This window comes from Somniosus microcephalus, chromosome 1 (genome assembly GCF_052327205.1).
Source record: "Somniosus microcephalus isolate GS21.2 chromosome 1, FLI_Smic_1.0, whole genome shotgun sequence".
Classification (NCBI taxonomy): domain Eukaryota; kingdom Metazoa; phylum Chordata; class Chondrichthyes; order Squaliformes; family Somniosidae; genus Somniosus; species Somniosus microcephalus.
In genome coordinates this window covers 430,111,122-430,255,300 of record NC_140987.1, presented here as the reverse complement: position 1 = coordinate 430,255,300, position 144,179 = coordinate 430,111,122, and the positions used below count along the sequence as shown (strand labels likewise).

The 144,179-nt window shown below is 46.8% G+C and overlaps 1 protein-coding gene across 1 annotated transcript; it reads left to right on the top strand.

The window, feature by feature from the left end:
* The first annotated feature begins 69,630 nt into the window (after positions 1-69,630).
* Positions 69,631-136,319, top strand: LOC147125281 (sestrin-3-like). The gene is made up of 10 exons (XM_086000536.1): positions 69,631-69,903; positions 113,964-114,029; positions 115,176-115,376; positions 121,041-121,223; positions 124,423-124,662; positions 125,913-126,063; positions 126,774-126,892; positions 127,815-128,005; positions 128,787-128,931; positions 134,277-136,319. The coding sequence occupies exons 1-10, from the start codon at positions 69,811-69,813 to the stop codon at positions 134,364-134,366; spliced, it is 1,479 nt and encodes a 492-aa protein (XP_085856662.1). The 5' UTR covers positions 69,631-69,810; the 3' UTR covers positions 134,367-136,319.
* The last annotated feature ends 7,860 nt before the right edge of the window (positions 136,320-144,179 follow it).

Here is a 144,179-nt window from a genome sequence, read left to right as displayed (position 1 = left end):
CTCACCGTGGCGCCAAACATGGCCAGCACTCTTCGAGGGTCTGGGCTGCCTGACTGCCTTCACCCACCAGCCCATGGTTGACTCCACCGTTACCCCTGTCATTCAGCCACTGCGCCGCATCCCGCTTGCTCTCCGTGACGGGGTCACAGCTGAACTAAAGCAGCTACTGGAAGCCGGCATCATCGAACCAGTTGATGCCTCCCCATGGGTCTCCAACCTGGTGGTCGCAACGAAAAAGTCAGGTGGTCTACGCGTCTGTGTCGATCTTCGAGCAGTGAATAAGGCCGTAATCCCTGACAAGTATCCACTGCCTACGTCAGAGGAACTCACAGCGCAGTTCTATGGTTCCATCCTGTTCTTGAAACTGGACCTTCGACAGGGCTATCTACAGGTTCCCCTCCACCCCAGCAGCAGGTACCTCACTGCTTTTGTGACACATGCTGGCGTCTTTCGGTACACCAGGATGCCATTTGGACTTAGCTCTGCACCCAGCTGCTTCCAAAAGGTGATGGCCTCTGTGCTCGCGGGCATTCCTGGGGTGGCCATCTACCTGGATGACATCGTCGTGCATGGGCCCTCGACCTCCACTCACGACGAACGCCTTCACAGAGTTTTCACAGCTCTAGCAAAACACAAGCTCACACTGAATGGCGAAAAGTGTGTCTTTGCTGTTTCAGAGATCGAATTTGTGGGGTATCGGTTGTCGGCTGACGGTATATCCCCACTCCAGTCAAACGTGGATGCCATTCACAGCATCCCAGAACCCAGCCCTGCAGCACAGGTTGCCTCCTTCCTTGGCATGACTGGGTACTACCTGAAGTTTTTGCCCCAGTACTCAGCCACCACAGCCCCACTGCGCCAGCTCCTGCGAAAGGATGAGCCCTGGGTGTGGTCACAAGCCTGTACGGAAGCTGTTCGCCTCCTCAAATCGCAGCTCATGTCGCCTCCAGTGTTGGCTCACTTTGACGTCGCCAGCCCCACCCTCGTCACCTGCGACACGTCCGCTGCAGCTGTGGGGGCAGTGTTATCGCAGATGCAGAATGGAGTGGAGAAACCAATCGCCTTTGCCTCCCGAGCCCTTAGCCCCACCGAACAGAAGTACTCAGTAGGCGAGCGTGAGGCGCTGGCGTGCATCTGGGCATGTGAGCGGTGGCACCTGTACACGTATGGCCGTGCCTTCACCCTGCGAACCGATCACCAGGCTCTCACTGCCCTGCTGTCGACATCCGGCACGGGCCACAGACCACTGCGTCTACACCGCTGGTCTGACCGCCTCCGCCAATACAATTTCAGTCTCCAGTTCACACCAGGACGTGACAATGTTGTTGCAGATCTGCTCTCCCGCACTGTCTCTGCCCCAGCCCCACTCGTCGGGTCTGAACAAGTGGAACAGGATATCGTCCAGATGCTGCACACGCCTCTCCAAACCACAGTCTCTCTCCAGGAGCTCAAAGAGGCCTCTGAACAGGATCCGGCCCTCTCCCAGCTGTGCACCTTCATCAGAGATGGCTGGCCTCGCAAGGTGCCTGAGGGACTGTCTGCCTACTCCAGAGTTAAAGAGGAGCTCTCCTGCTGGAATGACTCCTGTGTTGCACGTGGGCTCTGCACTGTGGTCCCAAGTGCCCTTCATGCGCGTGTTTTATCCATGGCGCATGAGGGCCACTTGGGCATAGTGAAGCTCAAACAACGATGCCGAGACCTAGTGTGGTGGCCGGGTATCGACAGGGAAATCGAGGCCTTGGTCAAGGACTGTGCAGCCTGCCTTGTAAGTGGCAAGACTGGCCACCAAGCTCCCCCACCCCTGCAAACCCTTGCCTGGCCCTCTCAGCCCTGGGAGCACCTGCAGCTGGACGTCTGCGGGGAGATCCATGGTGTCCCCCACCATCAACGGTTCCTAGTGGTGACCTATAACCTGCACTCAAAATGGCCAGAGATCACTGCCATGGGCTCCGTCACCTCTCGGGTCATCATTGATATCCTTGAGTCCCTCTTCTCCCGCTGGGGGCATCCAAAGGCCATCACCACAGACAATGGCCCCCAAATGGTCTCTTCGGAACTCTCCTCTTACCTTGAGAGCAAGGGCATCCGTCACATTCGCACAGCGTACTATCACCCCGAGTCAAATGGGGGGGGTGGAGCGTTTTAACCAGACTCTGAAAAATGGCCTCAGAGCACACCTATCCGAGGGGTGTGCGTTTGACAAGGCCCTCCTCCACACACTGCTGCACTACAGAGCCTCCCAGCATTCCACTACAGGGGTCTCACCCGCATCCCTCATGCTAGGCCGTGAGCTCATGCTGCCCCTTGGCAGGCTCCGCCCCTCGCTAGCTCAGAGCCCTGCTCCACCAGCTCAAGCCACAGTCGCTAGACAGCAGGAGAAGATGAAACTCCGCTTCGACCAGTCGAAGAGGGCCAAGGCACCCAACATCTCAGTCTCCGATTGGGTCAGAGTCCGCAGGCCTCACCGCAATAATAAGATGGCGTCATTCTGGTCCTCCCCTCTCCAAATCAGCCGCCAACTTGGACCAGCCACTTTCTGCCTCACTGACGGCTCTCGGTGGCATGCCAGCCACCTTCGGAAGGTGCCAGCACCCCCTGATGCGGGATTATACGGACCTAACCCCCAAGCCTTACCCCCAGAGTGGCGGGATGTACATGTGGCTCAGCCAGCCAACCCTCAAGCAGATGTTGTGCCTCAGCCTGCCCCTCACCAGTCCGCACCTCGGCCTGTTCATACACGTTCTCGCCCTGGCCACCTACAGGACTTTGTCACTACATTTCATGTTTGAAATTCTGTGAGGGGGGAGGAAATGTTATGTCTGACATTTGGTGATAGGTATTCGATTGCCTTGGCCTGAGCACATGGAGTTTGATAGTGCTGTGATCATTGTATTGTGTATAGGTATTCGATTGCTTGTGCCTGGAAGTGTGTGTGTGTGGCAGCCATATTAAAAGCAGCATGAACTGAACTCACTGATGGTCTCTGGATTATCTTTGCAAATGCAACAGTGACCTCCTGTGCAATGTGCAACCAGGCTGTGTTGGTCTCCTGGGGCGGTCTCTTCCGCCCATGGGAAGAGAAGAGGACCTCCCTGCATGCTGTGACTCCCTCCATAGGCATATGGAGGGAGTCATGGGAGAGCCTTGGTGCAGCCCTCTGCCTTCGTACAGTTATTGTCAGTGTTTGCAACACCTCAATGCTGTAAAACACTGACAGCACAAATATCAAAATAAAGTTGGCCATAGTCCCTTTAAGGGAACCGGCTGATGACACGTCATCAAATGACGCACCAGACCCACTTCCTCTAATTGGCTGGGAAATGCACTGGGTGGGCTTAACAAGTCCAATCAGGGGAGATTCATTTCAGAGGCTGGGATGGAGAGGGCAGTGGGGTCGGGACTCGCCACCGATGTCACCCACCGTGGACCCGCCAAGGTTCGTAAAATCGCAGCCATTGGTTCCGGCTCTGTTGAGGTGCAACCCGTCCAGCTTGTACGGGTCCCACCTCCCCCAGAACCGGTCCCAATGTCCCAGGAATCTGATGCCCTCCCTCCAGATCTCTCCAGCACCATCTCTCCAGCCATGCATTCATCTGCTCTATCCTCTGTTGTTAATGGCATTAGTATAATTTGGAGAGGAGCGTAGAACTTTTCATGCAGGGCCACAAGAGCAGTTTTTAAGTGAAAGTCCTGCTAATCGATCCAATCTTTCTAGCTGCTTATCAGCCTGACCCATTTTACTGTACCTTCTATCTTATGCACCTCCTCCTCAGCTCCAGATTTTCTGGTCTTCTGGCTGAAGGGTTTCTTCACTTAATGCATCACTTTGACTAAATGTTTGACTAATGCTTCAAATATCACCAGTGGTGACCTGAGAAGATTTAGGTGCATAAAAACTTATAATGCTATATTTATACAATACAATGGTGGCTTTCGCAGCTACTGGCAGGGCTATCTCAATGCTAGATCTTGTCTGCAGTTTGGGCTCCAGTAGATAACATAACTTGCTAATAACGTCACTCAGGAAGCAGCGACAGTGAAGTTCTCCTCAGACAAGCACAAGAAGCCGTGCCTGGGGCTGAAAATGTATTTCTTGGAATGATGCCGAATGGATGCCAGATGCCTGAGGTGCAAGCCTAACCTATTTTTCCTTTTGCCTGAACTCCTCTCCCTCCTCCAAATCCATGACAACTATTGGTAGACCCGGTGGAATGCCCATGCTGAGCTCAGGTTGTCAACACAGCTACAGATCTGGGCAACAGGAGTCTGGTGTTGCAAAATTTCCAGCGGCAAAGAGCAAAAGAATTGCACAAGCAATAATGCGGAACCGGCAGTGTGACAGGGCAGCAAAATGCAACTCGCACAAAAACACTCATAGTCTCAGTTTTAAGAGTCGAAGTTCAGTAGTGAGCAGCATGGAAACCACAAAGCGTCTGTTTTCTACAGGGAATCGACAAACAAAGAGTGAAGAGGCCAGAAAACACAAAGAATCCTTTGTGGGGCCAATTTGACTCAATTTCTAAGAGATTTGGATGAGGCCCGTGCATGCTCTCATGCCTTGAAAAAGCTTAAAAATGTCATGATTATCGAATCTGGAGCACAGCAATGATGGCATTTGAGCCCACCTACCCGATTCTGCGATGCACCTTCAAAATGTGTGAGTGTGCACATGGGGAGATTGCCCTCACATGTAAACTGTCAGAACTTCTCGATTAGATTCCAGCCTGTAACTCACTCCTGGATGCACATTATTCCATGTATAAGCCATCAGAATGCTTCAATTCTGTTCTTGCCTGGGACAGGCAGCTGTTCAAGAAGGCGGCTCACCACCACCTTCTCAAGGGCAATTGGGGATGGGCAATAAATGCTGGCCTTGCCAGTGACACCCAGATCCCAGGAATGAATAATAAAAAAGAACACCTGTTTTCTTCCTGACCATCATTTTCATATGTATGTATTTACTCCTGAATTTCCATTATTCTACAAATGTATCCTCCGACCCCCTCAATTAGGTTCCAGCCTGTAGTTCACTCCCACATATCCATTATTCTGTAGGATACATATTGTGAGGCAAGACTCCAAGCACAGAAACTAACCGGATCTGAGTGGGGGTTGGAAATAGGACTCTAACACGCGTGGGCCGGCTCTGCAGTCTACACTCCCGTTTAGTGAGCTTTCGCACCAGGAGAGCATCTTTACAAAATTTACCCTATGTGGAAACTGTCGGAACTCCTCGATGAGAATCCAGCCTGTGACTTGCTGCTAGGTATCCATTATTCCATATATAATGCTTTTATATTTGGATTTTCAAAGGGTTAAGTTAATTCTTAAAAACCCAGGAACCTTTAACGGCCGCAGATACCGTGCATAGGTAATGAATGAACGCGTTTGCTTTGTGCATTTTGATCTGGAATTTCCTTGGGGGGGGCACAACCCGGAGGTTGCACCCGAAATTCCTGCCCATTCCTGTACCCATTAGTCATAGAGCCATAGGCCTAGAAATTCAGTATCGCCACGTTTGGGGCGCTACAGCCGGGCGTTCGCTAAATTTAGCGACCGGCGCAACTTAGCGCCACCTTCACCGAAATTGAGTTGCATCGCCCCAAGAGGTTGCTGGTGCGCTAAAGCAGGTGATGCACGACTATCATAAGGTGCTAAGCCGGCGAGCCGGGGCGCTACCACCGACGGCGGGCGCAGCGCAGGTGCGGCGAGTTACTGCTTGAAGGCAGACACGCTGGCGCCGGTCAGCTCTTAAAGGGTGAGGCTCGATTTGTTTTGCTGCCACGCCCTGCACACTGCAGCCCTGAATCAAGGCCTGAACATAGCTGCTTCAACACTTCAACGCCTAGGACTATGGAGAAGGCTAGGGAGTGAGCGCAGCGCTTCAGCGAGGGTGCCCTGAAGCTACTGGTTAGCGCAGTGGAGCGCAGGCGACCTGTCCTCTTCCCTGATAGTGGCAGGAGGCCGCTGCCCAGCGAGTATCGAAAAGCCTGGAGGGAGGTGGCAAACAGGGTGACCTCCAACAGCATGGTTGCCAGGACTGCAGTGCAATGCAGAAAAAAGTTCAACGACCTCACTCGGGTTGTCAGGGTGAGTACCCTTTCCAGTATCCTCTTCATCCCTGCATGTGCACCTCACTTTATGGCCAAAGGGACCTGAAATCCCCAATGCCCAGCCCTCATTCAACAGCTATGGGACTCTCATGAAAATCACTTGCACATTCAGCACTTTACACACTGTCGGGGCTATTCCACCATGGGAGGCAGTGCAGGCAAAATCAGCACTTTACATACTGTCAGGGCTATTCCACCATGGGAGGCAGTGCAGGCAAGATCAGGGCTTGACACTGTCAGGGCTATTCCACCATGGGAGGCAGTGCAGGCAAGATCAGGGCTTGACACTGTCAGGGCTATTCCACCATGGGAGGCTGTGCAGGCAAGATCAGGGCTTGACACTGTCAGGGCTATTCCACCATGGGAGGCAGTGCAGGCAAGATCAGGGCTTGACACTGTCAGGGCTATTCCACCATGGGAGGCAGTGCAGGCAAGATCAGGGCTTGACAGTGTACTTAGAGGCCGTCCTTTCTCTTGCAGTGCAAGCTGGCCCACAATCGCAGGCAGCAGCGACGGACCGGGGAAGGCCGTCCTGACCTGAAAGAGCTCACCAACCTGGAGCAGCGAGTGGAGCAGATTATGGGAGGCCAGCTGATTGGCCCCGTCGCCAGTGGAGATACCGACCATGTTCTGGACAGCAATGGTAAGGCCATCACCTTTTTGACCTCTCTCTTTCCACTTGTGCCTCACACCAGCATCCTTTGCCACTCTCGAACCAATGCAGTGCAAAGCAGCACTCATGCCTCCCTCGCTGCCGCCCTGTCCTCACTCTAAAGCAACTCTTGTGCCTCCCTGCTTTCAGATGCTGATTCGCCAGGTGAGGAGGCGGGCCCTCAAGCTGGCACTGTGTCTGATTCAGATTTCGAGGAGGAGGAAGAGGAAGCCGGCCCATCAGTGTCACCCTCAGCCGAGGCAGCCCATGGCCATGATGGGGACACGTCTTCCCTGGAGGGGAGCAGGGGGGAAGGGTCTGATGAGGGTGAAGCTCCGGGGCCCAGCGGGCTGCAGCAATGCGGCAGGGGTGGGGAAGCTCGGCGGCCTTCTCCCCGGAGGGTGAGTGCGGCCTCCAGTCCTGCTACGGTGAGCGCAGAGGAGGTGCGGCTCCTTGGTGAAATGGGCGCCCAGGCTGAGCGCAGGCACACTGAGCTCATGGCTGCAGTGGCAAGGATGCTGGACTCCATAGAGTCACTGGCAAGGAGCGTTCAGGAATTCGGGGCAGCACAGGCCAGGAGTCTGCAGGACTTTGCGGCATCACAGGCGGCTTTCAGCCAAGTGCTCAGTCGTGCCGTGCATTCACTGGCTGGTCTGATGCAGACACGGATCAGGGCCACATGGGCACTAACTGCTGCCACCCTCGCTGGATCGGCATGACTGAGCACTTGGCTGGAAGCCGCCTGTGATGCCGCGAAGTCCTGCAGACTCCTGGCCTGTGCAGCACCGAATTCCTGAACACTCCTTGCCAGTGACTCTATGGAGTCCGGCATCCTTGCCACTGCAGCCATGAGCTCAGTGTGCCTGCGCTCAGCCTGGGCGTCCATTTCACCAAGGAGCCGCACCTCCTCTGCGCAGCAGCCCAGCAGTCTGTGCTTCAGCCGATTGCTGCGCATGCTTCAGTGCTGGCCCATGCGAGTGCCAGTGTATCAGCCGACCAGGGAGTGCCTGTGCTCTGTCAGGTTGGCAGCATTCCTGCAGCCAACACTGTCACTCCTCCGCTGCAGCTGCTACCACCCGTAGGACAGACTGCTGCTGCCCAAGCAGAGTTGGAGCAGTCAGCAGCCGGGCCCTCCAGGCCCAGAGCTGGTCCAGGCTGTCCCCCAAGGGCATCTGCCGTCTCACCATCTGACCCTCAGCAGCCCTCCCCCAGCCTTGCTGCAGCCACTGGGGTCCCATTGAGGAGGAGCTGCAGGGCGGGAAGGGGCCACTCGCGGAAGCGAGGCGGATCACCCTCGCAGGCGAAAAAGTAGAAGGTGTGGCAAAATGTTTTTTTTATATATGAAGGCCGAGAATGTTGTGTTTGTTTTTTATATGAAGGACGAGAATGTTGTGTTGGTTTTTTATATGAAGGCCGACAATGTTGTGTTTGTTTTTTATATGGGGGCCGACAATGTTGTGTTTGTTTTTTATATGAGGGCCGACAATGTTGTGTTTGTTTTTAAAATGAAGGCCGAGGATCATGGTCATTTTTGTTTAACTGTTTTTTTCATTTTCTCAGGGTTGTGAGAGCCACTTATGTGTCTGACTGTTTTTTGGGGGGTTTCTCAGAATTTGTTTGTCATGCGGGAAGGGCACAGAGTTTGTAAAATAAAAAATGTTCTTTATTCAGATTGTCCATGTTTGCACTTTGAACTATTTGTTGCCTTGACCAGCCGAGGGTTTGCGAAGCGGCTCCATTCATGTTCTTTCATTGGCACAAGCCATTCCCTGAGAGGGGGCCTAGAACCGAGTTGCAATAATCTGCCGACGGACGGTCCTTGCACATTGTGCCTCCCTCCCGTCTTGGTGCTCCTCCTCCTCTTCCTCCTCCTCCTCCTCTGGTGGTCCTCCAATGTCTGCTGGCAGTGGCTGAGTCCTGAGGATAGCCAGGTTGTGCAGCATGCAGCACACTACAACGAAATGGGAGACTTGCTCAGGCGAGTACTGTAGGGCTCCTCCGGAATGGTCCAGACAGCGGAACCGTTGCTTGAGCACGCCGATTGTGTGCTCAATGATGTTCCTGGTAGCTTGATGGCTGTCATTGTATCGTTCTTCAGCAGGGGTGCTGGGCGCACAGAGCGGGGTCATCAGCCAGGTGCACAAAGGATAGCCCTTGTCCCCGAGAAGCCAGCCTCCTGGGTGAGCCGGGGCTTCGAAAATGTCTGCCACAGAAGTCTGGCGCAGGATGAAGGCATCGTGGCTGCTGCCTGGAAAACAGGCATTGACAGCTAGTATGAGCTGCCTGTGGTCACACACCAACTGGACGTTGAGCGAATGGTAGCCCTTCCGGTTGCGGTAATCCTCAGCATTCTGTAGAGGTGCCCGCAAAGCCACATGCGTGCTGTCATAAATCGCAACGCCTACAAGAAGTAACTCAGGAAGTACTACTGAGCGGCCAGCTGAGGGCGCCGCCCGAGGAGTATAAATACTCCGGCGAGGGCCCACCTTGGCCAGAGACATTCTGGAAACAGGAAGCTAGTGACTACTAACTAGACCTCCATGTTTTGTTACAAGTCGATTAAAGCCTTGCTTTATGTACAACCAAGTGTGTAGTGAGTCTTTATTACATCACGTGCAGTCAATGGCGCCCTGGACCATGGGGAAGCCCGCTATTCTTGCAAATCCCATTGCACGCTCTTGCTGCTTGTCCAGGGTCATGGGGAAGGAGATGTACTGACGTCTCCTTCTGAAGAGGGCATTCGTCACCTGATGGATGCAGCAATGTACTGCGAACTGGGAGATGTTGCCAGTAGCAGATTGGAAGGAGCCGGTGGCATAGAAGTTGAGAGCCACCGTCACCTTCACTGCCACCGACAGAGATGTCCTGCTCCTCAGCTGTGGCTGCAGATCTCTGAGAAGCAGGTGGCAGATCTCAGTGGCCACCTCCCTTCTGAATCGCAGCCTCCGAACACACTGCTCCTCAGCCATGTTGAGATATGAGAACTGCTGGCGGTATACCCTGGGTGGGTAAGGCCTCCTGTGCCGACGCCTGTTGGCCCTTCTCTGTCTGGCCATGACTGGCACTCTCTCTCGGTGTCTCTGAGCCCTTTGAATGCAATGCAGAAAGCCAATGTTTCCACCCATTGCAGCCCCCATTATATGTGGCGAATCAAGGCTATGGTACTGAAAGTTAAATCCAACTGCAAAGCTCTGGCCTGAAGCCAGAAGTACCTGTGTGAGCGCTGAGTCAAAGCAGAAAGGTCTCTCCCTTTGGCTCTCTCCAAATATCTCTCTCTCACACAGAAGGAGTGGAACAAAATGGCTGCCACAAATAATGCAGGAAGAGTCCCCTTTAAATAGCGCCCCCCGCGCCCCGCAGCGACTGGGAACCGTTCCCCTCAACCAGTCACTGGTGGCGCCAGGCGCACAGAAGGGGGGCGCTATTGAAGTTCCGGTTCGGGGCGCACCAACAGCATTGCACCATGAAATGACGTCAGGATCTGCGTGCGCAGCTGAGCAGGCACTGCAGTTTTGCGCCGCCGCTAAATCTTGACTGAAGTTCGCGAGAGGCGCAGATCGCGCCGTTCCCGGGCGCAAGCCGCTTTGCGCCCCACTTCTCCTCCTCCTAAGGTGCTAGCGGCTGGCGCTAACAACTGAATTTCTAGGGCATATAGTTATAAAGCACAGAAAGAGGCCCTTCGGCCCATTGTGTCCACGCCGGCCATCAACCCCTGTCTATTCTAATCCCATTTTCCAGCACTTGGTCCGTAGCCTTGTATGCTATGGCGTTTCAAGTGCTCATCTAAATGCTTCTTGAATGTTGTGAGGGTTCCTGCCTCTACCAAGCAGTGAGTTCCAGATTCCAACCACCCTCTGGGTGAAAAAGTTTTTCCTCAAATCCCCTCTAAACCTCCTGCCCCTTACCTTGAAACTATGCCCCCTGGTTATTGACCCCTCTACTAAGGAGAAAAGTTCCTTTCTATCTACCCTATCCACGCCCCTCATAATTTTGTACACCTCAATCAGGTCCCCCCTCAGCCTTCTCTGCTCTAAGGAAAACAACCCCAACCTGTTCAGTCTCTCTTCATAGCTGAAGTGCCCCAGCCCAGGTAACATCCTGGTGAATCTCCTCTGCACCCTCTCCAATGCAATCACATCCCTCCTATAGTGTGGCAACCAGAACTGCACACAGTATTCCAGCTGTGGCATAACTAGCGTTTTGTACAGCTCCACCATAACCTCCCTGCACTTATATTCTATGCCTCTGCTGATGTCAATTTATGCTCAAATTTCCTGCCAATCTCAGTAGCATACGCCTGAACATAAAATGGGCATAAATCAGTGTAAATAGCCAGCGTAGCTTGAACATAATTGGAATATAACCAAGTTTACGTTCGTTTAACTCAGATTTCCAACGGTTCCTAATGTTCAGTAAAGGTTCATTCTTGTAAATAGTTGTTAACATTTCTATAAAGAGAGTTTAACATTGCCATAAAACACCATTTATAATTAAAATATGTTTCTCAGGCTCTAGTTAAGTTCTTTTGTGTAATGATATCAGCAAATAGAGATGGTATTTGCCTGTTCGATTATGATGCCTTAATAGCATGTTTGCATGTATTGATTGCTTGTGCCTGACCAGCAGAGGGCATGTGACCGAGAGAAGCAAGGCAGTTTGTGTTAGTTTCAGTTTCGTTCTAGATGCATCACAAGCATCGTGTCTCCTGTAAAAGCTGTATAAAAGAGTTGAACAAGCTTTAGATTAAAAGTCATTCTCTTTCATAAATGTCTCATCATTGAACCCACAAAGAAATCAATACATTTTGGAGTTCCTGTAACAATAAATGCGAGGTTATCCATAAATGCGAGGTTATCCACTTTGGTGGCAAAAACAGGAAGGCAGATTATTTTCTGAATGGCAATAGATTGGGAAAAGGGGAAGTGCAACGAGACCTGGGTGTCCTTGTGCAGCAGTCGCTGAAGGTAAGCATGCAGGTGCAGCAGGCGGTTAAGAAGGCAAATGGTATGCTGGCCTGCATAGCGAGAGGATTCGAGTACAGGAGCAAGGATGTCTTGCTGCAGTTGTACAGGGCCTTGGTGAGACCACACCTTGAGTATTGTGTGCAGTTTTGGTCGCCTTATCTGAGGAAGGATGTTCTTGCCATGGAGGGAGTGCAGCAAAGATTCACCAGACTGATCCCTGGGATGGCGGGAATGGCGTATGAAGAGAGATTGGGTCAATTAGGCTTATGTTCGCTAGAGTTTAGAAGAAAGAGAGGGGATCTCATTGAAACTTATAAAATTCTAACAGGACTAGACAGACTAGATGCAGGAAGGCTGTTCCAGATGGCGGGGGAGTCCAGAACCAGGGGTCACAGTCTAAGGATAAGGAGTAAGCCATTTAGGACTGAGATGAGGAGGAATTTCTTCACCCAAGGAGTGGTGAACCTGTGGAATTCTCTACCACATAAGGCCATAGAGGCCAATTCATTAAATATATTCAAGAAGGAGTTAGATATATTTCTTAAGGCTAAGGGGATCGAGGGATATGGGGAGAAAGCAGGGACAGGGTACTGAATTTGGATGATCAGCCATGATCGCATTGAATGGCGGAGCAGGCTCGAGGGGCTGAATGGCCTACTCCTGCTCCTATCTTCTATGTTTCTAATCTGTTGGAATATCTAAGTATAGTGTAACTTTTTCAGGCAACGTGTATAACAATTTGCACTTAAACGTTACTAATCATATGAAACATATTTTGTAATAAAGCAGTCTTTGAAGTTAATGAGGCCTGTGTCTGACTCTTCTTCATGCTGTGACCCCTGCGGGGCCGCTCATTGGGTAAAAGACGGCGTCACAAGTTGCGCTCTGACCGCCTGCCCTCTCGAAGCAATGCCTCCCGCGGAAGAGTCACCTCCCTTGGCTCTGGCTCCCGCACTCCAGGATCTTTTTACAAGGATGATACCACAACTGATTCCATCAATCGCACTCAACACTCTGGGGAAGCCAGCAATCCTGTAGAAACATAATGCCCCTGTGCCTTTGATCCTCGACGGACAATCTAAATCTGATAAACTCCCCAGCCCTACAGAACCAGGGTGTCAGTCAGCTGCTGAATGCAGGCCCTCACTGCCTCCTTGACTAGTCCTTCACATCACCCGTAGATGCCAGGAAGGATCCAGACCTGTAAAAGTGGAGGGCGCGGGCACCTTCATTTCTACAGTTAAGACCCCGCTACATGGGGACCGAGGCTTTAAGTCATCATGGAGCAAGTCGCAGGGTCGGACGATGGCCTCCTTGTAAAGCACAGTAGTCACACAGTCAGCTCCTCAGACATCTCCTGGAATGTTAGTCGAGGCCTATAGGGGGAAAAATTCAGTTGTTTGCGCCTCCTGTTAGCGCCTTAAGAGGGCGCGAATGGGACGCAAAGCAATTAGCGCCCGGGCGCAGCGATGTTTGCGCCGATCGCGAAATTGACCAGACATTTTGCGGCGGCGCTAAACACTATTGCCACGATCTTCTGCGCCGGCAGATCGTGACGTCAGTCGAGTGCGAAACGCCCCGGACCAGATATTGAGTGGCGCCCCCTGCCTTACCGCCGGCCGCTAGCAACGACAGGTTGAGGGGAGCATTTTGCAGTCAGAAAGGGACTTGGGGAGAGCTATTTAAAGGCGACCGCTTCCTGCCTTTTTTGTCGGTGACATTTTTGCAGCATGCATTCTGAGAGAGAGAGAGAGACTTCTGGAGAGATTCAACACTGTGTGAAGGAGTTTTGGGTACTGAGCAGCACTTTGCAGGTTCATTTTGATTTGCCCTTCCTTGCTTGGCCAGCACTCTGAGGTAGCGCCTCGTTCCTCGGCTTTTGCGCCTTAAGACAGATGTGAAGCGCCTGGTTTAGCGCTCCAATCACCTCCAGGGGCGATAAAAGCCAAGTTTGCCGTCGGAGGCGATAATTAGCGCCAGGCGCTAAACTTTGCACACGGCTGATAATGGCGCCCCAACCGGGGCGATACTGAATTTTTCCCCCATACACTCTCTGGGCCAAGTGCTTGCCTGTGGGGTGCTGTCTCTGCTGGTGGTGCTTCACGCTCCGGGTCTCCTGTCTCTGGTTCTCTTCCTCCTGTTCCTCCTCCTCCTCCATTATAATTAGAATATAAAGCAGCTAAAGAGCCATTTTTATTTCTAAACTCAACTATAACACGGCTGTCTGCAGTAACAGAATGAGAATGGGGCAGCAGTTACGTTCCTGCTTCAGGCGACTAAGGGTGCCTGTGCATCTGAAAATCCGGTCGCAATTTGAAGAGAGGCTCTGAACAAGGACAGCTGCAGGAAACTCACATCTGTAACTTGGGGACAGGGCCAGTATTATAGTCGGAGATGTGTTCAGATGCAGGGATCAATAGACAACAACAATAAGAACTTGTATTTATATAGCGCCTTTAATGTAGTAAAACATCCCTAGGCACTTCACAGGAGCGTTAGCAAGCAAAACTTGACAACATTTGACACCAAGCCACATAAGGAGATATTGCTCAGGCCAACATCCCCAGCATCGAAGCTCTGACCACACTCGATCAGCTTCGATGGACGGGCCACATCGTCCGCATGCCCGATATGAGACTTTCAAAACAAGCACTCTACTCGGAGCTCCAACCCGGCAAGAGAGCCCCAGGTGGGCAGAGGAAATGCTTCAAGGACACCCTCAAAGCCTCCTTGAAAAAGTGCAACACCCCCACCGACACCTGGGAATCCCTGGCCCAAGACCGCACAAAGTGGAGGAGAAGCATCCGGGAAGGCGCTGAACACCTCGAGTCTCTTCGCCGGGAGCAAGCGGAAGCCAAGCGCAGGCAGCGCAAGGAGCGCACGTCAACCCAAGCACCCCACCCACCCGCCCCTTCAACCACCGTCTGCCCCACCTGTGACAGAGTCTGTAGGTCCCGCATTGGACTCATCAGTCACCTGAGAACTCATTTCTAGTGTGGAAGCAAGTCATCCTCGGTTCCGAGGGACTGTCTAAGAAGGAAATATTGGTGCAGAAAAGAGGAGGTTTTAAGGAGCGTCTTAGAGGAGGAAAGAGAGGTAGAGGCGGAGAGGTTTAGTGAGGGAATTCCAGAGCTTAAGGCCTCGGCCGCTGAAGGCACAGCCGCCACTGATGGAGCGATTAAAATCGGAGATGCTCAAAAGGCCAGAACCGGAAGAGTGCAGATATCTCAGAGGGTTGCTGGGCTTAGGAGTTTTCAGAGATAGGGAGGGACAAGGCCATGGGTGGATTTGAAAACAAGGATGAGAATTTTAAAATCGAGGTCTTGCTTAACTGAGAGCCAATGTAGGTCAGCGAGCACAGGTGTGATGGGTGAGCGGGACTTGACGCTTGTAAAAGACCCAGTTCTTCCTCACCACCACCTCTCTGGACCCTTCCACTGTCTCTGATTTGTCATATTGCTTGTCTGTCATCCAGTTCTGGATGGGCAGAAATTTCCTCCAACTAAATAATGGGAAGACCAAAGCCATTGTCTTCGGTCCCCGCCACAAACTCCGTTCCCTAGCCATTGATTCCATCCCTCTCCCTGGCAACTGTCTGAGGCTGAACCAGTCCGATCGTAACCTTGGTGTCATATTTGACCTTGAGATGAGCTTCCGACCATCACCAAGACCGCCTACTTCCACCTCCGTAACATCGGCAACTCTGCCTCTGTCTCAGCTCCTCTGCTGCTGAAACCCTCATCCCTGCCTTTGTTACCTCGAGACTTGACTATTCCAATGCTCTCCTGTCCGACCTCCCAATCTTCCACCCTATATAAACTTGAGCTGGTCCAAAACTCCGCTGCCCGTATACTAACTCGCACCAAGTCCCGTTCACCCATCACCCCTGTGCTCACTGACCTACATTGGCTCCCGGTCCGGCAACGCCTCGATTAAAAAATTCTCATCCTAGTTTTAAATCCCTCCACGGTCTCGCCCCTCCCTATCTCTATAATCTCCTCCAGCCTTACAACCCTACAAGATCTCTGCACTCCTTCAATTCTGGCCTCTTGCACATCCACGATTTTAAGTGTTCCACTATTGGTGGCCGTGCCTACAGTTGCCTAGGCCCTAGGTCCGAAATTCCCTCCCTAAAACCTCTCCGCCTCTCTACCTGTTTGTCCAAACTTTTGGTCATCTGTCCTGATATCTCATTATGTGGCTCAGTGTCAAACTTTGTTTGATAACGCTCCTGTGAAGCGCCTTGGGACGTTTTAAAGGCGCTATATAAATGCAAGTTGTCGTTGACATTTGGGCATATTGCACTAACGTGCATGACTCATTTACACCCAGAATTCTGCGATCTTTTAAGCTGCATATTTGCTTTGCGCCCCGATTGCATGTGTCTCTGGGCACAAATACGTAGGAAATTCCAGGCCTTTATTCTTTTTTTTGCATGTGTGAGAATTCATATTATATAACAATAGATCCATATCCTGTTACTGGCTGTCCTCTTCATACGGGGCAGGTTATATTTTATATAGATATTTGTATATTATTTTGCAAAAGCTATCAAGCAACAGAACTTCAAATATAAGTTCAACTTTGTCAACTTGTGCACAGCCAGCTTGAGGCGATTGTGCTCTGCCCCCTATTTGCGTATGAATGCACAACCTCTGGCTCCTGGCTGCTAGCTCTCCGATTGCACAGACACTCACATCACACCACCTTGTTGCTGGGCAGAAAAGAAAGCAACAACACATAGCAAAAAAACTGAAGAAGAAACGTTTATTTTTTTTAAAAAAGAAAGCATTTCCATGAAGACTAGGTACATATGTGCCATGTCACCGACTCCAGTGACAGTTGTTTCTTCATTTAGTCTTTTGATCTTTTAATCAGTCTACGTTCGGCAGCAGTAATTAGATCAGATATGAACTGGCTGCACCTCAAAAGCCCACCTCCGCAGTGCTCTGATTGGTGCTGCAGCATCTTTGTGTTTCTGCCTCTACCCTTTCAGATCTGCTTACTGTCTGTATACAGAGACACACACACACACACACACACACAAATAATGAACAGATTCACAATGAATAACCTTATGCTTTACTTGGGGAGGGACGCAAAAAGCAAGAGGGAGAAAAACGTAATTTCAGAAGAAGTGAGAGATGAACTGAAAGCAGTTTATGATGTCAGCCTGCCAAGGCACAAAACATACCAATTTAGCATTGGAACTTCCTGCAGCCAATCTGCGCAAGGGTCGGTCCGACCGCTAAATTTGTGAGGGCCGCTTTTTTTAGGCGGCCCGGGTGGACCCCTAAAACAGGTGATATGCTCCTTACATATGTAAATTAGACACCTAAGGCCTGCTTAAGGACCCCTTTATGAAATTTGTTGGCAATGAGCAGGGCCTGTCCCGCTCAGGATTGTCCAGCATCCCACGTTGCCACCATTGACAGGTAGGTGGAAACATTTTTTTTTACAAGTATTCCTGTGAAGCAAGAGTGCTGCCCCCCAACTCCACAGGGGTCATGATCACGCCCGTGCCCATCTCCCGTAGCTCACTCTACCCCGCCCCCACCCCCCCCCCCCCACTCCCCCCCAGCCCCTCTGGGACTGCTGCCAGCAGGACAGATGGTGAGCTGCCTGTGGAGGCACAACCAGCGTAGGCAGCTCTCGCCGAGTACGCTGATGAGGCCCGAAGAACAATTTCCATCGATCCTCAAGCCTCTCGGTTCTGGCGCGTGCTAGTTGTGCAAAATCAGGCCTGACCAAAATCTACCCCCCCCCCTCCACCCCGTGTGTTATTTTATATTTTATTCATTTTTCATTATTGGGTACCATTATACAAAGAAAATTGAAATAGAATCATCGCGGTGGTAATGATGCTAAGAGACAAACACTATTCTTGTAGGATGTGTTAGCACATTGATCTGTATTGTATTTACATTGTTTTCTGTGCTGTGCTGTGTCTATAAGTGCCCCATGGACTGGATCCCATTGTAATCAAACTTTCAAGCTTGGCAGGGACATCCTGTGTAAATAGGTTATTCATAATGGGAAACTATGGGACACCGAGTATGTCTCATGACTCAGGCAGGTCTTATACCTCACTTTTGAAGTTAACTTCTCCCCATTCCTCAGTTGGGTCCCCATGTAGCAAGTACTATCCAAGGCCAACAAGTGACAGCTTGGCACCAAGGATGCTGTGAAATCTAAGAGATTGCAAGAGCTGCCCAGAGGTTATTCTCTCTATAATTTTCTCTCCCTTCCTCTTGGGAACCACCTATTCTATGCTCTAAACCTCCCCACAGTGAACTGGCTGCCAACTCAATGATGGCATTAAGTAATCAATAACTGCCAAACGGACCACATGTAGTGATCAGGAGTTAGTTGGTAAGATTACTGACAAATCGCTTAATCCATTTTATTTATTAAATGGCCAACTAATAGTTGGAAAATGTTTGAGCTGTTCAAAGTGATGAATGTCAGTGCTGGAAAATAGAAGGCTTTCAATTCTGGCCAACCAGTGACAGCATCAAATGGTCCCAGTTGGGTATTGGTGGGATGAAGAGTAAATGCCCAACAAGAGGTTTGAGCTCAACCTCTGTAAGGTGCCCCCTACTCCACGAGTGAGGGGCTATTTCCCACACCAGCCCTCCTTAAAGGGTCACAGAGTGAGATTGCCGATTTAATGCTGATTAGTTCCAGACTATGAACATTTTACAGTGTGAACACATCCCAATTGGGAACTATCTTCGGAATGTCCAAATTCAGTTCATTTAGGACTCTTACAACTGGTAGAGAGGAGACTGTCACCCCAATCAGTGTAGGATGTAGCTGAATGCAAGTCTCAGAAAGACAGACTGTTCTAACTGCCTTTGCCTCCTACTCCTTCAATCTGGGTTAACCTTAGCTCTTATCTCAGTGTGGGCATAATCAAACAACATTCAGCGGATGAAAAATCCCCTAACAAACTTTGCAATCGCCATCACAATCTGGTCTACCACACTTCCCTGATGACCTGGGACCAAAACTCCTTGGCAGTTCTGTTAATCTCCCATCATAACTGCAGCTGTGGCCCCGTTGTTTCCTGGAGTCTGTTATTTGCTTTGTAAGGGACAAAACCTTCCCCTGCCCTACACCAGGAGTTCCCGTTCCATTGGCTCAGTCAGGACTCAGTGGGGGAGAAATTCGGTTGGTTGCACCACCCATTAGCGCCTAAAGAGGCCGAGAAGTGGGGCGGTAACCAAATAGCGCCCGGGCACAGCGAGCCCTGTGCCTCTTCCCATATTAAGTGGACATTTTGCACCGGTGCTAAACCTTAGCGCCCGCTCACAGGCGCAGGCAGATCATGACATCATTTCAGTGTGCAACGCCTTTTGGGCGCCCCAGACCGGAAATTCAGTGGTGCGCCCCTTCGTTCCGCCTGGCGCTAATAAGGACAGCTTACCTGGAACGTTCCCCAGTCGCTCTCGGACTGGGGGGGCGTTCTTTAAAGGGGACTGCTGTTGTATAAAAGCGGCAGCCATTTTTGGAGCACAACTTCTTCGAGAGTTAGAGAAAGTTGCTGAGCTGCACACTGAGAGCCATTTCACCACTGAGCCAGCGCTAGACGAAGAACTTCAGCCTTCTGACCATCACCTTGCTGTTGGTGAGCATTCCAAACGAGGAGACTGTCGGTGCGCACTTATTATGGGGGCTGCATTGGAGGGGAACGTCCTGCTGCGAAATCATCTGGAAAGGGCACAGAGACGCAGGGAGAGAGGGGCAGGCATGGCCAGACGGAGGAAGGCCAACAGACGTCGCCACACCAGACCTTACGCTGCTAGGGTTTTCCGACAGCAGTTTTCCTACATGAACATGTTGGAGGAGCAGTGTATCAGAAGGTTGCGCTTTAGAAAGGAGGTGGTGACTGAGCTGTGCCACCTGCTTCAGCCAGATCTGCAGGCTCAGTTAAGGTGCAGGACATCTCTTTCGGTGGCTGTGAAGATGACTGTTGTCCTGAACTTCTATGCAAGCGGCTCCTTTCAGGCCGCAACTGGGGACATAGCCAACATCTCGCAGTTTGCGGTGCATTGCTGCATCCATCAAGTGACTGATGCCCTGTTTAAAAGGAGGCGGCAGTACATCTCCTTCCCAATGGCCCCGGACAAGCAGCGGGAGCGTGCAGAGGGCTTCGCAGCAATAGCGGACTTCCCCATGGTGCAGGGTGCCATTGACTGCACGCACGTGGCTTTGCGAGTGCCTGTATTGAATCCGGAGGAGTTCCACAACCGCAAGGGGTTCCATTTCTTGAATGTCCAGCTGGTCTGTGACCACCGACAGCTGATCCTCGCAGTGAATGCGCAGTTCCCAGGCAGCAGCCACGATGCCTTCATCCTGCGCCAGACTTCTGTTGCCGACCTTTTCGAGGCCCCGGCTCACCCAGGAGGCTGGCTTCTCGGGGACAAGGGCTATCCTCTGTGCCCGTGGCTGATGACCCCGTTCCGTTCGCCCAGCACCCCTGCTGAAGAACGCTACAATGCGAGCCATCAGGCGACAAGGATCATTGTGGAGCGCACAATTGGCGTCCTGAAGCAGTGGTTCCGCTGTCTGGACCATTCCGGAGGAGCCCTGCAGTGCTCGCATGAGCGAGTCTCCCACTTCGTCGTTGTATGTTGCATGCTCCATAACCTCGCTATCCAACGTGCCCAGCCAATGCCACCAGACGTTGAAGCACCAGCAGAGGAGGAGGAGGTGGAGGAGGAGGAGGAGGAGGAGGAGGAGCATGACCATGATGGGAGGGAGGCACAAAGGCCGTCCGTCAGAGGCTGATCAGAAGTCGCTTCTAGGCCCCTCTCACGGAATGCATGCTGACATTCCAAGTGCAGGAATGGAACCGTTCTGATACCCCAAAGCCTGTGAAGGGCAAAATGCATGTAAATAGCAGACATGACCATTGTAAATAAAGAAAGTTTTTTATTGTACAAAATGTGCTTCATTCCAACAAGACAAAGCAACGGCAACAGAAAGCAAAACTAACACACTGCCACATAAGTGTATCGCACACCCGGGAGACTGTCCAAAACATCACTAACATTCAGACCAGCATCCTCGGCCTTGATTTCTACAAATAAGACATTTCAGCAGCACCTTCTACTCTTATCCCCTTGATGGTGATCTGCTTCTCTTGCGAGATTGGCCTCTTCCTTCCCTGCAGCTCCTCCGTAATGGGATCCCAGTGGCTGCAGCAAGGCTGGGGGAGGCCTGCTGACTGTCCGAAAGCACAGATGCCCCTGGGGACGGCCTGGACGACCTCTGGCCCTGGAGGGCCCGGCTGCTGACTGCTCCGTCTGTGCATGGGTGGAAGCAGTCTGTCCTGCAGGTGGTGGCAGCTGCAGTGGAGACGTGCCAGCGGTGGCATCAGGAATGCTGTCATCCTGAGAGCGGACAGCAGCTCCCTGGTTGGCCGACACAATGGCACTCTGACGGGGCAGCACCGCAGCATGCGCAGCAATCGGATGGTCCACAGATTGCTGACCTGCTGTGGTGCTGCAAGGGCCCCGGGGAATCCTGCCTGATCCAGCGAAGGTGGCAGCAGTCAGTGGTTGCGTGGCCTCAATCTGCATCTGCATGAGAGCAGCGAGTGACTGCGTGGCAGCACTCAGCACTTGCGTGGCAGGTGCCAGTGCTTCGGCAAAGCCCTGGACAGTCCTTTCCAGTGCTGTCCCGAAGTCCTGCGCACTCCTTGCCTGTGCTGCACCGAAGTCTTGGAGACTCCTTGCCTGTGCTGCGCCGAAGTCTTGGACACTCCTTGCCAGTGTCTCGATGGATTCAGGCATCCTTGCCACTGCAGCCATGAGCTCAGTGTGCCTCAGCCCAGCCTGGGCGCTCATTTCAGAGCGGACACGCACCTCCTCTGCGCTCTGTGCAGCAGCACTCGCGGCCTGACTCGCCCTCCGGGGAGACGGCCCCCCGAGCTTCCCTACCCCCCTTGCATTGCTGCAGCCCGCTGGTTCCTGGAACTGGTTCCTTCTCAGAGCATTCCCCCCCGCTCCCCTCCAGGGAAGTAGTCTCCCCAGTCTGCAGAGGGGCTGGCTCGCCTGAGGGTGGTAGGGATGGTCCGGCTTCCTCCTGCTCGTCGCCTCCGGAGTCAGTGGCAGTGGCAGCTTGAGGGCCCGGCTCCCGAGCTGGTGATGCAGCATCTGAAAGCAGGGAGGTTGAAGAGTGGCTTTAGCGAAAGGACAGGGTGGCAGCAAGGGATGCATGAGTGCTGCAATGCACTGACTTGGGTCCAAAGTGAAAAGCATGCTGGTGGGGGGAACAAGTGGAAGGAGGGAGCTCAAAAAGGTGATGACCTTACCATCGCTGTGCACAATGGGGTCGGCAGCTCCAGAGGTGACAGGACCACTCATCCGGCTTCCAACAATCTGGTGGACTCGCTCCTCGAAGTCTGTGAGGGTCTGCAGGTGAGGCCGGCCTCCACCGGTACGAAGCTGCTCCCTACGGTTCCTGGCCAGCTTGGCCTGCAGGAGAAAGGACGGGAAGTGATGAGACATGCTGCCCTGAGCTGACATTACATGCCCCCCATGGTCGAATAGCCCTTACATTATGCACTGAGCTGAATGTGCGTGTGTGTTTCCAGAAAGGGCCATGGGTGCTGGCTGGCAGATGGCCATTGGGACTTCGCGCACCCTCTGGCCATAAAGTCAGGTGCAGATGGAGGGATGAAGATGAATGTGAAAAAGGCACTCACCCTAATGACCCGAGTGAGGTCGTTGAACTTCTTCCTGCATTGCACAGGAGTCCTGGGCACCACGCTGCTGGAGGTGACTCTTTGGGCAACATCCCTCCAAGCTCTGCGGTATTCGCTCTGATGAGGCCTCCTGCCATTCTCGAGGTACAGCACAGCTCGCCAGCGCTCCACTGCGCCAACCAGATCATCCAATGCCCCATCGCTAAAGCGCTCCGCTCTCTGCCTGACCCTCTCCATGTCTTGGAAGTTTTGAACGCCACAGGTAGGTCACCGCCAATTTTGAGGCCTACAAGTCGTAGAGTGTGGCTGCTGATGTTAATTGACCCGCCCCTTTAAGAGCCGGCCGGCGCCAGCGTGTCTCGGGGAAATCGATTATTGACAGTACCTGCGCTGCGCCCGGCCGCCGAGAAATTGAGTAGCGCCGCCGGGTTAGCACCTTAAGAGTTCCGTGCAGCGCCTGATTTAGCGCCGCAATCACCCTCAGGGGCTCTGCAACCCAATATCGCTCGAGGTGGCGATAAGTTGCGCCTGGCGCTAAACTTTGCGTACCGCCAAAACTAGCGCCCCAAGTGGGGCTATACCGAATTTATCCCCCAGTGTGTCTGTGGAGGCCAATACGCCAAGTGAGTTGATGTGTACTGGCCTCCAGATGGGCAGATCAGCCTCATACAGGGGGCCAAGGAGGACACAGTCAGAGTTGGTGGAGCATGGGCAGCCCATTCCCTAATTGTGGGCAGGCGCCGGGGTGCATGGGGCAAGCAGGTATCGGAAATGTGCCCTTAGTGGTGCTTGTGCCCACCTGCTCTGTGCAAATTAGGTGCTCATCCACTCACCCTGAAAACTCGAGCAGGGTCAACATTGGAGTACAACGGCGGGTGTCATCCCAGTGTAACCCTCGGGGTTATGTCTCAAGAAATCTCAGCTCCCCTATAACTGTGGTCATGATTTAGGCTAAACTAAGCATGTAAACCTGCTGGATACTAAATGTTAATCTTCCACTTGGAATCAGAAGCAAAATAAATTAACCAAACCAGTCTTTCACTTCTTCTGGCAGTAAGACCGGGCAACTGACCTGTTTCTAGGCCTCCGCTCTGGGCTGAACAATATGCACGGGAGAGAAGCCCAGAGATGACTTTTCTTCCAAATGTTTTCTCTTAACACAGCAGCACAACCAAGATCAGGAACTCATCAACAGAAGCATTTGAACTGACATCCCTTACTCCTGTACCTCATCTATGCACTTTCAAAGATCAGTCAAACAAATGTGTCGGAGGATGATGTCTGACTGAGAATGGTGCTGAAATTTAATCTGGCTCTCGAATTCCTCAACCAGATGAATGAATGTATAATAAAACAACAGAAAATGCTGGAAAAACTCAGCAGGCCAGGCAATATCCGTGGAGAGAAAATAGAGTCAACGTTTCGGGTCAAACCCTTTGTTGCCTGGCCTGTTGAGTTTTTCCAGCATTTTCTGTTGTTATTTCGGATTTCCAACATCTGCGGTATTTTGCTATCGTACGAATGTATAATAAAACCTGACTGTTCATGAAGTTGTTAATTTAATAAATTAATCCAGTGTTTATATACTTTTCTATTACTGACAAGAGCTGACGTATCAGTTTGATTGAATAAAAGGAACTGTCCTGCAGATTTTATCAAAAATTCTCCACAGAATGTTTGAAAATTTTCAGCAGATTTGCTCTCACTCTTTTTCTCTCTTGCTCTCCCTCAAAGAACTTAACATAAATTCGACAAATTATTTAGAGACAGAGATGCCTCTACACCTGGTCTCAGACTCGATGATGTTTCTTGGTATAAGAGTGATTTGCTTGCATTTAAAGGAACAGAAACACCCAACAGAAATAGCACAGAGTGAAGCAGGGCTATTTTCATTTTTCTTTTTTGTAACTTTCAATTTTAGCAGCACAGCCACATCTGAGGGGAAAGGGCAAAGAAATTAACATCTGAGCAAATTCTATTTCACTGAGTGAGTCGCCCACTTCACAGCCTACACTTTCACAAACAAAATGAAAATAAATAGCTAATAGGTGGCTAAATCTCATTGGTGTTAGTTGCTTCCTCACTAAGATAATCCTCTTTTAATCAGGGAAAGCACCTGGTGGTAATACAGGATCTACAGTCTAAACACTATGGGGGAGAAATTCATCACAGCCCCGTTTGGGGCACTAAAACTTCGACAGCTGAAAACTTAGCGCCAGGCGCTAATGACAATAGGCTCCCACGAAATTCAGTTGTAGCGCTCCAAGAGGGAAGTGGAGCGCTAAATCTAGCGCTAACCACTCCTCTTAGGGCGGGGCGGTACCGGCAGAGCGCGAGACAATTTGCAGCGCATTCCAGGCAGCACTCTTCAATCACAGAGGCTGCTTCCCTCGCTTAAAGGGAAGGGACAATACTGCAGCAGAAGCTAGTTGTCAGCTCTGCAGTCTTGCAAGGCGACTGTCAATACAGCCCCAAGCACTGTCACCAAGTGGAGGGCTTGGACATCCTGCAACAATGAAAGAGTGACAACTTTACGCAGGCACCAGACTGGTGCAAATAATAACGGTTCAGCGATCTGAAAAGCATTCCCTTTAATTACCGCTCCCGAAGCGGCCATCCGACTTCAGGACGCCTCCTCTTGCTGGCGCTGTCAGCGCGAGGCGATAATGCGGGGGCGAAATTCAATTTCGCATCTGGGGCGCTAACGGGGCGGTGCACACTTGGTGACGTCACGATCTACGAAACGCTACAGGTCCAGGCGGTAAGAGTTCGCGCTAGCGCTAAACCGGCACTGAAGTTCGCGGGCGTCGCTGCATTCGCCGCGCCCGGCTGCTAACCCCTTATCACCTCATTAGCACCCCCACCAGGCGCTAACAGGAGGCGCAGACAATCCGAATTTTGCAGCCATTTCTTTTTTCTTTTAAGGTGCTGACTGCCCCACTGTGTATTTCCAGTATTTCTGTTTCTATTTCAGATTTCCAATCAGTTCAGTTTTTTTCTTATCTCACAAGAGAACATCTCTTATTCTTCAAACTTACTGACACCCCCCTAACAAAATTGCAGTCTCAAGAATCTCACATTTCAAAGCCATGCATTCTCGCCATTTCATTCATGGGCCATTAATTATGGAGACATTTTCTTACAATTTTTGTTAAAAGAATAATTCTGTCTGATTCTGGGCTCCACTTGACAACAAAACATCTCCAGTTTTCTTCCCGTTATCGCTCTGCCTTTCCAGAAGGCATTGATTTACATTGGCTCCGTAGCTACTGATAGCCCCTTGGTATCTCATTCTACAGGCCACTCTTATTGTGTGAGCATAGACCAGGAGTATTGACAGCTTATACGTCTGTGAAGGACCCTATCTTGTCCTCACCCAATGTCCACACATGTTGACCTAGAAATTGGATCGTGCAGCGTGAAAACGGTGGTGAAGTGTCCAGTATGGCATGTGACGCGTGCTCACTCATTCCTTGCGGGGACAGGAGCGCATGCCAAATTAGCCATTGTCTTCGGTCCCTGCCACAAACTCCATTCCCTAGCCACCAACTCCATCCCTCTCCCAGGCAATTGTCGGAGGCTGAACCAGACAGTTTGCAACCTTGGTGTCATATTTGACCCCGAGATGAGCTTCCAACCACATATCCGCGCCATAACTAAGACCGCCTATTTCCACCTCCGTAATATCGCCCAACTCCGCCTCGGTCTCAACTCATCTCCTGCTGAATCTCTCATCCATGCCTTTGTTACCTCTAGACTTGACTATCCAGCACACTCATGGGCGGCCTCCCATGTTCCACCCTTCTTAAACTTAAGGTCATCCAAAACTCTGATGCCCATGTCCTAACTCGCACCAAGTTCTGTTCACCCATCACCCCTTTGCTCGCTGACCTACAATGGCTCCTGGTTAAGCAACACCTCAATTTTAAAATTCTCAACCTTGTTTTCAAATCCCTCCATGGCCTCACCCCTCCATACCTCTGTCTTCTCCTCTAGCCCTGCAACCCTCCGAGATCTCTGTGCTCCTCCAATTCTGGCCTCTTGAGCATCCCGATTTTAATCGCTCCACCATTGACGGCCGTGCCTTCAACTGCCTAGGGCCTAAGCTCTGGAATTCCCTCCCTAAACCTCTCCGCCTCTCTACCTCCCTTACCTCCTTTAAGATGCTCCTTAAAACCTTGCTCTTTGACCAAAATTGGAGGAGCGCAGATACCGCAACAACTTGAATGTTTATCAGAGATAACAGTTGGCGACGGTAAAGGACAACCTGTTGTTACAAAGGTGGAATATTGGTCATCTTTGTTTCTTAGGTTGTGGTCAACTTTGTCACTGCATTTTTTTTATCTTGTCGACAAAGGTTCAAAAAAATCGAAGAGTACGGGGTCTAGTTGGAGTGACTATGTAGAAAGACTTAATTTTGTGGCAAATAAACTTACAACGGATGCAAAAATGAGAGCAGAATTGCTTACTATTTGTGGACCTGGAGCACATACTTGATTAAAAATCTGATCGCACCGGCCCAGCCTAAAGGCAGAACATATGAGGAGTTAGTCCAAGTGGTGAAAGGATATCTGAGCCCAAAGCCATGCTTGACTGCGTAACAGTTCAGGTTTAACCACAGGAGGCAACGGGATGATGAAAATGTTTCTCAGTTTATGGCAGAACCGAGGAAAGTGTCCGCAATACCTGACTTTGGTGGGTTTCTGGACGATGTATGTGGTTTGAAGGAAATTATGATACAGAGGAAACTGTTGGTAGAAGACAAACTCACATCGGCCAGAGCTCTCGAAATAGCACTTGGGATGGAGATTGCTGCCAGGCTCGCTAGCGAGTTACAAGCCACAGGGTCCAACAGCTCCAGAGTGAACAGAGTCACTCAACCATGTCGGAGATGTGGTAAAAATAATCATCATCCAGACCCATTTTTTTCTAAGAAGTTCAAATGCCGCAACTACACGGAATCTAGGCATTTAGCTGGAAGCCAGTCAGTGCTGTTAGACTGAAGGCAGGGAGAAGGAATATTGTAGTGCAGTGAGGAATCAACAGAAGAAAAGACAAAAGTATAGCGTCCATTACATCGATTCCGATGAGGAACCTGAGGTGGAAACTGTTGTGTCCGAGAGTAATAAGACACAAGACTGCAGGGGGAATGGTACAACAGGTGTTTACTCAACGTGGCTCACTCTGGAACTGAACTGTACAGATTACTACTCAGTGCTATATACAGGTGTGGTCACTGCCAGTACTACAGTATACATGAGCTGTAAAAAGTAGTTCCCCCCTTAAAGGTATATACATTACAGAAACTGCACCAGAAGGTGATACAGATGGAGAGGAGATGCATTTTCCTATCTATTTCCATAACAGCAAAGGGGCAACATAAAATTGTGGTCCCTGTCTGGCTACAAGCTGTAAGGTGTAAATTTGAATTGGGGCTGCGGTAACTATTATGTCATCAAAAGTACATGATGAAAAGTTTTGGAAAATTGCCCCACAAAAAATGAACATTTTGCTGAAAAGTTATTCTGGTCACACAGTCCATGGGAAAGTAGATGTCCAAGTAAAATACAAAAATAAGACAAAACAATTGTCTCTATATGTGGTTATGGGCAAAGGTTCGTTATAATAAAATCTCACTCCTTGATTAGTGCTGTTTGAGTGTCAGTGTCACTTGATGAATCCAACCTCCATCTTTCTCCGACCTCATAATACCACTGTGTTTATATTAGGAATGGCTTCAAGAGTTAGCAAGAACAAACAAAATGAACATAAGTATTTATTAGAGCTTCTCTAAAATCTGTCTATTCATAATCTCGATGGAGGATACCACCTTTGAACCAGTTCACACTCTCAGTCAATACTTTGATGAACAATACTTTGTGTTCTGATGAAAGGTCATCAATCTGAAACGTTAACTCTGTTTCTCTCTCCACAGATGCTGCCTGACCTGCTGAATATTTCCAGCATTTTCTGTTTTTATTTCAGGTTTCCAGCATCCGCAGTATTTTGCTTTTGTCTTTGATGAAGGCTTGGGCCAAGTAGAATATCCTTTTTTTTCCACCAATCTCATGGCTTCAAGTGATCCAGGCTAAGTTCCACAGAAGTGTATCCCACATAGGAATTTCCTCTTGCTACGTTATGTCTCCGAATTATCAACTCCCTCACCTGTCATATTCTCTCTCTCTCTCTCTCTCTCTCTCTCTTACATACACATGTTAACCATTATTGCAAGGAGGTTGGGGTATAAGAGTAAGGAAGTCTTGCTGCAATTATATAGGGCTTTGGTGAGACCACACCTGGAGTACTGTGTACAGTTTTGGTCACCTTGCCTAACAAAGGTTATATTTGCCTTAGAGGGGGCACAACAAAGGTTCACTAGATTGATTCCTGGGATGAGAGGGCTGTCCTATGAGGAGAGATTGAGTTGAATGGGCCTATATTTTCTGGAGTTTAGAAGAATGAGAGGTGATCTCATTGAAACGTATAAAATTCTTACAGGGCTTGAGAGAGTAGATGCTGGGAGGCTGTTTTCCCTGGCTGGAGAGTCTAGATCTAGGAGTCATAATCTCAGGATAAGGGGTCGGCCATTTAGGACTGAGATGAGGAGAAATTTCTTCATTCAGAGGGTTGTGAATCTTTGGAATTCTCTACCCCAGAGGGCTGTGGAGGCTCAGTCGTTGAGTATATTCAAGACAGAGATCAATAGATCTTTCGGCAATAAGGGGATCAAGGGATATGAGAATAGGGCGGGAAAGTACAGTTGACGTAAAAGTTCAGCTATGATCTTATTGAATCCTCAAGGGGCCATACAGCCTGCTCCTGCTCCTATTTCTTATGTTCTTATGTAGCAATCAAGGATTAATTGGCAGACTGGAGTATCATGTGATTTTTGAGGAAAAGGAGGAACTTTCCTGAACCCTTACCCAGGAGTTATATGAGTTGGGTACATTCCATTGATTGAATGAATTGTAGATCATCGATCTAAGAGATGGATTTGATGGGTCAAATTCTCTTTTCTTCAAGCTACACATTAAGGGGGGAAAATTCAGTATCGCCCCGTTTGGGGCACGATTATCGGCCGTGTGCAAAGTTTATCGCCTGGCGCTAATTATCGCCTCCAATTGCAAACTTGGCTTTTATCGCCCCTGGAGTTGATTGGAGCGCTAAGTCAGGCGCTACACATCTCTCTTAAGGCGCAAAGGCCGAGGAGTGAGGCACTACCTCAGAGTGCTGGTGAAGCTCATGAGATATCAGTCAGCAGTGGAACACAGACACAATGGCGCCGGCCAGTTCTTAAAGGGGAGGATTGATCTTGCTCTCCGTCCACATCCTGCTCATTGCAGCCTTGAATCTCGGCCTGGAGAGACCTGTACATCAAATCTGCTGGAAAGAACAATGGAGAGGCCCAGGGAAAGAGCTCAGAGTGCAGCCCCCACAGTCTCTTCCAGATCAATACAAGGAAGGGCAAATCAAAATGAACCTGCAAAGTGCTGCTCAGTATGCAAAACTCCTTCACACAGTGTTGAATCTCTCCAGAAGTCTCTCTCTCTCTCTCTCTCTCTCTCTCAGAATGCGTGGTGCAAAAATGTCACCAACAAAAAAAGGCAGGAAGCAGTCACCTTTAAATAGCACTCCCCCAGTCCCTTCCTGACTGCAAAACGCTCCCCTCAACCCATTGTTGCTAGCGGCAGGCAGTAAGGCAGGGGGCGCCACTTAATATCCGGTCCGGGGTGCTACTGGGGCATTGCACACGCGACTGACGTCACGATCTGCCGGCGCAGGAGATCGTGGCGGTAGTGTTTAACGCCGCCGCAAAATGTCTAGATAATTTCGTGAGCGGCGCAAACATCGCCACACATGGGCGCTAGTTGCTTTGCTCCCCATTAGCGCCCTCTTAAGGCGCTAACGGGAGGCGCAAACCAACTGAATTTTTCCCCCTAAGTTCCTATATTATCATCAACAACAGCTTGCATTTCTATAGCACCTTTAACATAGAAAAATATCCCAAGGTGCTTCACAGAAGCGTAATCAGACAGAAATCGACACCAAAACAAAGAAGGAAATATTAGGAGGGGGGACTAAAAGCTTGGTCAAAGATGTGGGTTTTAAGCATTCATGATACTTGTCTATTTTTGCCACTACCCAAAGAGCAGCTGAAGAAATAGATAGCATATTTTGTTTTTTAATTGGAATAAAATATTGAGGCTATGGTAGCCCACGTACCTGCTTTGTAAAAGCTAGTTCTTTCTTCCTTCAATCAACATAACAAAAACAGATAATCTGGTCATTATCACATTGCTGTTTGAGGGAGCTTGCTGTGCGCAAATTGGCTGCCGCGTTTCCCACATTACAACACTGACTACACTTCAAAAAAGTACTTGATTGGCTGTAAAGCGCTTTGGAAAGTCCGGTGGTCGTGAAAGGCACTATATAAATGCAAGCCTTTCTTTTTTTCTTTCTTTCCAGCAGCTTGCCAAAGACCAAAGAAGTAATTGGCAGAGGTTCGCAGGCAGGCTGCCCATGTCAGCAATACAGGTCGGAACCCACAAAGATTAAAGAGTAATGGAGGTAAGAAGGTTCAATTACTTTGTATGTGAGCACAGAACAAGAAGATATGGTTTTAAAATTAGAAGCCCTAATTGAGATTAAACATCAGAAGAAAGTTTCTTTTCCCCTACGGAGTAATAGGTGTATAGAACAAACAGCCAGCAAAAGCTGTTGCTGTTCTATGGAGTAACTCTTTCAAACATGAAGTAGCTAGGAAGATGACTGAAAATTATTGGGGTATAGGTGCAGAGTGAGATTTTCAAATACTCCATGTGCTGGTTTCTGTGTTGCTAGGACTAAGAGGAAGGAAATGTTGCGATTGGAGGGTAGCAGGCCTCCAATCACAACATTATAATAGTGGAAAAGTGAAGAAAAATGAATATTGTGGAGTTTTATTCGATAATCTTTGGGAATCTGAGAATGTTTACTGCAGGTGGTCAAATGGGTAGGGCAAAGAGCATAATAGGGTAGATTGACACGCTCTAAAGATAATTCAGATTCAATGAGCTGAATGGCATTTTTTCATTCTACGTTTTCTTATGTTTTTAACTTGGGTGGGAAAAGCCCAGTTTTTTTGTATGTGCGTGTGGCACATTAGTGCAGCATTTATGTGTCACAGGATGGAAGGATGTGATTATCATTTCCTCGCACTGTGAATTTGTGGCCTTCACTGTACTATTATGGGGGAAGCAGTAATAGGAGGCTAAGTAATTCTTAAATGAAAGTGAGGGGGAGAAAATAATCAACTTGACCACTGTTGCGCACCATCTGGCGATTGGTACGAAAGCAAACTGTGAGCAGCCCACACTCTCAATTGTAGAATAGGGCCACAGAGTTCTAAAATGAAAGGAAGAAAATATTGAAATGGAGCAACCTTCAAATGGTCAAACCTTATGAGACCCTTCTTGATTTCATCAGATTAGCACAGTCACAATTTCCCCAGATGATGAATAAGGAGTGTGGGGCTAACTATTAAGTGCTTAACAGGCTTGTGGTCTATGTGCATCTCATCCAGCAATGCTGTGCATAGGTATCCTGATGGCAGCTATGAAGAAATCCACGTTGAGACTACCCTGCCCTCCAGCTGAAGGAGAACAAGTAGGAACAAGTTATCTTTATAAGTGGTTGACAAACATTGAGTGAATTGTTGAATTAAAGAATAATATTGACATGTCAATTTAACTAAATCTGTTGGTAAAGTTTGATGGCTTGATCCAGTTTTAATTGACATAAACTTGCCATATATGTGACTGATAGACTGGGCTTTCTGCCTTGAGAGCAGGTTGCAAAGTAACGGCAGAACGCCTTCACTAACCAAGGTGTGCGGCCTGTTGTTATACAAGCTGAATTTGATTGTATTAAATTTGTTTTTCTGTACCAAACACAGAAATGTTAAATTTATGGGGTTTTAAATCCATGTACCCGTATTTATCTTCAATTTGAATAATAACTAAAATATTGTTCAACGTACCCAAATAACTATAATGCCAGAAGCATTTTTTTTTCTTTACAATCCTTGCCAATTAACTCTTAACTATCAACTCCTTCTCACATCATATTCTTTTTCTCAATGGGTACCTCCTTCAGCCAAGATCTTCTACAGGCTAAAGCTAACAGACTGCTGTCCTGAGCCCCATTACTAGGCAACTAACTACCCTTTTTGAGCCATTTTTAGCAAATATAAACCTAATTGACCCAATCTCTCTTCATACGTCATTCCTGCCATCCCAGGTATCAGTCTGGTGAATCTGCGCTGCACTCCCTCCATGGCAAGAATATCCTTCCTCAGATAAGGCGACCAAAACTGCACACAATACTCAAGATGTGGTCTCACCAAGGCCCTGTACAACTGCAGCAAGACATCCTTGCTCCTGTACTCGAATCCTCTCGCTATGAAGGCCAACATACCATTTGCCTTCTTAACTGCCTGCTGCACCTGCATGCTTACCTTCAACGACTGGTGCACAAGGACACCCAGGTCTTGTTGCACTTCCCCTTTTCCCAATCTATTGCTGTTCAGATAATAATCTGCCTTCCTGTTTTTGCCACCAAAGTGGATAACCTCGCATTTACCCACATTATACTGCATCTGCCATGCATCTGCCCAATCGCCCAACCTGTCCAAATCGTACTGGTGTTTCTCTGCATCCTCCTCATAGCACACAGGCCCACCCAGCTTTGTGTCGTCTGCAAACTTGGAGATATTACATCTAGTTCCCTCGTCGAGATCATTAATATATATTGTGAATAACTGGGGTCCTAGCACCAATCCCTGCGGTACCCAACTAGTCACTGTCTTCCACTCGGAAAAAGACCCGTTTATTCCAACTCTTTGCTTCCTGTCTGCCAACCAGTTTTCTATCCAAGTCAGACAGTTTTAATTGACATAAACTTGCCATATATGTGACTGATAGACTGGGCTTTCTGCCTTGAGAGCAGGTTGCAAAGTAACAGCAGAACGCCTTCACTAGCCAAGGTGTGGCGGCCTGTTGTTATATAAGATGAATTTGATTGCTATTATAAATGGCTCAAAAAGGCTAGTTAGTTGCCTAGTAATGGGGCTCAGGACAGCAGTCTGTTAGTTTTAGCCTGTAGAAGATCTTGGCTGAAGGAGGTACCCATTGAGAAAAAGAATATGATGTGAGAAGTTAAGAGTTAATTGGCAAGGATTGTAAAGAAAAAAAAATGCTTCTGGCATTATAGTTATTTGGGTACGTTGAACAATATTTTAGTTATTATTCAAATTGAAGATAAATACAGGTACATGGATTTAAAACCCCATAAATTTAACATTTCTGTGTTTGGTACAGAAAAACAAATTTAATACAATCAAATTCAGCTTGTATAACAACAGGCCGCACACCTTGGTTAGTGAAGGCGTTCTGCTGTTACTTTGCAACCTGCTCTCAAGGCAGAAAGCCCAGTCTATCAGTCACATATATGGCAAGTTTATGTCAATTAAAACTGGATCAAGCCATCAAACTTTACCAACAGATTTAGTTAAATTGACATGTCAATATTATTCTTTAATTCAACAATTCACTCAATGTTTGTCAACCACTTATAAAGATAACTTGTTCCTACTTGTTCTCCTTCAGCTGGAGGGCAGGGTAGTCTCAACGTGGATTTCTTCATAGCTGCCATCAGGATACCTATGCACAGCATTGCTGGATGAGATGCACATAGACCACAAGCCTGTTAAGCACTTAATAGTTAGCCCCACACTCCTTATTCATCATCTGGGGAAATTGTGACTATGCTAATCTGATGAAATCAAGAAGGGTCTCATAAGGTTTGACCATTTGAAAGCTGCTCCATTTCAATATTTTCTTCCTTTCATTTTAGGACTCTGTGGCCCTATTCTACAATTGAGAGTGTGGGCCGCTCACAGTTTGCTTTCGTACCAATCGCCAGATGGTGCGCAACAGTGGTCAAGTTGATTATTTTCTCCCCCTCACTTTCATTTAAGAATTACTTAGGCCTAGAAATTCAGTATCGCCACGTTTGGGGCGCTACAGCCGGGCGTTCGCTAAAATTAGCGACCGGTGCAACTTAGTGCCACCTTCGCCGAAATTGAGTTGCATCGCCCCAAGAGGTTGCTGCTGCGCTAAAGCAGGCGATGCATGACGATCATAAGGCGCTAAGCCGGTGAGCCGAGGCGCTAACACTGAGGGCGGGCGCAGCGCAGGTGCGGCGAGTTGCTGATTGAAGGCAGACATGCTGGCGTCAGTCAGCTCTTAAAGGGGGAGGGTCGATTTGTTTGGCTGCCATGCCCTGCACACTGCAGCCCTGAAGCAAGGCCTGACCATTGCTGGTTCAACAGTTCAACGCCCAGGACAATGGAGAAGGCTAGGGAGCGAGCGGAGCGCTTCAGCGAGGGTGCCCTGAGGCTACTGGTTGGCGCAGTGGAGCGCAGGCGACCTGTCCTCTTCCCTGACAGTGGGAGGAGGCCGCTTCCCAGCGAGTATCGAAAAGCCTGGAGGCAGGTGGCAAACAGGGTGACCACCAACAGCATGGTTGCCAGGACTCCAGTTCAATGCAGAAAAAAGTTCAACGACTTCACTCGGGCTGTCAGGGTGAGTACCCTTTCCACTATCCTCTTCATCCCTGCATGTGCACCTAAGTTTCTGGCCAAACGGACCTGAAAGCCCCAATGCCCAGCCCTCATCTAAGAGCAATGGGACTCTCATGAAAACCACTTGCACATTCAGCACTTTACACACTGTCAGGGCTATTCCACCATGGGAGGCTGTGCAGGCAAGATGAGGACTTGACACTGTCAGGACTATTCCACCATGGGAGGCAGTGCAGGCAAGATGAGGGCTTGACACGGTCAGGGCTATTCCACCATGGGAGGCAGTGCAGGCAAGATCAGGGCTTGACACTGTCAGGGCTATTCCACCATGGGAGGCTGTGCAGGCAAGATCAGGGCTTGACACTGTCAGGGCTATTCCACCATGGGAGGCAGTGCAAGCAAGATCAGGGCTTGACACTGTCAGGGCTATTCCACCATGGGAGGCAGTGCAGGCAAGATCAGGGCTTGACACTGTACTTAGAGGCCGTCCTTTCTCTTGCAGGGCAAGCTGGCCCACAATCGCAAGCAGCAGCTACGGACCGGGGGAGGTCGTCCTGACCTGAAAGAGCTCAGCGACCTGGAGCAGCATGTGGAGCGCATTATGGCAGGCCGGCTGATTAGCCCTGTCGCCAGTGGAGATGCCGACCCTGTTCTGGACAGCAATGGTAAGGTCATCACCTTTTTGACCTCTCTCTTTCCACTTGTGCCTCACACCAGCATCCTTTGCCACTATCGAACCAATGCAGTGCATAGCAGCACTCATGCCTCCCTCGCTGCCGCACTGTCCTCACTCTAAAGCAACTCTTGTGCCTCCCTGCTTTCAGATGCTGATTCGCCAGGTGAGGAGGCGGCCCCTCAAGCTGCCACTGTCAGCAATTCTGATTTCGAGGAGGAGGAAGGGGAAGCCAGCCCATCAATGCCACCCTCAGCCGAGGCAGCCCATGGCCATGATGGGGACACGTCTTCACTGGAGGGGAGCAGGGGGGAAGGGTCTGAGGAGAGTGAAGCTCCGGGGCCCAGCGGGCTGCAGCAACGCGGGAGGGGTGGGGAAGCTCGGCGGCCTTCTCCCCGGAGAGTACGGCCTCCAGTCCTGCTACGGTGAGCGCATAGGAGGTGCGGCCCCTTGGTGAAATGGGTGCCCAGGCTGAGCGCAGGCACACTGAGCTCATGGCTGCAGTGGCAAGGATGCCTGACTCCATAGAGTCACTGGCAAGGAGTGTTCAGGAATTCGGGGCAGCACAGGCCAGGAGTCTGCAGGAATTCAGGGCAGCACAGGCCAGGAGTCTGCAGGAATTCAGTGCAGCACAGGCAAGGAGTCCGCAGGACTTCGCGGCAGCACAGGCTAGGAGCCAGCAGGACTTCGCTGCATCACAGGCGGCTTCCAGCAAGTGCTCAGTCGTGCCATGCATTCACTGGCTGGTCTGATGCAGACACAGATCAGGGCCACACGGGCACTAACTGCTGCCACCCTCGCTGGATCGGCCAGGCATCGCCGGGGCCCTCGCCGCGCCGCAGCAGCCCAGCAGTCTGTGCTTCAGCAGATTGCTGCACATGCTGCAGTGCTGGCCCGTGCGAGTGCCAGTGTATCAGCCAACCAGGGAGTGCCTGTGATCTGTCAGGTTGGCAGCATTCCTGCTGCCAACACTGTCACTCTTCCACTGCAGCTGCCACTACCCGCAGGACAGACTGCTGCCGCTCAAGCAGAGTTGGAGCAGTCAGCAGCCGGGCCCTCCAGGCCCAGAGCTGGTCCAGGCCGTCCCCCAAGGGCATCTGCCGTCTCACCATCTGACCCTCAGCAGCCTTCCCCCAGCCTTGCTGCAGCCACTGGGGTCCCATTGAGGAGGAGCTGCAGGGTGGGAAGGGGCCACTCGTGGAAGCGAGGCAGATCACCCTCGCAGGGGAAAAAGTAGAAGGTGTGGCCAAATGTTGTGTTTATATATGAAGGCCGAGAATGTTTTTTTTATATATGAAGGTCGAGGCTGTTGTGATTGTTTTTTATATGAAGGCCGAGATTGTTGTGTTTGTTTTTTATATGAGGGCCGGGAATGTTGTGTTTGTTTTTTATATGAGGGCCGGGAATGTTGTGTTTGTTTTTTATATGAAGGCCGAGGATCATGGTCATTTTTGTTTAACTGTTTTTTTCATTTTCTGAAGGTTGTGAGAGCCAGTTATGTTTCTGACTGTTTGTTGGGGGGTTTCTCAGAATTTGTTTGTCATGTGGGAAGGGCACAGAGTTTGCACAATAAAAAAATTTCTTTATTCACATTGTCCATGTTTGCACTTTGAACTATTTGTTGCCTTGACCGGCTGAGGGTTTGCGGAGCGGCTCCATTCATGTTCTTTCATTGGCACAAGCCATTCCCTGAGAGGGGGCCTAGAACCGAGTTGCAATAAGCCGCCGACGGACGGCCCTTGCACTTTGTGCCTCCCTTCTGTCTTGGTGCTCCTCCTCCTCCTCTTCCTCCTCCTCCTCTGGTGGTCCTCCAATGTCTGCTGGCAGTGGCTGAGTCCTGAGGATAGCCAGGTTGTGCAGCATGCAGCACACTACAATGGAATGGGAGACTCGCTCAGGCGAGTACTGTAGGGCTCCTCTGGAACGGTCCAGACAGCGGAACCGTTGCTTGAGCACGCCGATTGTGTGCTCAATGATGTTCCTGGTAGCTTGATGGCTGTCATTGTATCGCTCTTCAGCAGGGGTGCTGGGCGCACGGAGTGGGGTCATCAGCCAGGTGCACAAAGGATAGCCCTTGTCCCCGAGAAGCCATCCTCGTGGGTGAGCCTGGGCTTCGAAAATGTCTGCCACAGAAGTCTGGCGCAGGATGAAGGCATCGTGGCTGCTGCCTGGAAAGCGGGCATTGACAGCTAGTATGAGCTGCCTGTGGTCACACACCAACTGGACGTTGAGCGAATGGTAGCCCTTCCGGTTGCGGTAATCCTCGGCATTCTGTAGAGGTGCACGCAAAGCCACATGCGTGCAGTCAATGGCGCCCTGGACCATGGGGAAGCCCGCTATTCTTCCAAATCCCATTGCACGCTCTTGCTGCTTGTCCAGGGTCATGGGGAAGGAGATGTACTGACGTCTCCTTCTGAAAAGGGCATTGGTCACCTGGCAGATGCAGCAATGTACCGCGAACTGGGAGATGTTGGCAATGTCCCCAGTAGCGGATTGGAAGGAGCCGGTGGCATAGAAGTTGAGAGCCACCGTCACCTTCACTGCCACCGACAGAGACGTCCTGCTCCTCAGCTGTGGCTGCAGATCTCTGCGAAGCAGGTGGCAGATCTCAGAGACCACCTCCCTTCTGAATCGCAGCCTCCGAACACACTGCTCCTCAGACATGTTCAGATATGAGAACTGCTGGCGGTATACCCTGGATGGGTAAGGCCTCCTGTGCCGACGCCTGTTGGCCCTTCTCCGTCTGGCCATGATTGGCACTCTCTCACGGCGTCTCTGAGCCCTTTGAATGCAATGCAGAAAGCCAATGTTTCCACCCATTGCAGCCCCCATTATATGTGGCGACTCAAGGCTATGGCACTGAAAGTTAAATCCAAGTGCAAAGCCCTGGCCTGAAGCCAGAAGTACCTGTGCGAGCGCTGAGTCAAAGCAGAAAGCTCTCTCCCTTTGTCTCTCTCCAAATATCTCTCTCTCACACAGAAGGATTGACACAAAATGGCTGCCACTTATAATGCAGGAGGAGTCCCCTTTAAATAGCGCCCCCCGCGCCCCGCAGCGACTGGGAACCGTTCCCCTCTACCAGTCACTGGGGCCCCCAGGTGCACAGAAGGGGGGCGCCACTGAAGTTCCGGATCGGGGCGCACCAAGAGCGTTGCACCATGAAATGACGTCAGGATCTGCACGCGCATCTGAGCGGGTGCTGCAGCTTTGCGCCGCCGCTAAATCTTGACTGAAGTTCGCGAGAGGTGCAGATCACGCCGCGCCCGAGCACTAGCCGCTTAGCGCCCCACTTCTCCTCCTCCTAAGGCGCTAGCGGCTGGCGCTAACAACTGAATTTCTAGGCCTTAGTCTCCTATTACTGCTTCCCCCATAATAGTACAGTGAAAGCCAGTAATTCACAGTGCGAGGAAATGATAATCGCATCCTTCCATTCTGTGACACATAAATGCTGCACTAATGTGTCACACACATATACAAAAAAACTGGGCTTTTCCCACCCAAGGAAAGGAGGCTTGTGGGGAGCATAAACACCAGCTTAGACCAGCTGGACTGAATGGCCTGTTTCTGTGCTACACTTTTATGTTTTTTTGAACTGTGGATTTGCAGGGAGGAATCAAAGCTACTTTTGAACAAACACAGACGGTGTGATTTGTTCTGATAAATGTATGAGAGCGAATTATTATTGAATCTGAGGGTCAGTTATAAAAATCCACACGAGCCATAGCAACTGGTGACAGGGTATATAAATGGCTGGGTCTGCGTATTAAGCTGATTTGGAAGAAGGCAGCGAAATCAACAGAAATCTTCACAGGAAAGGGTAAGGTAAACTAGCTGGTTCCTGCAATCAGAAAAGATTACAAGAAAGAAAAAAACTATGTACATAAACGTTATCTATAAAACAGCTCAGCATTAAAAAAAATTGTGCACTCAAGGAGTTAGATAATCAACTTTCTACTGTAAATATCTAATTGTATTATATCAATGTTAGATTGCTCGCTTGTTTATACTTTGTTGAATACAGTTGTTTAGTATTTTTAACTTAAAACAAGGTGTGATGTGAAGCTCTACTGTTGTCAGAGGCTGGAGAGAGAACCTATGGAGGCAAATGATAAATTCCAATAGCTTGAAAATACTTAGTCAACAAGGTTTGCTGTTCGTTATGTCATTACTGAAAGCTTACCTCAATTTCAAGGCCAGGATAAACATGAGCATTTGGGATTCATTCAGGAGAGTGATCTAAGATATGAGCTGAAATAATCTAGAGTATCAAGGGTAGAAAAGACCCAGAAATGCAATACCTGCAAACAGGAAATGAATGAATGATCATATAATCTGACTGAGGTGGTGTTGGTTGAGGGATGAATGTGGGCAGGACACCAGGAGAACTCCCTGCTCTTCTTCAAATAGTGAGGTCTTTTACAACCACTCGTGGAGGCAGCTTAATGCCTCATCTGAACAATGAGACCCATGAGTTTGGCAACACTTCCTCAGTACTGCCCTGAAGTGTCAGCCTACATTTTGTGCTCAAGTTCTGTAGTGGGGCTACCTACAAACTTTTGCCTTGGAGGTGAGGGTGTTACCTACTGAACCAAGTTGATACTTAAGGAGATACAAGTTACCATCCAGGTAACAGGTCCATGTCTGTTCCCCCCTCACCCCACCTGCTCCCTTCAAGATGACACACTTCCCCCCCCACCCCCCGCTCCCCCTCCCCACCCCACCCCCCCTTGGCATAGTGGTCGGACACTCAGTCACACTGCTTTGTTTTTTATGCCTCAATTATATAATGGAAGTGGTTTCACGCTGTGTTGGGTCTGATGATGCTCTAATTCCACTGTTGGCTGCACTTAAACAATTGCACGCATGTAGCTGTTCAAAAGTCTCAAAACACAACTTTAACTTTCTGGCCATGGACCTTTCCCGATATCAGAGGATAGCCCACACAGACCCCCAATGTGGAAAATACAGACGATCTGAAAACACAGCCCGCCTGTGGCCAGGGCAATTTGGAGCCAGGTGGCATTAAAGGGTGAGCTAATGTTGCTTTTCCTCCTTGGTGTTCCAGGCTCGTGCGGAGCATAAACATCAGCATAGACCTGTTGGGCCGAATAGCCTATTTCTGTGCTGTAAATTCTATGTAATAACCCAGCTTATGAGGTGGGTATCGGTACCAGAGCAACTTGTTTTTATTACAGTGCTCCCTTCAGAATCAGAATTATAACATAAATGCAGCATTCATTCACGTTCTTTCAGCTTGGGAACCTTTTTGTTCCTTCTGTGTTAGAGCTAAGGCAGTCAAGTCAAAAGGATTTGAGATAGCAACTGAAAACTTCTAAATATTATATACAAAAAATGGACACACTCATAAAGTAACTGCAGTAATGAATGAGAAAAGTGTTTATCTGGGTTCTGGCACAGCGGGCTCCCTTTTTAGTTCCAACCATCATCTTATCCCAAAACAACCCCCGCTGTGCTAAAAGCTTTCTCTTTCATTATTAAAAAAAAGAAAGACTTGTATTTATATAGCGCCTTTCATGATCACCGGGACGTCTCAAAGCACTTTACAGCCAATTAAGTACTTTTGGAGTGTAGTCACTGTTGTAATGTGGGAAATGCAGCAGCCAATTTGCGCACAGCAAGCTCCCACAAACAGCAATGTGACAATGACCAGATAATCTGTTTCTGTTATGTTGATTTGAGGGATAAATATTGGCCAGGACACCAGGGATAACTCCCCTGCTCTTCTTTGAAATAGTGCCGTGGGATCTTTTACGTCCGCTGTTTAACATCTCAGCCGAAAGATGGCAACTCCGACAGTGCAGCGCTCCCTCAGCACTGCACTGGAGTGTCAGCCTAGATTTTATCTGCTCAAGTCCAATGGAGTGGGACTTGAACCCACAACCTTCTGACATCAGAGGCAAGTGTGCTACCCACTGAGTCATAGCTTTACTAACCAATGCTGTGTAATAAAAAGTTTCTGGCCCCGATTTTCCCGCAGGTGCGGGGAATTGTCGGGTTCCCCGAATGTCGGGTTCCGACCTGAATCTAAATGGGTCAGCCAGCTGCACGCAATTTTCCCTCAATTGGCCAATTTATTTCCAGCGTGTGGGCACCCTTGCTAATTGTCCATTTCCAGTCAGAAAGCCCCACAGTATGATGTCATCATTTGTGGTGCTTTTAAAGTGTCCAGCAAGCTTTTCAACCTCTGCAGGCTTCCCAACCAGTCTTGCAGAATGGCACAGGAGCCTGCACCAGCTGTTGCCAGCGGCAGAGCCCGAGCTGCCGCCAAATTTGATGAGACGTCACTGCAGACATTGGTGGATGGGGTTAGCGCCCACAGGGAGGTCCTCTTCCCTAGCTCAGGGAGGAAGAGGCCTCCCCAAGAGATCAGGGCTGCCTGGATGGAGGTGGCTGCAGAGGTCAACTCTCAGGGAGTCACCCGCCGGACCTGGATGCAGTGCAGGAAGCGCTTCCATGACCTTCACTGTACAGGAAAAGTAAGTGTGAAGTTTCCATCACCCTCAACCTGATCCCCATTGCCTTTCCCCAACAGCACTCAGCTTCAGCAATCTCTTCCTCCACATCCCACTTCACAGTCACATCCATGCACCCTTACCCATTCCCTCTCGCTCTATGCTCACATTCACATAACTATTCCACCATGCAGCCCTCACACTGCCTCTCACTCTGATGCTTGGAACACAACTGACAACACACAGGGAGGGCCCTTGGTCTTGCAGCCTCACACCATCTTTGTCTCCTTCTAAGTATCTATGCTATGCAATCTCTAAACTCACTCCTGCACTCTTACTCAAACTCCACTTGTCTCCCTCATTGCAGGAAAAGAGAGCTCACAACAGGAGAGAGCGAGCCAGGACTGGCGGAGGGCCACCCTCAATCGCGCGCCTGACCCACTGGGAGGAAGCAGTGATGGAGATTGCTGGGGCTGACATTGCTCCGGAAGGAGAGACAGGAGCAAGCCCGCAAGCTGGTGACAGAATAGTTTTCCATCTCTCTCATTGACATAGCATGAGTCGCTGTAACGAATCTGAAGCTACATCATTTGGCCTTATGAGCATCTGCAAAATCCAATGTGCATGTAATCTTGGCATCACATCTCTAACTCTTTCCTTCACTCCCCCACAGGACCATCCAAAGCCCCCGTCCCCACTACGGAGGAGGAAGAGGCTGAGCAGCCAGACGCCTCGGAGGAAGCTCCAACCTCTGAGGGCACAGCGTCAGCAGAATTCAGCGCACCCAGCACCAGCGCAGACACTCACACCTCGGTGGGGCCTTCGCGAGACAGAGTATTGTTGTCACCTGGTGTATCACAGCTCACAAGTGAGCATCAGCAGATTATGGAGACAGGGACAGCAGTGGAGAGTCCTCGTCAGAGGGCACAGGCCTCTGCCAGCTCAGCTAAGCTGCATGTCAACCCTATGCCTCTGGGTCCATCCGCAAGAGAGGAGGTGATGGATCTCCATGCACAGATGCAGGAGTCTCTGGCAGGTTTTGTCTCCAGGGTTGCTGCGAGTGTGGAGCGAATGGAGGAGTCCATGGCGAGCATGAGCAGAGCCTTATTGGAGTCATTGGCGCATGAAAGCATCACCATGGAAAGGATGGCTACCTCCGTGGTAAGGCTGGCTGCAGCCGAGGAGAGGAGGACTGCAGCCGAGGAGAGGACGGCTGCGGCCGAGGAGAGGAGGTCTGCGGCCGAGGAGAGGAGGGCTGCAGCCGAGGAGAGGAGGGCTGCGGCCGAGGAGAGGAGGTCTGCGGCCGAGGAGAGGAGGGCTGCAGCCATGGAGGAGCTTAGTCGCCAGGGTATCGAAAACATGGTGAGTGCTCAGAATAGAATGACATCTCTTGAGGAGCGATGGGCATCTATTGAGCACCGAAACCAGACCTTCATGGAAGTCCCTCTGAGCAGGACTCCCAGTGCAGATACAGGTCCCCATGGCCCCCCTAATGTGCAGCAAGGTGCTCTCCAGCCACTTGCAGGCACTGAGGGGGAGCTGACCCATGAGAGGGAGGTTGTTGGCACACCTCAAGGAAGTGGGGACTCCTCTCCACGCGCTCACACTTCCATGCCACTTCAGAGCCCTCGGTCAGAGCCCCGCCGGAGCCCACACCCAAGTGAGATAGGAGTCTCAACCCCTGCACAGCCGCAGGAGCAGCAGAGTGCTGGCGAGCCCTCACAGGCTCGTCACCCCAGAGGACGCCCGCCAAAGGTATCGAGACAGGAGCAGCAGGAAAGTGAGCAAGGGGCCTCCACATCTGCTGAAGCCACAGGGGTACCACTACGTAGGAGCACGCATAAGAGAAAAATAAAGCACCACTAATCAAAAGGGTAGTTACTTGGGTGAAAAGTCTTATATATAGTTTTAATGCCATCAGTTTGTTGTACATAAAAAATCTGGTGGCAACTGCTGCAGTTGTGGCGTCTGTCATTTGGCAAATGGGGATTTCACATTGAGGCCTTAGGATTACTTGCAGATGTCAGCAAGCTGGTCCAATAGGTAGAAATGCGCAGGGATGGGCCACTGTCCATGGTCAGTTAAGAAACAGTGAGGCTACAGTGTTTGAGGTACCAGGCTACGCAAATCTGGCCAGGATGAGTGCGTTCCTTGCATTCCGGCGAGCAATGTTCTCGCGCACTGGTGCTGCTGGTTGATGGGCCTCTGCAGGATGCTTGTTTCCGTCCTCCTCCTCCTCCTCAGCATCATCCTCATCCGAGGTGGCTCTGTGAGGAGCCTCTTGGTCCTGCGGAATCGGCACGCCACGATGCTGTGCCATGTTGTGAAGCACACAGCATACCACAACGATTTTGGAGACCCTGGCTGATGAGTACTGTAGGGCTCCACCTGATCTGTCAAGGCATCTGAAGCGCATCTTTAGCAATCCGATGGCTTGCTCGATAATGCATCTGGTGGAAATGTGGCTGGAGTTGTAGCGCTCCTCAGCTTCGTTGGCTGGTCTCCTCACTGTCGTCATTAGCCAAGTCCGCAGGGGATATCCCTTGTCTCCAAGTAGCCATCCCTGAAGTTCGTTTGGCAGACTGAATAGCGGAGGCACAGTAGACTGACGCAGTATGAGGGAGTCATGGCAGCTGCCAGGGTACTTGGCACAAACATGCAAAATCTCCTTCTTGTGGTCACACACCAGCTGAACGTTAAGGGAGTGGAAGCCCTTGCGGTTGACAAAAACTCCTGGATTGCGATGGGGTGCCCTAAGGGCCACATGTGTGCAGTCAATGACGCCCTGCACCCTTGGAAAGTCTGCCAGCTGAGCTAATCCATGCACTCAAATTCAAATTCAAATTCAAATCGCTTTATTGGCATGATAAGGTACATCTTATGTTGCCAAAGCATCATAATACATTTATGGTTGAACACATAAACGCAGTTCTATTCATACAGTGTATAAACAGGTATACGCCCTCACACTTGCGTGATCCCGGGTGAAATGGATGTGATTGTGTGCGAGGGCAAAGAGGCCATCGGTGACCTGTTTAATGCAAGTGTGTGCGGCTGCCTGGGAGATGCCTCTGATGTCTGCTGCTGATCCCTGGAAGGAGCCTGAGGCATAAAAGTTGAGTGCGGTGGTGACTTTGATGGCCACTGGTAAGGAGTGTCGACCTGGTGCTCTGGGCTCCAGGTCTTGCTGTAGCATTGCGCAGATGTCAGTCACTACCTCTCGCAAAAGTCGGAGCCGCCTTTGGCACTGCTGCTTAGTCATGTTGAGGTAGCTCACCCTGTGTCTGTAGACCCTGTTTGGGGGGTATCTCCTGCGCCGACGGCCTTCCATGCGCTGGCCCCTTCTGGCCTGTGCTGCCTCAGGTGGCTGAGCTGCAGCCTGTCGCTCCTGCTACTGCTGCTGTTGCTGGTGCTGCTGTTCCTGGTGCTGCTGTTGTTGCTGGATCTGCTGCAACCTCCTCTGCTGTTGGAGATCCTCTAATGCCAAGAAGGGAAGGAACAAAAGGCCTCCCATGCTTCTGGCAGATGCCTCCGCTGAGGAAGCGCTGAGTTAGAGTGCTGAGAGGGACTTCCCAGGAGCTCACACTGGACAAGTGTGTGAGGCTCCAACCTTCCACAGCTGTGCCTAAGCCTTCAACAAGTTCCCCCAAGCCTTGAGCAACAAGGTCCTGCAGCCTACAAATGCTGTCTGATTAAATCTCTTCATTCCTGATTGACCTGCAGCTGAAAGCAAGCAAGCCGACATTGTTCACGCCAGGTTTCATCAGCGGTGTTCCCACCAGGCGTGGTTTACGTGGGGAAAGGCTGAAAATTCCAAGGGCCCCTGAAAATAGGATTAAACATGCCAATTATTAGTCATTAGGCTCCCGCCGACCAGTCCCGCCTGCTGCGGGCGGGACTGATTCGGGTCGCGCTGAAACACCGGGGCGAAAGTCGGGCGGGGCGGGGAATCGGGTGGGGGGGGTCGCGACCCCCTATTTCTGCGATTTTTAGCCCCCGCCCGCCTGAAACCCCGCCCGACGGCTCCAGGAAAATCGGGGCCTCTGTCTTGCAAGGGTAATATTCCTGCTTACAACAGACTATTCTCAATTGTTGCCATGGATACTCATCTTCTCATCCTACCCAGTGGGATGGTATTGCCCTATTGCAGCATCATACAACTTCACCTTTTAACTGTATCAATGCGACTTCACAAATATTTTAAAGGGAAGATAGAAAAATGCAATTCAAACAATACTTGATAGTAGAAGAACATTATCCCCACAGAACTGAATACTGTATGTGGAATAGACTCCCAAATAAAGCAGTTAATGCTTTATTGGGTAATGCATTGTTACAATTCAGGCTAATTCCTAATGCTCTGCTGAAAAGTCAACTTCTTTAGGCAAACCTGCACTTCCTATGAACCAAGATTTGGACTGACTGACTAAAAGCCTAGGACAGCAGACCCCAACTCTCACTGTTGGGGTATGCAATGGATAAAGTATGCAATGGCAGATGACCACATCAGACCTGCAGAAGATTGTTATGCTGTCATCCAGCTCAGCTCAGATATCCTAAATTGTGTTTATTAAGAAGTAAAAATTACAGAAGCAATATTAGATCAGCTGATTAGATAGAATGTTTTACTTAACTTTACACCATCTGTTGCAAAATTATAATAGTTACAAAGTCTTAGCTGTTCCTTGAAGTAACTTTTGATCGTGTATCTATAACAAAAAAGCTTTCACTGAGAAATGAACCTCGTTAAGTCCCTCATTGGGCCCTGAATCCACAACAGCACAGTAAAATGAGAAACCAAAGAACATGGTACATCATCCTGTCTGCAAGTTTCTCTTTCCTTTTCATATCCAAGCAGGTACAAAGAAAGATAAAACTAAAAGTTATGGCCATATTTTCCTCTTTTTGATTAAAGAAGGGAAATAAAGACTTACATTTATATAGCGCCTTTCACAATCACCGGACGTCCCAAAGCGGTTTACAGCCAATGAAGTACTTTTTTGAAGTGTAGTCACTGTGGTAATGTAAGAAACGCTTGTAGGAAAGGGTTAAATTCCTTGCATAGATTTTAAGAAAGTCAAATCGAAATGTCAGTGCAAATGTTTTTGCTGTGGATGATGCACATGCAACATGAATTTGCTAACAGGAATGAAAGAAACCTGCCCAATCATGATATATCTGTAACAATTTTCCTTTGGCTTTTCAAGCCGGTCGGGCTGCTATAGATGATGAAAATTTGGGGCATCCAATGGCATAGTGCACAAAATTTGTAGCAAAGTGGACCAAGAAATTGGCTGGGAAGCCTGTTTCACTGCCCAGGACCTGTAAGTCCCACTAGACAGAATCTTTGAAAGAATATGATGTTTCAGCCAGGTGGGGGCAGCCCATAACCTTGGACTGGACAGTAAAGGGGTAAATTTTCATCTTCGCCTGGGCAGTAATCTTGGAGAGCGGATTGCCCGCCTGGTGTAGGGCCTTGGTGAGGCCACATCTTGAGCATTGTGTGCAGTTTTGGTCGCCTTATCTGAGGAAGGATGTTCTTGCCATGGAGGGAGTGCAGCGAAGATTCACCAGGCTGATACCTGGGATGGCAGGAATGACATATGAGGAGAGATTGGGTCGATTGGGCTTATACTCGCTGGAGTTTAGAAGAATGAGAGGGGATCTCATTGAAACTTATAAAATTCTAACAGGACTAGACAGACTAGATGCAGGAAGGATGTTCCCGATGGCCGGGGAGTCCAAAACCAGGGGTCGCAGTCTAAGGTTAAGGGGTAAGCCATTTAGGACAGAGATGAGGAGGAATTTCTTCACCCAGAGAGTGGTGAACCTGTGGAATTCTCTACCACATAAGGCCATAGAGGTCAATTCATTAAATATATTCAAGAAGGAGTTAGATATATTTCTTAAGGCTAAAGGGATCAAGGAATATGGGGAGAAGGCAGGGACAGGGTACTGAATTTGGATGATCAGCCATGATCTCATTAAATGGCGGAGCAGGCTCAAGGGGCCGAATGGCCTACTCCTGCTCCTATCTTCTATGTTTCTATGTCCGACTTTCATTCCATTGAAATCATTGGGATAAAAATCAGGCATGTTCTATAACGGGCAGGCGATCTGCCCAGGCATGATTACCACCTGGGCAGTGAAGATGGAAGTTCATCCCAAAGAATGTGGCAAAAAGTCACCTACTGGAGTAGCTCAGGGTCAACCACTGTGAGGGCTTGGGTAAGGGTCCAGAAGAAGTATTAACACTTGAAAAAGATCATCAAGATATGGCAAAAATGTCACCTGGTCTTTATATGCAGCGAACAATATGTATGGGTGATGCATTTAAGTCTGAGTTGTTAAAGATGTCCGTGAAAATTTATAGTAACTGTACAAAGAATGTTATGAATTTCCAACTGCATAACTGTCTTAATATGGAAATAAAGGCATACATGTATAAAAGTTGAAAGTGGGATTTGTTTTTCATAAGAGCAAGACGCATTTTCCTTACAGAGAGAAATATTAAGGAAGATAATATAATTTTAAATAATAGGTCAGTGCAAATCACATTATATATGTCTGGGTAAGAAAATGGATTGCAGGAAGGAATTTAAATCATCCAATTTAATTTAAACAGCTCTTATGTTTAAAGGCCAACCTTGGACAGAACAGGAGAGCAAGGCGTTTAACAGGTAGTGCATCCTCATAGGAGAAGCTTTTAACTGCACAAAATCTGTGAATAGTGGAGGGAACCTCTGGAAGCGATTGGTCTTCTGGAGCTTGAAAGAATGCATGGACCACCTGATATATGTCACAGTAATCATATATTTTACATTTTTATCATTAACATGTCCCTACATGTCAACAACCTGGGGATCACCATTGACCAGAAACTTAACTGGACCAGCCACATAAATACTGTGGCAACAAGAGCAGGTCAGAGGCTGGGTATTCTGCAGCGAGTGTCTCATCTCCTGACTCTCCAAAGCCTTTCCACCATCTACAAGGCACAAGTCAGGAGTGTGATGGAATACTCTCCACTTGCCTGGATGAATGCAGCGCCAACAACACTCAAGAAGCTCAACACCATCCAGGATAAAGCAGCCCACTTGATTGGCAACCCACCCACCACCTTAAACATTCACTCCCTCCACCACCGGCATACCGTGGCTGCAGTGTGTACCATCTGCAAGATGCACTGCAGCAACTCGCCAAGGCTTCTTCGACAGCACCTCCCAAATCCGCGACCTCTACCACCTAGAAGGACAAGGGCAGCAGGCGTATGGGAACACCATCACCTCCAAGTTCCCCTCCAAGTCACACACCATCCTGACTTGGAAGTATATCACCGTTCCTTCATCATCGCTGGGTCAAAATCCTGGAACTCCCTCCCTAACAACACTGTGGGAGTACCTTCACCACAAGCACTGCAGCGGTTCAAGAGGGCGGCTCACCACCACCTTCTCAAGGGCAATTAGGGATGGCCAATAAATGCTGGCCTTGCCAGCGACGCCCCCATCCCATGAACAAATAAAAAAAATTACATGCTGTTTGTACACAAATGGTTCATAGTTTATGTAATGAAAGCACAATTACATCGAATTACATAGAGTTTGCAGTACAGAAACAGGCCATTCGGCCCAACTAGTCTATGCTGGTGTTTATGTTCCTCCTCCCACCCTACTTCATCTCTCCCTATCAACATATCCTTCTACTCCTTTCTCCCTCACATACTTATCTAGCTTCCCTTTAAATGCATCTATGCTATTCACCTCCATCCACTGCATGTGGTAGCAAGTTTCACATTCTAACCACTCTCTGGTTAATAACCAATAACCAAATAAAAAAACACATTTTACATTGATTCTGCTCAAGTGCTTCATAGTTGATGTAATTAAAACACAATACGCAAGGAGTGTTTTGGTACTAATAATGTCCATCTATTCTCTTCACGGACAATGGCGAGTCTAGTGGTCTTAGGAGTGCAGCCACAGAAGAATAGACAGCAGAACACCAAGCACAACTACAAACACACACATCAAGCAACAACTCAGCTACGGACACTTTTTTGTGACTATTATTTAACGATATGGATGAGGCAACAAAGGGTAAAACATAATGGTGCTAAAGGGTTAGCAATGGTGGGCTTTTTCGAGGGCCAGCAGGAGCAATCCAGAGGCCTAGCCTGCTGACTGCCCATTCTTGAATTGTCTAGGATACAGATCTCAGTGGGCATGCTTTCCAATGGAGGATGTCACAACTTACGGTGTTCAGCAGGCACTTGGCCCCACACCCACGATAGTACAACAAATGGATGACGAGTTATCTGCATTGCAGTCTATCATTGAGCATGAAGCAATGCCAGTGGTCACTATAGTGCTGAGCACAGTAATGCAGGACATAGTCACAGCACATAAATGTTCCACTGCTGCTTTGGAGGATTTGGAGGTCCAAAATCAAAAAAAATATATCAAGCCTAGCTTTGACTCATTTGGAGAATACTTTCAGAAAACCACCAGGGAGGAACTTATTAACCTCAAACAGGCTTCTACACTCAGGTAAATTAGCGGGTATTTTGAGGAGCTGTTCTCCAGCAGTGGAAGGCATGAAAAAGCACAGAAAGAGTTGAGTGACAGTGATTTTAGAGGCAGTCCTAGGGCACCAGCTAGTCCTGCAGGCACTACCTCGGAAAGCAAAGATTGCACAGTGACTCAGAAAAAGTGCATTCATAATGGAGATGAATTAGAATTAGGTGGAGGTGCAGGTAGTGTGCTGTCTGAATCACAGGCAGCTTGCTGGTTGGATCGGCAGTCATCCGCTACTACTATTGCTTGAGCTAGATTGCACTTAGGAGCAAGGCCCACACACAAGCGATTCCCATAGAAGTGCATGATTCACAAGGGGTAAACACAAAAAAAAACACATTGAAGATGTACACGCATTTACCATATACAGTAAAATGATTTTACTTTTAATTTATCTTGTATTCTTCCATTGTGTAGAAAAATAAGCTTTTTTTTAAAAAGGTAAACCAAACTGAACACATACAAGCTGTAGAAAAAGCAAAACAGTTAAAGGAACTAGCAGTTCCCTGACTGTAAATATGTCCAAGAGAAAGCTATAATGACAATTGCAGCAATAAGTGTGTGCAGGTGGGTGCATAATGAAATAGGGCTTCAGTTATCTCCTTAATGGAGCCATGAGCAGCATACTGACTGACTCCTGTAATGTCCCCACGTAAGGGTCCAGCGGCTTAAAACCTGAGGGCAGTTGTGCCCTTTATTGCCACAGGTTGTGCAGTGCAGATGACTAACTGTCCTTGTAGGTCATCATCGACCAAGTGGCCCACTCAGCCGCAGCCTTCCTGCTGAGCCTGAGCACCATGCACTGCAGCCCTGTGATGTCGACGTGGCTGCAACCGTCACAGTAGTTCTGTTTCCTGTGGTAATTTGCTCTGCAAATGTGTGCCTCCTTAGCCCTCTCTACTCCCAGATCATCCTCAATGTTCCTACTCTGGGATATTTGGCAAATGGCTGCTGCACCTCTGTGTTGAAGATGAAAACTCCACAGTTCTATTCCGCTCTGTCGGTCTTTCAAACTTAAAAAGTCTTTCCTTCCCTTAATATATGTAACTCACAGATCTGAATGTGAGCTCAGCGCTTAAGTTTTGTTTTACTCACCACCCTCCCCCGCACAATTCTCTTGGGTGGAAGAGAATAGAATATAAAGTTAAATTAGTCAAAAGTGAATTTAAAACAGATGTCTCTACTGAAAGAGTGATAAACGTTTGGAATAACCTATCAGGTAAGTTAGTGGAGTCAAAGACACTAGGAGAGTTCAAAGTGCAGTTTGATGCTAGGCTGAGTGAAATACTAGAGGGACAAGCTTGATGGTCTAAATGGCCTTCTCTTGCCCTTGGCTTGTTTTTTGTATTCTTCAAGCCTTAACAGGCCTGAACAAGCACATTTGTCTGCTAATTTTCATCAACCCTTTTTAAAAAGTGGAAGCAAGATTCGAAGTAATAATAAACACTAAAGAAACGGTTGTTACTATTTTCTACAAGTCTACTCTACCACTAAACCTAACACCCAGATTAAAATATGGTCCTTAATGAGTAACCCTGTTCGTGCCGGTCTCTGGTAAGACCAGTTTCTCCCCTGGTGCTAATGTAGGAAACCGCACACTATTTTGTAAATCTTAAGAAAAGAATTTGCTTCTTCCCCCACCTTCCGTCTGCTTCCACACTGGTGTAAGTCGACCTCTAGGAAGCACGCAAGAGTGGGCGACTGAGGTTTTCTTTTTCCTCCCACACCAACAGGAGCTGAGGGCAGGAAGTCAGTCGAGTTGGAGATCAAACCTGTGTCCCTCCACCGCACTACCCCACTGCTTTGAGCCTTCATTTCTGTGTAGAAAGTAGCCTGCCTGCTATCAGTTAATCTGATACGTGATCCGGCATAATTTGAAAGAAATGAAATTATATTGATGTTGTTAGATCAAGTGAAAATTGCAACAAAGTGTTTTTCTGACACCACATCTGTTCCTTCAAGTAATTAAAATGTTTCAGGAATTGCATCTCAGTGATGGTTGGAAAAGTTCTTTATTTGCGTGCATCATGGCAGATTCATATTAAGAAAAAGTTATATGAGACAGTGGGAGGCATTAATCCTACAGATGCTTGCAATCTGACTCAACAAATGCTAACAGTGAACATAAAGGTAGGGCATTAGTCTGGTTTAATAAATAGTCTTAAAGCTGTATTGAGTGTTATGTGATCAGACTAGTGATGGTAATTACTACCACAATCAGACCTTTTGACGTAGTTCACTTTCGAAGCTGCTCACACAATATCACTAAAAATATCTCAACTGGCACCTTAATTTAAGAACCTTCAATGATGCTGCATTCTGTCCTCAGGTATTCACCCTTGTGTTAACATTTAATCTATGTTGTACTTCAAAAAAAATGGATCAAATTCAATAGTTTTGTTTTGGAAACAGTCTACTAAAGCACAGCAGCAGTGATGTTGGCATCGTAATATCTGAACACGTTGGGGGAGGAGTTGCATTGCTCCATTTTGTTCAGTAATATTTGAAGTTCGTTTTTACAATTTGGCCGTTCCTTAATTAGTTATTACAGCTTTAATTTTAAAGAATTTCAATGGACACGTCTTCCTCACATACTGACCATAATGAGTAGAAAGTATTGCACTTGTGTGAGTACACTTGACCAATGTATGCTCATATGCGATAAAACTTGACCTGCTGCAGGCGGGCAGACAACGTCTCAAGTATTGATATTAGCTGACTAATGCCCAGCAGGCGCAGTGTGGTGACTCATCTTGTTATTATCTCGGGTAAAGTTTTCATTGTGGTCATACTGTATGCTGCAGCCAACATGATTTGGATCTTTTTTCGCTCATTGAAGAAGCACTTTCTTCCCCCTTACCCATATGCGGAGTAAAGCTCCTTCTACTCTTACCCAAAACTGTGCCTTAGCTCCTACTTCAGAAGAGCCAACAGTGTAGCAGCAGTAAAGAACTTCTCTGAATGCACTTACCAACTTGTGATGACTGAGTGCGATTTTGTGTTGTGGCCCAAGCATAATAGGAACCACTACTGCTGTCCATAGGATGGTTACAGCCAGCAAAGAGAAGAGACACAGACATTCAATGAGGTTTAATTCAAACCATTTTTTTAACATACATTCATTGCTTTTCAGATCTCCATTGCTATCACCTCCAGCCATGAGGACAGGCTTAGGACAACTTCAAATAAGATTTGTGATTCATGAATAGGGAATGTACTTTCCCCTCCCCCCCAAAAAAAATGTCCTCTCCTCTCCTCTCTACTTCTCTCCAATGCTCTCCATTCCACTCCTCTCATCTTGTTTCATCTCCTCTTTTCTCCACTCCTCTCTTCTAGCCTCTTTCCTCTGTCGGCCTTCCATCAGTTACACCAAGTGCTGCTGTATCGTGCAGCCCCGAATGGATTATGCAAGTCTACAACATTAAAGCCCCGATTTTAACTCAAGGTGGGCAGTGTTAAATCCATGTAACTTGATGTATTGTGTCCTTCAATCAATAGACAGAGACTGCAGATAACAAACAACAGGTGTTTACTGGTGAGGGTTACTCTAAAACCAGCAGTACAGATCCCTACTCAGGGTTTATATACAGGTGTGGTCACTGCCGGTGCTACAGTATACAGGAGCTGTAAAAAGTAGTTCTCCCCTTAAAGGTACATACACTACAATTCCTCCCCTTTTAGATTAACAGTACCATAACATTCATTTAACAATTAACACTTTTAACATGCAACATTAACTGCAAATAGTCCATTTATAAATTCAGTCTTTGGGGCGGCTTCCTGATCCTTCCTGGATAGCGCCTTTCCTGAGTGTCTTGCTCTTGGTGTGGAGGCGATTCTGGCCCCCTGTCGTCGGTTGGTTCATCAGCTTCCGATGCTACTGTTTCTGGGGTAGATGCTACCTGTATGTCGGGTTCATCACCAGGTACGTGAGACCTGGGGTTGACTCGTTCCTGTGACTCTAGGATCTGGTCGACATGGCGTCTCACAATGTTCTCCCCAACATCCACTGTGTACATTAGTGGCCCCTGCCGTGTGCATATCATTCCTGGTTGCCAGTTCTCTGTTCGGTAGTCGCGGGCCAAGACTGGTTGCCCTACATTGAAGCTCCTTGTCGGCTTCTCATTGATGTGCTGGAATTGCTTATTCTCAACATCTCTTCGTACATTTGGTCTGAGCAAATCCAGATGAGATCTCAACCTTCGGTTAAAGAACATCATGGCCGGGGTCTGGTTGGTGACTGCATGTGTCGCATTTCTGTAGGCTGACAGGAAATTGTCCACCTTATGCTGCAGTGGAATGTCGTCATCGCACATGGCCCTTACTGCTTTTTTAAAGGTTTGTGCGAACCTCTCAGCCAATCCATTTGTGGCTGGATGATACGGGGCGGATGTGTAATGCCTTACCCCATTCCTTTTCATAAATCTTCGAAACTCTTCGGACACAAACTGTGGTCCGTTATCAGAGCAAATCTGCTCTGGCAAGCCGTTCCTGGCAAAAATGGTCCGTAGGACTGCAATAGTTTTCTCTGTCGTGGTGGAGGACATTTTGATCACCTCAGGCCATTTTGAGTGCGCATCCACGGCTATTAAAAGCATTGAGTCCATGAATGGACCAGCAAAATCAATATGCACCCGTTGCCATGGAGATGAGGGCCACTCCCATGGGTGTAGAGGGGCATGTGGTGGTGCATCTTGGACCTTCTGGCATCCTGAGCAGCTCTTTGTCAGGTCCTCGATTTGCTGATCGATCCCCGGTCACCATACATAAGCCCTAGCAAGGCTTTTCATTTTCACCCCTCCCAGATGGCCTTCGTGAAGCTCATTGAGCACTCTCTCCCTTAACTTGGGTGGAATTACCACTCGGGATCCACACATCAAGGTCCCCTGGCATATTGACAGCTGTTCTCTTCTGGATGAGAATGCTGGCAACAATGAGTCGCCATGTGTTGGCCATCCCTTCACCGTCAAGTCATATACCCGAGACAGTGTCGGGTCATTTCAGGTCTCCTTCTCTATATCAGCGTTAGTTACTGGCAAGCGTTCAATCATAGTCGAATAAAATATTTCGACAGGGTCCACTGCTGGTGTTTCCTCCGCAGTAGGCAGTGGCAGGCGTGATATCCCATCTGCGTTTCCATGCTGTTTCGTGCCCTTATACTCAATTTCATATTGGTTCGCCCCTAGAAAAAGGGACCATCTTTGTAGCCGTTGCGCAGTCATCACCGGAACGCCCTTCTTTGGATTAAAGATGGAGACAAGTGGTTGGTGGTCAGTCAGCAAGGTGAACTTCTGCCCGTGCAGATAGTGGTTGAACTTTTTTACTCCCCACACTAGGCTGAGGGCCTCCCTGTCAATCTGGGCGTAGTTACGCTCGGCTGAGGTTAGTGACCGAGACGCAAAGGCTACTGGCCTCTCCGAGCCGTCCGGGAATTTGTACGACAGCACCGCTCCAATGCCATAGGGTGATGCATCACACGCCAACCGAATTGGTAGTGCTGGGTTTAAATGAGCCAACACCTCTTTTGATGTGATCAATTCTTTGCACTTCTGGAAAGCTCGTTTACATTCGTCATTCCACTTCCATGGTACCCCCGTTTGCTGTAGGGTGTTCAGTGGGTGTAGTACTGTAGAGAAATTCAGCAAGAACTTATGGTAGTAGTTCACCAACCCGAGGAACGACCTCAGTTGTGACACATTTTCCGGTGCTGGAGCCTTGACTACTGCCTCAATCTTTTCAGGGGACTTATGTAACCCCTCTTCATCAATAACGTGGCCACAATACGAGATCTGCTTCTGGAAAAACTTGCATTTGTGGCGATTAGCTCGGAGCCCTTAATCCTTCAATCTAGTGAGCACCTGCTCCAGGTTGGCGAGGTGATCACTGTCATTTTCGCCCGTGACCAGGATGTCGTCCAAATAACACTGGGTCCCTGGAATCCCTTGCAGGACTTAATCCATTGCCCTTTGCCAAATAGCCGGAGCTGATGCTACCCCGAACACCAGCCGGTTGTATTGGTAGAGACCTTTATGAGTGTTGATCGTGAGGTACTGTTTCGAGGCTTCTTCTACCTCCATTTGCAGGTACGCCTGGGCCAGATCAATCTTAGTGAAGCATTTCCCTCCAGATAGCGAGGCGAAAATATCTTCAATCCGCGGAAGCGGATATTGTACAGTGTGAAGGACTGGGTTCACTGTCACCTTGAAGTCCCCACAGATGCGAACCTTCTTTGGTTCCCCAGGCGTATTACTCAACGACCTCTTCATTACAGGAACGATGGGTGTAGCCCACTCGCTCCAGTCCACTTTGGACAGTACTCCTGAATGTTCCAAACCTTCCAGCTCTGCTTCGACGGCTGGGCGGATCGCATAAGGTACCGGTCTGGCCTTAAAAAACTTTGGGCTTGCATTTTCCTCTATTTTGATCGTCGCTGCTATGCCTTTTAGTGTTCCGAGTCCCTCCTGGAACACTTCTTGTGCGTCAGTTAGCATTTTTGACAGTTGTCCAGGTGTGACGTCGTCATCCTTTTTGGCATCTACAGTCAGTGCTTGTATGGAATGCCAATCTAGCTGTATCTTCCGGATCCATTCACGCCCTAGTAGTGGTGGTCCTCCATCTGGCAATACATATCGGTCCATTTTTGGTGTTTCCTTGCCGTTATATATAACATTCACCCTTATTTTTCCTTTGGGGTAGACTTTTTTGCCCCGTGTACATCTTCAAGACAATCTCTGTATCTCGCAAGGGTATATGTGAGAATAGCCGCTTGTAGTCCCTTCGGTTTATGACTGTTAGGGCTGATCCTGTGTCCAATTCCATTTTCACTTGGACTCCGGCTATCTTGAGCGTGACCCAGATAGTTTGGTGATCCTCCGTTTTGATCACATTATGTAGTTTCAGACAACCCAGCTCCTTGCTTCCGGAGTCTGTATCACTCTTCTGTTCATCTGAACTACTCTCCGTCACCTTATGTACCTTCTTGTACTTCTCCTGTGGGGATTTCTTGCTGCTGGTTTTCTTTTCCGACCTGCAGACTCTTGCTATGTGTCCTACTTTTCCACACTGCCTGCACACTTGGTCCTTGAACCAGCAATCCTTATGGTCGTGTGTTGTTCTGCCCCAGCGATAGCACTTTACTGTTCCGTATGACATTTCATTTGTGCCATATTCTTGCGGTCTCCGTTGTATCTCTGCCGCGCCCCGTGCTGCTGCTTCATGTGATACTGCCATGCTGAAAGCCTTGTCCAGCTTAAGATCCTTTTCTGATAGAAGCCGTTTCTGGGTTCCTTCACTTTGAAGCCCACACACAAACTTGTCCCTTAAAGTATCTGTTAGTCCCGTTCCAAACTGGCAGTGTTTCGATAGCTTGCGCAGTTCCGTTAAAAACTGAGCATTACTTTCATCTTTATGCTGGTTCCTTTTGTGAAACTTAAATCTTTCCGCTATCAGCAGCGGTGTGGGGTCTAAGTGGTCCTGTAGGATTGACACTATGTTTTCAAAATCCTTTTCCGCTGGCTTCTCTGGGGTTACTAGGTTTCGCAGCAAGCCATACGTTTTTGCACCCATTGAATTCAACAATGCCAGTGCTTTCCTGTCATCTGGCACTTCATTCGCTTTGCAGTACACTTCTATGTGTTCGACATATGTCGTCCAATCTTCGACTTCACTGTCGAACGCTGTGACACTGCCACTCTTCGGCATCCCTGGGTGTTGTTAGACTGGCTCAAAATGGCGTCTCCCGCGCTCTCCCTTCTTCTCCGCTGCGGCTCAAACAAAACGGCGTCTCCCGCGCTCTCCCTTCTGCTCCGCTGCGGCTAAAAAAAAAATGGCGTCTCCCGCGCTCTCCCTTCTTCTCCGCTGCGGCTCAGATGGCGTCTCCTGCGCTTCCCTTTCTTCTCCGCGGACGCTGCTCGGCCCTTGATCACTGACAGCGCTCTGCGCGTTTTCCTGCGCGCCTCTCTCGTTGACGCCGCTCGGTCCCGAACCCCGGCTGCGCCCTGTACGCTTTACCCTCTCTCTCTTTTTTTTTTGTTTTCGTCGACGCCGCTCGGTCTTCAACCCCGGCTGCGCCCTGTGCGCTTTACCCTCTCTCTTACCCCGTCGACGCTGCTCGGCCTTTATCTGTGCCGTCGGTCGGCTCCAGCTGCCGCTGTCCGGGAAGGGTCTGCGCCGTACCTGTTGCCAGCCCGTTGCGCTGGATCGTCGTGACTGGAGAACCAAGCCCAGCTCTCAACAGCCTCCTCTGCGATGCTCAGGTCTTCTCTGGGTGGTCGACGCCCATATTTCTGGACTCGGCCTTCTTTTTTTTTTACTGTTCTCCAGGAGCGAATCCCTGGGAGGTGATGCAGAGTTGCAGGTAGGTTTGAATCCACTCGTCGCCACTGTTAAATCCGTGTAACTTGATGTATGGTGTCCTTCAATAAATAGACAGAGACTGCAGATAACAAACAACAGGTGTTTACTGGATGAGGGTTACTCTAAAACTAACAGTACAGATCCCTACTCAGGGTTTATATACAGGTGTGGTCACTGCCGGTACTACAGTATACAGGAGCTGTAAAAAGTAGTTCTCCCCTTAAAGGTACATACACTACAGGCAGGATGCGAGGTGGGAGGGGAAACCCTGTGGAGAGTTCAGCATGAGGATCGGGTCATTTTTAACTCCTGGGCCTCAATTGAATAGTGAAGCAATGTCTCACACTCGAAGCCGGCAGGAATGAAGTTACAGCCAGCGGATGGGAGTGGGAAATTGGGCGAGAGGCCAGCGCCATCAGGGATCCATGGGACCGGTCCCTGGCCTAAGGATAGTGCTGAGAGGGGGTGGGGGTCTCCAAAGAGTTGCCGGTGTTGGGAGGGTGAGTGAAGGCCAGGGCTAGGAAGGCCCAAGGATTCCTCGTGGAGCCCGGAGGACTGCTCCTGCTCCTCTGGGCTCACAAGGGAATCCGCAAAAAAATTTGAAACAATACTTACCACGGCCTCTTCTGCCCACACTGCAGCCTCCCACCAGGTTTCACTGGCAGGCTTGGCAACGTGCGGACATCCCGATTTCGGCAATTAAAATTGCATTGCAGCACCGACTATATCATCAGGTTGCAACATTTGAATCTAAAGTAGGCACCTGCCTTCGTGGGGCGGGCGGCCCTCCCAAGCAAGTTTACTAGTAAGCAAAAAAAGGCGTTGGGCAGGAATGCGTTGGGAACGTGGCGCCAACCTTGTGGCCGCCATTTTAACTACCCGCCCATCCCATTTAGTTGTCAGTGATGTTGCTGGGACATTTTCCCATCGTCTTCACAAACTGTGGCTATCTCCTGAAGGAACCTCTTATTAGGATCGTCATGTGTGGAGATTCCTGTCTATTTTTTCTAGGAGAGATTTTTGGTTTAAACTCAAATATGGAAGCGAGACACTGGATTTTAAGGGTTAATTCAAAAGTGCCAGTATCTTTTTTTAACAGAGGAAAGGCTGGGGCCATGTGAACAATAGGGGACCAGTTGTCTCAAGGGGCTCTCTCAAAAAGAATGGTGAGCCAGCAAAACTGTTATCTTTATCAGACTGAGACAAATGGTGAAGTCAATAACACATTCAAATGATTGCAGCGCACGTTCACAGCTGGTATGTTGAAATAGTTGCCCTGCCTGTGATCTTAGCAGGAGTTGTCTGACAAACATCTATGGCCTGAAAGATAGTAGCTGGTCCAATTGGCAACACGATTGGCCAACCCCCCCAGACAGGGATGGAGTCAGAGGTCAAACCAGGTAGGGAACAATATAAGAAACACGTGGTCCGGGGTCAGTTGGGCAAATCTGCTGTGAGAGGCAGGTCAAAGCCAGTTAACCTCAAGAAGAGAGACAATCAGGCCCAGAGCAAGCCCTGGTCTGATCCAGTGAAAAGGCTGACCAAAATAAAATGTTAATTATCTTGCTAACAAGGACAGTGTGGCATGTTTTAATATTTTCATTATTATGAGGAGGGAGTCAAATTAAGTTTAAAAAATTACTTACTATAAAATAAAACAGCTTAATGATTCCTATCTGGCCTTGACTGACTAAAGTGTTAAATCAGTCTACTTTTTGGAAGATAGGAGAAATGCACATGAGGGCACGTGTGTGAATTATGATATCCAGTTCCTATAACAAAGGGGTTTCATTGTTACAATCCCAGTTCGTGCTATTGTATAACTATTTATTGAGCAGTACTGACGAACTCATGTTCTTAAGGGACACGTGGTTTACTTACAGGAGAAACTAGTTAGGCCGAACCTCCGAAAATATCTAAACTTCCCCAGCAGTATCACCAGGAGCACTGACTGAATCACTAATCTGTCTGCCAACCCGTTTACTGAAGCTGTTGCCGCGATCCTGCTTCTATCTCACATGGAAGTATCCCAGGTGGAGAGGTGAGCTCAACTGTTGAAATGTGCTCACCACTCAGGAATCTGCCAGCAGCCCCAGTCATTGCTCCCCAAACGTAGCTTTAAAAACTTATGAATTCTACCAAATACATCCAAATCCTGCAACTCTGCTTGACATATGCTGATTGCTCAACATCTTTCAAACATGGTAACTCTTTTGGGGTGAGAAGTTATTGAACACTGATTGCTAACACAAAGGGCCATGAGCCCCAATCCATGTGCGAAGTAATGGACAGCAACTAGTCACCCAGGGGCATTGGGTGCGACTAGGTTAAGGCTAGCCCCACCTCACCATCCAGTTTTCAACAGGGGATTTACTCGCAGGATGCAAATTGGAATCTCAAAGGAGGGTGAAATTGTGAAGGGGAAGGAGAACTTATTTTAAACATGGGCACAGTTATACATATTATTGCACGTGTATAGTAAGTGCAATGGGCCCTACAGAGAACACTTTCACAGCAGAAAGTAGAAAGGGATAGCCCCAGTATCTGGGGAACCCCTACCAGGGAAGGCACGCCCAGCAAGCCACTGAGTTAGACACAGTAAGCTCTAGACATCTAGAACACCAACCTATCTCCACCATAGCTGAACTCAATTCATGTCTTCCCTACAGGTGCAGCTCGCCCACTGTATAAATGAAATGGGGCCTCCAATATCTCACCTATGCTACTGAGAAGCCACCGAGGCAACCTGAGGGGCCACATTATTACCTACTGCTCCTCCAAGAAGCATACAGTGCTGCATACCCAGAAAGACTCAGACCAAAGGAAATGGAGCTAAAAGTACAAGACAAAAGACACCAATTGGAGAGCAAAGAGTGAGTCTTGATACAGATCAGAGGTGAACAAAATAGTTAATTGTCATAAGAACATAAGAATTAGGAGCAGGAGTAGGCCATATGGCCCCTCGAGCCTGCTCCACCATTCAATAAGATCATGGCTTATCTTCGACCTCAACTCCACTTTCCTGCCTGATCTCCATATCCCTTGATTCCCCTGGAGTCCAAAAATCTATCTATCTCAGCCTTGAATATACTCAACGACTGAGCATCCACAGCACTTTGGGGCAGAGAATTCCAAAGATTCACAACCCCCTGAGTGAAGAAATTCCTCCTCATCTCAGTCTTAAATGGCCGACCCCTTATCCTGAGACTATGCCCCCTAGTTTTAGACTCTCCAGCCAGGGGAAACAACCTCTCAGCATTTATCCTGTCAATCCCCTTCAGAATCTTATATGTTTCAATGAGATCACCTCTTTTTCTTCTAAACTCCAGAGAGTATAGGCCCAATCTACTCAATCTCTCCTCATAGGACAAACCTCTCATCCCAGGGATCAATCTAGTGAACCTTCGTTGCACCGCCTCTAAGGCAAGTATGTCCTTCCTTAAATAAGGAGACCAAAACTGTGCACAGTACTCCAGGTGTGGTCTCACCAAAGCCCTGTACAATTGTAGCAAGACTTCCTTACTCTTATACTCCAACCCTCTAGCAATAAAGGCCAACATGCCATTTGCCTTCCTAATTGCTTGCTATACCTGCATGCTAACTCTCTGTGTTTCTTATAGAAACATAGAACATAGAAAAATAGGAGCAGTAGTAGGCCATTTGGCCCTTCGAGCCTGCTCCGCCATTCAATATGATCATGGATGATCCTCTATCTCAATACCATATTTCCACTCTCTCCCCATACCCCTTGATGCCTTTTGTGTCTAGAAATCTATCTATCTCCTTCTTAAATATATTCAGTGACTTGGCCTCCACAGCTGTCTGTGGTAGAAAATTCCACAGGTTCACCACCCTCTGAGTGAAGAAATTTCCCCTCATCTCAGTCCTAAATGTCCTACCCCGTATCCTGAGACTGTGACCCCTCGTTCTAGACCTCCCAGCCAGGGGAAACATCCTCCCTGCATCCAGTCTGTCTAGCTGTCAGAATTTTATACGTTTCAATGAAATCCCCTCTCATTCTTCTAAACTCTAGTGAATACAGGCCTAGTTGACCCAATCTCTCCTCATACGACAGTCCTGCCATCCCAGGAATCAGTCTGGTGAACCTTCGCTGCACTCCCTCTATGGCAAGTATATCCTTTCTTAGGTAAGGAGACCAAAACTGCACACAGTACTCCAGGTGTGGGCTCACCAAGGCCCTGTACAACTGTAGTAAGATATCCTTGCTCCTGTACTCAAATCCATGTACAGCGTAGGATGAGAAAAATTCCTCAGACACATCAGGGTAAAACATTACAAACAGGGGGACAAACCAGAAAATCTCCTAGCATACATCCTGCAGCACCAACCACAGAACAGAGCAGTTCCATCAATTAGGAAAGCATGGAGCAAACTAATCTCCACCGGACAGCAATTTTCAGACCTCTATGCTTTGCTATACACCGCAGAGTTCCAGGCCATAAAAAACATCCAGCATCTTACCAGCATCCTCCTCTTCCAAATCACCCAGGAAGCAGTCCTAGCTAAGGTGATTCAAACAGCAATTCAAAGACTCCAATCCGGAAAAGCCCCTGGACACAATGGCTACCCGGACATAATCTATCCTACTCACCGATGTCTCTCCAACTGCAACTCTTTTGTGACACTTTCAAGACAGCCTCAATCACAGTAAGTCATTAAGAAAAGACTGAAATTTGTGGGGATTAAGACTCCATTGTTGATAGAGAGGGCACTGTGAACATTTCTTTTACAAGACAGCAAATGTGTACCTGAAAGTGCAGTATCTCCTGGGTAAATTAAGGTTTTTGTGGGGCCATTTAGTACATATATTGCAGACTCCATAGCTGGATTAATGGACTTTCCAACATTTATATTAGTTAAGTGGTTTCTTCCCTGCTTAAGGGGCATTAAAAGATCATTGTTACAGAGGCATTGTGGTTGGAATTTTGCCCTTCTCAGGAAGCACACATTTCAAAACTGCCCATTCCTACAATTTCATTAACATGGTGAAAATAACAAAGTCAAATGAGCAACTACTCTTTTTCCAAAAGACAATTCAAATGAATGCAGATAACCAGAAATCTGCAGACAAACAGTAGAAAACCATGCAGACGGGCACCTTGACCTAAGTATTTCCTCTTCCTGGTATGGTGATGTCTCACCCTGCCAATACTTTCTGACAGACTCGCCTTCTGCTCCACCAAGAAGCATACAGTGAGTGACATAAGAAAACTACTAGGCACTTGGTCTAAGCGTTAAACAAAGCTTTAATCAACTGTTTTACAACATGGAGGTCTAGTTGTGTCCTTCACTAGCTCCTGTTAAGAATGTCCTGCGTAAGCTGGGCCCGTGCCCGAGTATTTATGCTCTCCCTGGACAGCGCCACCCGTAGGCCGTTCAGTATTATTTCATAAGTCTTTCTTTCATGAATGACTGATTCATGTCAGTGAGCATAGAGTTTTATGTGGTAGATGAACCAAAAAATGGGCAAAGGACAACTCTGTCAATCAAAAGTGGCCACTAAAACTGTGCTAGAGGCTCGCATCATAGGGCAATTTTATTCAGCCATGGGTATTCTTCTCAAGCCTCATTTTTGGAAAGCGCAAGTAAAATTATATCAGAGGCATTCTATTGATCAGGACTAATTCAGTAGGTGCATTCTTCCCTAAATGTAAATAAGTGTATCTCCAAGTAATACAAGGCAATCAGAAATTTCCCATAGATCTTCGGCTGTTTCTGACTGTACCTTTTCAGTGCTTTTGTCTTTCAATTGCCTGCATGTCTAACCTACATTGGAAAGTATATCCTTTGTATAGTGTACAACACTTTACACCTCTTTCCAACATGTTAAAATATGCTAATAACATATCTTAAACATTAGCTGGATCTTTTGAAAGTAGTCAGCAGATTTGAACTTTACCTTGTTAGCCCTTCCACTTTTTAGCTTTCTTGGACATGTCCAGGCTTGTCCTTGTCAGTCCTATCACAGGGGCTTCTGCAGCCAGACTGTACCAGTTCTGATGAAGGTTTACAACCAAAATGTTAGCACACCAACTTGTCCCATTTTATAGCACTGTTGGCTCCAACTCAGAAGATATGGCCTTAATGCCCACTCCAGGACTTGAGCCCAGTCTAGGCTGACACTCCAGTGCAGCACTGAGGGAATGTTGCAATGTCAGAGGTTCTGTTCTTGACATGAAATATTAAACCCAAATTCTATCTGGCTGTTCCAGTGATTCAGACAGGTGTGAAAGATTTTACTGTACTAATTGAAGAACAGCTGGAAGTTCTCCTGGTGTCCTGGTCGACATTTCTCCCTCAATCAAAAACAGATTAACCGACCATTCATCTCATTATTGTTTATAGGATCTTGTTCTGCACAAAATGGCTGCCACATTTTGCCTGCATAGCAAGAAGCACAGTATTTTAAATTAGTTCATTGCATCTGAAGCACTTTGAGATGTCTCTGAGGCGCTTTATAAATGCAAGACGTTTTTTCGTTTGCAGTGCATTTCCATTATTTTCTCCTTTAATTAAATGGTGTTAAACTAGTGTCATGGGGGTAATCTTGACTATAGACGATAGTGTAAAGCGCGCAATGTCGGCTCTGACACCCATTAAACACCTCTCCTGACCTTTGCTTCCATTGACTTCTGTTGTGTAGATGGGGCCATTAGCATGTTCGGGTGGGTGCCTCAGAGGTGCCCGCACCAATCTGCCTGCTGGAAGGCAGAGCCACTCCACTAGGTTGCCCCTGAGGCCCTTTCCAGGCTGAACAAAAAGGTGTACTAAAGGATCTCCAGCTCCAATGGGAACAATAACTCTGGCAGCATATTCGATTCCCCATGGGAACTGATGACCTTACTTCTGGCGAGGTCCTGGGCCTTTTCAAAGTTTCAGCAGGACTCATGCCAGCTCTCAGCTGACAAGAGCTCTGCTAAGGATTTAAAAGGATGTAAGGGGTGAAACTCCAGAGGTAGTATGGGAGCTCCTCCCCACCCCCCCCCCCCCCCGCCCCCCCGCCCACCGCCCCACCACCCTGACACCCCCTTGATGTGGTAAGGCAGGCAGAAGATCTAAATACATTTACCATACAGAGAGGTTCGGTGGGGGGGGTGGCGGGGGAGACATGAAGGGTGGAAATTTGCAGGGCTATGGGGAAAGAGCAGGGGAGTGGGACTAATTGGACAGCTCTACCAAAGAGCCAGCACAGGCACAGTGAGTTGAATGGCCTCCTTCTGTGCTGTATCATTCTATTCTATAGTAATTTTCACCAAAGTAATTTTTTGGTGTTGCTAATTTTCTCAAGCCATTTGTTCATCCTTGTCTCATTTCCTGAGGTCATTGACTCCTTACTGAAGCGCAATTCCAAAAATGCTTGGTGCCCACCTTGCTGAAGTGACCATTCTTCATGGGCGATTCTTTTCAGTGAGTGTAGGCTGTTCAACAATGGAAAACATCACAGCTAACCCGATTCTATCCTAAACTAATACCCACACGGTGTCAGCCAGTGGCTCAGTGGTAGCACTCGCGCTTCTGAGTCATAAAGTTGTGGGTTCAACTCCCACTCTAAAGACCCGAGCACAAAAATCTAGGCTGACACTCCAGTGTAGTACTGAGGCAGCGCTGCACTGTCGGAGGTGCCGTCTTTTGGATGAGATGTTAAACCGAGGCCCCATCTGCCCTCTAAGGTGGACGTAAAAGATTCTATGGCACTATTTCAAAGAAGAGCAGGAGAGTTATCCCCGGTGTCCGAGACAATATTTATCCCTCAATCAACATCACTAAAAACAGATTATCTGGTCATTATCTCATTGCTGTTTGTGGGAAACATAGAAACATAGAAAAATAGGAGCAGGAATAGGCCATTCGGCCCATCGAGCCTGCTCCGTCATTCAATATGATCATGGCTGATCCTCTATCTCAATACCATATTCCCGCTCTCTCCCCATACCCCTTGATGCCTTTTGTGTCTAGAAATCTATCTATCTCCTTCTTAAATATATTCAGTGACTTGGCCTCCACAGCCTTCTGTGGTAGAGAATTCCACAGGTTCACCACCCTCTGAGTGAAGAAATTTCTCCTCATCTCAGTCCTAAATGTCCTACCCCATATCCTGAGACTGTGACCCCTTGTTCTAGACTCCCCCCCCCCCAGCTAGGGGAAACATCCTCTCTGCATCCAGTCTGTCTAGCCTTGTCAGAATTTTATATGTTTCCATGAGATCCCCTCTCATTCTTCTAAACTCTAGCGAATACAGGCCTAGTCAACCCAATCTCTCCTCATACGACAGTCCTGCCATCCCAGGAATCATTCTGGTGAACCTTTGCTGCACTCCCTCTATGGCAAGTATATCCTTTCTTAGGTGTGCTCCAGGTGTGGTCTCACCAAGGCCCTGTACAACTGTAGTAAGACATCCTTCCTCCTGTACTCAAATCCTCTTGCAATGAAGGCCAACATACCATTTTCCTTCCTAACTGCTTGCTGCACCTGCATGTTTGCTTTCAGTGACTGGTGTACAAGGACACCCAGGTCCCTTTGTACATCAACATTTTCCAATCTATCACCATTTAAATAATACTCTACCTTTCTGTTTTTCCTACCGAAGTGGATAACTTCACATTTATCCACGTTATACTGCATCTGCCATGTATTTGCCCACTCACTCAACTTTTCTAAATCACCTTGAAGCCTCTTTGCATCCTCCTCACAACTCACAATCCCACCTAGTTTCGTGTCATCAGCAAACTTGGAAATATTACATTTGGTTCCCTCATCCAAATCATTGATATACAGTATACTGTATTGTGAATAGCTGGGACCCAAGCACTGATCCCTACAGTACCCCACTAGTCACCGCCTGCCACCCTGAAAAAGACCCATTTATTCCTACTCTCTGTTACCTGTCTGTTAACCAATTTTCAATCCATGTCAGTATATTACACCCAATCCCATGTACTTTAATTTTGCACACTAACCTCTTATGTGGGACTTTCTCAAAGGCCTTCTGAAAATCCAAATACACCACATCCACTGGTTCTCCCTTATCTATTCTACTAGTTACATCCTCAAAAAAATTCCAGTAGGTTTGTCAAACACGATTTCCCTTTCATAAATTCATATTGACTTTGTCTAATCTCGTTGATATTTTCTAAGTGTCCTGTTATCACATCCTTTATAATAGACTCCAGCATTTTCCCTACTACTGATGTTAGGCTGTAGTTCCCTGTTTTCTCTCTCCCTCCTTTTTTAAATAATGGGGTTACATTTGCCACCCTCCAATCTGCAGGAACTGTTCCAGAATCTATAGAATTTTGGAAGATGACAACCAATGCATCCACTATTTCCATGGCTACCTCTTTTAGTACTCTGGGATGCAGATTATCAAGCTTTCAGTCCCATTAATTTCTCCAGCACTATTTTTTTTACTAATACTAATTTCCTTTAATTCCTCCTTCTCACTAGACCCTTGGTTCCCCAGCATTTCTGGGAAGTTATTTATGTTCTCTTCCGTGACAACAGAACTAAAGTATTTGTTTAATTGCTTAGACATTTCCTTGTTCCCCATTATAAATCCTCCCGTTTCTGACTGTAAGGGACCTACATTTGTCTTCACTAATCTTTTTCTTTTTACATACTTGTAGAAACTTTTACAATCTGCTTTTATGTTCCTTGCAAGTTTACTTTCATACTCTATTTTCCCCCTCTTACTCAATCTCTTGGTCCTTTTTTGCTGAACTCTAAACTGCTCCCAATCTTCAGGCTTGCTACTTTTTCTGGCAACTTTAGATGACTCCTCCTTCGATCTAATACTATCCTTAATTTCTTTTGTTAGCCATGGTTGGGCCGCTTTTCCTTTTGTGTTTTTGCGCCAGAAAGGAGCTTGCTGTGCGCAAATTGGCTGCCGTGTTTCCTACAACAGTGACTACACTTCAAAAAGTACTTTATTGGCTGTAAAACGCTTTGGGGCGTCCGGTTGTCGTGCAAGGTGCCATATAAATGCAAGTCTTTCTTTTTTTCTTTCACATACATGCACTTTATAACTCCTGGGGATCCTACACACACAATTATTTTTGCAACAATTCTTTGTTGCTTCACATGGTCACATCAGCAAAAAAAAGTAAGCTTTGCAAACTATATTTTGGAGTGGAAGCTGTCCTTTTCACAAGTTTCACATACTGAATAGAGCGGGGACAAAACTGCAAGAATTCCATTTTACGGTAAGTATTATTTTCCTCGATCTGATGCAACTTGATCGCAACCATAGAATCTGATGAAATTTCCATTGCTGATTGGGTGATCAGCCTCCAGCTGCTTACATTCTGATTGGCCAGCTCGCCCCCTTCCTCTTGGAGACAGAGGCGGGCTACTGATTGGCCAGAGGTGGCGCGGAGCGAGGCAAACGAACGGCTCCGATTGGTCAAGGGAGAGGGGCGGGGTTTGCAGCGAGGCCCCGCCCCCTCCCGGGCACGGGCTGAGCAGCGATTGGATGGAGGCCGATTGAGTGGCAGGTCGGTGCCTCCTTCCGAAGGAGGTTGTGTTCTGACTTGCACGGAGGAAAAGACCGGCTTTGCGGGACAAAGCCCCCAGCTCCAGTGAAGCAGACCAGAGAGGGGGGAAAAAAAGTGGAAGGAGAGAGGGAAAGCAAAAAAAAAGCTCAATGCAAAGAAAATGATCATCAGCATCAGTGAAGAAAACGACAGGAACCCAGAGAACATGGCAGCGGGGGAATATTTAAACCGCTGTCAGAGGATCTCCAGACAGGTAACCGTGCAAAAAAACAATATAGATATGAACAAAAGGAACAGGAGAGAGAAACAGCAGTAGCAGCTCCCTGTGCATTTAAACAACCTGATTTGTTTTAGATTGGGATAGTGACAGGCTGGCCACCAGCCACCCCTCACATCCTAATCTGATTTATTAGCACATTTTTTTTGATGTGTTCTTGCAAATCTTTCATTTGCACTATTGAGTCCGGCGACTTGGAAAAGAATGCATTGAAACTTGTTTTGTCCAGTTGCATTTGCGTTTTCTTTCTCCTCTTGCCCCCTTCCTAAGTTAAGATTTGTCTTCCTCGTAATGCAGTGTTCCTTATTACCTACCTCCCCTTTTTTATTTTTCGTCTTTCGGGATTTCAATCACAAAGATACAATGAAAAAAAAATTAAGGTGCATTTTTATGCATTTTCCTACTAAAATCGATCTCTCTATTGAATTGTGAAATGAATGTTTGGTTCAGTAAGGTTGCAAACTTTGCAAAAATTATTTTTTTCGAAAAGGTATTGTAACTGTTCCCCCCCACCCCCCCCCCCTTCACCTCCCCCAGTCGGCATTAATTGTGTATAAATGTGCAGAATCTTTCCCATTAAGTGCAAATCACTTTCCTCGATTGCATTTTGCATTACGTTGGCCAATTAAAGTGTGATTGCAAAATGTAAAAATAGTCATTCTAAAATTATAGCACTGCAAATTCCACCGCATCGAAGTGTTAACTAACTGCTCGAGATAGCAAACATGTCTTATGTGTTGCTTATTTTAAATATTCCAATTCCATTTGGTTCGGGAGTATGAATCCCCCCACCCCCCATGCTGTAATGCGGCGATCCTATATGAATCGACTAAAATGCAATCTGTTTGCATCATCTTTCCCTTTTTTCCTTTCCTCCTTTTCTTTGCAATTTTTTTTTGTCTCGCTGTAAAGAAAGCATTTGGCCAACGTCGATGCCAATCAAAGTTGTTTTTCTCTTTCAGCCGTGCCGGCAGTGTGTGTTCTGCCAGGGCAGAGGGCGCTGTGGTCGAGGTCTGCTTGTTTACATCATTGCTGGATTTAGTCCAGTCTCCTTTGTGAGTTCATTTAAAGCTGCAGACCCCCCCTTTTTCAACCTGCCAAATTCTGCAGTTCAGAGTCACCCACTGACAAAATGCTTGTGTATTCAGATTGATTTGCAAAGATAGACAAATAGATTTATTGTTGCAGTACAATGGCATTTTTTTTTGTTGAAAAAGGAAAAATTCCTGGAATGAGATTTAGGCTGCTGAGAAGTGACATCAGTGAGACAAAGCCTTATTTTTTTTGTACATTTAAATTTCTATGATCAGACCAGGGAGAAAAAAAAAGCATGCGTCAGTTTAACATATACCATTCATTAGTGTGTGTGGTTTTCTTTGTCAAGGTTCCTTTCCTTTCTGCAGTTGCTAATGCAACTGTCTTGTCACCTTATTCCTGTCCTCTTATTCATTTTCTCATCCTTTGTGCACTCACTGTGATTTCTCTCTCGACAGTTTTTCTTGCAAGCTTGTCACAAATGGAATCCAGGGTTTAAAAAATATATTGGACTGTTTCCTTATTGAACTGCACCACCCCGACATTTAGTATTGAATCCATTATTTTTTTTCAGTTACTGCTTCTGTGTTTTAATTAAAGGCTTGGTGCAGAATTGTTATGAAGTGGGGCTGGAACAAAGCTCTGGTGAAGTGCTGAAGCCTCACTGCCTGTTTACTAGGTCATGCTGATTAAGATTACCACCAGTCCCGTTTTGAACTGGGCAGTCCAGTTTTTTGAGCTGACTGATCCAATTTCTAAAATGGAAACGGGATGCCTAAAAATATGTTTCTTAAAAACAACAATTTTCCCCACTTATTTCTGTGTCCTCGGACTTGAGAGCATTAATTATTAAGATCATTAAAGTTTTCAATGAACTTTGATCATAGCAAAATATCTAGCCACCCACTATCCTACATCTTGTCCAGTTTTGGACTGCACGGAAAGTCATAATCGTAACAGTGCTTCAGGATTCTAGGTTTTGACCATCTAAAAGGACAAAAGCACCTATGGGGAGACAAAACTCGGTAAGGATGTATGGACGATAGTTTCAGACCTGGAGCCCACTGCACTAAGCTTGGGGTTTGAACAGTCCTGGTGCTGCTTGAAAGTCACCAGGTGCGGTTGAAAAGAAGGTGGCAGAATCGTTGTCTTAGATACTGTGGAGTGAATGCCATCATTAATGGAAACAGCTTATGTACTCCTCGGCTGTAAACAGAATTGCACCACTATTGCTCTTTTACTGTCCCCTTAGACCACTATCACCATTCCCCTCCCTTTTCTATGTTTCCCCACTGACCCACGCTAGTAATGCATCATTTAAGAAACAAATTCAATGCCCAGTTTTCTCCTGAAGGTGCTGACTCATGCTGCTCTGTGGTGCTATGGGCTCCCGAACCTTCTGGTGCCTCATGCAAATGAGTATTCTTGATGTGTGAGTTTAGACATTAAGCGCTGGCAGGCTTTTTAAAACCGTGGATGACATCACAACCAATCCAGTCCTCGCACAGCATTCACATATGTAAATGTTACTGCAAGGCCACCAAATGGCAATCAGGAGCATGAAATCTAGCTAACTTTTCACTGTGCCCAGCTCAAATGCACTCAAACCAATTGTAATGCCCTTATTGCCACCCCAGTTGAGATCATCAAACTCAGCACAAAAATGGAATCAAATCTTGGGCCTAATATATCCACGTGGCTCAGCTCTACAGTAAGCGGTGCATTTATCAACTGAGCTATTGGGGAAGGTTTTGGTTTCAACATCATCACGATTGTAGTCCTGACCTGAGGGATTCTTGTCATCCCACTCTTTTGTGCTGATCAAGGCTATGCTTGTCATGTGTTCATTGCTGTTCTCAACGAATAAGAACCCCAAATCCAATATTTCAATTACACATTCATTATTTATATAGTGAGAATATTGTCTACTGTGGTGATGTAGCTTTTCTAAAAATCTTGGGTGGAATCTGCTTGTCTGCTGGTGCTAAGCCTGCCGTGGCAGTAAGTACGTACTAATCAAATATGGCTATCACCAAACTGTTATCATGGGGGTGATCACATTAATTAATAATGATTACCATTTATGATCAAGGGATTACCATTTATGATCAAGGCAAAACATTAGGAATGTTCAAAGTGAGGCTGGATGCTGTAATCGGAGATTTAGGGTATGAGAGAGACGAGCGTTGATGAGCTGAATGGACAACTCTCGTCCTTGACTTTTCTTGCACTCTTAATGTAAGAAATGCATTGGACAGTTAATATGATTTAAACAGCTTAACAACTAGGAGTGACCCACCAACGAGAGTAATTTGATCCCCACCAGAAGTAAATGTAGGAAAGCACTGAGGAAAAGCAGACGCACAAGCCATGTTTTGCGGAGAAGAAGCTTCATATTTTTAACAATTTATTATTGGAACGAAAAAAAGGAAACGATGGACTCTTTAAAAAACAGTTTACCCAGCCAGAGCTGAAGTAGGTCAAATCTAATGAATAAATATTAGGAGGTATAAAGAGGAATACAGATAGCCATCTCAATGACCTTCAAAGCAGGCCCTTAATAAAGGTTTATGAAAAATGGTGGAGATATGTCACAGGTTTGTGAGAGGGGTTGGGAAGAACTGATTACTGGTGGAAAAAATGAAGCAGTTTTCAACGTGATGAGCAAGGAAGACAGCAAGTCCAATACGGCTTCCATTTCTGGTAAGTTTTCTTGACAAATTATTACACCATGTAATTCACTGTTCCAAACTTTCAACCACATATAACATAGGTTATCATGATATGGATAACAGTAGGATAGGATGTAAACGTATTTATAATGGTGATTGTCAGCATTCGTCTTCATTTCACAAAATTTGGTCATCAAAATTAGTTTGATATCTTGCGTAGTTTTTGTTTTTTCAAAAATAACCCTCAAATCACACACAATCAAAATCATATATTCATAAGTCATGCGTTCATATCTACACAGATCATCCACATTCCCGAACTCATCCACTACTGAAACTTCATAAGAAAATACTATCATCAGGCAAAAGGAAAAATTGAAAGAGAGGATGGACACTACTGCCATTTAACCTCCTCACCGTCCAAGGAGCCAGGAAAAGACAATGCTGGGACATTGTAAGCTTAGTTACAGGATCCTCTACCCAGCCACCTCACCAAAGGATGGGGTCTTCTCTTGGGCACCTTGGAAACGTGAAGGGACACATCAGCCATGGGGGTCAGGAGTTCTCCCGTTCAATTTCAGCCACCCACCCACATCTTGTGACAGTGAGGGGCAAGGAGCACCCCAAAGCCTGAGAGCACTGTGAATGTTTTGAATGTTGTGTAGACCTTATGCTGACTGCATAGCAACATTACATAATTGTATCACATTATGCAAATTGGCAAGGGCACGGCTAGCTGAACCAGCTTGGCTTTGGTCGGTCTGTTGACTGCATTAGGCTCCCATCAGGCGTGCTACTGAGTCTAGCTCAGGACTGTCACCATTCAGAGACCCTTGCAGTCCTCTGATGGTCAGCATGGCTGGATTGTTGGGGAAATTTGGATGCTGTGGAGTTCATCTCCCCGTAGACAAACTTTGTAGTGATGTCTCTCCTCCCACTGTTGTACATCAAGTAGTTTACAACAATGATCATCCGTAATATAGTTGACCACCAACTTTCTGATGTTACTTATGGAAAAGTATCAATTATAGCTTATTTACTTTTTTCATTGAAGTCATTAAATAAAATAATTTTTGTCGTTGATATGTTTAGGCCTACTTAATACAGGAAAACTGGTTACTATATCAAAACAAACTGGAAATTCGCTGTCAGGATGAAGGGCAGAAAACAAATACTCTAGGGACTATCCTTCAGTTATAAAATCTGTTAGAAAAGACTTAATTATACCTTTTCCATCTCCCCCAAAGGCATAGTGAATAAATGATTCACTAGGTGTAGTTATTAGTGACACAGACCAGGAAGGTCTCGGGACAAGTTCCTGGTCTGTGCTGATAAGCAAGGAAATCATCCTCCGCACCGCAAGGTAGGAGAGGAAAATGGGGAGTTTCCCAGCCATTCAGTGACGTCTGCTGGAAAGTGTGACTGCAACGTCCTCCATGCTCCAACAGCCTGCCAACGCTGAGTCTAAACTCAAAGGTGAAGAATGGCCAATTGGGTGAGGTCCAAGATGGCTACCAGTGCCTGTGGTATCGTACTCCAGCAAGAGGTTAGCACCTCCAGGAGAGAAGGAGGAGGAGCAGATGATGGGGAGGAATCTTTCTCCAGCAAGGATATGCTTGTATTGCTGCATATCAAAAAAGGAGCTCGTACAAGATCCTTGTTGGGTTAATTATCTCTGCATCCTTTTTGGTGGCTGATTTTGAGGAGAGTCTGTACTGACGCCTCCCTTGCTCCTTGATGCTGGTGCTAAAATGCAAGTTAAATGGGGACAGTTATCCAGCCGGCACTGAGTCTGCATCCGGAGTGGGAAGAATGTCCGTTTTGGCGATAGCAACCCAGCTGGATGGTGATTGGCTGGATCTGTCATCCAAGTGGATAAGGGGATCTGCTAATCGGGCTTGACATTTGGGGGTCGCCACAAAATCTTTTTCTGTTTCCTGAAACCCTCTCCCACCCCAGTCACATTCCCCATTTGAAAAATAATCTGTTATCCTGTGTCTTGCAGTTTTAGTTTCTGGAGTGCTCTGACAAATGTATTTTGTCTTTGTCTTGGTTCCTCATTTCCTTAATGTGCATGGAAGCTGGATTACTGGGACAGCTAGTTTACATGATTGGCTATATACAGTGCACTTTCCATTTGTCATATTTCGTTAAGCCAATTTTACAATAATTATTGGAGCCTTTAGATATATTATCCTACCTTCAGATATCTTCTACTATAGCATCATAGTTTTTTAGTGAATCTGAAACAGTCCATAAATCCTAGCAGTTTTGTATGTAGTAGAACGTATCACAGCAATTTATCTAATGTTGGTCTAACTGTGGGAGATACTAAACATAAATGCTGCCTGACCTGCTATTTCCAGTATTTTTCTGTTTTTGTTCCATTTCAGATGTGCTGTTTAGCGCATGGAAAAAAAATTGCAGAAAATGGCAGTTTGCCTTATCTTCAGTAAAATCTACTGCTTAATCGCTGACTTAGCCGCTATGCAGGAATCTGTTCTAATTGCTTAATTCAGTGCATAAATGCAAACTTGCTCTAAGTACACCAAAATAAGTGTGTTGAGACTTATAGCGGATTGTTGCACTGTTAGGATTCTGAAACCGTCCATTTGATCCATGTGCCCAATTCTCAGGCATCCATTATTATTGGAAATAATTTGGTGCAGTAACAGTTTCCTGCTTCTAGATGTCTTTAGCATGTTTTGTAAATACTGACTATTATTGCTGGCCCTGAAATTCCTCTTGGGGGAGGGTGTTGGCTAATCTCCCGCCTTACCTCTGCCGACATACTAGCGGAGCCCAATTGGCAGAGACCCGCAATTGTAAAGAACAGCCACTGCACCGCCATCTTCTCAGGACAACTAGGGATGCAGTCATGCCAACCTCACTCACATCCTGAAAACAAATATAAAAGAAGGCCCCAGATTTTCTCGGGTCATGATCCTGGCGGAGTTAGTGGGAGGGCATCTCATTTGCACAGGGCAGGTGGACACAAGTGCTACTTTGGCTGGTATTCTGGCTCTCACCTGGAAGCTCCAGTGCCTGGCTGCAGGCTGGGAAGTTGACCAGGCCCTTTAACCTTGGCACTGGTATAATCAGCCAGCTGGCTGTTTTTTAAAAGAAAAATATTCTTCAGGGATCCAGACTGCTTGCACCAAGTTCCCAGGAGTTTCCCTCGTGCCTTGACATCTGCATCCTTATGGGGCAATTGACAGGCCAGGGCAGTGATTCACTAAGCCAGGGGTTTCCAGTGTTACCCACTACACCCAGTAAGGTGAGGCCTCCTCAAGGGCACATGTAAGCTCCACTGGTTCCTGAATGACATTAGTGACATTGTCATGTTTTTTAATAGCATTTCCCACTAACCAGATTTATTAAATTTACTTTCACAACTTGTCATTGGATTGTAGGATTTGAACTCGCAACCTCTAGATTGTCAGCCTAGTACCATAACCACTACACTCTCATTACTAATGACATGATCTTTGTTTTATCCAATTGCTATGTCAGTTAACCACTTGACAGTTGGACAAAAAGCAATGTTTTCATGAGCTTTGCAAGTACAGGGGAGTAATTGAAACAATGGTTTAATTTGTACTCCAATGCATCCTTACTGTTTATATATCTGGAGGAATGGAATTGGTGGTTTTGGGTATGGGTGTAGACCGAGATGATCAAGTGCTTAGAGCTCCAGGTCTCCTAGGCAGGGGTTACTTAATACTGTCCCATATTTTGCAGGTTGTCATTTTGCAACAATATGCCATTAACTAAAAGAATCAAGGAGGCCGCTGTGTCTTTCATACATAATATGTGAACAAATGTGCATCTCCATTCACTATCTGTGTGCATCTACCAATCTGCTTACTAGAGTATGGACTATTTTTTGAGGTAGATACTTTAAGTAAACCTTTACAAATGCAATGTGAACAACCTTGAATCATTGCGTATTATGTATCATAAGAGCTAAAGCAGAGCACATGAAATAGAAGTTGGATAAAATGAAAACTGAAATAATTACCTATGTTATCCTGTTCAGTGTTCAGTGTTTTGCAACACATTACGATGACCACTTTGACCACACTTTCTTGGATCTGCAGCTCAAGCGTTGAACATTGTATTTAGCACAAGTGCATCTCTTCAGATATTTGCGCTTTTTGAATATCTAGTAACAAGATTATTATAGAAAACATAGAAACATAGCAGATAGGAGCAGGAGTAGGCCATTCGGCCCCTCGAGCCTGCTCTGCCATTCAATGAGATTATGGCTTATCATCCAAACTCTGTACACTGTCCCTGCCTTCTCCCCATATTCCTTGATCCCTTTAGCCTCAAGAAATATATCTAACTCCTTCTTATATCCTTTGGCTTTGATGGTTTGCCGTTGACTACTTGACTTTCAAAGGATGTTGCTTTTGGGATAATCTGGTACAGGTTCATGGCTGTACAGTATTTCTGTCTGAATCTGATGGAGACTTTGAAGAGCATTTTAACAAAAGGCATCTTTCATTGGTGGCAGGCATCTGAGATCCACTATTGTGATTTTAGACAAATGTGCTTGAAAATCATTACGGTTGCCCTCAAACTCTGGCCTGCCTTGCATCCGTCAAATAAATATCTTGCAGCTGTGATAACCTGTTCCTTCTGTTGAGGGTTTCACCAGGTTCCCCCATATTGGGCAATAAGAAACAGTTTGGTGGAAATGTCAAGTGCCAGTTTCACAGAATGCTTCTTGCCTCATTTGAACAAATAACTAACAATTCACAACCATTTAAGATGTATCCAGTGAAAAGAACAGAAGTGATAAGAGAAGGATGGGGATTGCCTAACTTCGCTAACATCTGGGTAGGAATGAATCACTAGTTTGTAAGAGTTGTGGGTGCAAACATTTAACACTTACTTTAGCAGATGCACATCGGAGTGATATCTGTTGGTTTGTGCGATGACTCTTGACACGTAAGCTTTTGAATGCAATATTAGAAAGGTTCCTATGCTTGCTTCCTCGTGTTCTTGACACAACAGGGCTTTAAACTAAATAGTGGGGGGATGGGGGAGGGTTCAGGTGAAGGGAAATTTAGAAAGTCAAAGAGAAAGGAGAAGGCAATAGTGCAGGGTCGCGATAGGGGTAATGATAACCAGAGTGTGACAGGAAGAGACAGAGCGTACAAACATATGAGTGCACCAGCAAATAGTCAGAGTCGGGAAAAATGGTAAAAAGACAAAATTAAAGGCTCTTTATCTGAATGCATGCAGCATTCATAACAAGATAGATGAGTTGACGGCACAAATAGAAATAAATGGGTATGATCTGATAGCCATTACAGAAACGTGGTTGTAAGGTGACCAAGTCTGGGAACTGAATATTCAGGGGTATTTGACATTTCAGAAGGATATGCAGAAAGGAAAAGGAGGTGGGGTAGCTCTGTCAATAAAGGATGAGATCAGTGCAGTGGTGAGAAATGATATTGGCTCAGCAGATCAAGATGTAGAATCAGTTTGGGTGGAGATAAGAAATAGTAAGGGAAAGAAGTCACTGGTGGGAGTAGTCTATAGGCCCTCTAACAGTAGCTACACTGTAGGACAGTATAAATCAAGAAATAATGGGGGCTTGTAAGAAAGGTACTGCAATAATCATGGGTGATTTTAATTTTCATATAGATTGGACAAATCAAATTGGCAAGGGTAGCCTTGAGGATGAGTTCATAGAATGTATTTGGAATGGTTTCTTAGAACAATACATTGTGGAACCAACCAGGGAGAAGGCTATTTTAGATCTGGTAATGTGTAGTGTAATGGTTAAGGATGGTATCAAATTGAAAGAAAAGGCAGACAATGTTCCGAAGATTAGTGGTAGGCCAGAGGATTGGAAAATTTTTAGAAACCAGCAAAGGATGACTAAAAAAATAATAAAGAGGGAGAAGATAGATTATGAAAGTAAATTAGCAAAAAATATAAAAACAGACAGTAAGAGCTTCTACAGGTATATAAAAAGGAAGAGAGTAGCTAAAGTAAATGTTGGTCCCTTAGCGGATGAGACTGGGGAATTAATAATGGGAAACAGGGAAATGGTAGAGACTGTGAACAAATATTTTGTATCGGTCTTCATGGTAGAAGACACTAAAAGCATCCAAATAATAATTAACAATCAAGGGGCAAAAGGGAGGGAGGAACTTAAAACAATGACTATCACTGGAGAAAAAGTACAAGGCAAACTAATGGAACTAAAGGTTGACAAGTCCCCTGGACCTGATGGCCTACGTCCTAGTGGCTGCAGAGATCGTGGATGCGTTAGTTGTAATCTACCAAAATTCCCTGGATACTGGAGAGGTCCCTGCGGATTGGAAAACCGAAAATGTAACGCCCCTATTCAAGAAAGGAGGGAGGCAGAAAGCAGGACATTATAGGCCAGTTAGCCGAACATCTGTCATTGGCAAAATGCTCGAATCCATTATTAAGGAAGTAATAGCAGGACATTTAGAAAATCATAATACAATCAAGCAGAGGTAGCATGGTTTTATGAAAGGGAAATCATGTTTGACAAATTTACTAGAGTTCTTTGAGGATGTAACGAGCAGGTGGATAAAGGGGAACCAGTAGATGTAGTGTATTTGGATTTCTGGAAGGCATTCGATAAGGTGCTACATAAAAGGTTATTGCACAAAATAAGAGCTCACAGGGTTGGGGGTAATATATTAGCATGGATAGAGGATTGGCTAACTAACAGAAAACAAAGAGTTGGGATAAATGGGTCATTTTTAGGTTGGCAAACTGTAACTAGTGGGGTGCCACAGGGATCAGTGCTGGGGCCTCAACTACTTACAATCTATCTTGATGACTTGGATTAAGGGACTGTCAGGAAGAATAGAAAAGCAAAATATTATTTAAATGGAAAGAGACTACAGAATGCTGCGGTACAGAGGGATCTGGGTGTCCTTGTACAAACAATTAGCATGCAGGTACAGCAAGTAATTAGGTTGGCCTTTATTGCAAGGGGGATGGAGTATAAAAGCAGGGAAGTCTTGCTACAACTGTACAGGGCGCTGGTGAGACCACACCTGGAGTACGGTGTACAGTTTTGGTCTCCTTATTTAAGGAGGGATATACTTGCATTGGAGGCAGTTCAGAGAAGATTCACAAGGTTGATTCCTGAGATGAAGGGGTTGTCTTATGAAGAAAGGTTGAGCAGGTTGGGCCTATACTCATTGGAGTTTAGAAGAATGAGAGGTGATCTTATTGAAACATACAAGATTCTGAGGGGGATTGACAGGATAGATGCAGGGAGGATGTTTCCCCTTGTGGGGGAATCTATAACTAGGGGGCATCGTTTCAGGATAAGGGGCCGCCCATTTAAAACGGAGATGAGGAGGAATTTCTTCTCTGAGGGTCGTGAATCTTTGGAATTCTCTATCCCAGAGAGCTGTGGAGGCGGAGTCAGTGAATATATTCAAGGCGGAGATAGACAGATATTTGAGATACAGTGGCATAGAGGGTTATGGGGAGCGGGCGGGAAAGTGGAGTTGAGGCCAAGATCAGATCAGCCATGATCTTATTGATTAGCGGGGCAGGCTCGAGAGGCCGAATGGCCGACTCCTGCTCCTATTTATTATGTTCTTATGTTAACGGTTCTGGTGACTTTCTGATACAGAAGACATCTAGGGTTTGATTTCCTTGTGGGGGTGGGGGGCTTTCTGTTGGCAAGCATGGGGTTGAGGAACTGAATAGGTGATGGGCTTCATGGATGAGATAAGTGAGCTGAGTCTGAGGGGGCGCCTGCAAAAAGAAGTGGGTGGGTCATTAAACATGCAGAGTGGGCTCCTGACAGCATCTTTGCTGTACCGAGAGATTGTGCGAGGGAGTAAAATTGGACAGTGCCAGAAGGAGCCATCATTAAAGAGGGCAGAAGCACCCTGAAGAATTTTTAAAAAATTAAAAGGCTCTCCAAGAGCTGTGGAATCATTGGGTGCAGATATGGGGGCAGAAAAGAGGAGGAGGAAGCCACTACCAGGTCCTCTCCCTCCCAACAGGGCCACCAGTAGGATTCCTGCCACTGCCCTGGTACTTGGGCTCGGTACCTCAGTGTGAATGCAGGGAAATAATTCCGGTTTCCCTGGTCCCCACCAGCCCGCTGTCATTTATATGCAACGGAGCTGAGTTCCTTGCTGCAAGGAAGAAAATGATCAGGGGTATAGATCTGGCATCAAGCCTCCCCAGTTCGTTTTCCTTCCTACTCTGCTGCGATACTGCCTAGGATGTACACCAGTTGTGACCGTGTGAGCAGAGGGAAAGACACTGGCAGCAATCTAGTGCCTGTAATGAGTCGGTTAAAGTGGGATCGGGAGAGAGTAGTGCCTACAGGGAAGAGATATTTGGAGGAGAATGACGTAGTCCTCTGTATCGAAGGCAGCAGAATGGATAAAGAAAGATAGGAAGCCGTAGTTATAGATGTACATGAGGTCACATGTGACTAGGTGGATTTGGCTTAGAAAGATTTAAATAAGGAGTGGTGAGAGACGTGGGAGCATTGCTGCTATGCAACAGCACATTGCAGGAATTTGGATAAAAAGGGAAGGTTTGAGATAAGGCTATAGTTGGAGAGAGTAAAATAGTTTAAGATGAGGAAGGGAGTGATGACAGCAATTTTGAAGGAATGAGGTTGGTGTTGGATGAGAGAAAGATAGTGTTAGCAAGTATGGGGTGAGGAATTGAGCAGGTGGTGGGCTTCATGGAAGAGCTAAGTGAGCTGAGTCACATGGGATGGGGGCACCTGCAAAAATTGGGCAGGGTGCGGGCATGCTTAGGAGGTGAGCAGATGTGCAGGAGAATAGATATAAAGTGCTTGGAGAGACCATGGAGGTGTCAAGACCATGTGTGATGGTGAGATTGGGGAGTGGCTGTGAATGTGGGTGGGGAAGTTGATGTGGAGGGTGAAATTGAGGAAGGTAAGCAAGGCAACAAAGTCAGTGGGGGAAGGGAAGGGTGAATCCAAGTGAAGATTGAAACCACCAAGAATGAGGAATCAATCAGTACAAAGGTTGTTGGGCAAGAGAGGACAATTTCAGTAAAGGGTGGTGACGGGAGGCCCAGTGGAAGGTAATGGATGAGGAGAATCTTGAAGGGGATATGGGATGGGTAGTAGATGATGAGGTGTTGAAACGTCTAGAACATCAAAACGGCTGGCATATCACAGCGGTTCATTATAGGTCGTTCCATCTCGCTGTAAACAGATGTCTGTTGATGAGGAAACTGACATTTTGGATAGCAGCTGCTGGAAAGCAGCACCAGGATGCGGGTTGGGAGAAAACGATCATATACTCATGGCTCAGTGCATGATTGGGCTGCAGAAAAGGATGCAGCTGCTTCTGAACCTTCACCCCTCCTAATGGGTGGAAACAACAAGGTATAGTGCTTTGTCTTTGCTGTGGTCAGGAGGATAGTGGCAATACATACATTCACATAATTTATAGTGAATTGCTCAGCATGTCATTTAACAAGAGTTGCTTTTACATGTTGGTCACCTATTTAAAAAAAAAAAAACTCAAATACAATGCTAGTCAGTTGTCTAATGGTCAACCAATGACCGTCCTCCAGTGGGGGGAGGTGGCGAGATTAACGGGGTCCAGTTGATTCTAAGATGACACGCTTAACAATGGGAAATAGGAACCAAGATGATCTCTGTGGCAGACTTGGTCATCTAATATCTGTGGCAGACTTGGTCACCTAATATCTGAGCCAAGAGGTCCACAGTACGCCAAGATGCCTTTAATGATTGACACCTAGCCTGGCACATTGACGGGACCTGGAGAGTTAACGATTCTGCTAAGTCATTGCCAGATAACCTGTAAGCCAAATGTCCTAATGAGTAGGGTAGTCCTAACTGGACAAGCACCATGAAGCTTACCAATTTTCTGTGCTAGTAAACTGTACAGCTTTAGCTAATTAAACCAGCAATATCCCTGCATTCACTTACGACCCAAAGCCATGGCTTCTGCCAACCTGCACCTGAGCGCTCTGTGCTTGGGTTAGTGGGGTGTTTCCCAATGGGGAGTGAGTGTCCATTCCATATCTGGCAAACAGGATCTACTTATGTAGGTCTCTCCCTCTCCAGTAGTTTGGTTTGGATAGTCTTGAGCGAGGTGATGGATTTCCACATGTCAAGACATCTGGAGGACAAGAAAAGAAACACCACAACTGGGAAAACTTAGTAAATCAACTGCAAAAAGAAAGATAAGAACAAGGCACGGTACAAGAAATAGGCCTCTTGGTCCATGAAGCCCATGCTGTTAAAAGACCATGTACAACCAACTATCATCGACTCTGTCCAGCCATTTAATCTCCTACAAAGGAAAGTTCTGTATAAATACAATGCAGAATAACACTTCACCGCTGTAGCACAAGCCTGAGATAACCTTGCTCGAATGTTTTTCTGTCTTGTAAAACATGTCATAGAAATTTACAGCACAGAAGGAGACCATTCGGCCCATCTTGTCCGTGCCGGCTGACAAAGAGCTATCCAGCCTAATCCCACTTTCCAGCACTTGGTCCGTAGCCTTGTAGGTTATGGCATTTCAAATGCGATGAGGGTCTCTGCCTCTACTACCCTTTCAGGCAGTGAGTTCCAGACCCCCACCACCCTCTGGGTGACAAAATTTCTCCTCAAATCCCCTCTAAACCTCCTACCAATTATTTTAATACTATGCCTCCTGGATATTGACCCTTCTGCTAAGGGAAATAGGTCCTTCCTATCCACTCTATCTAGGCCCCTCATATTTTTATACACCTCAATTAGGTCTCCCCTCAGCCTCCTCTGTTTCAAAGAAAACAACCCCAGCCTATCCAATCTTTCCTCATAGCTAAAATTCCCCAGCCCAGGCAACATCCTCGTAAATCTCCTCTGCACCCTCTCTAGTGCAATCACATCCTTCCTGTAATGTGGCGACCAGAACTGCACGCAGTATTCTAGCTGCGGCCTAACTAGTGTTTTATACAATTCAAGCATAACCTCCCTGCTCTTATATTCTATGCCTCGACTATTTAAGGCAAGTATCCCGTATGCCTTAACCACCTTATCTACTGGTCCTGCTACCTTCAGGAATCTGTGGGCATGCACTCCAAGGTCTCTATGTTCCTCTGCACTTCTCAGTGTCCTACCATTTATTGTGTATTCCCTTTCCTTGTTCGCCCTCCCCAAATGCATTACCTCACACTTCTCCAGATTGAATTCCATTTGCTACTGTTCTGCCCACCTGACCAGTCCATTGATATCTTCCTGCAGTCTGCAGCTTTCTTCTTCATTGTCAACCACACGGCCAATTTTTGTATCATCTGCAAACTTCTTAATCATACTTCCTACATTCAAGTCCAAATTATTGATATATAACACAAAAAGCAAAGGACCCAGTACTGAGCCCTGCGGAACCCCACTGGAAACAACCTTCCAGTCACAAAAACACCCTTCGACCATTACCCTTTGTTTCCTGCCTCTGAGCCAATTTTGGATCCTACTTGCCACTTTGCCTTGGATCCCATGGGCTTTTACTTTCGTGACCAGTCTGCCATGCAGGACCTTATCAAAAGCCTTGCTAAAATCCATATAGACTACATCAAATGCACTACCCGCATCGACCCTCCTTGTTAACTCCTCAAAAAATTCAATCAAGTTAGTCAGACATGACCTTCCCTTAACAAATCCATGTTGACTGCCCCTGATTAATCCGTGTCATTCTAAATGAAGATTTATCCTGTCCCTCAGAATTTTTTCCAATAATTTTCCCACCACCGAGGTTAGGCTGACTGGCCTGTAATTATTCGGTCTATCCCTTTCTCCCCTTTTAAACAATGATACCATGTTAGCAGTCCTCTGGCACCACACCTGTAGCCAGAGAGGATTGGAAAATGATGGTCAGGGCCTCTGCTATTTCCTCTCTTCTCTCTTAATAGTCTGGGATACATTTCATCCGGGTCTGGGGATCTATCCACTTTCAAAGATGCTGAACCCCTTAATAATTCCTCTTTCACTATGTTTATTTCATCTAATATTTCACACTCCTCCTCCCTGATCGCAATGTCTGCATCGTCCCTGTTTTTTGTGAAAACCGACGCAAAGTATTCATTAAGAACCATACCCATGTCTTCTGCTTCCACACACAGGTTACCTTTATGGTCCCTAATAGGCACTACCCTTACTTTAGTTATCCTCTTGCTCTTAATGTATTTATAAAATATCTTTGGGTTTCCTTGATTTTACTTGCCAATATTTTTTCATGCCCTCTCTTTGCTTTCCTAATTTCCTTTTTAATTTCACCCCTGCACTTTCTATACTCCTCTCGGCTTTCTGCAGTATTGAGTCCCTCGGTATCTGTCATGAGCTTCCCTTTTTTTCTTATCCTACCATGTATGCCCCTTGACATCCAGGGAGCCCTAGATTTGTTAGCCCCACCCTTTTTCTTTAAGGGAACATACATGCTCTGAACCCTCGCCAACTCCTCCTTGAATGCCTCCCACTGCTCTGACACGGATTTACCTTCAAGTTTCTGTCTCCAGTCCAATTTGGCTAAATCACCTCTCGGCTTAGTAACAGTACACCGTTTCCCTACATTACAACAGTGACTGCACTTCAAGAGTCATTCATTGGCTGCGAAACACTTTGGGTTGTCCTGAGGTTATGAATGGCGCTCTATAAATGCCAGTTCCTATGTTATCCTGTATGTAAGTCCCTGACCACCAGTGCTCTCTGTACAGTATATACTGAACACGAGTCTCCAAATTACTTCTCTCTCGGGTGCCCAAACAAACTTAACTCCACTGCTTGTGTCAGTGACGTACTGCTCGGCTGTTAGCTGTCTGTTTATTTCAAATCAGCTTTGAAAATAATTTAATTTTGGGGAAAAATCTCTGATTGAAAATGGCTAGAGTTAAGAATTTAATTGAAATACACATACATTGAAAACTTTTAGGAGTGTATTATACTATATATTTTACAAAATTTCAGTCTGAGCAACATTTGCGATCCACTCAGGCTTTGATTTTGTGGGTTTCTGCATTCTCTGAACTCTTCAACACATTCTTATCAATGTTGTCACGAGGGTTATTTAACATTTTGGTACCAGTACACCATAGAAAAAATTGCACTTATGGTGATAATGCTTTTAATATGTGACACTCTGAATTTATTACCTCAAAATGCTTCCAGCACCTTCACCAGTGGCAGACCTGTAACCATCAATAATTCATCCTGGTGTCCTGTGGCTCCAAACACACTTCAGACATAACCCAAGTTTGGGAGAACGGCAGCGGAGGAGAGAAATTACAGAGTTAACTGACGAGGGCTTTGAACTCTGGGCCTGTAAACCCATCCAGCGTAATATCGGGACACACTGGTATTTAGAAGGGCCGTGTAAGATTTCAGTCAGCAGATCACACTGAATATAGCATCTAAGTGAGTTGGCTGTGTCTGGTGTAATTCTTAAAACTAGCCATGTTTCTTCGAAGTCCTGTCGGTGATCTTGCATTTTAGATCAGCAACCAAGGGATGGGTTCATTACCCTCCGCCACGGCAGTGAAAAGTGTAAGTGCGCCACAAGTTTGTTTTTGAGCCATATTCCTTTCCCCAAGTTTACCTTCCGTTGGAACGAGTAAGAATAGAAAATGAGTAGATATATTAATCGCGGAAATGTTACTGGGAAAGAAATCTGAAAAGGTGGTGGAGAAAGTTCGTGAGTGGTGAAGAGAATCTGTCCTAAACTTGTGCTTTCTTCTGATGGCACCGTTTTGCTGCCAGCTAACTATTGTACGGGGAAATGTGGTGATAGAGAAAATGCCATGTAGCTAGCAATTCATGGCTCAATTTGGTTGAGTGCCCAGGGCATACCGACAGCAATGAGGACATGAGATGCAGATCAAACGTGTGACTACGCAGACTTTTGAATTTCTATTGTTGTAAATCTAGATTGTCTAAGAGAGTTTAATCTAGCTACAGAGCGAAGGAAGTTAGGCTACTTTGCAAATATAAGAACATGAAATAGCCATTCGTGTCAAAAGCCTATTGCTTCCACTTACCGTGTACAATATGCTCTGTGGTGGTCTCTGTCCAATCCATTTACTATCCTGAGGAAAGGCCATGCCAACTTTTTCCCTGTTCCTCCAGATACCTATCTAACCTTACACCCGATGTTATTCACCCATGGATAACATGTGCATAGCCCCTGCGGCTCAAGAACTATGATGTTCCATGTAGCATTTGATTATCTCTATCGGCACTTATCCTTGCAACCATCAATCCCCACTCCTAAACAAATATTTATTCAGCTCTTTTTCATGTTGTACTAATCAACATAGTATCAGCTGCTTTATCTGACAGCCTGTGCATTATCCATTACTCTGTGGGGAGAACAGACTTCTTCTTCTCTCGCTTTAGTTGAGGATTTTTAACTTTATGTTCGTACCTTTTAGTTCTGCACTCACAATTCAAGTTGGGTAACCTGCTTACATCTGCAATATCTACTCTGAGCAATATGGAACTTGGTTTAAATCATGTGTGGGGACTACGTGATATATCGCCATAGGGATGGCCTCAGTTGAACTTAAAGCTAGCAAGACTATCCCAGAATACCGTAATTAAAGTGGGGAAACCTGATTGCAGGACCTATATTGTTGTACTTATGGGAAGTTACCCAACTCAGATCCTGGAACAACCTATTCCAGAGTCACCATATTAGCTGCTAGGGAAAGAGGGAAAGTTTCCGCTGTATATTTGCTCCAGCACTATTTATCACACTGTTTTTATGGATCTTTTTCAGTTTTTCATTTATGCCTAAAATGTTACATCCGAATTTTCTGGCTAAGCCTTATTTCCCGCCCCCCCCCCCCCCAATTTTCTCCTTTCCTCTCCTGAAGGTGTCAACTTGTGCTACCCCTCCAAATGGCCACACCTTGTGTGAGTCTTAAGTATTAGGTGTTGGCAGACCATTCATTATTGGGGGTAACCCAGCTGAGCAGAATCCTGCCCTTGCCCCATGTCACTGGATACCAATCAAGAACTGGAATCCTGGTTGATTTACCATCCCACCACCCTGTCCAGGGGCGCTGAAACCAATTGTAGTGTCCCCACTGCTGTCCCAACTGAAATCAAGTAACGCAGCACAGGGGGAGCAAATCTGGGACTTTGCGGCCATTATCACTCCAGGCTGTGTACTTATCTACAAAGCCATCAGGAAGCCTGGCTTTAAATCCTTAAAGAAACTGCGTGGAAACATTTGTTTAGTACAAGAACGATTGAAGACACAAAGTGCCATCATCTCACATCAATGAGGCATTCATTTTAGCAGGATGGCAGTGCCCTCCAATAATCCAACAGCTACAAAGGGTCTCTGGAGTGAGGATTTTGTTGAATATATTGGGTGAAGCTCAGAGGGGATGAAACTCGCCCTTGGGCAGCAGTGCAAAAACGGGCGATAGCGACTTGGTAGCCCATTGTACACTCTGCCTGAATTTGTCAGTGACTTTGGGCAAAGCATCGGAGATGGATGCTAAGCCTGAGATGCAGACCTATTGGTATGTTTACTCAGAATTTAGTTCTGTTGCAAGTCAGACTCAGTAGTCCACATGAAATGCCAGTGGCAGATCTTTATACATCACTTCTGCCCATGGAGTGATGTAGCCTGGAACTCTGTCCCTTTAGAAATGTCTTGCCGAACCATGCTGGCCATAGCATATATTAGTTGATGGGAGGCTGTGATTTGCTCATTGGTACCCAGCGCAATTTCTCCCGATCTTTTTGTGCTCCCAGCAACCCACTGAGGTGAAATTGGTGAAGCAGCTCCCCTGGTTACGGCTGTCTGCAGCTGCACCCTGTTTTTCTGCCTCCCAGTGCCCCTCTGAGCTGGGTTTCCTCAGTGATGTAATCGGCACTCACTACTTCCATACACAAAGTTCAACAACACTAAACAACCAACTGAGAAATAAACAGGAGAACGTCAATTCTAATTCTTATTGTTAAAAGTGATGCCGAGCGAGAGACCCTCAAACAGAATTAAAAACATTTCCGTCTCTTTTTTTCTTCATTCTTTCTATTCCACTCGTTCTCTTTCACTCTTTGCCATTCACGCTCTCGGCATCTCTTTGTCGAAATGTCTTTCTATTTTCTTCCTCTCTTTTTGCCATTCTCTCTTCTCTCCTCTCTCCCCCCCCCCCCCCCCCCCCCTTTCCCTTTCTCCTATATTACTGCTCAGTCCAAGTACTCTGCAAAGAACACTAATGACTGTTGGAAGTGGGGTTGTGAACTCGGGGAGAGTTCAGTAGCTGATCGCAGCATCCGTGACGTTGAAGCACATTGTGACAGGATTCACAGGGGGCTCGATAAAAGTAAAGATTGACATCCTAGAAGATGTCAGCAAAGTGACTTCTCCACTTTTATAAAGCCTGCTCTGTAGTTAGTGTCAACTTCTAAAACGTTTTTCTTTTTGTTTAAAAAAAAAAGTATTTATTTTTGTTGTGGGTCTGCAATCGCACTGCAGCCCTGTTGAGAATTAATGATTTTGTTTTTGACTGATTTTAATCAGCTGTGGACTCCTGGGAACTGCATCATCGAGGTGCTAATTACAACTCACAATCAAATATCTGCAGTAAATGGAAAATAAGTGCGGCAGAGGATTAAAGACACGTTATTACCACCCCCAACATCTCATCCCCCAATCCCACAAGTGACTCCTGCACAGTACTGAGAAAGTCTTCAATAAATCAGCATTAAAACCCGAGGTCATCCTCTAGCCAAATCCCAAATTGCAGTTCCATCCTCTTGGAGCTGAACATGATCTCGGTTTGTTTATTTTTTGCAAATTAATATGTTTGGAAATATTCCAATATCCACACCGAGTCCACATGTGCACTTTTCAGCAGGGACTGGGTCACTGGATGGGGATCGGGAGCAAGAACTCTCTTAGATTTTTTCTTTTCGCTATCCCAAGCATCCCAAATAAAGTTTGCCTTTTCTCACCACTTTGCCTGATGGTGCGGACATGTTGTATCTCCTTGTTTTATCATTTGTGAGCTTACTACCAGATGGTGGTTTGACCATGGAGCTCATTATAGCCAATTCAAATTTTGCCCACACGCACGCACACACTTACGCACGCACACACATACACGCACTCACTTATACACACACACTTATACGCACATGCACACACACACTTATACGCACATGCACACTTATACACTCGCACACACACTGATACATGCACACACACACTTATACACACACATTTGTGCACACACACTTATATATACACTCACACTCTCTCTTTCTAGCAGGAGTCACTGGATAGTAATGCGGGAACATGGGCAGATTTTTCCCACCCCTAGCCCATGGACTCTGAAGCCAACTGCTGTTTGGCTGAGGTCAACCAACTCAGCTGGGGTTCAAACATAAGGGTGCTGAAGAATCTTTTTTTAAATTGTTTTAAAATATGGGTAGCATAGTGGTTATGTTACTGGACTGGTAATCCAGAGGCCTGGACTAATGATCCAAGACATGAGTTCAAATTTCACCATGGCAGCTGGGGAATTTAAATTCAATTAATTAAATAAATCTGGAACAAAAAGCTAGTATCAGTAATGGTGACCATGAAACTACTGGATTGTCGTTAAAAACCCATCTGGTTCACTAATGTCCTTTAGGGAAGGAAATCTGCCGTCCTCACCCGGTCTGGCCTACATGTAACTCCAAACTCACAGCAACGTGGTTGACTCTTAACTGCCCTGTGCCACGTCGTTGTATTCAAGAAGGTGGCTCACCACCAACTTATCTAGGGCAATTAGATGGACAATAAATGCCAGTGACGCCCACATCCTGTGAATGAATAAAAAGAAATTCCAATTAACTTGGAAGATTTTGTAAAAGAACGAGTGGCCGATGACGTTGCCAAGGGATCAGCCAGGAAGGACTCGCCTGAGATTTCTTGGGTGAAGGAGTTCCGTTAACATATAAGGGATAATGCCGTGATTCCGCACTCGCAGAGGGGAGCTGTGCTCGCAGAGAGTGCAGGTTGGGATTCCGACTAATGTTGTGGCCCTACCTTCTTTTAAAAAAAAAAAATTTAAAAAAATCATTCTTGTGGAATGGGCGTCGCTAGCGAGGCCAGCATTTATTGCCCATCCTAGTTTTTCTTGAGAAGGTGGTGGTGGTGATGAACCTACTACTTGAACCGCTGCAATCCATGTGGTGAAGGGACTCCTCCGACGTGCATTTTCTGCAAGCACGAAGCCCACCGAGCGCGCATATCGTGGAATTACCCCATGGCGGCTGAAGTGTTGTACATTAATGACTGTTACTGAACCTATGCTCCTTTATACTGCCTCAATAATAAATTGCAGTGGCAATTTCCATTGTAAGCTGATAAATATAAGGATTTTTATGTATAAAAACATAAGAAATAGGAGCAGGAGTAGGCCATTTGGCCCCTCGAACCTGCTCCGCCATTCAATAAGATCATGGCCGATCTTCTACCTCAACTCCACTTTCCTGCACTATCCCCATATCCCTTGATTCCCTTAATATCCAAAAATCTATCAATCTCTGACTTGAATATACCCGATGACTGAGCCTCCACAACCCTCTGGGGTAGAGAATTCCAAAGATTCACCACCCTCTTAGTGAAGAAATTTCTCCTCATCTCAGTCCTAAATGGCCGACCCCTTATTCTGAGACTGTGACCCCTGGTTCTAGACTCCCCAGCCAGGGGAAACATCCTCCCTGCATCTACCCTGTCAAGCCCTGTAAGAATTTTGTATGTTTCAATGAGATCACCCCTCATTCTTCTAAACTGTAGAGACTATAGGCCTAGTCTACTCAATCTCTCCGCATAGGACAATCCCCCCATCCCAGGAATCAGTCTGGTGAACCTTTGTTGCACTCCCTCTATGGCAAGTATATCCTTCCTTAGGTAAGGAGACCAAAACTGTACACAATACTCCAGGTGTGGTCTCACCAGGGCCCTATATAATTGCAGTAAGACATCTTTACTCTTCTACTCAAATCCTCTTGTAATAAAGGCCAACATACCATTTGCTTTCTTAATTACTTGCGTTCCCTGCATGTTAACTTTCAGCGATTCGTGTACAAGGACACCCAGGTCCCTCTGAACACCAACATTTCCCAATCTCTCACAATTTAAAAAATACTCTACTTTTCTATTTTTCCTACCAAAGCGGATAACTTCACATTTATCCACATTATATTCCATTTGCCATGATCTTGCCCACTCACTTAGCCTGTCTATATCCCCTTGAAGCCTCTTTGCATCCTCCTCACAACTTACATTCCCACCGTGCTTTGTATCATCAGCAAACTTGGATATATTACATTTGGTCTCCTCATCCAAATCATTGATGTAGATTGTGAATAGCTGAGGCCCAAGCACTGATCCTTGCGGTACCCCAATAGTTACAGCCTGCCAACCCGAAAATGACCCGGTTATTCCTATTCTCTGTTTTCTGACCATTAACCAATTCTCAATGCATGCTAGTATATTACCCCCAATCCCATGAGCCCTAATTTTGTTTAATAACCTCTTGTGTGGCACCTTATCGAATGCCTTCTGAAAATCCAAATAAACCACATCCACTGGTTCCCCCTTATCTATTCTGCTAGTTACAACCTCAAAAAACTCTAACAGATTTGTCATACATGATTTCCCTTTCATAAATCCGTGTTGACTCTGCCCAATCCTGTTGCAGGAAACTTTTTTTTATCCGAGACCGACGTGCTGGTTCATCAAAAATTCCGGATAACCGAAAGCTATAGTGAAAGATACGGAGCTGAGAGCTCCGTATAAAGCAACAAACCCTGTTGCTTAGGTTCAGAACAATGGCCACAAGTTCCAAGTGTCTCTGTAGCTTAGCAACAGCTGCAGCCACACCCTTGCACAGCAACAGATCGAGGAAGGCAAGTAATAAAACTTACCTGAACCTACTCCTGAATTTTGCCGGTTAACCGAGATTTCTGGTTATTTAGGTGCTGGTAAATCGAAAGTTTCCTGTATTATTTTCCAAGTGCCCTGTCACCACGTCCTTAATAGATTCTAGCATTTTCCCTACTACTGATGTCAGGCTAATTGGTTCCCCGTTTTTTCTCTCCCTCCTTTCTTAAATAGTGGGGTTACATTTGCTACCTTCCAATCCGTGGGAACCGTTCTAGAATCCATGGAATTTTGGAAGATGACAACCAATGCATCTACAGCCACCTCTTTCAAAACCCTAGGATGTAGTCCATCAGGTCCAGGGGATTTATCAGCTTTCGGTCACATTAATTTCTCCAGTACTATTTATTTACTAATACAAATTTCTTTCAGTTCCTCATTCTTGCTAGACCCTTGGTTCTCCACTATTTCCAGGAGGTTTTTTGCGTCGTCTTCTGTGAAGACAGATACAAAGGCCGCGATTTTATTAATGGAGGCGGGTTGAGTGTGGGACAGATGATTTCCGGCTTCCAGTCCTGCTCCCAGCTGCATCTGCTCCACAGACATGATTTTGCCTTGATTGACCCAGCGGGCTTGCCGGCCAATTAACAGGAAGTGGGTCTGATTACATCATTTGATGACGTGTCATCTGCCGGTTTCCTTAAAGGGACCATGCACAATTTTATTCTGACAGTTGATCTCTGTGTGTTTGACAGTATTGAGGTGCTGAAAACACTGCCAATCACTGCACAAAGGTGACCTCTTGCACCCAGGCTCTCCAATGATTCCCTCCATAGGCTGGAATAGATGGCAGCTGCAGGAGAGGTGACAGAAGCTATCTGTCACTGGTGAGAGAGGTTCTCCCAGTGAGGTGCCAGTGGACATGGATTTAAAAACTTGTAAGCTGAAGAAATCTGTAAATGTATTTAAAATGCAGTACCCAACATTTTCTTCCCTCTGAAACTCCCTCTGAAACTCCCCATGTGTAACATTGGATCCTTCACACCGCTTCTGCAGCTCTCATCTTTTCACAAACATTACACCAGACTCGCAACACGCCACACTTACCTGGCGTAGTGTCCCGACATCGGGAAAGCCGACCCAGAAGCGGGAAAATCCAAAAATAGTCTGACATCTACTGGTACGCACCTGTTAATAGGCAGGTAATTGCCTTTAATTTGCTTCCCGCCGCTAGGTGTCGGGTCCATTGGCAAATCGGGGACCCGACACTTGGGAAAGCTGTTTGGAGGCGGGTTGACGGCGGGTGCAGAACAATTGCACTTTAACCTCTGGCCCGCCTCTCTCAGCGCCGACAAAATCGCGGCCAAAGTATTTGTTTAATTTCTCTGTCATTTCCTTATTCCCCATTATAATTTCTCCTGCCTCAGACTGTAAGGGACCCACATTTACTTTCACTACTCTTTTCCTTTTCACATACCTATAGAAGCTTTTACAGTCTGTTTTTATGTCTCTCGCTAGTTTACTCTCATATCCTATTTTCACTTTCTTTATCAAATTCTTGGTCCTTCTTTGCTGAATTCTAAAATCTTCCCAATCCTCAGGCTTACTGCTCTTTTAGGCAATATTATAAGCCTCTTCCTTTGATCTAATACTATTTTTAACTTCTCTTGTTAGCTACGGTTGGACCAGTATAACAGTGAGGAGGATAGTAACAGACTTCGGGAGGACATAGACAGACTGGTGAAATGGGCAGACACATGGCAGATGAAATTTAATGCAGAGAAATGCGAAGTGATTCATTTTGGTAGGAAGAATCCAGAGAGGCAATATAAACTAAATGGTACAGTTTAAAAGTGGGTGCAGAAAGAGGGAGGCCTTGGGGTTTACGTACAGAAATCTTTGAAGGTGGCAGGACAAGTAAATAAGGCAGTTAAAACGGCGTACGGGATCCTTGGCTTTATTAATAGAGGCATAGAGTACAAAAGCAAGGAAGTTATGCTAAACCTTTTATAAATCACTGGTTAGGCCTCAGCTGGAGTATTGTGTCCAATTCTGGGCGCCACACTTTAAGAAGGATGTCAAGGTCTTGGAGGGTGCAGAGGAAATTTACTGGAATGGTACCAGGGATGAGGGACTTCAGTTACATGACTGGAGAAGCTGGGATTGTTCTCCTTAGAGCAGAGAAGGTTAATGGGAGATTTGATAGAGGTGTATAAAATCATGAATGGTTTAGATGGAGTAAATAAGAAGAATCTTTTTCCAGTGGCAGATGTGTTGGTAACCAGAGGACACAGATTTAAGTTAACTGGCAAAACAACCAGAGGCAACATGAGGGAAAAAATCTTTACGCAGCGAGTTGTTGTGATCTGGAATGTACTGCCTGAAAGGGTGGTGGAAGCAGATTCTATAGTAACTTTCAAATGGAAATTGGATAAATACTTTAAAAGGAAAAATTTGCAGGGCGATGTGAAAAGAGCAGGGGACTGGGACTAATTGGACAGCTCTTTCAAAGAGCCGGGATAGGCATAATGGCCTCCTGTGCTGTATCATTCTATGATTCTATAATAAAAAAGCAGCAAAGTTGGCAACAAACTTCAGCAATTTGCTTCATAGAGCCACCTAATGGCAGAGCCTGAAATTATACTGTGACAGTTGACATAACAAAGTTCTTTGGGAAATGTTGACATAACAGTTTGCAAATGGGAAATGTTGACACAAAAACATGATCCACAACTGTGACAACAGGAAGTAAGGTTTGAGGACAGAAACTATACAGCCTAACACACAACTTTTCATAATGTATTAAGTGATTTGTCTGCCTTCTATTAATTCTACCAGTGGACCTCTACATCTGACCCTTCATAGTTGCAAATGAACACTTTTGGATGACTTTTTCATGAATCACACCTTTTCACCTTTTACAAGGAAACCACACACCTCTGTGTAGCTCCTCAACCTAACAGCATAGAAAAGGTCTGAAACTTGACATATCGGAAATCCTGAAACTGAGTCCAACCACTCTGCAGAATGACCATTATGGCCAGACAGGAACATTATCACCAGGTCAATACTATCTGGCAATCAGGTGCTAGGAGGTGGACGCACAGCTTGTGGAAATGAAATCTTACCACTTGAGGTGTATTTTCTTCCCCAGTTTTCTTACTCCAAAATGTATTACTTCACATTGAACTGCATCTGCCACTTATCTGCCCATGCTGCTAGTTTACCTATGTCCTCTTGCAGTCTTTCACAATCCTCTTGTCATCAGAAAATGTCAATATTGTTCTTCAATTCCAGAGTAGAGATATTTATTATGTGTATATATAGTAAACAAGATTGGCCCCAATATGGATCCCTATGAACCCCAACTCACCCCATCTTTCCAGTCCAAGAATCTTCTTTTTACCCCTGCCTTTTTTGTTCTGCTCTTGAACCATCTCTGTGTCCATGTAGTCACATTTCCCTTAATGTCATGTTATATATTGCAGCACTCAGTTGCTCTAGTGGGAGAAACTGGCCACTGCGATAAATGCCACAGTATAGTTAAGACAAGAAAACACTCCCAGCTCTGTATCATCCTTCAGTCAGGTGCTTGGGTAACCTGAGGTGTGTCATCCGGTGAAGACCCAACACTCTGGCATTCTTGTCTCTGTGTCACACTATCGTCTGAAACGTTGAGCCTCCGACCATCTCACATTATGGAAACCACTTCAAAAAAAAGATTTATTTATTTTTGTGTTTTTCATGTGATTAATTTGTCAAAAACAACTCCATTTGAGAAATGTTAAATATAAAAGCCATTTTTTTGTGGAAACCAACACACAAAAGGTTAGTGTCTCAAGGCCTTTGCTTCCCATTTTGTTTTCAGGATCCTAGTGAAGTTCTGAGGACTCGATTAAGCCCAGCAGATAAGTGTTTGTAGTCCATTTGGTTTGATCTAAGCCGGTGTAGACCACGAGTGAGTCTATTTTTAAACCTTTTGAGGTTGGAATCTACCAGTTAAAGAAAGTGATGGGAGTTGGGGTGGAAAAAGCAGCAAATCTCCTTGAAGAGAATTGGAAAAAACATTTTGTTAATTTGCTTTCCTCATTGGCTCCAAATAGATAGTTTAAAAACTGTTAATGATCAGCGGGAGTTTGGGCGGGGCCACTCTTAGGATAGGAGCTGATGGGTAATCCAATACAGCGTCCGCTCAAGTCAGTGACAGACAAGGCTTCCCACGGGCGGGCAGCTGTTGTGTCTGTCAACAACACGGCCAGTATGTGGAGGTGGTCACGTTTCAATGCTGGTGAGGGTTGGCAATAGTTGAGCCTGTTAACCCTTTCTTCATTGACCGTGTGCCAGTTTATTAGGGTAAACAATCAACTGCAGAAGCTCTTAAATGCGTTGACCTCCTATCGGGTAGTGTTTCAAACCACTAACTGACGTTTGGAGGCAGGTGTTAAGCTTGCCCATTTATTGGGTGATGCAGTTGCTTCGGAGATGGCATTCAGGCTGTTCACGCTGCTAAAGATTTGCTTGATCGAACTTGCTTATTAAACAGAAAGTACCACAGAACAATCCCCAAGATTCATTTAACCGCAGCTTACCCAAAGCCTTCGACCATCCTGAGTGTGAGCGTTCTGCCAGTGTTTTAAAGGGGGCACTGCCTTTAACTCCACTGAGGTCAGAGGTAAGTCTCTTGTCTTTGAGCTATGCAGACCACAACGGCCCCCGGCCTGCGCTGAGTTATCTTTTCTCAGCCGGGGCAGCAAAGAAGGTGCCACCATTAGCTGCAGCTTCGTTAGGGAAGGGACAGCTGGCCAGGATTTCCACACAGAAACCCTACTGGAAGTGCTGGTGCACGGATGCCAGATGAGAACAGGAATAGGCTCAGCTGTGACAGGTAGACACCCAGCACTCGCTTCAAGGCTCACCCATGATTTTTTTTAAATTGACAAAATAACTTGTATTCATACAGTTATTATTTAGTGTATAGAAGAATAGCTCAGAGCACTTTGGGATGGGGTCAAAGAAGGAAGACCGAGAGTAGGGGATGGAAAAGATGATTAAATCAAAAGCACTGTTGAAGAGATGTTATTAAGAGGCTTTTGAAGAAAATGAGATGGATATTGAGGGTAGTTTTGGGGGTTTAGACAAACCTTTTATGCGCAATGTTTTTCTGTGAAGCAACTTATTCCATAGGTCCACGAATCTCTAAAAAGAAGTACCTCCAGAGATCTAACCTAGTTCTATGCTTGCGTAATTTATACTCGTGTGTCCTGGTCCTCCCTAACTATCTAACTCAAATAGCCTATCCACATGGACCGAATCTAATCATTTCACTATATGAAGACCTCAATCAAATCTCCATAAAGTCTATATTTTTCTAGAGTAAAAAACCCAGCTCTCTAAGCTTATTCTGGTAACTAAGGGCCTTAAAACTAGGAATCAATCTAATGGTCCTCCTCTGAACCTTTTCCAGAGCCTCTATATCGCTTACCCTGTGAGGGGACCGACACTGGACGCAGTAAAAGAAAGGAAGACTTGCATTTATATAGCGCCTTTCACAACCACAGGATGCCCCAAAGCGCTTTACAGCCAATGAAGTACTTTTTGAAGTGTAGCCACTGTTGTAATGTAGGAAACACAGCATGCAATTTGCGCACAGCAAGCTCCCACAAACAGCAACGTGATAATGACCAGATAATCTGTTTTAATGATGTTGGTTGAGGGATAAATATTAGCCAGGACACTGGGAATAACTTCTCTACTCTTTTTTGAAAAAGTGCCTCTGCTACATCCACCTGAAAGAGCAGACGGGGCCTCGGTTTAACGTCTCATCCGAAAGACGGCACCTCCGACAGTGCAGCACTCCCTCAGTACTGCACTTGAGTGTCAGCCTAGATTTTTGTGCTGGGGTCTCTGGAGTGGGACTTGAACCCAGAACCTTCTGCCTCAGGCGAGGGTGCTGAGCCACTGGCTGACACTGACTGGGACCTAACCAAGGCCTTATACAGTATAGTATTTTTTGTTTTATATTTACTCATCCTGGCAATACATCCTAATGAGCTATATATATGCACACCAAGTTCCCCCCACTCCTCTACTTGAAACCTTAACCATATATTAGGTATATATTTCCTTTCCCTATTCTTACTTTCAAAATGTATTACTTCACACTTTTCTACATTAAACTTTTATCTGCTATCTATCAGCCCATTTTGCTAGACCATCTGTGGCCTCCTGCAGTACTTCACAATCATCATTATTTGGTGTCATCAACAAATTTTGATATTGCTCCCTCAATTCCCAGGTCCAGATAATTTTTCTTCATCAAAACGCTTCTGGTATATCTTTAAACAGAAGTTCTTCCCTTATCCATCCTCATAATCATATTTAAGAAGTCACACAACACCAGGTTATAGTCCAACAGCTTTATTTGAAATCACAAGCTTTCGGAGCGCTGCTCCATAATCATATTGAGCAAGACATAAAGGACTTGAAGTGTGACCCAACCCTTCAGTAGCACTGCAGTCAATTTGACCCCTCATGGCATTCTAATATACCAAGACCATTGATTGCCCATGTAAATAAGGAGGCCGTCCTTTACAACGCATACTTGTTATTTTGCTTCTCCTTTCTATGGCTCGTGTATTATTAAAACTTATTTGATGATGGGCGTCAAATGTATAAATTGTGTAAACTTGTGCTCTTAATTCTCCGAGATGGTTTCAGTGTGTGTGTGTGTGTGTGTAAGCTATAAAGTTGATGAAAGAAAATGATTTAAATACATAAATACAATGTAAATATTGCTGCAAAGTTAGCGAGAAAAAGAAAAGCCCAAGTCGGAACTGTGCACTATGGAGAAACAACTGCTTACATAGATAAATGAAGGAAAGGACATCTTTCAGTGGGAAAAAAAACCTTTGTGGTGCTCATAGCAAGAGCAATATTTTTTAATTGAAATATAAACAGATAGCATTCATGATTAAAAAATTTAAATGTAGGGCACCATCAAAGTAGAAAAGAGGTAGACACTAAGGCCTAGAAATTCAGTTGTTTGCGCCAGTCACTAGCGCCTTAGGAGGAGGAGAAGTGGGGTGCTAAGCGGCTAGCGCCTGGGCACAGCGCGATCTGCGCCTGTCGCGAACTTCAGTTAAGATTTAGCGGCGGCGCAAAACCTTTGCGCGCGCTCAGCTGCGCGCGCAGATCCTGACGTCATTTCATGGTGCAACGCCCTTTGTGCGCCCCAAACCGGAAATTCAGTGGCGCCGGCCTATTGTGCGCCTGGCGCCCCTAGCGACTGGTAGAGGGGAACGGTTCCCAGTTGCTGCGGGGCGCGCTAATTAAAGGGCACTCTTCCTGCAGTATAAATGGCAGCCATTTTGCACCACTCCTTCTTTGTGAGAGACGGATCTTTGGAGAGAGACAAAGGTAGAGAGCTTTCTGGTTTGGCTCAACACTCGCACAGGTACTTGTGGCTTCAGGCCACAGCTTTGCACTTGTCTTTAACTTCAGTGTCATAGCATTGATTGGAAACATATAATGGGGGCTGCAATGGGTGGAAACGTTGGGCTTCTCCATTGCATTCAAAGGGCTCAGAGACGCCGTGAGAGAGTGCCAGTCATGGCCAGATGGAGAAGGGGCAACAGGCGTCGGCAAAGGAGGCCTTACCCACCCAGGGTATACTGCCAGCAGTTCTCATATCTGAACATATCTGAGGAGCAGTGTGTTCGGAGGCTGCGATTCAGAAGGGCGGTGGTCACTGAGATCTGCCACCTGCTTCGCGGAGATCTGCAGCCACAGCTGAGGAGCAGGACGTCTCTGTCGGTGGCAGTGAAGGTGACGGTGGCTCTCAACTTCTATGCCACCGGCTCCTTCCAATCCGCTACTGGGGACATTTCCAACATCTCCCAGTTTGCGGTACATTGCTGCATCCGCCAGGTGACCAATGCCCTTTTCAGAAGGAGACGTCAGTTCATCTCCTTCCCCATGACCGTTGACAAGCAGCAACAGCGTGCAATGGGCTTTGCAGCATTAGCGGGCTTCCCCATGGTGCAGGGCGCCATTGACTGCACGCATGTGGCTTTGCGGGCACCTCTAGAGAATGCCGAGGATTACCGCAACCGGAAGGGCTACCATTCGCTCAACGTGCAGTTGGTGTGTGACCACAGGCAGCTCATCCTAGCTGTCAATGCCTGCTTTCCAGGCAGCAGCTACGATGCCTTCATCCTGCGCCAGACTTCTGTGGCAGACATGTTCGAGGCCCAGCCTCACCCACGAGGAGGGCTTCTCTGGGACAAAGGCTATCCTTTGTGCACCTGGCTGATGACCCCGCTCCGTGCGCCCTGCACCCCTGCTGAAGAGGGATACAATGACAGCCATCAAGCAACCAGGAACATAATTGAGCAAACAATCGGCGTGCTGAAGCAACGGTTCCGCTGTCTGGATCGTTCCGGGGGAGCCCTACAGTACTCGCCTGAGCGAGTCTTCCATTTCGTTGTCGTGTGCTGCATGCTGCACAACCTGGCTATCCGCAGGACTCAGCCACTGCCAGCAGACATTGGAGGACCACCAGAGGAGGAGGAGGAGGAGGACCAGCACAGGAGGGAGGCAGAAAGTGCAAGGGCCGCCCGTCGGCGGCTTATTGCAAGTCGGTTCTAGGCCCCCTCTCAGGGAATGGCTTGTGCCAATGGCAGAAGATGAATGTAGCCGCTCCACACGCCCTCAGCCGAGCAGGGCAACCAGGACTTCCAAAAGAAAGCATGGACAGTGCGATTGAAGAAATATTTTTACTATGATACCTCTGTGCCCTTCCCACATGACAAACTAATGGAGAGAACCCCCCCCCCCCCACCCCACCAAAAACACAAATACACCAGTCTCGGCCTTTACAAGTAAAACAAATATACCAGTCTCGGCCTTTAAATATGAAACACATATACCAGTCTCGGCCTTTAAATATGAAACAAATACACCAGCCTCGGCTTTTATAAGTAAAACAAAACATTTGGCCACACCTTCTACTTTTTCCCCTGCGAGGGTGATCCGTTTCGCTTCCGTGACTGGCCCCTACCCGCCCTGCAGCTCCTCCTCAATGGGACCCCAGTGGCTGCAGCAAGGCTGGGGGAAGGCTGCTGAGGGTCAGATGGTGAGACGGCAGATTCCCTTGGGGGTCGGCCTGGACCAGCTCTGGGCCTGGAGGGGCCGGCTGCTGACTGCTCCAACTCTGCTTGGGCGGCAGCAGTCTGTCCAACAGCTGGTGGCAGCTGCAATGGAGGAGTGACAGTGTTGGCTGCAGGAATGCTGCCAACCTGACAGATCACAGGCACTCCCTGGTCGGCTGAGACATTGGCACGCGCACGGACCAGCACTGCAGCATGCGCAGCAATCTGCTGAGGCACAGACTGCTGGGCTGCTGCGGCACAGCGAGTGCCCCGGCGATGCCTGGCCAATCCAGCGAGTGTGGCAGCAGTTAGTGCCCGTGTGGCCCTGGTCTGTGTCTGCATGACAGCAGCCAGTGAATGCATGGCACGACTGAGCACTTGGCTAGAAGCCGCCTGTGAAGCAGCAAAGTCCTGCTGACTCCTAGCCTGTGCTGCCGCGATGTCCTGCAGACTCCTGGCCTGTGCTGCCCCGAATTGCTGCACACTCCTTGCCAGTGACTCTATGGAGTCAGGCATCCTTGCCACTGCAGCCATGAGCTCTGTGCCTGCGCTCAGCCTGGGCGCCCATTTCTGCTAGGAGCCGCACCTCCTCTGCGCTCACCGTAGCAGGACTGGAGGTCGCACTCACCCTCCGGGGAGAAGGCCGCCGAGCTTCCCCACCCCTCCCACGTTGTTGCAGCCCGCTGGTCCCCGGAGCTTCACTATCCTCCGACCCTTCCCCCCCTGCTCCCCTCCAGGGAAGACGTGTCACCATCATGGCCATGGGCTGCCTCGGCTGAGGGTGTCCCTGATGGGCTGGCTTCCTCTTCCTCCTCCTCTATGTCTGACTCGGACACAGTGCCAGCTTGAGGGGCCGCCTCCTCACCTGGCGAGTCACCATCTGAAAGCAGGGAGGCACAAGAGTTGCTTTAGAGTGAGGACAGGGCGGCAGCGAGGGAGGCACGAGTGCTGCTGTGCACTGCATTGGTTCGATAGTGGCAAAGGATGCTGGTGTGAGGCGCAAGTGGAAAGGGAGAGGTCAAAAAGGTGATGACCTTACCATTGGTGCCCAGAACAGGGTTAGCATCTCCAGTGGCGACGGGGCCACTCAGCCGGCCTGCCATGATCCGCTCCACTCGCTGCTCGAGGTCGCTCAGCTGTTTCAGGTCAGGACGGCCTCCCCCGGTCTGTCGCTGCTGTCTTCTGTTATGTGCCAGCTTGGCCTGCAAGAGAAAGGACCGCCTCTTAAGTACAGTGTCAAGCCCTGATCTTGCCCGCACTGCCTCCCATGGTCGAATAGCCCTGACGGTGTCTAAAGTCCTGATTGCGCAAGTGCTTTTCATGACAGTCCCATAGCTGCTGGATGAGGGCTGGCCATTAGGGCTTTCAGACCTGTTTGGCCATAAAGTGAGGTGCACATGCAGGGATGAGGAGGATACTGGAAAGGGTACTCACCCTGACAACCCGAGTGAGGTCGTTGAATTTTTTCCGGCACTGGGTTGGTGTCCTGCCAACCACGCTGTTGGACGTGACCCGGTTTGCCACACGCCTCCATGCTTTCCGATATTCGGCGGGCAGCGGCCTCCTGCCACCCTCAGGGAAGAGGATATGGCGCCTGCGGTCCACTGCGCCAACCAGCAGCTTCAGGTCACCCTCGCCGAAGCGCTGCGCTCTCTCCCTGGCCTTCTCCATTCTCCTGGGCGTGGAGCTGTTCCAGAAGCAGTGTTCAGGCCTTGCCTTCGGGCTGCAGTGTGCAGGGCGTGGCAGCAAAGCAATTCCACCCTCCCACTTTAAGTGCTGACCGGCGCCTGACTGCCCTCAATGAGCAACTCACCGCACCTGCGCTGCGCCCGCCTTCGGTGTTTGCACCCCGGATCGCCGGCTTAGCGCCTAATGATAGTCGTGCATCGCCTGCTTTAGCGCAGCAGCAACCTCTTGGGGCGATGCAACTGAATATCGGCGACGGTGGCACTAAGTTAGCGAACGCCATGCTGTAGCGCCCCAAACGTGGCTATACTGAATTTCTAGGCCTAAGCTTTGGTTACAGGCTGGAATCTAATCCAGGAGTTCAAATGGTGTGTGTTTTTTAAATATATATAGATATAGCTACATATACTTCCTATAACACTTTCCCCCCCCCTCGTTTTTTGATAATACCAGTATTGTTCTAAAACCGCATATCCTCCAACCTTCCATCGGCAACGCCGCAGGAAATCTTTTGCAATTAGCGCACATCTGTCACACTCCAGATGCCATGCCTAAAAGTGTCTCACTTTTTTCTTAAAAGATTGTCTGGCAACTGTAAGAGAGGGGGGGAAAAGAGGCCGGCATTTCATGATGGGATCTTCTGACCTTGAGGTCGAAGTTTACAAGCAGTTGCAATCCGTCTTTCAACTGAGCTGTTAAACCGAGGCCCCGTCTGCTCTCTCAGGTAGACGTCAAAGACCCCATGGCACTATTTCGAAGAAGAGCCAGGGGAGTTATCCCCGGTGTCCTGGCCAATATTTACCCCTTAATCGACATCCCTAAAACAGGTTGTCTGATCATTATCACATTGCTGTTTGTGGGAGCTTGCTGTGTGCAAATTGGTTGCCGCGTTTCCTACACTCCAACAGTGACTACATTCCAAAACGTACTTCATTGGCTGCAAAGTGCTTTGAGACGTCCTGAGGTCGTGAGAGGCGCTATATATATGCAAGTCTTTCTTTTATTGGCCCCAGCAATGAATAAACACCTAAAATGACTTGTATTTGCCTATTCAGGCAACTTCCTCACAGGAAGAATTGATCAGTGGCGAAAAGGGGAAGGCCAGGTTAGCAGCTAAACATCACAACTGTCTACTCATGAGCAATGCCATGGAAAAACAACTAACATGAATAATAATAATGGATAATAACTGAGATTGAATTACAGGCTGGAATCTGTTTGAAGAGTTTAGATAGTTTAGATATCGGGCGATGCATACCTGAGAGTGAATTACAGGCCAGAATCTAATCAAGGGGTTTGGATGATTTCATGAACAAAAGTTTGATGTCACATTTGGGAGGCGCTAGTGAAAGGAATATAATTTAGAGAGCCATGGGGTGGGGGCGGCGGAGGTGGGAGAGCAGTATTGAAGCTTGAATTACCTGGTTTGTTAATAGCTGCTTCGTGCAGTTTCTCAAATTCAGCCACTTCCGTGTTCCCTGACCCGGGATTGGGAGGAATACGTTTCTGAGTTGCGACGGACTTTGTACTTTTGGTAAACCCATGTCACAGCATAGAGATTTCAAACAAACTGGCCCCTGTTGTCCCGGGCACAATGGACATGAGATGGGCTGGCATCACTGAACAGCCACCAGCTCCATTATCCATAAGTGGCACCAGCCAGTACAGCACATTCCACCAACGTAGGCCTCAGGAATAGGGGAGAGAAACAAAAATTAACCTCAAAATTCTGGTGTTGTTTAGCGTGTTTATCAGAAGTACATTTTTATGGATAGATATATATATCAAAATGAATGTTGTGCTATAGTGTTTAATGTTGGACAATCTTTCAAGAATGGGAACTATTTGGACAGGAGCCCAGAACAAGTCTGTGGATGCTACAGAGGTGAACATAACTTTCAAGGAAACTTAAAGGGCCTTCAGAACTGACCAAGTCTTGCCTTTGGCATTTACAGGCCTGACTAGTCCTCCTAAAGACTGGACGCTGGGAGCAGCTGCTGGAAACCTGTGGTCTGAATTTAAACTATTGGCTTTTAACAAGTGGGGCTACATGTAGTGTATCACGGTCACCTTCTCGCGCAAACACTTGGAGCGCTGCAATTCCAGCCAAAAGTAACAGATGTGTGAAATGTTCATATTGTGTCCACTGGATTATAACAATGGCATCCCCTTGTGATCTGGACCAGATACTAGTATCTTTTCGCACGTGTTTCTTTAATCTCTGGTGGACTGAGTTACCAATAGGTGAGGCGAGGCTTTCTCTAAAACGCTAAGCTGCTTTTATTTCGCAGTAAGCTGAACATAGAGAGCAACAGTTAATCGCGTAATTCAATCGGTAAAACTTTTCTTTGTGTAACGATAGAAAAATAATGAATACGCTACGCTACCCCCACTTTTCTGGGCCGTCTTGCTTGACTTAAAACTCATATTTTCTAACTCCTCTCTCCTGTGTTCCATGCTGCTCACAGCACTTTGCTGCCTGACTGCCTCGCAGCTGCTCCTGGCTGCTCACATCTGGGGCTTTTGTTCAACCCTTCCCTGTCCCTACAGGAAGTTGGGACTTGGTTCCTGACCCCTCCTCTGTCTGGGGGTTGGTCAGAAGAACTGCCAATCTAGCCTGCTACTGCACCACACTCCCCGCCGCCCCCCCCCCCCCACTTTTTGAAACTAGCTTCATGTAAAGCTCGAGATACTCAGCCGGTCAGGCAGCATCTGTGAAGAGAGAAACAGAGTTAACGATTCAGGTCGATGACCTTTCGTCAGAACGGGAAAAAAGCAGGAAATGGAACAGATTTTTAAGCAAGTGTAGGGGCTGGGCAGCTGTCTTTCATTCTGCCAGCGCAATTTACACTTCATCTAGAGCCATCCTTTGTTTCTTAACCTGTCCCATTACCATCTCCTTTTGCCTTGAATATCTCTTAATGTCTCTTAACTTCTCCTGCCTTCTGTCCTATCACAGACCTTCCCTTTTGTACTTTCATCCCCTCCCCCATTTCCCAGCCCCTACCCTTGCTTAAAAATCTGTTCCATTTCCTGCTTTTTTTTCCAGTTCTGATGAAAGGTCATCGACCTGAAACGTTAACTCTGTTTCTCTCTTCACAGATGCTGCCTGACCTGCTGAGTATCTCCAGCATTTTCTGTCTTTTTATTTCAGATTTCCAGCATCTGCAGTATTTTCGTTTTTTATTCATGTAAAGCTCAACAGGTGTCAGCCGTGGCACCCTCGCCTCTTGGGTCAGACGGTTGTGGGATCAAGTCCCACTCCAGAGACTTGAGCACAAAAATCTAGGCTGTACTGAGGGAGGGCCGTACTGTCGGAGGTACCATCTTTAGGATGAGACATTAAAGCGAGGCCCTATCTGCCCTCTCAGGTGGACATAAAATATCCCATAGCACTATTTGAAGAAGAGCAGGGGAGTTCTCGCTGGTGTCCTGGCCAATATTTCTCCCTCAACGAGGATCAGTTAAAAGAAACAGATGGTCTGGTCATTTATCTCAGCTGTTTGTGGGATCTTGCTGTGCGCAAATTGGCTGCTACATTTTCTACATTACAACCGTGACTATACTGCAAAAAGTACTATATTGGCTGTAAAGCGCGTTGGGACATCCTACGGTCGTGAAAGACACTGTATAAATGCAAGTTCTTCTTTAACAAGCAAGGACATTCCATTCGCCTCCCTTCGCCCACAGTATGAATATTTATTAGGAGCCCTTGGGATGCAATAACAGTTCCCCTATTGTTTCCAATAGTCCTTGATAACGCTGTCAGTGTCTGACTTTAGTACACATTTGGAAAATGCCTGTGGCCCTTTTTAAACCTGTGTAAATCCACTTTGTTTGTTAAAACCCAAAATCCTTTCAGTGGAAAAATGATCCAAAAAACAAATCCTGAAATGTGACAGTGGGTTTCAAGCTTGAGAGAGAGGGTCCCACTCCTCTAGGCCAGACTGAAAAGGGAAGGAACGTCGAAGGAGAGTACTTACTGATCAAAATACTCCCCCAGCAGCTCTCTGGAGAGAAAAAATTTGTTTTAGCATTTATTTTGTAGAGGGACACGATTAACAACAATGTATGGCTGTTTTTTTCCTTGGTGGGAAAGAAAGGGTTAACTTAATTTTTATTTCTATGAGAAAAGAAAGTTTTTACTATTTAAACAAAACTCCTCAATACAGGAAACCAAGAAAGATTTCCTCTCAAACTGTAAAAAAAAAACGAAAGAAAGCTGTCAGCTGCAGTTTTAAGACTTGATCTCAGGCCAAGGTGATGAATCGTTTAATGCTGACGTGGTAAATTTCACTGTGCAAAATTCCTCCTTGTGGAGTACCTTTTCTATACCATTGCTTTAAACCAATCAACATGATGCATTGCATGGACAAGATGCTACAAGGCCACTGTAAGATTATGGCATTGGTATAGGCTTTTCAACTTCTTGCATTGGATTGGAGACTCACAGAAGAAGTCTCGCAGCTAGATTTTAAACGAAACATTACATTTATATAGTTTTTTTGTGCTCGTCAAGTTAGGGGATGTCGGTGCTGGGGGATGGAACACTCTGCCATTTCAGGCACCTAGTAGCAGCATCAAGCAGCCCATGTCAGTTATAGCACACCTCGGATGCAGCATGAACAAAGTGTAGAACCTTAGAAGTGCAGCTCCTGCTCAAGGCTCCACGAGTGAGATTGCCAATATAATGTCGAAGTGTAGCTAGTTTTGTGTTCAACTTGGTTAGCCTGGACTGTTGGGATGAAGGTCTCCTCTGTCCGCTGACTGAAAGGGTCCGACGTGAAGTCAGTCCCCAGTGGGCATGAGCCCACAGCACAAAACTACCTACTTCTGCCGTGAAATGGCCCATTAGGAGTCTCACTCTGACTTCAGTGATGGTTGGTGTGGGAAGAGGAAACAAAACTCGCAGTGCTGCAGTGAGTTTAGCTTTTTTGCAGCTGGAACTGAGGCACATTTTTGGGGGTCAGAGCAAAGGGAGCTTCGCTCTGCACCTGACCTGTGAATGCTTGATGCTGACTGCATGGCAACATTGACAAGAAATATTTTACTCTGTAGCATGGAGACCGTTTGCCTTGATCAGCACAGAAAAAACTTGTAGTGTAAACATTCTCCAGCATCAATTGCGGGAAGCACTCGGGCTGTCTGCGTCTGTGGTGCATTGGTGCCTGTACCAACTACTGAGCCAAAATTGAAGAAACACGTCTCATAAAATGAAGTCTATGGGCTGGATTTTGTCAATGGGGATGTGATGGAGCCGGGACTCCCACTTTTTGGGTTGTAGTCCCGCCTCCATCAATTTGTGGCCAACCCACGCGATTTTCCCTTGATTAACCTTATTAAGCCCGCCCAGCGGGCTCAGCAGGCCAATTAAGGGCCACCCGGTTACAGGTGACATCAGGGATTGACATTTCATCTGTCAAGAGCTTTTGACAGATGAAATATCAGCGTTTGACAGCTCTGTGAAGCTGTCAAACACCGACAATCTGACTTCTAACTTGAGTCCTTCTCCACAGACTCAGTTAGAAATCTCTCCAGAACAGAAAGCTGAATGCTGCAACTTTTGACAGCTCGCGGCCATTCTGCTTTCTGTGCCGGTGAGATGAGGGACTCCCGAGACCTGAAGGAAGGAAGCCTGCATTAGTAAGTAAAGGTAAGTAAAACTTCTTTAAACACTTTACACACACCAAACACACTTACCTCTGCACTCATGCACCCATCACTCACCTGAACACCGGACATCTCGAACCCTCCAAGCTCTTCAGCCCGACGGTCCGCCTCGCTAACTTGGCGTGGTTTGGAGCCGTCGGGCAGCCCACACTTCAGGGCTAAAAATAGGGATTAGGCCAAAAACTGCCTGTTAACTACCTGTTAACAGGCAGTTAATTGGCACTAATCCCCTTCCCGCCTCGGGGAGGCGGCTCCGAGCACAGGTCGGGTGCCCGCCTCCTGGGAAACGGGCATGGAGGCGGGTTGGGGACGGGAAGGGTTCGTGCCCCCCGATTCTGCAATTTTAACCCCCCACACCCGCCTCCACGGGGCTTGGAAATTCGAGCCCTTTGTGTGTGTTTTGTGTATACATTTAGGGGCTGATAACTTGATGGCAGCTGTCCAATGGGCTGAAGCAGGACAGCAGTGCAGCATCCAGGCTGCATTACCGCGGCCATTATTTTGTTTACTGACAAAAGCAGAGAAATTTTCGGGTGTTACTCGGTCTACATAGGCCCCAATATAGCGAGCAGGCGGTGTGCGCACACATATCCGGCTGGAAGTGCGACGCCTGCCATATTGGGTACGGACAAACAAGAGGCGTCCGTTACCCACGCCTGAAGCAGGCCTTGGGTCCTTTGCATGTGCAAATAATGGGCCTAACGCCTATTTGAGGTCCCCTCTTCACGCTTCGCCGTGAACATTAAAATGAGGCTCAAGGCCCAATATCTGGAGAGTCTTCGGCCGCCCCAATCAGGTGCAGGTGGGGCACAAACTACGAGCCCCCCCCCCCCCCCCCCCCCACACGTAGCCAAAAATGGTTGCGGCCCAATTTCTAGGATTTCTGTTTAAGCCAAATCCGCAATCCCACTCGAGGCTGGTGTGGGAAATGGAAATATTACACTGGTGCCGTATGTTGGCATAGCATTGAGATATGCCGTTGGAGTACAGGAGAGGCAGATTCCCTGTGCATCTAACTGTGCTAAAGCTGACTTGAAAGTTCCTGTTGCTGACATTGGGTTCCTGAATTTGGAAAGTGTTCCATTGCTCGATATTGACTGCTTAGGAATATGGTTGGGATTTTTGATGGTAGTGGTGTAGAGGAGGCTGAATTGACACTTGCAGCCAGTTTATGGTATGTGTGCGTGGAGGGGAGGTTTTGGAGAGGGTGGCGTAGCTACAGGAAGTACTGTTTAGGCCAGGTTCAAAGACACTAGTGTTAGTGTGGCGAATGGCCCTTAATGTACCACTGCAAGGAGAACACAGGGACCTCGGAGTTGAACGGGGTGTCATTGGCCTGAGCAACGATCTTGCAAGATACCTGGTAGCGCGGAAAGACACAGGCAGGTGCAAAGATGCAGTGATTTCATCATCGGGCTCATGCTATAAATTATTTTCAAAGGGTTCTTCTAGTGGCCAGTTCCTTAGGGCCTCCCATTGTGGTTACAGTTTTGATAAATGCAAAGATCGCAGTCTGCTCTGAAACGCATTGTGTGGTTACTGGCTGAGGCTACGGCAGTGCAGACTTTCCCAGAGGCTACGGTGGGCCGTGATGGTGCCTGTAAACACTGCAAAACTGGGCCACACTCCTTTTAAAAAGTTGCCCTGATTTTTTCCAATGTGAGTGACAATTGACCTTTGACCATTAATAACCATTCTGTTGTGGCCAACATTTATTTTCACATTCTCTGCCTCCATTTTGTGTTTTTTCCTCTTGGTCTGCCTCTCTCCCTGTCGTGCTGTTTGTATGTTCACACCTCAGTCAGTTCCATTTCTCGATCTTTCATTCTTCTGTCTCTGGCTCTTGTGCATCACCTCTTTTTCTATTGCTCTCTGCCTCCCCTTTTTCTGTTCCTCTTAAGTTTTTTCTCTTCCTGTTTTTTCTCAGCCAATATTTATTTCTCTCCCTCTGCCTGCTTTCTCTGCTGTCTATTTCTGTTCTCTGTCTCTGCTCCTGTTTCTGCCCGTGTATTTCACTCTCTCTGCCTGTGTATTTCTTCCTCTGCCTTTGTGCGTTTCTCCAGCTGCCTTTCGTGCCTCTCTGCCCAGCTACACAGTAGTGTAACATGATAGATGAAGTTCAGAATACCCTGATAGATTATCACTTCAGTGCTGTGTTGACACGGCCTAGATACGAGCAGCACTCCTGTTCCACATTTCACTCCGCAGACGCATATTTGCAGATCTCTACAGTACGAGCTGGACGTGCTTTTCTACGTCCTGGGTTATTTTAAACCCCCTCATCAGTCTTGTGTTTACTGTAAAGCTTTTCAGAGCCAGAATTTTAAGCTGCTTTGCCTGGTGTACAATTGTCGGACTGATTGATTTGTTTGTAGGCGCTGCCTCATACTTGGGTATAGTTCCATGAGCAAGGACTACACAGCAGTGAGTCATCCAAGTAGTTATTCATGTGTGAGCCTAATGATTGTTGGCTGTCTATTTCATCATGGAGAGTATCATAGCTGAACCTGATCTTGTCATTACCCAGTGCCCTTACACCCAACAACAACAACTTGCATTTATATAGTGTTTTTAACGTAGTAAAATGTCCCAAGGTGCTTCACAGCAGTGTAATCAAACAAAATTTGACACCGAGCCACATAAGGAGATAATAGGACAGGTGACCAAAAGCTTGGTCAAAGGTTTTAAGGAGCGTCTTTTTAAAAAAAATTCTCCTCATCTCCGCCTGGGTTTTTTGCCAATTATCTTAAATCTGTGTCCTCTTACGAACATTCGTTAAAATGCTGGCAGTAAGACGCCCCTTCAAACAGAGCTTACGGGAAGCATTTCTCATCGGAATCAAGTGATTCAAGATTCCCGCACTAGCAGCGAGTCCCCAGTCAGTGTTTCCAGAGATACGGATTCCCCGCGGCTTCTCCTGGCACTTTTGGGACCCTCTGTTTCTCTGTTGCAACATTTTCCCATTAAACATTACGACTATAGTTAGTGCTGTCCTGTATTTTCCTCTCTCGTTTCTTCGAAGTTCCAAATACACCACTCTTCCCCCTCCCTACAGCTGCACGTTGCTGAAATCTCTCTCAGGCAGTCCCTCGGAACCGAGGATGACTTGCTTCCACATTAAAAATTAGTTCGCAGGTGACTGATTAGTCCAATGCGGGACCTGCAGTCTCTGTCACAGGTGGGGCAGACAGTGGTTGAAGGGGCGGGTGGGTGGGGTGCTTGGGCTGACGTGCACTCCTTGCGCTGCCTGCGCTTGGCTTCCGCTTGCTCCCGGCGAAGAGACTCGAGGTGTTCGGCGCCTTCCCGGATGCTTCTCCTCCACTTTGTGCGGTCTTGGGCCAGGGATTCCCAGGTGTCGGTGGGGATGTTACACTTTTTCAAGAAGGCTTTGAGGGTGTCCTTGAAGCGTTTCCTCTGCCCACCTGGGGCTCTCTTGCCGTGCCGGAGCTCCGAGTAGACCACTTGTTTTGGGAGTCTCGTATTGGGCATGCGGACAATGTGGCCCGCCCATCGGAGCTGATTGAGCGTGGTCAGAGCTTCGATGCTGAAATCAAGAGTCAGAGCGCCGTCTACTGCTTCAGCCCACTCGTCCCCAGCACCTTCAAACTGTGCAACTCCTCACTTCCCTCGGCCTCTCTTTCCTCCCAGAGCATCTAGGTTATTAAAACTGAACCTGGCATTGTCCAATCGCTACTTCCTGATTTGCCTCCTCTTCTTTTTATTTTTCTATTTTTTTTAACCGTGGCAGTGTTCTCTGCTATGGGTCTTGAATTTTTAACGAAGTTGCTAAATATGCAACAAAAAAATGAAAAGGAAATGAATAACAGACGTGTGTTCTTGCTTGCTTGGAAAGGAGCTTTGAAAGGTAGCTAAACATTTACATAACAATTCCTCTCCTGATTCTCTTACAGGAGCGGGTGGGCAGGGTGCCTCGACCATGCACCAATGGGCAAAATCCATTGATACCAGAGCATGAGGTAATGTTCAAATTAATTCTGTTTTCTGCAAATAAATTTGGGAAATGAGCCATTCTATTATAAAAACAGTTGTAGCGGCTGATTTTAGAGACGCGTGCTACTGGCGGGCAGCCTCACCTGCGAGAGAGTATATCGGGAAATTGCAGAGACGCGCCCACTCTCCCGGTAGGCCAAACTCCCCACCGATTAGCGTAAGTTCATAAAATTGGCTCACGTGTCTTTTCATTCCTTGCAGTTGCCTCCTGTTTCTCTTCTGCAACCTTATACCGAGGTATGGTTCCACAGGCACCTTTGGCCCACCAGTATCTTGTCCGCTGGCTATTCCGCGTGAGAGCCTAGATAACGAGCTTGGGACGTTCAAGCATAGGGGCATCATTGCCAAGCCCAATTCTCTCCTCTCCTGATGTCCAGCAGGTCACTGGATAACAATCAGGAATGGGAATCCTATCTGATTTATTTTTCAACTCCCAAGCCCAATTACAGTTACAGTGCCCTAAAGTGCTGCCCCGGCCTAGATTGAACTGGGCCCTTGTAGTCTGTTTGGCTCGGTTCCACTCTTGAGGAGTTTTGAAAAGACATTTCTAGAGCAGTCATTAGAAAGGTTTTAATTTATTTTCCTAACAATTTATGATTGCAGCCTTTCAGTTTATTTTAATTTTTTCTTCTTTTGGACTTGTTAGTAATGTTGGACGAGAGAGTAAATGTCTGGTCTTGCTCCTAGACCCCTCTGCCTGTACTGCTGTGCAACCAGGCATCACACATGTATAACAGCAACCTGAGGTGACTCTTCCCTCCGAGTTTCCCTCACTCCTGGTGGGAAAGCAAGTGTTTTTCCACTTGATGCTCTCCACCAACAGCACAGCTTAGCCTGTGCTAGCTCAGTGGGCAAATACAACTTGCTGTACCCACCATGAAAGCGGGGGGGGGGAGGGGAAAGATTAAAAGTTGCAACCATCTATATCATGACTGCAGCAATCTTGATTCGCTTCTTCCCATTCCACATTTGGGAGCAGGATATTTGGTGTAGGCGGAGCTAAGGAAAGAGCTTGTGAGATTGATAAACTTCTGGCTAGCCTAACCTCTTTGTAGTAAACAGATTTTAAGAAATGATACTGACTTTTCTGTTGTGCTTGTTTTTAATGTTAGATCAATAAGATGGGTGCAGAGAATGACCGGACCCACCTGTTGTTTGTGAAGGCACTGGGCAGCAGGAGCTGCCTGGATGGAGTCGTGCAGCTCATGGGATGCCACCCTCAGTACCTGGAGTCATTCCTGAAAACGCAACACTACCTGCTGCATATGGACGGACCCCTGCCCTTCCACTACCGACACTACATCGCCATCATGGTAATGTCATCGCGCTTTTTCTTCCAGGCATTAGAAAGTAACGTGGTTTGGTGTGACATTTAATGCACAGGGCACAGCACCCACTTCACCCAGTTCCAGATTCTGGCCTCCCAGCGCAGGGGAGAAGGATGTCCGGAAGGGGTACCCCTACTGGGGTGCGTCACAATACCTACTGGTGGCTGCCCTCGGAACAGGCCGACCTGTGCAGCCTCTCAGTCACAGACCCGATTGGCCCGCGGGAACATCTGTGAAGGGAGCGGCGTGCCCTTTGTTGGAGGGTAGGAGTGAGGCTTAAGAAGGATTGGAGTGAGGTTTTATTAATAAATTGATTTGCTTTAATCTTCATTTTTTTTTTTGCTGTGTCGTATCTTATGTTTTCAACTTGTACCACTCAACAACAACAACTTGCATTTATATAGCGCCTCTAATGTAGTAAAACATTCCAAGGCGCTTCTCCGAAGCGTTAGAAAACAAAATTTTACACCGAGTCGCAGAAGGAGATATTAGGACAGGCGACCAAAGATTTGGTCAAAGAGGTAGTTTTTAAGGAGCGTCTTAAAATAGGAGAGCAAGGTGGAGAGACAGGGATGTTTAGGGAGGGGATTCGAGAGCCTGGGACCACGGCAGCTGAAGGGACGGCCACCAATCGTGGGTGAAGGAAATCGGGGGTGCTCAAAAGGCCATAATTGGAGCAACGCCGAGATCTCAGAGGGTTGTAGGGCTGGTAGAGGTTACAGAGATAGGGAGGGGTGAGGGCATGGAGGGATTTGAACACAAGGATGAGAATTTTTAATTTGAGGCATTCTCTAGGGCAGATGATAGTTGTGCTGCAGTAGAGAATTCTCACTGTGGTCAGTGTGACATTAGTGGAGTTTTCCGGACGGGTTGCCCACTGAAGTAATAGCACCGCTTTGTGATATTCTAGTCCTGACATGTATCCTCTACTGGTGGAGCTGGAGTACTGCGATAATCCAATACAACGAGGTGTACTTAAACAAATATGTCTTAAGCAAATAGCCTGCTTAAACGAATAAGGATCCCTACTTAAAAGCATTTCATAGGCCTCACATTGATTTCTTGGGTTCTTGTGCCTCTGTCTTGAGTCCCTGGAGGGTGGGATGCATTGCAAGCTACAGTGTCCCTTACCAACATCGCACTGAAATCATAACTTCTTCTCCCAGCCTTTATTCCAGCCTCAAGCTGTTTTGGGGAATTTTTGTCTATGCTATTCTCCTATAGCCTGCCTGATATATACCATTTCCAGGCCAGAAGGGGCTTTTTCTTCCTCCGGGGAAATCCCTGTCGCTTTTGGTCAATGTTTCAAATATTTTTATTGAAAGAGTGCTTACTGATTACATCAGAAATACTGACTGTGGTGGGTTAATGTAACAGTTTGAGGGAGCTGAATTAACGAGACTCAGTTGATGCTGAATTATCTCTGTTAGTGATTGTGGGGGAAGAATTTCTCTGTTCACTGTTTGTAGTGAAATTGTAAACAGGTGATCACTTCACTACAATTGGTGAATGTGGGCAGTCTTTCCCCATTTTCTGTAGCAGCTTCCTCTTTACGCTAACTTCACTAACTTCTCCCAACCAGCATTCTGAGTTGATGACTGCAATCCAGTTCCCTTGCAGTATTAGCCTCAATAACTCCTCTCAGCAGTGCCTTGCCTCAATGACTATCTCCACTGATGTTAACACAGCTCCTGCATCTCTCAAGCTCAATAGTTCCTGCCAGACAGCACCTCTGATCTTTTAAGTGCTCACTGCTTTTACAAAATACTCAAAAATTGAATGCAAAAAGATACTTATTATCCTCTGAAACTAATTATTTTTTAAAGAGGGGTCGCTTAGTGAGACTGCCTCTTTAAAACAAATAATTAATTTTTGATTAATTTTGGTTATGCATTAAAGGCGGAGAAACTCATGGGTGCCTAAATCCCAGGAGTTATTTGTTCTTCCTCGCGCCATGTCTTCCCTTGTATCACCATAATATAAAGTGGTGGCAGAGTATGGAGACCATTACCTGCTCTCAAGTGGAGTGAGCCCTTGATTGTTTCGTTCCCAAGTGACACGTGTTCACTGCTGTGTTTGAGAATTCAATTTTCCTCAAAATGTACTCCCTACCTATCCTGAGTTCAGTGACTCTTGCTGGAGTTCCATTCCATGGGTGCAAAGTAGTACTTTGATCAAGTGGTTAGCTGTTCTAGACAGTGGGAGGCTCAAGTGGTTGGTTGTTAAAGAAAGACTTGCATTTACATAGCGTCTTTCACAATCACCCGACGTCCCTAAGAGCTTTACAGCCAATGAAGTACTTTTTGAAGTGTAGTCACTGTTGTAATGTTCCAGACAGCGCGAGGCTCAGGTTGTTGGTTGTTCCAGACAGCGGGAGGCTCGGGTTGTTCCAGACAGCGGGAGGCTCGGGTTGTTCCAGACAGCGGGAGGCTCGGGTTGTTCCAGACAGCGGGAGGCTCGGGTTGTTCCAGACAGCGGGAGGCTCGGGTTGTTCCAGACAGCGGGAGGCTCGGGTTGTTCCAGACAGCGGGAGGCTCGGGTTGTTCCAGACAGCGGGAGGCTCGGGTTGCTCCAGACAGCGGGAGGCTCGGGTTGCTCCAGACAGCGGGAGGCTCGGGTTGCTCCAGACAGCGGGAGGCTCGGGTTGCTCCAGACAGCGGGAGGCTCGGGTTGCTCCAGACAGCGGGAGGCTCGGGTTGCTCCAGACAGCGGGAGGCTCGGGTTGCTCCAGACAGCGGGAGGCTCGGGTTGCTCCAGACAGCGGGAGGCTCGGGTTGCTCCAGACAGCGGGAGGCTCGGGTTGCTCCAGACAGCGGGAGGCTCGGGTTGCTCCAGACAGCGGGAGGCTCGGGTTGCTCCAGACAGCGGGAGGCTCGGGTTGCTCCAGACAGCGGGAGGCTCGGGTTGCTCCAGACAGCGGGAGGCTCGGGTTGCTCCAGACAGCGGGAGGCTCGGGTTGCTCCAGACAGCGGGAGGCTCGGGTTGCTCCAGACAGCGGGAGGCTCGGGTTGCTCCAGACAGCGGGAGGCTCGGGTTGCTCCAGACAGCGGGAGGCTCGGGTTGCTCCAGACAGCGGGAGGCTCGGGTTGCTCCAGACAGCGGGAGGCTCGGGTTGCTCCAGACAGCGGGAGGCTCGGGTTGCTCCAGACAGCGGGAGGCTCGGGTTGCTCCAGACAGCGGGAGGCTCGGGTTGCTCCAGACAGCGGGAGGCTCGGGTTGCTCCAGACAGCGGGAGGCTCGGGTTGCTCCAGACAGCGGGAGGCTCGGGTTGCTCCAGACAGCGGGAGGCTCGGGTTGCTCCAGACAGCGGGAGGCTCGGGTTGCTCCAGACAGCGGGAGGCTCGGGTTGCTCCAGACAGCGGGAGGCTCGGGTTGTTGGTTGTTCCAGACAGCGGGAGGCTCGGGTTGTTGGTTGTTCCAGACAGCGGGAGGCTCGGGTTGTTGGTTGCTCCAGACAGCGGGAGGCTCGGGTTGCTCCAGACAGCGGGAGGCTCGGGTTGCTCCAGACAGCGGGAGGCTCGGGTTGCTCCAGACAGCGGGAGGCTCGGGTTGTTGGTTGTTCCAGACAGCGGGAGGCTCGGGTTGTTGGTTGTTCCAGACAGCGGGAGGCTCGGGTTGTTGGTTGCTCCAGACAGCGGGAGGCTCGGGTTGCTCCAGACAGCGGGAGGCTCGGGTTGCTCCAGACAGCGGGAGGCTCGGGTTGCTCCAGACAGCGGGAGGCTCGGGTTGTTGGTTGCTCCAGACAGCGGGAGGCTCGGGTTGCTCCAGACAGCGGGAGGCTCGGGTTGCTCCAGACAGCGGGAGGCTCGGGTTGTTGGTTGCTCCAGACAGCGGGAGGCTCGGGTTGCTCCAGACAGCGGGAGGCTCGGGTTGTTGGTTGTTCCAGACAGCGGGAGGCTCGGGTTGTTGGTTGTTCCAGACAGCGGGAGGCTCGGGTTGTTGGTTGCTCCAGACAGCGGGAGGCTCGGGTTGCTCCAGACAGCGGGAGGCTCGGGTTGCTCCAGACAGCGGGAGGCTCGGGTTGCTCCAGACAGCGGGAGGCTCGGGTTGTTGGTTGCTCCAGACAGCGGGAGGCTCGGGTTGCTCCAGACAGCGGGAGGCTCGGGTTGTTGGTTGTTCCAGACAGCGGGAGGCTCGGGTTGTTGGTTGTTCCAGACAGCGGGAGGCTCGGGTTGTTGGTTGTTCCAGACAGCGGGAGGCTCGGGTTGTTGGTTGTTCCAGACAGCGGGAGGCTCGGGTTGTTGGTTGTTCCAGACAGCGGGAGGCTCGGGTTGTTGGTTGTTCCAGACAGCGGGAGGCTCGGGTTGTTGGTTGTTCCAGACAGCGGGAGGCTCGGGTTGTTGGTTGTTCCAGACAGCGGGAGGCTCGGGTTGTTGGTTGTTCCAGACAGCGGGAGGCTCGGGTTGTTGGTTGTTCCAGACAGCGGGAGGCTCGGGTTGTTGGTTGTTCCAGACAGCGGGAGGCTCAGGCTGTTGGTTGTTCCAGACAGCGGGAGGCTCAGGTTGTTGGTTGTTCCAGACAGCGGGAGGCTCGGGTTGCTCCAGACAGCGGGAGGCTCAGGTTGTTGGTTGTTCCAGACAGCGGGAGGCTCAGGTTGTTGGTTGTTCCAGACAGCGGGAGGCTCAGGTTGTTGGTTGTTCCAGACAGCGGGAGGCTCAGGTTGTTGGTTGTTCCAGACAGCGGGAGGCTCGGGTTGTTGGTTGTTCCAGACAGCGGGAGGCTCGGGTTGCTCCAGACAGCGGGAGGCTCAGGTTGTTGGTTGTTCCAGACAGCGGGAGGCTCAGGTTGTTGGTTGTTCCAGACAGCGGGAGGCTCGGGTTGCTCCAGACAGCGGGAGGCTCAGGTTGTTGGTTGTTCCAGACAGCGGGAGGCTCAGGTTGTTGGTTGTTCCAGACAGCGGGAGGCTCAGGTTGTTGGTTGTTCCAGACAGCGGGAGGCTCAGGTTGTTGGTTGTTCCAGACAGCGGGAGGCTCAGGTTGTTGGTTGTTCCAGACAGCGGGAGGCTCAGGTTGTTGGTTGTTCCAGACAGTGGGAGGCTCGGGTTGTTGGTTGTTCCAGACAGCGGGAGGCTCGGGTTGTTGGTTGTTCCAGACATCGGGAGGCTCGGGTCGCTCCAGACAGCGGGAGGCTCAGGTTGTTGGTTGTTCCAGACAGCGGGAGGCTCAGGTTGTTGGTTGTTCCAGACAGCGGGAGGCTCAGGTTGTTGGTTGTTCCAGACAGCGGGAGGCTCGGGTCGCTCCAGACATTGGGACGCTATTCCCTCCTGGATGCATCACAGCTGAGCCTGATCCTGCCTTCAACCATCACTGACACACATGTGCTTTCCAGCAAGAGTTACTGGATAGTGCTTGGGAGTGGAAACCCTGGCTGATTTCCCTCCTCCATTCCCCCCCCCCCCCCCCCACCCCTCCCCTCACAGGGCAGGGGCACTGAGGCCAATTCTAGCACCCTTACCATCACCCCTGCTGAGACCAGCTAACTCAGCACAGACAAGGGATCAAACATGGAAGCTGCCTGGTCCCTTCGCCTCAGTGACACAAAATGTGGTGCCTTTACCCACTGAGGAGGTTTGTTTAATTTACTGTTCCTTCAGGACCTGGATATTAAACTTTTTTTGTTAAACTTTCTCTCTCTTCCTCCCCTTCCTAGGCGGCAGCCCGACACCAGTCCTCTTACTTGGTGGAAGTTCACGTTAATCAGTTTTTGCAGGTGGGCGGTGACCCACAGTGGCTGCAGGGGCTCGACTGTATCCCTCAGAGGCTGAGGAACCTCAATGAGATCAACAAGATCCTGGCACATAGGCCCTGGCTCATCACCAAGCAACACATTGAGGTGAGATTCGTCCTTCTGGGCACATTCCATCTGGGCTTAGGCCGATGCTGAGCCACCCATCAACCACATCCTACATGATCGGATTTCCCCATGATGTGATCATTTTGATGCAAATAAACAGATAAACTTAAATGGGAAGGCAGTTATAAGCAATTGTTATTTCTATGAAAAAGGTAGTTCAATTGCTGCGTTTGTGTATCCCAGATCCAATTTTGTTCTGTTTTCATAGAATGATACAGCACAGAAGGAAGCCATTTGGCCTGTGCCTGTGCCGGCTCTTTGAAAGAACTATCCAATTAGACCCACTCCCCTGCTCTTTCCCCATAGCCTGGCAAATTTTTCCTTTTCAGGTATTTATCCAATTCCCTTTTGAAAGTTACTATTGAATCTGCTTCCACCGCCCTTTCAGGCAGCGCATTCCAGATCAGATAAGAAATCAGTTGAAGATAAGAAATAATAAGGGAAAGAAGTCACTGGTGGGAGTAGTCTATAGGCCCCCCTAACAGTAGCTACACTGTAGGATAGAGTATAAATCATGAAATAATAGGGACTTGTAAGAAAGGTACCGCAATAATCGTGGGCAATTTTAATCTTCATATAGATTGGACAAATCAAATTGGCAGAGGTAGCCTTGAGGATGAGTTCATAGAGTGTATTTAGGACAGTTTCTTAGAACAATATGTTATGGAAGCAACCAGGGAACAGGCTATTTTAGATCTGGTAATGTGTAATGAGGCAGGATTAATTAATGATCTCATTGTAAAGGATCCTCTAGGGAAGAGTGATCATAGCATGATAGAATTTCACATTCAGTTTGAGGGTGAGAAACTTGGGTCTGAAACTAGTGTCTTAAACTTAAATAAAGGCAATTACGAAGGTATGAAGACAGAGTTGGCTAAAGTGGACTGGGAAAATAGATTAAAAGGTAAGACAGTAGATAAGCAGTGGCAGACTTTTACAGAGATATTTCATAACTCTCAACAGAGATATATTCCAGTGAGAAAGATGGACTCTAGTAGAAAGATGAACCATCCGTGGCTAACTAAGGAAGTTGAGGGTATCAAATTGAAAGAAAAGGCATACAATGTAGTGAAGAGTAGTGGTAGGCCAGAAGATTGGGAATATTCTAGAAACTTGCAAAGGATGACTAAAAAATAATAAAGAGGGAGAAAACAGATTGAGAGTAAACCAGCAAGAAATATAAAAACAGACAGTAAGAGCTTCTACAGGTATATAAAAAGGGAGAGTAGCTAAAGTAAATGTTGGTCCCTTAGAGGATGAGACTGGGGAATTAATAATGGGAAACAAGGAAATGGCAAGACTTTGAACAAATATTTTGTATCTGTCTTCATGGTAAAAGACACTAAAAGCATCCCAATAATAGTGGAAGATCAAGGGGCAAAAGGGAGGGAGGAACTTAAAACAATGACTATCACTAGAGAAAATGTACTAGGCAAACTAATGGAACTAAAGGCTGACAAGTCCCCTGGACCTGATGGCCTGCATCCTAGGGCATTAAAAGAAGTGGCTGCAGAGATAGTGGATGCATTGGTTGTAATCTTCCAAAATTCCCTAGATTCTGGAAATGCCCCAGTGGATTGGAAAACCGCAAATGTAATGCCCCTATTCTAGAAAGGAGAGAGACAGAAAGCAGGAAACTATAGGCCAGTTAGCCTAACATCTGTCATTGGGAAAATGCTGGATCCATTATTAAGGATGTAGTAGCGGGACATGTTAGAAAATCATAATACAATCAAACAGCGTCAACATGGTTTTATGAAAGGGAAATCATGTTTGACAAATTTATTAGAGTACTTTGAGGATGTAACGAGCAGGTTGGATAAAGGGGAACCAATGGATGTGGTGTATTTGGATTTCCTAAAGGCATTCGATAAGCTGCCACATAAAAGGTTACTGCACAAGACAAAGAGCTCATGGTGTTGGGGGCAATATATTAGCATGGATAGAGGATTGGCTAACTAATAGAAAACAGAGAGTCGGGATAAATGGGTCATTTTCAGGTTGGCAAACTGCAACTAGTGTGGTGCCACAGGGATCAGTGCTGGGGCCTCAACTATTTACAATCAATATTAAGGACTTGGATGAAGGGACCGAGTGTACTGTAGCCAAATTTGCTGACGATACAAAGATAGGTGAGAAAGCAAGGGGGCTGGAATATAAAAGTAGGGAAGTCTTGCTACAACTGTACAGGGCGTTGGTGAGACCACACCTAGAGTACTGCGTACAGTTTTGGTCTCCTTATTTAAGGAGGGATATTCTTGCATTGGAGGCAGCTCAGAGAAGGTTCACTAGGTTGATTCTGGAGATGAGGGGCTTGTCTTATGAGGAAAGGTTGAGCAGGTTGGGCCGATACTCAGTGGAGTTTAGAAGAATGAGAGGTGATCTTATTGAAACATATAAGATTCTGAGGGGGCTTGACAGGGTAGGTGCTGAGAGGATGTTTCCCCTCGTGGGGGAATCTAGAACTAGGGGGCATAGTTTCAGAATAAGGGGTCACCCATTTAAGACGGAGATGAGGAGGAATTTCTTCTGAGAGTCGTGAATCTTTGGAATTCTCTACCCCAGAGAACTGTGGAAGCTGAGTCATTGAATATATTTAAGGCTGAGATAGACAGATATTTGAACTACAGGGGAGTCAATGGTTATGGGGAGTAGGCAGAAAAGTGGATTTGAGGCCATGATCAGATCAGCCATGATCTTCTTGAATGGCGGAGCAGGCTCGAGGGGCCGAATGGCCGACTCCCGCTCCTATTTCTTACGTTCTTATCACAACAACTCGCTGTGTAAAACAATTCTCTTACTCTCCTCCCTGGTTCTTTTGCCAATTATCTTAAATGTGTGTCCTCTAGATACCGACTCTCCTGCCAGTGGAAACAGTTTCTCTTTATTTACTCTATCAAAACCCCCTCATGGATAAGTAGGGAGCAGTAGCCAAATATTTCTCCACAGAGCAAATCTGAAGAAAATCTATTCCCTGGCAGCTCTTGCCTGGCTCCTTGTGGTCAGTTCAGAGCAACATTAGCAGAGGCATGGAAGTAGGTTCAACCCCACTACACCTCATCTGCGAAGAACGAACAGAAAAATAAGTGATGAAATAAATAAAGCGGGGAGGGACAAAAAATCAAATCCAATTTTTTTCACCACATTTTTTAATATTCTGAATTTTCCATCCACCTAGAACCTGCTGAAAATTGGAGAGCACTGTTGGTCACTGGCAGAGCTGGTACACGGGGTCGTGCTGCTGGCTCACTACCACTCGCTGGCGAGTTTTGTTTTTGGCTGTGGGTTAAGTGCTGAGGGAGGACACGAGGGCGGCCATGTCCTAAGGCCATCGTCGATTAATAACCAGTGCTCCAGCGACACGACGAACGGGAATGGCAACATCCCGGACCCCTCACTGGCGCATCGCAGGCGAAGGGTAAGCAACAGGTGGTTTGGTGGAGGGGTGGGGTGGGAAGGCTCGGAGGGGTAATGTTATGTCGTACAGAGAGCTGCAGTACTGGTTAACTTTGTACAGGAAGATTCTCTGATCGGGCAGTGAATTGCTGTTTTTAGCAGAGAGCCTATTTCGGAAGCAGTTCTACTGAACGGTCCTTTCGGAAGCAGCCCTGCATTTTCGGGGCGATGTTTGATTAAATCACTCTATTTGAGTTGGGGGTGGTTTTTACCAATAATGTTTCACAGGACCACATGGCTGCTGCCAGCCTGACTGGATAGGTTCACCTCCTCCCACTTATTGGCAGAACATTTTTTTTTACCTTTTTTAAAATATGGATTTACATTCATTGGTGTGTCCATATGCAGTCTTTTGTAAATGTAGATGCCTGGTAGCAGTAATCACAAACAAAACCATTGCACTACTGTCTTCTGAAAGCACTGGCTGCTGCTGAAGTACAGTTCCTCTGGTACCACATCCAAGTAGCCATTGGTCGTGCAGGAGCCTAGACAATGAGTTTCAGAAGGCTGTTCAACTGCAGTTGGGCGTCACAGCTGAGCCCAATCTTGTCCTCATCCAACATTCAAGCACGGATACTTTCCTGCACAAGTCACCAGACTACAATCAGTTTGATGCCGTGGCTGTCTTATCCACTCCTTAGCCTTGTGGTGCTAGGGCCTATTGTAGCATTCCACTATCCTGGCTAAGATCAGCTAACGCCACACCAACCATGAATCAGCCTTTACTTTCCTGGTCTCTCTGGCTCAGTTCCGCACTGCATTTGCCCACTAAGCCGTTGGGAAAACGGTCGTCCCTTCAAGTCTTCCGCTGTGCTTCTGACTGTGTTGCTGTCCTCTTTACATAGGAGCTGGCCCACTCTCGTCAGTTGAAAAGGCTAGTGGCTGAGATTGAATCTACACAATCAGTGGAACAGTCCAGGGGAGGAACATAAATTGGCTAGTTGGGGGTGAAATACTTTGTGTCCAGGCTTTGGTAGGCCCTGGACTTGGCTGCATGTGTAGATCAACACCATACTTCAGTGGGAGGTGATGAAAAGTTGTGGCCTTGCTTTGTCAAGGTGTGAGGGAGAAGAGTTGGATCCTGAATGTCCAAACCTTGCTGCATAAGAAGGAGGTGGATGATTCTGGGTAGGTATGAATCAAGTCTTGTGTTCTTGGGGGACAGCCTATGAAAGACCAGTGCTGAGTGATTTTTATTTCCATTTCTTCCAGTCAGTGGATTATTCCAGTGATTCCGAATGTTTGGCAGAGAGGATGCAGAAATTCCAGGCAGAGAAAGAGAATGAGGAGGAGATGCTGCGGGAAGAAATTTGGATTGGATTGGAGACAGAAAAAGACACAAGTCCACCACCAGTGACCAAGGGTAAGCAAGATTCCCACCAATTGGCTTTTTATTTATATTCTCTCTATCAATCCCAGCACATGCACTTTTTGTGAGGTCTTTTTAATTGCATGTCAAGCAGATAGACAAATACCCTCTCCTAGGCCTATTCCCGTGCTGCTCTTAAAACACCACATGGACACCTGTGAGATGATTATTCTGTTTCAGAATATTTATTTCATTCCCTTTGTCTTTATTTCACCCTGCCAATAATTAGTTTCCTTTCTCTGGAGTATGTCTACCTGCTGCGAACTTTCGCCAGGAAGTTAAGGCTACCCTCTTTGATATCTGCATGCCCTACACATTTAGTGCTAACGTGAAACGATCGGTAGTGAGATGAAAAAGCAGCTTGGAGCACCAGTGTATCGCAACATGGAATGGTGGCATCTGCATTCGATCTCTGTGACCATTCTCGGAGGAGAGGAGGGGAAATCCGATGGAGAGTCATTGCTGGGCTGCTCCAGCATGTCATGTCATGTCCAAGTGGTCAGCACAAGCGCAGCACAGGCAAAGGCCTTGGAGCAGGTCACCCTGTTGATCGCTTGCAGAATTGGTGAGACCAGAACAGGGGTTAAAAATAGGGAACAAGAACCCTCGAACAGAGAACCAAAGTGGGATAAGAGGGAGAAGATTTTTCCTTTGCGATACCTTTTAATCTCCTCTCTCTGACATCTTACACTTTGATTACACAGCTCCGGAAGATAAACCTGTCACAATTCCTGACTTGTCCTGTTACATAGAAGACCCTGAGTTTGGTTACCCAGAGTTTGCCCGAAGAAGTGGAGAGCAGCTGCCTGTTTTCCGAGCTCAGGTATAATCTCTGCCGTAGAATGTTCAGCTGTGGCAAAGGATGCTTGTACCCCACCATGACATTAAGGCTGTGGGTACCCTTATTTGAAACTTGAAATTAAGGCAGACTCGCAGCATAGGGATCTATAGATGAACTTAAAAAATGGATGTGGGGGTGGGGGGTGGGAGGAGAGAGTCCTACATTCCAGGCTTAACACTGAGGTTGACTTAGACAGCCTCTGCTCCAGGATTGTAATTAAGACTGATTTACAATGTTGTGAAGGAGGAGTGAAAGCTAAATATCAAATTTGACACTGAAGTTAACTTAGTCCGTTCCTTTGCTTACTTGCATCCTGTTCTCTGCTTGCTGCCCTTCTTCTAATGAACAACAAGAGCTGACATTCTGGGCTGGGCTCTGAGGCTGATTCGTGCAATAGGGTGGTCACTGGATTCAAGCGCTAGGACTGAGGCGAATTTGCAAGGAGCCTCGATTTCAAGCTTGGTATTAAGGTTGACTTAAACCGTGGGTACAGGTGATTGGTTTGATACTAATGATTTGTATAATAAAGGAGAGGACCCCGTGTTCTAACCTTGACTCTTTAGTTGGCTTATACAAAGGGAACCTAAATTCTGAGGTTGATGTACAGGCTGACATGGACAAAGAGGGAAGGAGCTATTATTCCAATACTGACCAGGGACGGGTCCATGCATAAGGGCCACGATGCATAAATCATCAATGCTTATAAACTGAACTTACAGTGCAGATTTGACACAGAGGGTTGATTTGTACAATGAAGTAGCGTATTTAAAGGCCAGTGATGTGGACAATGAAAAGTAACCGATCTCCTTCCCTTCTTTGTCTCTCTCCCCACCCCTCCCAACTGTTTGTCTACTGGCCACTGTTAGTGTTGAAAGATTGACTGCAATTGCTAATTCCTCTACAGGACTATTCCTGGGAAGACCATGGGTTCTCGCTAGTGAACCGGCTGTATTCAGACATTGGCCACCTCCTGGATGAGAAGTTCCGCACTGTGTACAGTCTAAAGAATGGCACCATGGCCAAACAGCGGGGCTGTGACTTCTCGGTGCTCAAGAGGGGCATTTGGAACTACATCCACTGCATGTTTGGTATTAGGTAACTTTGACTGTCATTTTCACAACACTGTTTTCAACAAAAGGGTGTAGAAAACTCTCAGATGGAGTGGAGACAACAACAACAAATGCATTTATATAGCGCCTTTAACGTAGTAAAATGTCCCAAGGTGCTTCACAGGAGCGTTATAAAATAAAATTTGACACCGAGCCACAAGGATAAATTAGGGCAGGTGACCAAAAGCTTGGTCAAAGAGGTAGGTTTTAAGGAGCGTCTTAAAGGAGGAAAGAGAGGTAGCAAGGCGGAGAGGTTTAGGCCGGGAATTCCAGAGCTTAGGGCCTAGGCAACAGAAGGCACGGCTACCAATGGTTGAGCGATTATAATCAGGGATGCTCAAGAGGGCAGAATTAGAGGAGCACAGATAACTCCGGGGGTTGTGGGGCTGAAGGAGATTACAGAGATAGGGAGGGGCGAGGCCATGGAGGGATTTGAAAACAAGGATGAGAATTTTAAAATGGAGGTGTTGCTTAACCGGGAGCGAGCACAGGGGTGATGGGTGAATGAGACTTGGTGCGAGTTAGGACATGGACATCAGAGTTTTGGATGACCTTAAGTTTACGGAGGGTAGAACGTGGGAGGCTGGCCAGGAGTGCATTGGAATAGTCAAGTCTAGAGGTCACAAAGGCATGGATGAGGGTTTCAGCAGCGGATGAGCTGAGGCAAGGGCGGAGACGGGCGATGTTATAAATCCATTTACACAGATGCACTGGAGATTGTTCACTGTATTCACTGAAAAGGTTTTTTTCCCTGTTTCAATTGACAGGTACGATGATTATGATTATGGCGAGGTGAATCATTTCTTGGAGAGGAATCTGAAGGTTTACTTGAAGACTGTGACTTGCTACCCGGAAAAAACAAAGCCTCAGATGTTTGAGAGGTACTGGAGGCAGTTTAAATATTCAGAAAAGGTGAGTGCTATTCCAGAAAAACACTGGCAACAAAACCCAACTGAGCCAAAATAAAGGAAATTATTAAAGTAATTATTAATAACTCATTAAAGCTGACAGCTACATATATTGCTGCATAAAGTTTATTACAATATTAGCACAGCATGTTTCACCTCCACCACTGTGTGTACAAGTGGCTGTGAGCATGCACCATGTGTGTTCACAAGCACTATTCCCTTGGTGTATGATTGTGCACACTTCCTGTGAGTATGTCTGTGCATGTGCACTATTCCGCTAATGTGTGCACATGTACACATTTTAAAAATTCATTCTTGGGATGTGGGCGTCACTGAAAAGGCCGCATTTATTGCCCATCCATAGTTGCCCTGAGAAGGTGGGGGATGGGTTTGATATAACTGAGTGGCTTGCTAGACCACTTCCGAGGGCAGTTAAGAGTCAACCTATCGGCCAGAAAATCCAACAGCACCATGGTCACTTTTACTGATGCCAGCTTTTTATTTACTGATTTTCTTTTAATTCAAATTCTTAAACTACCATGGTGGGAGTTGAATTCACACCCTAATTGGATTATTAGTCCAGGCCTTTGGATTACTAGTCCAGTAACATAACCACTATGCTACCGTACCCTTCTCTATGCACTATTCTCCACATGTATGTCTATGTACACATGCATATGAATTACTCCCCTAGTGTATATGTATGCATGCATGTACATATGAACTATTCTCCTGGTGTGAATGCATGTGCACATGTACAGTTCCCCTGCTGGGACGAGTGTGTGTGTGTACATATGCATATACGGTGTCAGCCTTGGTGCAGAGGGGGCGCTGTTGCCTCTGGATCAGAAGGTTGTGGGTTAAAACCCCACTCCAATGATTTGAGCACATAATCGAGGCTGACTCTTCAGTACAGTACTGAGGGAGTGCAGCATTATCAGAGGTGCCATCTTTCAGATAAGATGTAAAACCGAGGCCGTGTCTACCTTCAGATGGTCATAAAACATCCCATGTCACTATTCGAAGAGGAGCCAGGGAGCTCTCCCCGTGTCCTGGCCAACATTTATTCCTCAACCAACATCACTTTAAAAACAGCGATTTACTTGTACTTCTTGCAATCTAGTATACGGTATTCGCTGCTCATGATGCGGTCTCCTCTACACTGGGGAGACCAAATGCAGATTGGGTGACCGCTTTGCGGAACACCTCCGTTCAGTCCGTAAGGGTGACCCCGAGCTTCCGGTCGCCTGTCATTTCGATTCACCGTTCCATTCCCACTCGGACCTCACCGTCTGCGGCCTCTTACACTGTTCCAATGAAGCTCAATGTAAGCTCGAGGAACAGCACCTCATCTTTCAATAAGGCACTTTATAGCCTTCTGGATTCAACATCGAGTTTAACAATTTCAGACCATAACCCCTGTCCCTATCTTTTTTTTCATTTTGTTTTTCTCTCGCTTATATCATCTGTCGATCATTTTGCCATTGCCATTGACTCTTAACTGCCCTCCGAAATGGCCTAGCAAGTCACTCTGTTGTAAATAACCGCTACAAAACAAAGAGAATGAAACCGGACGGACCACCCGGCATCGACCTCGGCACCGGCTACGGACACGGCAACGGCACACCCAGCCCAGTCGCCCCTGCAAAGTCCTCCTCACCAACATCTGGGGACTTGTGCCAAAATTGGGAGAGCTGTCCCACAGACTAGTCAAGCAGCAGCCTGACAGAATCATACTCACAGAATCATACCTTTCAGCCAATGTCCCAAACTCCTCCATCACCATCCCTGGGTATCTCCTGTCCCACCGGCAGGACAGATCCACCAGGGGTGGTGGCATACTGGTATACAGTCGGGAAGGGGTGGCCCTGGGAGGCCTCAACATTGATTCCGGACCTCATGAAGTCTCATGGCTTCAGGTCAAGCATGGGCAAGGAAACCTCCTGCTGATTACCACCTACCGCCCTCCCTCAGCTGATGAATCAGTACTCCTCCATGTTGAACACCACTTGGAAGAAGCACTGAGAGTAGCAAGGGCACAGAATGTACTCTGGGTGGGGGACTTCAATGTCCATCACCAAGAGTGGCTCAGTAACACCGCTACTGACCAAGCTGGCCGAGTCCTGAAGGACATAACTGCCAATCTGGGCCTGCGACAGGTGGTGAGAGAACCAACATGAGGGAAAAACCTACTTGACCTCGTCCTCGCCAATCTACCTGTCGCAGATGCATCTGTCCATGACAGCATTGGTAGCAGTGACCACCGCACAGTCATTGTGGAGACGAAGTCCCGTCTTCGCACTGAGAACACCCTCCATCGTGTTGTGTGGCACTATCACCGTGCTAAATGGGATAGATTCAGAACAGATCTAGCAGCTCAAAACTGGGCATCCATGAGGCACTGTGGGCCATCAGCAGCAGCAGAATTGTACTCCACCGCAATCTGTAAGCTCATGGCCTGGCATATCCCTCACTCTACCATTACCACCAGGCCAGGGGACCAACCCTGGTTCAATAAGGAGTGTAGAAGAGCATGCCAGGAGCAGCACCAGGCGTACCTAAAAATGTGGTGCCAACCTGGGGAAGCTGCAACACAAGACTACATGCATGCTAAAAAGCGGAAGCAGCATGCTATAGACAGGGCTAAGCAATCCCACAGTCAACAGATCAGCTCAAAGCTCTGCAGTCCTGCCACATCCAGTCGTAAATGGTGGTGGACCATTAAACAACTAACGGGAGGAGGAGACTCCAAGAATATCCCCATCCTCAATGATGGTGGAGCCCAGCACGTGAGTGCAAAAGACAAGGCTGAAGCGTTTGCAACCATCTTCAGCCAGAAGTGCCGAGTGGATGATCCATATGGGCCTACTCCCGAGATCCCCACCATCACAGAAGCCAGTCTTCAGCCAATTCGATTCACTCCACGTGATACCAAGAAATGGCTGAGCGCACTGGATACAGCAAAGGCTATGGGCCCCGACAACATATCGGCTATCGTGCTGAAGACTTGTGCTCCAGAACTAGCCGCGCCTCTAGCCAAGCTGTTCCAGTACAGCTACAACACTGGCATCTATCCGACAATGTGGAAAACTGCCCAGGTATGTCCTGTCCACAAAAAGCAGGACAAATCCAACCCGGCCAATTACCGCCCCATCAGTCTACTCTCAATCATCAGCAAAGTGATGGAAGGTGTAATCGACAGTGCTATCAAGCGGCACTTACTCACCAATAATCTGCTCACTGATGCCCAGTTTGGGTTCTGCCAAGACCACTCGGCTCCTGACCTCATTACAGCCTTGGTCCAAACATGGACAAAGGAGTTGAATTCCAGCGGTGAGGTGAGAGTGACTGCCCTTGACAACAAGGCAGCATTTGACCAAGTATGACATCAAGGAGCTCTAGTAAAACTGAAGTCAGTGGGAATCAGGGGAAAAACACTCCACTGGCTGGAGTCATACCGAGCACAAAGGAAGATGTTTGTGGTGGTTGAAGGTCAATCATCACAGCCCCAGGTCATCACTGCAGGAGTTCCTCAGGGCAGTGTCCTAGGCCCAACCATCTTCAGCTGCTTCATCAATGACCTTCCCTCCAACATAAGGTCAGAAATGGGGATGTTCGCTGATGACTGCACAGTGTTCAGCGCCACTCACAACTCCTCAGATAATGAAGCAGTCCATGCCCGCATGCAGCAAGACCTGGACGACGTTCAGTGGACTAAGTGGCAGGTAACATTCATGCCAGGCAATGACTGTCTCCAACAAGCAAGTGTCTAACCACCTCCCCATGACATTCAATGGCATTACCATCGCCGATTTCCCCATCATCAATATCCTGGGGGTCACCATTGACCAGAAACTTAACTGGACCAGCCACATAAATACTTTGGCAACAAGAGGAGCAGGCCAGAGGCTGGGTATTCTGCAGTGAGTGTCTCACCTCCTGACTCCCCAAGGCCTTTCCACCATCTACAAGGCACAAGGCAGGAGTGTGATGGAATACTCTCCACTTGCCTGGATGAGTGCAGCTCCAACAACGCGCAAGAAGCTTGACACCATCCAGGACAAAGCAGCCCGCTTGATTGACACCCCATCCACCACCTTAAACATTCACTCCCTCCACCACCGCTGTACCGTGGCTGCAGTGTGTACCATCTACAAGATGCACTGCAGCAACTCGCCAAGGCTTCTTCGGCAGCACCTCCCAAACCCGCGGCCTCTTCCACCTAGAAGGACAAGGGCAGCAGGCGCATGGGAACACCACCACCTCCAAGTCACACACCATCCTGACTTAGAAGTGTATCGCCGATCCTTCATCGTCGCTGGGTCAAAATCCTGGAACTCCCTACCTAACAGTAGGAGTGGGAGTACCATCACCACACAGACTGCAGCGGTTCAAGAAGGCGGCTCACCACCACCTTCTCGAGGGCAACTAGGGATGGGCAATAAATGCTGGCCTTGCCAGTGACGCCCAGATCCCATAAGCGAATAAAAAAAAAAAATTAAAAAAATTGTCGCATTCCTTCGTATTTACTAGATCCCCCAATTTGGTGTTGTCCGCAAATTTAGAAATTGTACTTCCGCTTCCCGAGTCCAAATCGTTAAATGTAAATTGTGAACAGCAATGCTCCCAGCACCAATCCTTGTGGAACACGATTTCCCACTTTTTGCTGATTCTGATCGAAGTGCATGATTTCATGCAGAACACTAGCCCATGACTTTTTGCAGCCTGAGTAGCAGACTAGTATTACTCTAGTATTAATTACTAGGCTTAACTGTTTGTGGCGCGTTTAATCGGCAATTAATGTAAAAATCCAGCAAGTTCTTAAAAATAATGGGGCAGCAAAGGGCGAGACGCTGTTTGTGCGAAGCAAGTTCTGGAGATTCGCAAGTGACGGCGTATCTCTTCATCCCTCGAACTTGCTGGCTGAAATTAATAATGGCATGCATCGTTGGCATGCATCGTTCACACGCTGTTATTTTTTTCAGCAAGTTCCAACCCAATAACTATGACTAAGTGATAAACAGAAAACTGTGGAAATACTCAACATCAGAAACGAAAATAGGTTAATGGTTTGGAGGGGGGTGCGGGTGGTACAATTCAGCAGAACCCTATCCGTTCTACTGAACGGTCCTTTCTGAACCGTTACCCTGGTTTTCCCTTTCAGCTGCTGACTGCCCTGCTGTACATTTGCAACATTTTCTGTTTTTACTTTCAACTTCCAGGGTTTGCGACTTTTCTTTGCATTTCAATAAGTGACCCCTTTTGATTTCTGTCTGTGTTTGCGTATTACTGAAAAGAGCGGGACTTGCACTGTATTTACACTTCTCTGCCTCTCTCTCCGGTTACTAGGTTCGTGTGAATCTGTTGGTCCTGGAAGCTCGGATGCAGGCAGAGCTTCTCTATGCACTGCATGCAATAACCCACTACATGATCTCTTAAGAAGATCATAAAGAAGGATCTCCTCACCTGCGGAGGACTTTTAAAAAAAAAAAAAGACTGGACTTACGCTTAAAGACTTGAACGTCTTCTTGGATGGAGGCATCGCAGGGCAGCTGGTACTATGTCGCAGTGTCTGCGGCAGTTAATGTGCAATTATTGACTGACACAATCGAGCATTGTGACTGTGTACAGAGAGTGATGTAACTTCACAAAAGTGTTTCATGCCTCAACTCCCAAGTATTCACTTGAGGATCTTCAATCTCTCTACAAGTTTTCAGAAGTCAAAAGGCTATCGCATCAGTGGTTTGCGTGACTACCATCAACGTACAGAATATTTTCAAGCCTTGATGTTGGGACAGATGAGCCCCCTTTTTTTTGGAAAAGAAAGACTTATTTTTGCTATGAATAGTAATAACAGATAATATGTTTGACACGTGTTGAGTCTGTTTCATATTGGAATGGCGTTTCCAAATCCTTGCCATATTACTTTTGGTTTTATGACTTATCCAAAGCCTTGTGTGTGTGTGTGTGTGTGTGTGTGTGTTCGGGGGGGGCGGGAGAGGGGGAGAGGTTAACTGTGCCAATGAGCTGTGAATTTAGTAAATCTCGGGTGACTGAATAAGGGAAGAGAGGAAGGACAGTGAGCCATTGGGACTCAACATTTCTTGAGCTTGCCCAGAAAAGGCACTACTAATGAATCATGTGAATTTTCTTCCCTACCCTAGTCAGTGGTTAAAGAAGGATGCACTGCCATAATGCGGTGTGCCAACTGAGCATGGTTGACTTACTTAATCCTACTGAACAGTCAATGACAGGATCCTCATTATGTTGGCCAATGTTAAAATGGGTTCTGAAGCCAAATCTACACAAGTCAACATTAACGACTTAAGCTGTTGATTAGTCCAGTGGTCTCCAACCCTTCAAATATTTTGAGGCAGTTTTGGGCCTCCTTACCTGAAGTGTTCTCATACCCTTTGCATGTGCAGTTAGTTGGTTGACAGCACTGCATGTCTGTGCTTTTGCAGTTCAAAAAAAAAGCACCTCTTGGGTCTCAGACAGGTTCTTGATCTTGGTATGAGTATGGATTGGATCCATTGGATTGGTCACCCTAACTTAACTGGAGTTGGATCACTGTTGAACTGTATTTTATTTAATTTTTTTTTACATTCTATCCAGTAACAGTGTTACATTACAGGAAGAAATGGGAAATCAAAAAGATAACCCTACCTAAAAAGTGTATATCACCAGTAATTGGCTTGTACAACAATTGCATCTGTAGCTGGTGCTCACTGTGCATGTAATATGGTCCTTGCCACTACAACCAACAGAAGGACAACCATCATTTTCCATTTACTGTCAGACAGTGAAACATGGAGGACGCCAGGACCTTGTGGGAGTACTAGTGGTATCAAACTGCAATTGGTAGTAGACTCCAGATCAAGCCTGGCTTCTCTGCTTGTTACCATGCAACCAACCACACCCCTCCCCAATTAAAAAAAAAAAAATTGTTGGTGCTGGTCTATCACTAGGTATAACCAGTTTAAAAATACTAAAATAACACTTTTTTTTCTTCCTTTTTAGCGGTATAAATGTGACTGTAAAAAGTTTTTTTAATTAAAAAAAAAAAAAAGAATATATTGTAAATGGACACCATTTTGGAACAAATGGTCCTGTGGCTAATCATGTGTGGAACAAAGATAGTCTTGCTATGGTCGCGATCTGGATCATCACCTTCATCGTGATTAGAATCCTTTTACATGATGTGTTCTAATTGTGCAATATGTTTACGTGGAGACTATTTGGTTTAGCGATCGACTCTCGTTCCAAAATGGAGTAGCATTCAGTCATCAATCTCACAAGCCTCGTGTTCGTTCATACATAGGCTTTTCTGTTCTTTTAAGGATTTTCTTACAAATCCAAGAATAAAGAAAAGTTCAGAGCTATTGCAACATATCTGTCGCTGCTGTCATTGTCTTTGATGTAACTTGAGAGTTTCAAAGCTCTGCAGTGGCGTTTTATTTGCACCAAAATTTAAAAAAAAAAATAATAACTTTTTTAAACTGAGAAAAAAGGCTGTCAGTTATGCAATTATCTCTGGCTTGGCTCTGCTAATTTCTGAGTGCATGAGTTAATTTTCTGCCCACACCCCCCTCCACAAATATATTCTACCCTCCTCTCTCGAAAGCAGTGAATCCTGCTGGGCTAGGATTCCAGAGCACCAGCTAGTTTCCATTGCACTGAATCTGTCCCATTTACACCACAGAGCAGATGTAGCAACAATAGGGAACTGCTCGTGTCCATTTGCTGGTCTACCCAGGTCAGACCCAAAAAAGGGGTCACTGGTGCAAACTGTTTATATTTGTTGCCCATTCCAGGAGGATTTTGTCACCTCTGACCGTGAGATCAATGGGTGAGCCCAGATAACCAAGCTCAGTATTAACCTCACCCCAATCAAGCATACGTTCTATCAGGGGTTACTAAAAAGCAATCTGGAGCAGGAAGCCTGGCTGATTTGCCACCTCAGAGAGATCAAGACCAATTGGAGCGTCCCGTCCCAACCAACTCCTGAATTAATTAGAGCAGGAATAGAACGTGGAACATCCTGGTCTGCGCAGCTCACTTTCACACCTCCTGGAACAATTGCAAGGCCATTCAAAGAACCATTAAAAAAAAAAAATGTACTTCATTCCAGGTAGGTATTGTTTACTGGTCGTCTGGAGTAGGTTTTAATTGTTATCACCTCTTATTGAAATCAACAGGAACGCAAATATGTCCATAATATTCCTTTTACGCTATTGAATTGCTTCCATTGGACAGCAATATGTGCTAGTTTCCCTTGCGCTGAATCTGTCCCAGTTACACTACAGGGCAGATTTAGCAACAATAGGGAGCTGCTCGTGTCCATTTGCTGGTCTACCCAGGTCAGACCCAAAAAGGGTCACTGGTGCAAACTTTATATTTGCTGCCCATTCTAGGAGGATTTTGTCAGCTCTGACCGTGAAATCATTGGGCGATTCACTGTGTATATACTACAGTTTTGCCTTTGGGGTTCTTGTAGGAAACCCTGAAGTAAAGAGGCAAGGTCCCACAAACAGTACATTAAGCAGGAAAAATTGCAGGGTTATGGGGAGAGCGGGGGAGTGGGACTAACGGGATTGCTCTTCGAAAGAGCCGGCGCAGATTCGATAGGCTGAATTGCCTCCTCCTGTGCTGTACTATTCTATGATTAATGAATATGTGACCCTTCTCATTCGCCAGTCAGCTGTTCTCCAGTCCCATAGTACACAAATGCTACACCGAGATTGTCTGCAGCACTGTTTCCATGAGACGTGGTGCATCTTCCCTCGCCCCCTTGACTCCCACTCTTTTTGCCATTGTAGAGCACATGCAGGAGTGTTGCACCATTAAAATGAAACTGCACATGATGTTTTAATCAAACGCCATCCTTATTAAAGTTTTTTACCCTGCTCCGTGAACTTAGTAAAATTTGAATTCTCCAGTTTGCAGTCAAATTTTTTTTTTTAAGTCATGCAGTATTATTTCACATCATTGCCCTTCTCTATCAATTGCTTTAAGTATTTTGTAGTAAGGCAGTCAAACAGCACCTTTCAATGGCAGAAGGCATGTACTACACCCCTAGTCTGCTATCACTAGCCAAAAGTGGCAGCAGAAGTTAGATTTCGGCTATTCAGCGCAGAATCTTCCTTTTTCCCCAAAATGTGCCATTGAAAATTGTGGTTGAGGTTTCCGGCCACCCTCTTAAAAGTTTATCATTAAAGCTCCATGAATGGCCAAGTGTTTTTAACCTTGCAGGATACATTGAAGAATCAATCACCATTGTTCACATAATGACTTAACATCTTTTGGATGAGATATTAAGCAAGGTCCTATCTGCTCCCCTTTAGGACATAAACAATACCATGGCACTTTTTTTTAAAAAGAGCAGGAAGTTCTCTTAATGGCCAGGTCAACACTCCTCCCTTAACAAATGTCACCATAAAAACATTATTCTGTCATTCATTAAGTGGCTGTCTGTCTAATCCATTGGGTGTTAAGTATTTTGGGATGTCCTGAGGACTGAACAAATGCAACTACTTTCACATACTGGAGAGACTATGCTTTCAAATGTGAGTGGAAATTGGAGATCTCTCCCTATTGACTTACATAGTATGTGACCCTTCCCATTCTCCCGTCAGATGCTGTTCTCCAGTCCAATTTACTATTGCTCACTATTTTAAAAACAAATCTTTGCTTTTGATTCTTATTTATGAAGCTCTGGGGACAGCATCATCTTGGAGCACTTGAGAAGTTTCAGTATTGATGAGTAATCTTCCTACTGCAGCATTTTATTATTGTTTTTGCTCAAATTAAAAGCCCATTATTTACTTCAAATGTTATATATCCTGTCAGAGAGCTTTTCACTGAAGAGGCAATGCCTTTTCTTAATATACCACCACTCAATAGTAATTGATTGTATAAATTGTGTCTGCTCCAGCAAACACAAGGTTGCTGGTATAGTGTTGAATTCTCTGCCTTTGGTGAGTCAGTTGAAGTTCCAATGCGAGCAAAAGCTTCCAGTTCATATTGTTCACTCTTGGATGCCTTTTGACAAAAAATGACTTTCCTCTCCCAAAATCCAATACCACAGAATATATATTAAAGCTTTCCATATAGTTGTTTCTGCCCAACCTAAACAGGCCTTAGTTTTAGCTCGGTTTTGGTTTAAGATAGTGGAGATTGCAGGGTCTGTATTATTGTGTAGTGCACATTGTGGAATCCATAAAGGAGGTCAGTGTGCAGCCCTTCACTTAGGCATCTCAATTTTTTTACCTAAGTATAAGCATCAGAATGAATAGAAAGAACAGTAAATAATCAGAAGAATCCTAACCATCTTGGATAGCCTGCTCTAATAGATTGGAAGTATTTTTGGAATCCTCTGCCACAGAGGGCGGTGGAGGCCAGTTCATTAAATATATTCAAGAAAGAGTTGGATATATTTCTTAAGGCTAAAGGGATCAAGGGATATGGGGAGAAGGCAGGGACAGGGTACTGAATTTGGATGATCAGCCACGATCTCATTGAATGGCGGAGCAGGCTCGAAGGGCCGAATGGCCTACTCCTGCTCCTATCTTTCTATTTTCTGGTCCAAATTCCCATAAAGATATTAGATCCAAATTTATGGTTAAGAAAGCAGGTTTGAAACAGGCCTCCAGTCAAAAGAATTGTTCGTTTTCACGTGCTAAGGAACCATTTACCCAAGGAGCCCTACCTTTTCAAGGTAGTTACTAGAATTTGCTCGCTCACTTCACAAATTAATGAATTAGGATGGGAAAGTTAAAAGGTCTTCCCGTATTTTGTAACTTGCAGATAACCAACTTGAACTGAATTCCATGCACATGACAAAATTACACCCAAGACTGTGCCACCTACTGTGGGTAACCAGGAAAAGTCCAGACTTGGTTCCTCATTTATGCTTAGTTTGACAATCTATATACATTTGAAGGACAGGCCTTAGTACGGCTGGGCTAGGGGAGGCAAATAAACAGCTCGCACCCTTATTACTCCAAAGTGACTAGATGAAATGTGGACACGTGCAGGTCTGGTGAGGGTAGGATCAGGCTCGACTGAGGTACCATCCGTCCTGAATAGCCCAAGGTTCACCATCTAGGCTGACAGATGGAGAATGGCCACTTGGGCAACATAGCAGGGTTGGAGGGGTTACAGAATTCAACATCAGATACTTTCATGTTGGCACAAGGTCTGCGTATAAAAAGCACAGGGAACAACAGACATTTAGTAACCATACTGCCTAATGACAAGAACCTTGGTTTTGGAGTTCCTTGGTCATGACTCGTATTCTCCCCTCTATTACAACAAGATCATCAGCATAAAACAGGGAGGACTACACAATATATGAGCCAGCTGCCTGTTAACAAAGGAAAATGAAATAGATTTAAATGTGATAATTGACCACTAAGTAGGTAATTAATGTGCAGCTATTAGGCAGGCTAATCAAACACTATGAAGCATATTAAATATATGTTTTTTGTTCCATTTCTCACTTCAACCATCCTTATGGTTTCTCAATGAGATTGAGACCAGCTATTTTGTGTTACCGAGACTATCCAAATTAATTTCTTTTCATCCCATTAGCTAGATGTAAACTCACACCCCAGGGTGAAAGGACTATGTACTGTGTCATTCAGTTCCTTAATCTTTTACTTATATTAAGATTAGTCTATCTCACAATGGGAAAACCAAAAAGTCACTGAAGTGTCCCTTTAAAGACTTTGCTCATGGTCACTCAGAAAGCTACATAATCTTTCGTCTTTCCTGCAATGTAGATGTGGCCTCAAAACCATCATTCCCTCTCATCCCAGGATTGCTAGAGGGAAAAATAAATAGCTAAGATTCCTACTGGATTGTAACAATCTAGTGTGTATCTTACTGGAAAACAAGTGCGCACAGATTGGATTAACAAAAATATTGGCTCTTATGGGAAGAATAGTGTGCTGTCACTCACCATCAAAGCTCCCACATGAAGAAGTAATTTAGGCAAAGACACTTGGATTATACCCCAGCATGAGTCAAGGGTGTTTGGGGTGGGGGGGAAAGAAAAAATTATTTTGCGGTTACTTTTTTCCAAATATTTTAATGCAAATTGAATTTCATTTTATTGGCTGCTTTGCTAAAACAAACTCTGCAGAATCGATTGCATCTTTGTCTAAGTTATCCCTAGTTTACAGTTGCTTTCTTTTAAAAACTTCCCATTACATATTTCTACTTATTTGGTATTTCTAAAATAGGATGCAGTGCTCACGTAAAAGACTGATAATCTAAAACCAATTATCTAAAAGTTTTGTTTGAAAACAAAGCCGTAAACCTCAGGTTATGCAAATACTCCCTTGTAGGTCTTACTCACATGTCCCAAAAAGAGAGATGTAATTTAGACTTTACAACACTCTGCAATTTAAAAAAAACCTGTCTCTTCTCTTACCCACCCCTCAAAAAACTCTAATTAGTATAGACCCTGGCTTTCACAGCAGGCTATTTACAAAGTGACCATCTGAATGGGGAAATATTTGCTATAATCAAGATTTCGTTGTTTTAAAAAACTTTTAAATACTGTATACATAATTTTTCTAAATACATTTCTCCAGACATTTTTCTTTTTCACACCATGTACCACACTGGATGGACAGGTGACCTCCCTAAGATCACGATCTGCCCCCTTCTATAATGACTAGGGAATAGCAATCCCAGCACTATGATGATGTTCTAGGTGAATACACTAACCCGCTGGCTCAGTGGTTCACGTAGCTTATTTAAAAATAAATAATTCCAGATCAGCGAGTGATTGAGCCAAAGGTCCCAGGTTATATTTCAAGTCAATGCCGAGTTCGCTGCTCTGAGTCATGGTAGGAGTGCTATAATTGGACTCCCACGTTAAAATCAGCTCTGGGTAAGGAGGACAATCAGCCACGGCTCCCAATCCTGTTTGCTGTGTAGCTACCCCTGCTGGATGTCATGTGAAGACAGATCAGGCTCAGTCGTGATGCTCCCACACAGTCAGGCAATGTGCCAAAAACTCTCAGTCATGGAGAATTAACATGACATGGTACTGGAATGCATTCAAACCAGTGGGACCATACTTAAGTGAGGAATCAATGTCTTCAGGGGAGGACAGGGGAGGACAGGAATACCATAAACCCAGAGAGAAAAAGAGAGAGACAGAAAAGTCTGAGAATGAAAACTTGCTCTTTTTTTTAATATCGATGGTCAAGCAGAATTCTCTATTGAATACAAAATTTTGCTGGGATCCGAAAAAATATATAAATCAATCACAAAATGCATTTCAAGTCTACCATAAAACTGAAAAGGACTAAACAGTATTTTGATAACCTGCTCCTCACAGATCAATTATGCTTTTTTGAAAAATATTAGTACCAGGCTTTATACACATGGATGATATTAGGATCAACATGTGGTAATAGTATCACAAGATACACAATTATAATCAGTGAAATAAAAAAAATCACTGTGCACGCTATGATCTCAGTAGTTTCCTCGTGACATCATAAAACAGTTTAAATGTCTTCAATGCTCAAAATACCAAAACAATCAGGTTTAACGCTTTAAAAATACATATATAGACATTCTGAACGTGCTACTGGCATAGATTATTTAATAGGCAAGTGTGCAATACTTACATAAACTGTAAATCACTGTTGATCACATGTACCACTCACTCATGGCTTTCTTCACTCATTAAGTATTACAATTAACCACATTAGTTTTCAGATAATGAGAATGTGCAAGATCAAGCACCACAAATCTGTTCAAAACCTAAGTATTATTACCACATGCTGCAATTACAAATGTGGTTTCACTGGGCAGGGAGACAGGAGATTGTATTCGGAGGTATTAAATTTATAAAGGATGCCTATAATGAATGGGATTAGCAATGACTTGGAATTTCCCTGCAATCCTCTGCAAACTATTTTCCAATTAATTTGCAGTAACAATGTCACAAGAGTACAGTCTCAACATTTGATGTTATCCTGAACCTTTGGCATGCTCAAATATTTATTTACAACATCAAATTTCACACATCCACCCCATTGCATCAGGAAGTGGTAGATGCAGGTTTGCCTCAATTGATTCCGACCACAAGGTTCTGATCCAAGTCAGTAGACAATTCCTATAGGGATTTGGAATGTGGCTGAGAGGACATGGTCTCTTGCCTATCCTTTTGAATGGAGGACGTATGCTTGGGGATAGGGGTGTAACTAAGACAAGAAATAAAGTTATGGGGATGGAGCAAATAGTCTGCACTATATAGGTTGTAACTTAACCTAAAGCTTAGATGTTCCTTAGAAACTATCTTGAGTTTTGTGCTCATTGTTTAAGAGTATGAGAGGTTTTCAAATCAGGTTAGTCTTCTAAAATCACAGCCAATTGTCTTTATATTGTTCAAATATCATGTTAGCTATAGAAGTTAATTTATAATCTGCATGCATGATAACAAATACCTGCTATCATCCATCTCCATATCAAAATAGTTACAATGAACATTTCACCAATATTGTCAAAATAATGGGTAGAGTTGATTTAAACACAGTGTAGTACCAAATGTTGAGACTTGCTTCGGGTTTCAATGCCAGCACTAAACATATGCTGCAACACCTTAGCAGCCAACTATTAGGTCTGCGGTAAGACTTTTTACTGCACTTTAATACTGGTGTTCTCAGCCAGCGGGACTCAACAACCAATGCACTACAGGGGAGAACAGTATTTATCAACAGTTTATAAGTAAAAAAGAAAAACTGCAGACAACTCCATTATATAATTTATATCCATATACAATTTTTATTTTACTCATTATCCTTGAAAATGACTGTTGATGCTACCATAAAGAGAGCCATTAGGTGGTGTATGGGAATGGCCCAGGGTGCTTTCCTCTCTCCCTGTGGCTAAGTGCCTGACTGCTGTGGAGCTCCTGTCCAAGGCAGAATGGATCAGATCGTAAACCTTTACTATTATAGTTATGACTATGAAACTTCAGCCTACCAATCTATGGTGCAATGTGCTCAAGTTCCTTGAAATCATAGCCCTGTTGATACAAGTGTTTTCCTCCCTCCTTCTTCTGAAGACACTGACGCATGCTGCGTTATGATTCCATGAGCTCCGGCCACCCTTTGTTACCTGGCTCAAGTGGTCAATACTTCATGTGTGAGTGCAGGCCTTTTATGTTCCAGAAAACAATTTAGCATATAATAGAAATGCCTTGTATGGTACGGAGAGGTGCAGTTA

Bases quoted from the DNA above. Each gene is read 5' to 3' on its own strand.
- LOC147125281 (XM_086000536.1), top strand. From the start codon at position 69,811: ATGATCATCAGCATCAGTGAAGAAAACGACAGGAACCCAGAGAACATG. The intron at 69,904-113,963 runs GTAACCGTGCAA...ATTCTCTTACAG, and splicing joins GTCAGAGGATCTCCAGACAG to GAGCGGGTGGGCAGGGTGCC. The intron at 128,006-128,786 runs GTAACTTTGACT...TTCAATTGACAG, and splicing joins CACTGCATGTTTGGTATTAG to GTACGATGATTATGATTATG.